Here is a 144,179-nt window from a genome sequence, read left to right as displayed (position 1 = left end):
TCTTCTAGCAAGCAGGCTTTAAAAAATTGCCATGTCAGTTAAATGTTCTGGTCTACACTGTTATCTAACAGTTAGTCCAAAGTGCACATCGGTTGAATCAAAAAGGCAATATCTGGCTAAAAGTATAAATCACACTGATTTGAAATGTATCCTTCATATTAGTTTTGCAGTGTAGACAACAAAAGTCTTAATGATGGAGTCTATTCAGACACCTGTTTCATTCACATGAGTACCACAATATTTCCTATGAGAACAGAGCCAACCTTCCTATTATGCCAGATATTTGACAACACCAGAGTTTACTAGATACGCAAAGATCTGCCAGACTCTTTGCACAAACCAGCTTCAATATAATTAAAACCCAGAACCCATGCTGAAGTATTGCTAAGAGTCTGGCTTCAGCTCACAAACACAAGGCAAACTCTAAGCCAGTCATTGATTGTTCACTCATTGCTGTTGAGCCTAGGTAATCCAGAGGTCCTGCAACAACACATGATACTCTATATATGACAGATTTTGCTTCTGTTGAGGAACACTGAGCTGATCAGGGGAAGGGATGTTTGCCATGCCCATGAGTTTGTGCTTTAAATGTGACTCTCCTCGCTGCTAGAAGTTTAAGGCTGGTTCAGTGAAGGTGCCTCTTTGGCAGTGACTATGGCAGAGCCAATGCATTTTGGTGAAGCAATCATACAGCACCTGCAAAGCTTTATTCACATGAGTATTCCTTACTCTCACTTAGTTACACAGAGTGTGCCTCCTGTGTTCACCTATGTTGTGGACATGTCGGGGCAGGCTGGGTAGAGATGAGTTAATATGTAGGGAGCCAGGAACAGGGTATAGGCAGACTGCAGTGTGCTTTGACTATTCTCTACTTCCTTGTGCCTATAGAGAGCCTTGGAAACTAGAATGTACTTTAAAGCAGTCCTGAGACTGCTCTAACTTGCACTAGCAGACTGGCAGGCCTACAGCTGCCCCAAAACATAGGGACTGCAAAAAGGAATTCAAGACACCATTGCACCCCCTCCATTCCTGCAATGAGTTCAGTAATGGAGCAACTCAGAATTGGGGCACAGTGTTAATATGCGCCTTTATCTGTGAGGGAAATAAAGTGAAGAAAAATTAATGCATTTATGTCGTGGTCAATTTTTTCAAACCTTAAAGGAAAATGGCAACAGTGAATTTTATGCTGATGAAAGCAACCAAAGTTTCAGTCCTGGAGATTGAAATTCTCTGTTTATCCACAGAACAGTTACAGCTTGGGAAACATAATAAACTTCCCCCACCAATGTACTTTAATGCTATTCAAGGTTACTATCTAGGAGTGATAGTGTCTGTTCATTTTCCAGGTCCTATAACATACTTGGCTTGTCTATAAAAGGTCCAAGAAATGTCCCAATGTCTGATCCAAAGCCCATTCAAGGCAATCAGCCTTTCCTTTGACTTTAATAGGCTTTGAATCAGGCCCTAAATATGCTGGAGGATTTTTATGTAGGTATATATGCACAGAGACCACCAAACCACCATCATGTGTCCACCTAGCACACTGTCCAGAAAACTAGAGATAACAAAGAGGATCTATAGCCTATTACCAACCCCCTGAACAATGCAGTTACAGCTAGCCAGAAATTGGCCATTTTACTTTTTCCAAATACTAAAGACCTAAATCCAAATTACTTTTACAGGATTTAATTTTTATAAAAGAAAGATATTTCTAAGAAGTTCAAAAATATATGGAACAATCAGTCTGATTTTTTCTCAGACGGAAGTGATTTGAAATTGGATTAGTCAATTTGTTAAATTAAAAAAATGTTTCTGGACTTAGCTCATGCATGCCAAGAGTCAACCAAATGTTATGGCTGAATAATAAATCCTTTAAAAGCGATGTTTGACTTTGCAATGGGAATGATGTTATGGCTGAGTAATAAATCCTTTAAAAGCGATGTTTGACTTTGCAATGGGAATGTTGACAGACTCTTAGCTATAACAGTGCAAGTGTGCACCATTATAAGGTACAGCAAAGTCAACGTTGTAATTGATCCTGACTTGTATATCATGCCACGTGTGCAGAGCTTTGTGCACTGGGCAGCATTTGTTAATATAGCTGCTTTCACCTGAAACAAATGAGGTCTAATTAGATTAATCTGTAAATCAGTGCTCAGCAGTTGTATGATTAATGAGCACTTTACAGTTCTTAAAGATCAGATGAATGGATTATTTGAAGGGATTTATTAGGAAATAATAGATTTACTCATCTATAACAGTGCTACCAGTGATCCCATGTCTTCCTTGTTATGTCTGTAAAGGAAAATTGTGCAGACGAAGAAATTCCCGGCTCAATCTGTCCCCTTTTTGAAGAGCTGAACTTCTGATTGCGAGGGTGTCAGATGGACATTCTACAGCTGTTATGGAACCATGTGTCAACATTATTTACTAAAGTGATGTGATGATAATTATGGCATAAAGTATGGGTAGAAAGCATGCAAGCAGAATGGACATACATACTTAATGATTTTATTCTCCAGCATTCAAAATCAGTCGGAGTTGAGCTTGTCGCTGGAGACATGTTGAAGCAGCAGTGCAAGCTGTCTGTGCAGAATCCAATGATGACTGTATGTGGCAGCGTGCATTCAAAGTAAAAAATTAATTTACAAATGGTTTTCAGGGTTCCCACCAGATGGAAGAGCAATGAAGTCACAACCAGTCTTCTTTGTCTTTTAACCCTTGAGCTGATAGCCTGCAATGGGAACACAGCCAGCTATAAAATATAATAATCAGAGGCCCCATTTATTTCAAAATGGTTACTTTAAAAACAAAACACCTGTAGTTTTACTGCTTGCTACAATGGACTGATAACATAACATTCAGGAAGCAGATGTGGAACTGAAGCCGTAGTAACTGGTTCAGATTATAAAAACCTCGGTGAAGAAAGGAGATTGTGAATATATTTTTAAAAAGCTAAAATTTGAGATCAAACCCGAATCTTTAAAGTGTCTCTTTAGAGTCACTCACATTGAGAAGTACCTGACACCGCAAGTAGTCTTGTAGATTTCAATGAATCTCTTGCATTGATTTCAGCCGCTCTGTGTAAGTGTGTCAGAATCTAACCTTAAAGATTTATAGCTCCATCAATTATTCCTCAACCAGGAAATATTTGCTTTTCCTAAACTGTTCTGCTTCACTTCAAACTCTGTAACTCTGAGTCCAACCTCTATCTTCTATAATAATCAATATAATCATCATTATTAATAGTGTTAATAGTGGAATCAGTTACCATCACCTTTATTTGTAAAAACAAACTTTTTTTTAAAAAGTGACTCTTGGTTAAAAGGGCGTATCTTAAAGAACCATCAAAGATCTGTTTAAAGATTAATTTTAAAGCATGAACTGCAGCAATTTCCCTAGTATCCTGTTCAATTGTCATAAAATTTACAGCATGGTGTGTTAGTTCATTACGGACTGAGTCATAATGCACAAAACACAGCATGTTGGAGAAACTATGTGAGCCGTTGTGTTTTTGTCAGGATTTGGTCTGAGAGCTGGGATTGATCTGAACTTCGGGGGATTGCATCTAAACTCAAATGTTCCCAAATCTCAGTTTGCAAAAACAGCTGGGACTTTTGGGAAGCAAAGACTGGATAGCAGACTTGGGAGATTCTGAGACGAGTAAATGAAATAAAGATAATAACAGCTGATGAATGAAGGCCATTCTTCCAGAAGGCTGTTTGCCTGGGTGGGGATCTTCTTTGTTCCTTTTCCTGTAGGAAGTGTCCAAAAGGCACACATGGATCAGCCAGTGACTATGTTGGAGCAGTCTGGGATCTACTTGAAAGCCTCTGTGAATTCTGAATGAAAACAGGATGTGTGTTAATCCTCACATAACTCACCACGAAAGCTTGTTCCAAGTCATTCCCAGGATGCATAGCTTCCCAGAAAGATGTTATCTGTTCATGAATTACATTTTTCAAACTTGCTCTTGAAAAATAAAAAGATTGAACTTGGAAAGGCTGCATCCATTTGCAAAATACCATTATAAAACGTGAGTTCTAACAGAAGGTAAACATTTGGATGTGTTCTTAGAGCAAGCCATAGTATCCCCTCCCAATATTTTTTTTCTGCAGAGAGAATATAAAACCCATGGAAGTGGCCCAATATTTATCAGAAGCCCGATTCATCCTAAGAAGGATGGTTCATCCCATCATCAGACCTTTTGCACCAGCTCCATAGAAATCCCTTCATGAGGCTTCATTATGTTTAGGAAGGGGTAAAGCCATAGAATAGCTGTTCTTCATGGTATTCCAAACCTGCAAGGGAATCACTGTAGGAATTAATGATGGCCAGACATAAATATTTTCTGGAGTCAGTTGCCATTTTGATACAACTTTCTTCCCTTCCCTTCCTAAAGTGTTGTGTAGTTTTGGGGCATTGTTAAACAGCTACCTAGTTCAACCACAGAGATGGTTGAATGTCAGTGCTGGGTGTAATGATCCCTGTATAACCATTATTTTTATCCTAGGAGTGATGCCTAATTAGGGCCAAATTCCCCTCTTCTTTACACCTGTGCACATCCTAAGTAACTCCATGAACTCAAGGGAGTTATTCCATATTTATGCCAGTGCAAATGAAAGCAGAACAAGGCCCTTCATTACTGCTTGTAAATTGGGCCCCTAACTCCCTTTGTACCCTTTGAAAATCCCTTGATATATCCTGTCAATGTTAAGTTGCTCCTCTGCACATGTAACTCCTTTCTGAAAGTGTCTGGGATCAGCTGCTGATGGAGAGGCCATAACAGCAAGGCATGAGACCAAGCTGTATTACCATAGAAGATGGAGAGGAAAGGGGGCAGGGAGCAATGGAGAGGTGCTGAAACACCATATAGCAAGGAACCGGTGCTATGATTGTTTAGGTTCTATGAGGGCCTGATTCTACTCTCATTGAAACCAATGGCAAAATTCCCATTGAACTCAGTGAGAGCAGGATCAGGCTCTCAGAAAATAGTCAGACTGCATATGATTTGTATATTGTTTGGAAACCAGAAGAGACTATCCAGAGTGAATCTGTAAGCCTGTGTTCTGAGGACTGCTCTACCCCTGAGAAGTTCTCTTTGGCTCAGCTGAGCTTGATACTGTAATTCACACTCTTTTACTGCTAGAGTTCTGCTTAAAAACCTGTGACCTAAGGCAAACCACTGACAAAACATACATTTCTCAGGCCCCTTCCTTATTAAAAAATACTACCATACTTTACAGCAGTGGCCACAGAACACTACTGCTTGCCACAATGTTGCTGCCATGTGTAATACTGTTGCATTTTTTTTATAAGGGGAGAAACAAATATTTTGATACAAGTGACTCAAATTTTACATGAAAAGGAAATGAAGGACTTGATTCTAGCTTCACTTAAACCTACTGTACAAAGCTATAACTCTACTGGGCCTCTGATTCTCTGTTGCCCTACACGTTCTCTAGTCATGTATACCCAGGCATAGTGATTGCAAAGCAGATGTAAAACAATGTCAGTTCACAATGATAGCATTTTTTGTTCACTGTGCACAGGTGTAAAAACACTGCACAGGGTACAGAACAGTGAAGAATCAGGGTTATTAACTCCAGCAGTGTTACACCGTTTTAGATCCTAACTCAGGAAAGCCTCCCTACACCTTTTCCAAGTCCCCTTGAAGAAATGTTCCATTAAACACTCCTTATTTTTCCTCTAACAAGATTCATATTTTTTTCCTAAGAATATTTCAAAGACCATAATAGGGAGAAGAATTTCTGTTTTATCCCAGCTATTTCAATACCTTTTGGGATTATTCTGTGGCACTACAATGTGACCTGACCTACAGTACACAGGGCTGCTTTTACTTCTTCTTCTTTTTCTTTTTTTTTTTTACTCTGAACTCATTTGAAAATTCCAATTGCTATAATAATTTGATGCAGCTGCTAAGATGTTCTTTTTCTTTTGATCACTGTTATTAATGATGTGCTGTAACATATGCAACGCTAGCAATCTGAGCTACTATTCCTTACAAAGATAATTGTGTGCTTCCCCCTCTCCCCCCACCCCCCATACACACCTCTCAGATGAAGCTCATATTGTTTCAGGAAGTTCATCTCAGAGAATTAGGAAATGTGTGGGCAGCTCCCCTGTGATATAAAGAAATTGGAAACAAGACCATTCCCCTCTATTCCCAAAAGATGGATATTGGCTTTGGTTTTGGTCCTGACTTTATTGTTAAATATTTTAAGATTCAATCTTAATGTCATCCTTTGTACCTCTTATTTGCCTCAATGTTTTGAAATAGCTGAGGTTTTTGTTGGTTTTATTTTTTAATTTCAGAAACACTATTAAGCCAATTTATTATCTCAGTTATGTAAGTGTAAATCCAAGGTCACACTACAGAAGTCAATGCAGTGCTTTTTATAGAGTTACAGCAGTGTAACCAAGATCAGAATTTGAAGCGTAAGGGCCTGATTCTGCTTGAGAGTAGATCAGAAGCCATGCCACTAAAATATAAGTACACCAGTGTAAAACTAGTGAGAGATCAGAATTCAGTCCTAAAATTTCTTTAAGAGGTTTTGAAGGGTTTCCAGTGTATTTTTCTCTCTCTTAAAACCCTTGAAGTAAATATTGTATTGTAGGCTTGTGAAGCGGGGAGACAAATGAACCCTTATTTTACATTAGAAAACCAAGAAATTAATATGCAGCTAAACTGTGCAGCAGTTGGTAGAAGGAAATGTTACCAAACTGGACTACGCCGTCCTCAGCTAATTGTTGTTTGGCTGTTTTTTGTTAATAAAGTAGAAACCTTTTTTTAAATGTGTAACCATGTTTCTATAAGAAATGTGTTATTCCAGCATGTCTATTTCTTTCACAGAAGTTTATTCAAGAAGGCTCCATTGCAAATTCAAAGCACTTTGCAAACAGCATCAAATTAGTTACCACTTGGAGCCAAAAGGGCTGATGGCATGCTTAAAATTGAGCATGGGCATAAATTTGGACTGGATTAGGGCCTGCTCCAAAACCCATTGAAATTAATGGGAAGACTCTCATTGATTTTAGTGAGCTCTGAATTAGGCTCTGAGTATTATTTTAGCCCCATTTTGTAGACATGGCAACTGAGGCATAGAGAATACCATAAATGTCTCACCCAAGATGCTGAGTCAGTCTTCTTGGTCTGAGTGCCCTCCACTTACATTCAAATCAGTGGGAATTGAGAGCACTCCGCATATTAGGGGTTGCTCAGCAGCTTGTAAGATCAAGCCTTAGGCAGGTCACTGTTAGATGGGAGAGTTGAATTTTCAGGAGGGATTTAAAGGAAGATTGCTCGGTGGCTTGGCAGACCAGAGAAAGAAGGGCACTCAATGTGCAGAGGCCAGCATGAGTTTACTAGTGAAAGTAAATCAGTGGGGTTACTTTTGTGAGCAAGGCATTGTAATTATAAAGCATTTTGACAATAAATAGCATAACATAAACGCTTGATATTATTTGATATAGTTTGCATCAAAAAAGTTGAATCAACTCTAGGAGCTAACTGGCCTTTTTTAGAGTTGGGTAAATGCTATAAAATATAAGCTCTAGAAATATCTATTCCATTTTTAAATGAATCCGTTTGTCCCTTTTGTGATCTTTTTCTCAGTATATTTTGAGTGAATACGTTTACTGGCAAGAACATGGATGGAAATGGAAAATTCTAAAGGGACATTGTCAATGTGCATTTTTTTAAACTGATTTTTTTTAAATAGCTTTTACAGGCATTTACAGGCATTTTCTATTTTAAAATATATTTTTAATTAATGAGTTTTTTTATTCCCCTGCTGATGTTTACAGGGGTCTTTTGGGTAGGTTCAAAAACAATAACAAAATGTGTTCCAGTCAGCCTTCCTCCTCTGTCTCTTTGTTTACAAGCATGCCGCAGCCTCTTTGCTTTCATTTTCAGCTTTGCTGCTGCTATTACTGGTATACAATCTCTTGCAATCCAGGGGGTACTGCATGCATATGGACTGCCCAAGAGTAGTATATACAAGAGTGGTGCCATCGTGGTAGTGTATGAGACAGGAAGTGCTAATGACCATCAAAAAAACAGCAAGATTGGCTATAAAAGTGCTGTCAAAATGCACAAAACAAACAGACTGAAAAAAATCTCATCTCTTTCAGTTTGAATAATTTTAGGATTACTGTAAGAATCCTAGTTTAGAGCCACTGTCACTGGCTACAATATCCCCTGAAGTAAATGTGATTTTTCAAGTTGACACTGTCCCTTTAAGCAGATAAATATTCATGAAGAATATTTGCAGAAACTGACTACTGAATGTCTAAACATAAATACTCACCCCAGAAACCTAATTCTCAGATTTAAATTCATCCAGTCAGGGAACGGAAACACATCATTTGACCTAGGTGTCCATTTCAAATATTAAATTCTTGCAGTGAATGGCTTTCAAGCAATGCACAGGTCTCATTCTGACCTTCTGCACAGGGCTGAGCGTCTCCCTTGGACGCTATGCCCTACACACTCTGGTGTGTGTTCTTTAAGTTTAGTCAATCTGCTGAATTCAGCACTAGTACCCTAGCCAGTCTACAGCGTAAATCCACCCCCAGCCCTCCACATTTTCTTGCCCTTCGATGAAATAGGGCAAGCAACAAAATTTGTAGTCTTGTCCCAGGCCAACAGAAAAGGCTAATCCATCACTGGGTACCCCTGGGTAATTTGACTTGTGCTGAAATGCCGTTCAGGGAAGAATCCTTTCCAGAAATGAGTACTAAGGAGTGATATCCCAGCTGTCGACAACCACCATTCCCAATGCCCACACTCACTGCCTTAAGTAGTATTTTCAAGAGCAATTACACACTCACACAAAGGGGGATTAGGGTGACCAGACAGCAAATGTGAAAAATCGGGATGGGGGTGGGGGGTAATAGGAGCCTATATAAGAAAAAGACCCAAAGATCGGGACTGTTCCTATAAAATTGGGACATCTGGTCACCCTAATGGCGATACCCACCAACATAGAGAATGGCACAGGCATAAACTACCCAGTTTGATTTCTATAAAGGAATGATTGTTTTATATGGTGTTCCAAGAAAAGAAAATGTCCAGAAATGGGGTGTTATTTATTAGAAGGCCCGCTATGATTCTATTACTTAAACAATAATGACCTTAGCTTAGGGCAATTCCTGGGGATTAATAAGAGGCTAGCGGGGAGTTGATGTGCCTTGGGCCATTAATCCTAGCAGGCCATTAATCCACTGGAAATGCCATGTCTTGAGGTTGGCTTGATATAAAAATGAAAAAAAAAATTGGTTTTTTTTAAGGGGTGATTTTTTCAGATGGTACCTGCACAACATTTCCAGGTAGTATATTAGGTGACCAGATTGCGTGATCATCTTTTGGCATTCCATTCTGTGTATCATTATTTTAATGTAGTGAACTATTATAATTATTTTTATTCTTCTTCTGATAGAATAAAGGGCAAGAGAAGTGATCTAGCATGTATGAGTTGTCAGGGTCAGCAAAACAGCTTTGTATTCATGAAGCCATTTGCAGAAGTTTCCTACCCTACATTTCTTCCCCCAAGTCGTAATGAAACAGCCATGAAAAAAATATACCAGGCTGCAGTCCCCTTCTCCCACCACTTTTCTCTTTTTTTAAAAAATTGCTTTGCTATAAGGGCAAAACAGGTGCTGAAATGTGAAACTCTATTGAGGGATTTCCTTTGCAGAACAGCTTGATGCTAGTGTGGACCTGAAGTTAGACGTGCTTCCAATACTGAATGTTAAAATGACTGCCTATCCTGTCAAAAGGGGATCCATACCACTGACTGTCAAAAAATAGCATACTGTCACTTTAAGAAAAAATAAACTAAAATATGAACTACCAAAAACCCTGCCATTTCCAGCCTGGGCTTGATTAATGATTTTTCTATCTAATAAAAGGTTCACAAACCATCTGTTTTTCTCCCTAATGCCTTGCCCAAAGGTTTTTCGTTCCTATTTCAGGCTCGGGGCCAACTGACATTCCACTCTTTTTTTTCCCCCAGCCTTGTAAACAAACCCTTCTCTCTTTTTAATCTTCCAGTGCTGTTTCCTACCCATCGTTATGCATATTCATTGCGAGTAAACATTTTTAGTGTCTACACTTAATCTCTTCCACTGGCAATTACTGTTCTATGCTGTTTTGTAATGCAGAAGGGCCAACGCTTTCCCTTCTAATAACAGCTGGGTCGCAGATGGGGCCTGCAGTCATTGTAGAAAATAAAAATTTACAAGATGCCAGTGGAATTTATTTCAGTTTTATGGAGTCACAGGAGGAACCTTTCTGTTATCCGCCTTCAGTGAAATCTGCAGGCACAAGGCAAGCTTTTGACATTTAATCAAAGGGGGGTTCAGGTAGGGTCTGGAACAACACAAGGAAGAAAGCAGGTGGATCATATTAGGTAGTGCCATGGTTAATTTATTTGGAAGTGATTGGCTTAGATGTGTGCAGCCAATATTTGACATCATGTATATATCTTGTTTAGCATCCTGCTTCTAAATTGTTACCACTGTAGAGACACTGAGCTGTCACTGCGGACCGAACCAGGTGTTAGGTTTGGTTGCTGTTTAGAGGTACTGGTAGAAATGGCAATATAATAGCTGAAGATGTAACATTCTGTATAGTTTCTGTAGTTGCTTCATTTTTACTTTACCATATAATTCTCTTAACTACTGTAATGGCTTCTTCAGCAGAACCCTGGAGTGCGTGTATGGGCTTTCGAATGCAGGCTCCAACCTTTAATTTAGCAATAGAGTTTAACTAGAAATTTTTTGTAATTTGATGATATGAAAATGACTTTCCTTTAAATGTTTTTAGATCTCATATTTATGCGATTACATAGATCTAGCACAGGATTAATCTCTCAGTCATCTGTTGGTAAGTCTGTGTATATAGCATTTAAGAGCTAAATGGGAATACGCATTTTTCATTTGTGTATCTTCAGAGTTCTGGGCCATGCTCTACTTTCAGCTTCAACGATGTAAATCCAGAGCAACTCTGAGGATTTCAACTATGTTACTTTGGATTTACACCTGTGTATATGAGAGCAAAATGTGACCTGCTCATCTTTAAAAAAAATTGCCTTATTACTTAAATTCTTCTGTTTGGACACTGAGACAGCCTTGTTTGATAGCAGCTGCCTGCCTGAGAGGAATGAGGTAAGGAAGAAATGCAAAATAAATAAATACCACAAGGATCCTAGCCTGTTCTCAGGTATTTGAAACCTATGCCAGAGGAGCTTATGTTCTTACATTTGGGCTCCTCTTCTTCCACAACACACCTTCCACCGGTTGCCTGGCAACCAAAGGAGCCCCTTAGAACATGTGTGTGATGTGGTATAATTGACTTTTGTAATTTTTTAAAAGACCATTAACCAAAACAGGATGTTTTCCCTGTCTTGAAGGACAGGTAAGACCTGCCTGTATTTGCTGAAAAGCTATAGGGTATCCGTCAGAACCAAAGTGATTCACAAAATCTCCTGACAAATAAATATGTAGATGCACCTAACAAAATGATCAATTGGACTAATTTAGAGAAAACTCACATTAATTAAAGTGCATATTCCTATTTATTACACTTTGTGCAGATTTTTTTATCCAAATATTTTAAAATACTTGAATGGGAAAGAGGTAAATTGAAATTCTCACATCTTCCCCCCTCCCCCTTCTCTTCTGTTATAGGTGCTCAGAAACAGAAACTTATTGACTCACTCAAATTAATTAGATTTTAGACGGTGTGGGGTTTTTTTTATTATTCATGCATTTTCTTCATTTACCAAGCCAGGCTGTATCTCTCTGTACCAAGGGCAACATATCTTTTCCTTTTAACAGAGGTTTGTATAATTTTGTTCTTTTTCAGGGCATCTTGCTCAGCCTATGAGATAAATGCAAGCTTTATAGGGAAAATGAAGAAGAAGAAAAAAACCTTCAGTCATGACAGAAAGTTCCTGATAACTATTTCCTGGATTTAGGAATAAAAACAACTAAAGGGCTTGGCTTAAATTTTTTTCCTTCTTAATAGGAAGATTTCAATTTTAAAAAATGCTAGATTGATATTTTATATGCACATTGTTTGGAATATAGTATTTGCTATATTAAATACCAGAGATGAATCAAGAGGGTAATGAAGAGGGCAAATTTTCATAACTGGTTTTCCCCATTTATTGTCCCTCTCTTCCCCAACTTTCCATCCCCTATCCTCTCCCCTCATTTACAAATTCAAAAGCTGCAAGACACTGTGAAGTCTGCTAATCTCAGTGCTGTGCTGTTTATACTGCAAATATTAGTAAAGCTTTACTAGTGCTAATTCCTGAATTCATAGCTAGGTTGGAAAGAACATCCTGGCTTACCTAGTCTGTATACTCCAGCAGTGCAACATAGATTTCTTTGTTAATGCCCGTGTATGAAAGATTTCTTTTGTGGTGGGGGAAGCTTTGGGATCGTATTTCTGGCAGAACAGTGAGAATCTGGGGGAAGCAAATTCTAATCACTTTCCAAATGAAAAAGTTCACAGGATCAACAGACGGAAAAACTTAAAAGCCAACAGAAAATATAAAGTGAGAAAGCACGCTTATATGTGGAGTATTAAATAACAATAATTTAATAAGAAGAATAGCTAAATACACAGAGAGGAAAGATGTTCCAATAGTCAGGGCTCTAGCCTGGGACCCAGGTACAGTTCTGTGCTCTATCACAGATTTCCCAACTTCACTTAGGCCCAGATCCTCAAAGCGGTATTTAGGCGCATAACTCCCATCAATTTTAATGGAGTTATTCACCTAAATACCTTTGAGGCTCTGGGCCTTAGTTTCCCTGATCTTCAGTCTCCCATTTGTAAAATGTGGATAATGGCACTTCCCTACCTGTCAGGGTGTTGTGGGAATAAATACATTAATGATTGTGAGGTGTTCAGATAATACAATAATGGAGGCCATGAAAGTACCTTAGATGGATGTGGAGTTTTATTTCTGGGCTATGATTGGTCTCACTCATAAGCCCAAATTCATTGCCCAAGTACCGCTCCTGGCTGCAGGCCCTTGGAAGTGGAAAGTCTTCTCCTCCACTGGAGAAGTTGCACAACTGACCTGGGAGGGAGGAGGCATGGTCAGGGAGGCTGGGTTATGAACAGACTCAGCACATCGCCGGGCTGACCTCTGTTGGTGGGACTCCTGTGGCGGTATGGATAACATTTAAAGCATTGTTGGAAGGCAGTACCAGTACCAGTACCTGCCCTGTTGCTCCAGGGATAAATCCTCTCTCAGGCATAAACTGATGTTAAGGAGTTCAGGCTTGAAATCTAACGTATCATAAAACCGTGATGTGACCACAGCGGCAAAGTTTATGGTTAAAACATAGAAGAAGGTGCGAAAGGACTCAGGAAACTCCATGGTGTGAATCATCCAATCCCCAGGGTTTAGCTTACCCACCTGCAGAGGATGTGTTTCTTGGAATTAGAGGAGACTGGGATTCCATGGGGAACTCTGCTCCCAAATCAATGGATCCCAGAGAGAGCATTGACAAGGATGGTTTGCTCCTCCGTGGTGCTGTTCCTAGACTACCTCTGTCCAGATAACAACAATTCCTCAAGCACTATATTGCTATTATTTGCTCCTGCCATGCCTTCCCCTTGCTCCCTCTTTCCAGAGAGGGCACTACAGATTGGACACTGATGCTCTGTCCGGCAACACTGAGTGCCACTTGAAAACCCAACAAAAATTTGGCTGGTTAGGAAAAGGAGAATGTCACACACAGAGTGTGTACTCATTATCTCTTCCTGCTTCAACACACCCCTCCCAACTGCTTAGAGTTCAAAACACATGGGGTTCCTCGTGCTTCCATTTGCTGCTGGGAAAGATGAGCATGCCACTGAATCACCCATTCTCTTGCTTCCACTGGCCTTCAGGCTTTTCCACCCTATTCTACGTATGCTCCTCCCCATGCTTCACAGCTGGAGGGAAACAGCAAGGCAGCAGTTTGTCTAGAAATGCCAACCAAGGCCAGATCTACAGATGATATGAAGCTGGGGCAACACCAATTTACAGCAGCTGAAGATCTGGCCCACAGATGTAAAGTAACAATTTTTTAAAAATTCTTCCTTACTGAAAAAAATAACAGCCAGTCTCGATGCATAACCTACGGACCTGTTTACAGGAACATTAAGTTTATGGCAAGGTGGGGTGTGAATCTACCGTGTGGACCCTGCTGATGAGCATTTAACAGTTTGTTTAAATTATCTTACTCTGTCACTGCAGAAACAGCCAGAAAAGGAACAATAGATTGATTAACATATCCCCTTCCCAGAGCTGTGCTGATATCACTGATGATATTGCTTAAGGATCCTTATAAAAACAAAATATTGGGCTGTGAATTTCAGCTCTGTTATAAACCAAAAGGGAACAAAATCGTTCTTTAGCAAATGAAAAAAAAAACAACAGCATTGTTATGAAATGAAAAAATACTTTTTGGAGGATCTTACAAGTACAGAAAATAAAGATTCAAAAGTACTATATTCATAAATACATTATCTTATACTTTCAGAAGAGTAGCATCCTGTGTTTAGAGTGTTATGAGAGGCCCCTGAATGTCATAATTTTTAATTCCCTTTTTATCAAAAGTCTACACGAAGTTGGCCTAGAGGATCCTGTTTTCCAGAGTTTGGTTTCAGTGACTCACTTTGGATCCAAGTTTGCAGGATTCAGACAGGCTATGAAGATTTTAGGTGTAAGACATTCTCTGAAAGGACATATCATCAGGTCACTTGCTGATCCAAACTCTAAGTGAGGTTGGAGTTGATTATTCCTACCCACAGTTTTAGTTTGCTCAGTGTCTTGGGTGTGTGGATTGCTCTAATGATATATAGCCACACAAGGACAGATTCTGTGGCAGAACTATGGCCTAAGGAGCTGGAGGAGAATTTCCCTTGTTCCAGAATGGTGTAGATCAGTGATGGGAAACCTGCGGCCCGTGGGTTGCATGAGGCCCGTCAGGGTAATCTGCTGGCGGGCCGCAAGACAGTGTTTACATTGACCATCCTCAGGCACGGCTGCCTGCAGCTCCCAGTGGCCATGGTTCACCATTCCCAGCCAACGGGAGCTGCGGGAAGTGGCGCGGGTTGGCCGATGCTTCCCACGGGCCGCAGGTTGCCCACCACTGTTCTAGGACACTCACAGGATCCTATAGCCCAGGCTCCAGCCCAAGCCCGAATGTCTACACCACAATTAAACAGCCCTTTAGACCGAGCCCTGTGAGCCCGAGTCAGCTGGACCTGGCCAGCCGCAGGATTTTACTTACAGTGTAGACATACCCTTAAAAGCAGATTGTGGCACTTACGTCACAGCCCTGCACTGCGGGAAGTGGAGAGGTGTCCTGCCTGGAAGCTCTGAGAGGCAGAATCTTGGTTTTCTACTGCCTTGCAGGACTCATCCAAAGCCCATGGAAGATAATAGGGAGCCTTACATTGATTTCAATAGGCTTTGGATCGGGGCCCATGTATAGTTTTCATATCTGTGTCAAATGCTGCTAACTGAGAATGATAGCAATGAATTCCCATTTCACAATGATATAAACGAGTATTCAAAGTGCAAGACAGTAGCCAATTCAGAGGAATTCATCCCAGGCCTTTTTTGCTCCTGCTGAATGGGCTTAAAATGACCATAGGTTGAGCCTACTGGCTTGTCTACATGGATAATTATACTGGTAAAAGTCCCTATGTAGACAAGTTCTAAGAGCCCACTTCCCCAAAAAAGTCCCAAGTGCAAAAGGTTGCCCATGAGTCATTGCAACTGAGGCCCAATTTAAGGTAACTCTCAGGGCTACCATAACATTCACTAGATGCCCAACAGGTACCTGACAACCCTGGAATTGGGGAGGTGCACACCATCTGACCTCTGTCCTTGCACTGGTCTCAGCACCTGTCCTATTATTCTACCCCATTGTGTCTAACAAGCACAATGCCTCTAAGAAGTGGGAGGGAATAGGAGAGCATAGCCATAGTGCTAGACCAGTAGAGTATACAGCCTCAGCACCCATTTGCACCACGTCAGGTCTGCTATATGATGTGGTGGAAAGGCAGGGCACTGTCATTGTGAATAATACAATCAATGGTGCTAACAAGAAGCAATCTTTGCAATGTTGCCAACTCTCACAATTTTATCATAAGTCTCGTAATATTTGGTATTTTCCTTAAAGCCCCAGCACCTGGAGTCAAAGGAATACAGGCGACTTGAATGCCTGGGACTGGCAATGATGTAGCTAGTGCAAGGACTGCCATTAGGCCAGGTCCCTTCCATGGGAGCCAGCAAAGGGAGTGCAAGGGACCAGTATGCTATTTGCATCCCCTGTCTCTTTCCACACCAGCACAGAGGCCAGGCACAATTTGGCCCATAATGTTTTGGAGAGTACTAAAAATAGCACTGACATTTCCTTTTTGTAAAACATCCTCCTCATTACGTATCGGACACCTGTTAAATCACTGCAGGAAGGTTACAACCAACTAGCAGTTGCTGGCGTTGGCAGATGAAATGTATAGAGTGAGCGTCAAAGAGAAGTTTCCTTAGATGGAGTCAGTGAAGGCCAAAACCCAGTTGGAAAGGGACCCTGGCAGCACCGGTCAGCACCGCCGACTGGGCTATTAAAAGTGGAGCCAAGGCAGGCCAGTCCTTACCTGTCCTGGGGCACCGCGCTGTGCCCCAGAAGCGGCCAGCAGGTCCGGCTCCTAGGCGGGGGAGGGGGGGGCACAGGACTCTGCGCACTGTCCCTGCCCCAGGCACCGGCTCCACACTTCCATTGACAGGCGAAAGCAACATGTGCCACTGAGCCTCCTCTCCCCCGTCCCCGACTAGGAGCCGGACCTGTTGACCACTTTCAGGGCTCAGCGCAGTGCCCCAGGACCAGCAGGCAGCCCACTCCACCGCTGACTTGGAGCCACCTGAGGTAAGCCCACGCGCCAACCCCGAGCTTCAACCCTCTGCCCCAGCCCTGAGCCCCCCAAGCCCAGAGCCTCCGCATGCACCCCAAACCCTTTAACCCCAGCCCCATCCCAGAGCCCGCACCGCCATTCCAGAGCCCATACCTCCTCCTGTACCGCAGCCCCTAGCCCTGAGCCCCCCAACCCAGAGTTCTCTCCTGCACCCCAGAGCCTGCACTCCCAGCTCAGAGCCCCCTCCCACACCCTGAACCCCTCATTCTCGGCCCCACCCCAGAACCCTCACCCCCTCCTGTACCCCAACCCCCGCCTCAACCTGCACTCCCTCCCACAGCTGAATCCCTTGGCCCCACGTCCCAGCCTGGAGCCCCCTCCTGCACCCCCCAAACCCCTCATCCCCAGCCCCACCCCAGAGCCCGCACCCCAAACCGGAATCCTCACCCCCTCCTACACACCAACTCCCTGCCCCAGCCCAGAGCCCCCTTCCACACCCTGAATCCCTCATTTCTGGCCCCACCCCAGAGCCTGCACCCCCATTCAGAACCCTCACCCTCTCCCGCACCCCAACCCGCTGCCCCAGCCAAGTACCAGTGAGTGAGAGTGGGGGAGACTGAGCCACCGAGGGAGGGGGAATGTAGTGAGCGGGGAGCGGGGCCTCAGGGAAGGGGCGGGGAAGTGGGCAGGGCCTTGGGGAAGGGGCAGGGCTAGGGGTTTTGGGGTTTGTGCTAATAGAAAGTTGGCAACCCTAGGGACTGGCCAGGATGGCAGGAGTGAGGGTGTCAGCTTGGCACAGGGAAAGGAACTGGGCCGGGAGGCAGAGTGTGCAATGCACTGTGCCACCCGCCCCATTCTGGGACTGGGCAGTAGGTCTAGCCTGGTGTTTTACACACACTTTGCATAGGTGTGAGTGATGACACAGTGCCAGGCAGGGGGCAAGCAGCCCTGGGGCTCAGCTGTAGGCAGGCGCCAGCTGAGAGGAGCTCATTGCTATCCTTTCTGCTTTGCCCTGGTGGGGAAATGGTTCTGGCTGGAGGTGGTGAGAATCAAGCTGGGAGAAGAGGTGATGCATCAAATGCAAACTCCAAGGTGGATTGGGTCAGCCAATTGTCATTCATTGGGACTGACACCCTTCCAGACCACTGAGGACACTGCTTCAAGGAGGCAGACTGTGACAATCAGGCCACACAAGCTGGTGCGTTACCATTTGTATTGGGAATAAGGTGGCCAATGGTGCATCTCCAGAATAGGGGACACTCCCCCTCCCCTGCATGACCCTGTCCCCACCTGCATAGGTGTGCCTGCATGGCCCGCCCCCAGCTGCACATGCCCACTCCTGCCTGCTGCAGCCCTCCCGGAGGTGCCGCCTCTGCCCCCCACCAGTGGTGTCCTACTGGACAGGGGCAGAGCTCCACAAAACTAGCTCTGGCTGGCTTCAACCCAATCAGCCTCCCTAACTGCCCACCCCGCCGCACTGGATGCTGAATTGAGAAGGTCCTTGCCCCACACAGCTCACAATGTGAGTGTGAGTAACAAAAATAACAGGGACAGACAGAGGGGAGCACAAGGAAAAGGGATGATTCTCAGTTCACCAGCTGCCTGGCCACTGCCCAGCATTTGTGGGCCTCATGGCGAGGAGGGTGCAAGGAGGGAGCTGAAGGAGGGCCATGTAGTGGCCCCGTGGTTGGCTCCTGGGAGCTCTGCCCATGCACCTGGCCTGGATGCATGGGACAGGGCCGAGCTGAAGATAGCACCAGGTTATAGGCCGGGGGGGTGTAGGCTGGACTGGAGGAGTGGAGCTTCACAGAGTGACTCAAGGATCTGAAAGTTGGAAGGGAGAAGGGGTGGTGGAGAACGAGGCAAGAGAGCCCAGAGCATGCAGGTGTTGTGAGGGGAAGGAGCCAGCTAGGTGGTGGGATGTGGCAGCTGTGGCAGGAGGGATGTGGGAAAGCTCAGTGGTAGGGTTGCCAAGTGTCCGGTTTTTGACCAGAGTGTCTGGTCAAAAAGGGACCCTGGTGGCTCCAGTTGGCTCTGCCAACTGAGCTGTTAAAAGTCCAGTCGGTGGCACAGCGGGGGCCCAGGGCTAAGGAAGGCTCCCTGCCTGCCCTAGCTCCACATGGCTCCCAGAAGTGGCCACGAAATGGGGTGCAGGGTTCCAGCTGTGCTTACCACAGCTCCCAGGAAGGGGCCACCGGGTCCCTGCAGCCCCTAGGTACATGGCGGCCAGGGAGGCTCTGCGTGATGCCCCCGCCCCTAGTGCTGGCTCCGCAGTTCCCATTGGCCAGGAACTGTGACCAATGAGAGCTGCAGGGGCGGGGGTGCCTAGGGTCTGCAGGGACATGGCGGCTACTTTCTGGGAACCAGGGTAAGCACCGCTGGAATCCCACATCCTGCACCCCATCCTGCACCCCAACCCACTGCCCCATCTGGAGTCCTCCCACCCCACACTCCAACCCAATCCCTGCCCCAACCCGGAGTCTTCTCCCACACCCTGAACCCCTCATTTCTGGCCCCACCCAGAGCCCGCACCCCCAGCCTAGATCCCAACCCCCTCGCATCCCAACCCCCTGCCCCAGCCCAGCGAAAGTGAGTTAGGGTGAGGGAAAGCGAGTGACAGAAGGAGGGGGGATGGAACGAGCAGGGGTGGGGCCTCAGAGAAGGGGTGGGGCAGAGGAGGGGCCTCTGGGAAGGGGCAGGGCAGCGGTGTTCAGTTTTGTGCCATTAGAAAGTTGGCAGCCCTGCACAGGGGTTGGGCAAGTACACACTCCACCCGCTCAGGGCACCGGGGCAGCTCCTCCACAGCTGTCACTATGTCCATATACTGTAGTCATATGCAGCCTCATATGTAGAGGATGCATACGTCATATGTAGAGGATGCAGCCTCTGTATTTCCCACCTCACGCACTCAAACACACTGGCTTTTGGCCACTGGAGTGCACAGCTGCTGCCATAGAACTGATTTCCCCCACAAAGCCCTCCTGAGATTATGTCCTCTCCCAGCTCCCCTACCCTCTGGGGCCAGGCTCTAGGCCAGGCTCCCCTTGCAGGTCTGGGTCCCTTCAAGAACCTCCTTTGAGGCTGGGTCCTTCCTGCTCCCCTCCCTCTCATCTAAATCTTCTTTGAGGGAAGTGGGGATGAGCAGCTGCAGTTACTGGGCAAAGGCCTATAGCTCATTATCTCCTATGAAGCCAGTTCAGCTCCCTCCCTACCCAACCCATCCAGGGCCGGCTCCAGGCACCAGCTAAAGAAGCAGGTACTTGGGGCAGCCAGTACCAAGGGGCGGCACTCCGGCCGCTATTGGCACGGCACATCCGGGGTCTTCGGCAGCAATTCGGCGGCGGGTCCCTCAGTCCCTCTCGGAGCGAAGGACCCGCCGCCGAATTGCCGCCGAAGAGTGGAGCAGCGCGATCGCGCTGCCGAGGCTTTTTTTTTTTTTTGCCGCTTGGGGCGGCAGAAAACCTGGAGCCGGCCCTGAACCCATGCACTTGGAGCCTTTGGGCAGGTAAAGGCTAAGGAATAAGAAGGTCCAGCAGGGAGGGAGCTTGAGCCAGCTCCAGAGGGCAGCTGCCGCGGGAGAGAGAACTGCCCCTAAAGGCCAAGGGCTGTAACTACAGATTTCTCCTCCTTGCTCAGGGGATCAGCTCAACAGCTGGTTGGTTGGCTGGGTGTAGAGAAAGCTGAGTGATGCTGCATTAAGCAGCCCCAATCTGCTCTCCTTCCCCCTCCAGGCAGGGCTGAAAATTGGGGGGTGATATCTCACACACACACATATATTCCCTGTTATAATTATGCCTGTGACCAAGGCCTTAATTACAGCAATAATAACAAAATATGCACACCAGATATGGAAATCCATGCTCCTTCCCAAATTTGTAGGTTGGGGAGAACTGTTGAAAACCCTGAAAACTAAGGTGTTTTACAAACATTAAAAGCTAACACAAGGCACTGTAACCTAATACCTCCCCTGCTAGCATTCACCCCCAGGAAGGGACAGAGTTGGTCCCATGATCACATTCTGGATTTTCTGCCAAGGCAAGCTTTATATTTATCTGGGACTACATCTCAGCGCTGCAAGAAGGAGCCACTAGAGGGAGGTTCTGAGTCAAATGACCTGACCACACCCCTTTTCAGGCCATTTCTACACAATTGTCTTTTCCATTTGCTGTGGTCCTCTACAAGAGAAAGGAGGCTGTAGCTGTTTTGCTGTGCTGCATCTGTGACAGCTATCATCTTGGCCGACACACCAGGAATTGAATGGAGGACCTCCAGAGCTAAAAGCATGAGCAGTCACAGCTAAAGTGCTGCAGATTTAGGGGGGGAGGAGCGCAGAACGGGGCTCTACCAATATCCTCTGTGGCTTGGCACAGAGAGGAAACTGTAACTCTCACCAATGAGTTACACAACCGTCTCCTGCAGTGGGCTTTTCACCACTGAGGAGCTGCCTAATCTATCCATCTATATTCATCATCTTATATATGCCCTTCTTACTACTCCCTTACTTTACCTTTTCTTATAACAGTGACTCACTCCTAGAAACAGGAAAGTAGGAGAAACATCTGGAAAAAATATCATCTTGTCATTATTACACAAAATTAAAATAAAGTTTAAAGTAACTGAGGGAATGTACTATAATATGCACATTCATTTTTTCCAATTAAAATCTTTATTAGGATTTGTACTGCATTTAATTGCTGCAATTGTACAGTAACCAAAATCTGCAGAGACGTAAGAGCCCCCAATGTACTCTCTGACTTGATGGACAATAATGAGTCTGAAAAGAATAGGTCAAAAAAACAAACAAAAAACACACATTGTAAAATAAGCCACTAAATGCGTATTTACATGAATTTAGACAGAAGATCATCAGAGATTCATTCCAGAGATGTTTATTACAAGCTGAAATGCTGTTGGCCACTTGTTATTTCTCAGTGAAATTAAAATAAAAATATTGCAAGAGTAAGTACCTATTCTTCATTTTCTTATTAGTAATTGTTATGAAACGAGAGGGCTCTGCCAGCCTATCTCACTGCACCTGTTACTAGATATTTCCAAGACAATCTAACTACAATTTTGCCTGAATGCACTGGTTGTTTTTCCCATTGTGTTGACTGTTCATCCAGTTTATAGGTTTCTGGCATTTAAGAGGAATAGCACATTTTTTTCAAATGAGGCACAGTGAGGTCCTTGGAACTTCAGCCTTAATGAGAGTCCTAAAGGACAGAATTTATAAGAATGAGAAAAAAAATACCTATGTTGTATACAGTATTGTTGTATACAATATCGGCCACAGGATATTAGGGAGCTGAGGTAATATCTTTTATTGGACCGACTTCTATTGGTGAGAGAGCTTCTCTTCACTGTAAAAGTCACAAAATAAAGACAGTCCCTGCCCTAAAGAGCTAACTGAATGCAAGACCTGATTTGAGTGGGAGCTGAGATCACTTAGGCTACGTCTACACTACGGGGCGGGAGGGGGATCGATTTCAGATATGCAAATTCAGCTATGGGAATAGCGTAGCTGAATTCGACATATCTGATCCGACTTACCCTGCTGTGAGGACGGTGGCAAATCGACTGCCACAGCTCCCCCGTTGACAGCACTTACTCCTATCTGGGCTGGTGGAGTACGTGCGTCGATTCGGGGATCGATTATCGCGTCCCGATGAGACGTGATAAATCGATCCCCGAGAGATCGATTTTCTACCGCCGATCCGGGCGGGTAGTGAAGACCAGCCCTTAGTACTTTTCAGGAGGCATAGAATGTCTTGTAGGATTGAGACCTAATAAAAAAAATTAAGAGAAAGTGTCAGAGTGCGAAGTCCAGAGGAAAGAATATTAGGGGATTTTTTTTATTTAGTGCTTGGGCTTCTTCACTTCTTGGGGGCACCCAATTCTTTGGTGTTCCAAGGATCTATTATAATTACATCTTAATGGCCTCATTACTTGTGTTATAATAGTTTAGTGTTGCAGATACTGAGGAAATTCTAAGCTTCAACGTATATATTATCCTGAGGATGAAGTGTTTGATGTACCAGTTCTGTTTCAGAAAGAATATAGTTTGCTGGAGGGTGTTGATAGCTGCCAGCAAGCATATCTTTACTTTATTGGCAATCACAAACCTCTCTGAAGCTGATGAGGATGTGAGACAGCTTTCAGTCAGGTTAATTGAAGGGGCAATTAAATGGCACTTTGTTTAGTGATAGCTGAAACAACAAAAGCCACCACCCAAGGCCCAGATCAGCAGTTGAGCCATATGACATAAGGGGTTTCTCTGGAGGCTGGTTACAAATGCAGGAGCTGGGGTACTGCTACTGCTCTGGTTACAAATGCTCAGGCTAAGGGGCAACATTTGTGGCTGGATTGGGATTCAGTTTTCAAGGAGAGAAACTGTGAGATGTTCCTGAACCAAGAAGGAACAAATAATGCAAGTGCTGATGGTCAAAAGGAATTAAAACAAGACCTAAAACAGAAGCTGGAGACTTATCAAAAGAAATTAAAGCAACATCTGGAAGTTTCCCACAAGGACAGAGGGATGACTTGTGGTCAGAGATAAAATTTTTGTTGGGGCAGCAGCTACAAAGTGTCCAAACAGATTGATAAACCCTATTTCAAAACTTACAGTCTGGACTGGCAGAATGGATCAATGAATTGACCATCTTTGACTGTCATGGACCAGATTTTTCCTGAATACAGAGGAAACTAGGAAAACTTTGGCCAACTTGAAACTTGCTAACAGAGATGAGTTGCAGCAAAAACATAAGCAGCTAAAAATCAGCTTCAGAAGGAAATCAAAGGGTCACCGACCACAGTGAAAGATAATCGCTTGGATGAGGAATTGGGCCAGCCAGATTTGTGTAAATCAGGACTTTTACAACAGTTGTTTACCCTGTTTGTAACCTACAGAGGCTCAGAAGGGAGATACCAGGTTGTTTCAGCAAAAAATAATGCAAAAACCCACTATCTTTGAGAGAAAAACTACCTGGGAGACTTATTTGTCTCAGTTCAACAACATAGCCCAAATGAATGGCTGGAGAGATGAAAAGAGAGTGGAGTTTCTAGCAATCAAATTGGGTGGCCCAGCTCTGATGATACAAGCCCTTGATATGCAGTTTGGAGCCAGTCATCAATCTGAACTGGCCAGGGCACAGCTAAGAGCTAGAAGGAAAGGAAAAAAGAAACTCCACCTGAACAGGCAGAGGAGTGGAGGACTTCTAGGGTAAACTAACAATGGACCAATTTATAGTGCTCAGCCAGACTTGGACAGTTGCAGGTCAAGGTCAGTGATAGGAGGCCAAGGACACTCTGACAGGCTGTGGAATTTTCCATGGAACTTGAATCTTTCCTTGCAGCTGCCCATCAGAAGAGGAAGGAACGGCTAGTATCAGGAAGATGGATACTGATCGCTACAAGCCCTGTAAGCACAGCTTTGTGTGTAATATGCATGATGGAAAAGGGGGATTCTAATCTGGTTCATGACATTTTTGATTGATTGGAAAAATTGTTCAATTTTATTTGTAACATGAGGGAAATTGGCAATAATGCAAAAATTAAGGGAAGCAGTTTAGTTAAATGCTGGTACTGCAAAAAAAATGGCCACAAAAAGAAGGATTTGTTATACATTTAAAGCTTCCTGGACACTGTGTCACAAGTGCTTAGTGAAAACCCCTTACCCCATTCAGGAAACTGGGGATCCCAAGCTAATGGGGCAAAGCTTGGAAGTACAAGGATCAGCCCCAGCATTTTTGTTTAGATCTGGACAATTAAACAGCTATAATGGGAGTTTAGCTGTTGAATGTGTAATAGGATCTGTGCAAAACACAGGAACAGTGTACACTGGCTCAACCATAACAATTATTGGAGCAACGTACTAATACTAGGGAATAGGAGATCCAAAACTGAACCACCTACTTATTCTCAAATGGAGACAGTGATTAGGAAATATGCCACTGTCCAAAAATGTGGAAAACTGTATTTGAAGAACAGGAGGACTTGTGGCACCTTAGAGACTAACAAATTTATTAGAGCATATGCATCCGAAGAAGTGGGCTATAGTCCACGAAAGCTTATGCTCTAATAAATTTGTTAGTCTCTAAGGTGCCACAAGTCCTCCTGTTCTTCTTTTTGCGGATACAGACTAACACGGCTGCTACTCTGAAACCTGTATTTGAAGAATCACCTTTGGGAATTTGAACAAGAAGTCTGGATGGCCAAGTTAATGGATGAGCTAATAACCAGTTTAGTTTTCATTATGGCTAATAATGCCAGGAAAGGTGTCTTACAAATTCACTCTGTGGAAATGCTCTTTAGAGATGTGGCCCAGGTGAGACAAATGGTTTATAGGGAACTGGTTTGCAGTTCTCCTAGCCCTAAGGGCAGAAACCATTATAACAGCTACATGCTGTTGTAGCTTTCCAGCAGAAGAAGATGGGGAGTGTTTGAAACCTGCTTTGAGACCCAGGGGAATTTTAGCTACTAGAGCAGCAGAACCATCTAAGAGACTTTCTGATTAGAAAACAGGAGTTGCTCTCCTGATCCATCAAAGATATAGGTTACACTGCACTGGTCCAGCACAAGACTGATATGGGAGAAGCCAGCCCATTAAACAGCCTCTTTATCATTTACTAGTAGCAAAGAAGGAAGAGGCTTTCCAGGTCTTTGAGGTAATGCATCAGGAAGGCATAACTGATCCTTTAATCTAAGCGGCACCAGATTCTGTGTGGGACTATAAAAAACTAAATGAAGTCACTTTCAAGGATTCTTATCCGTTACCATGAATGGATGATACCCTGGATGTTGTAGCAGGTTCAGTCTGATTTTCCACACTGGATTTTGAAAGAGAGCATTGACAAGTGGAAGAGGGCTCCAAAGGACAGGAAAAAGATTGCTTTCACAACAGGACAAGGCCACTGGCAATTTAAAGTGATAGCTTTTGGCTTGTGTAGCGCACTGGCCATGTTTGAGAGGCTTCTGGAGAGGGTATTACATGGCATGCCGCTCTCAGCCTGTTTGATATACCTAGATGTCATCCTAACACATGCTAATCCCTTTGAACGGGAACTGATGATACATTTACAAATGATCTGTGATCAATTTAAGACTGCCAATCTGAAATGAAACCCAAAGAAATGTGAGTTGTTCCAAAAAGAAGTAATCTATGTTGGGCATACAATCAGTGAGTCAGGAATTTCCACTAACAAAAAGAAAAATAAGGCTGTACAGAACTGACCAACTCACCAGGCACTCACAGATGTGTAAAGTTTTGTAGGGCTCTGCTCCTGTTATAGCAGATTTATTTGTAGGTTTGTTAGTGTTGCAAAACCATCGCATAGGTTGGGTGAGAAAAAGAAAAAATATTGCAGTGGTCAATAAAGTGTGATGTAGCATTTACAGAGTTGAAAAGGGCTCTTCTGTCTGCTCCTGTCTTAGTTTATGCATGTTTCAAAACCTCTTTCATATTGGACACAGATGTTAGTGATTACAGATTCAGGACAGAATTGACACAAGAACACAAAGGACTTGAGAGAGTGTTGGCTTACTACTGCAGAAGTTCAACTTATCTGGAGAGAAATTATTATACCACCTGAAGGGAACTCCTGACAGCAGGAGCGCAGCCAGCTTTTTTGCCGCCCTACCTGGTGGAAGTTCCCGCCCCCGAAATGCCACCCCGACAGAGGTGGCGGAAGGTCCCGCCCCCAAAATACCAACAACGACCGGGGCAGCCGAAGATCCGGCTGCCGCGGTCGCTGCCCCCCAAATGTTAGTGCCCTAGGTGACCGCCTAGGTCACCTAATGGGTTGCGCCGGCCCTGCCTGACAGTGTTTAAATCTATAGAACATTTTCACCACGGTTTGTATGTGAGAAAGTTTGTGTTCAGGACAAACCATGTATCCCTGCAATAGCTCTTTAGATTCAGGGGCAACTTGCCAGGTGATTGGAAAAATTGCAGTGTTATGATTTTACAATCATCCACAGGCCTGGACACAAACATGGTGATGCTGATGCCTTGTACAGATGTCATTGTTCAGAGAATCTGGGCCATAGAATTTCCCAATTCAAGTAATTCATATATTGATTGGAAGCTTTTTTGGTAAAATTTGGTAGGACAAATGTCTGTAATTTGTTTGTTAGGATACCAAAATAACCAGTGTTTCCTAATATCTATAATGGCTAACTTTATGATAATAAGTTCCTCCTTCCCAACTCCTCCTTCCATGTAGACATACTGAGTAGACTTTTCCTGTGAGAACTTACACTGTTACAGGTTTGTGGAATGCCATTTGTACACACAATGCTTTATCAATAATAACAAGGATTTTAAAAGTAGCAGGAGAATTTTAAAGTGCCTTGCTGGATTAATACATTTCTTTGTGATGAGGGATGCTACAGAGTTTGCAATGAGCCATTCAGCAACCATGGAAAAAGTAAGCTCACAGTAACCTATATGCTGAAAATGAATTTCCTTACCTATAGTGTATAATGCCGAGGGCTGCAAGATTTATTGTGTTTTATATCAGGTTCTTACAGCAAAGAGGAAGTTGCTCAAATATAGATTTTTTAAGTTATTTGTAATGCTCTTTTCCCCATGCAGTTCTTCCAAGGCATTGCTGGACTATATAGAACATAACATTGGGTGATTGTTAAAATAGATGCTGCTTCTATCCCCTTCTAAACATGCATTTATGGGAAATACACAGCCAGGTGTAATAAAGTCAATTTGAAAATGACCATACTGTCATAAACATACTGGAAGAGTTACAGAAACAGTTTGACAGGTGGATTAGCTCTCTCTTAGCTTTGGCTTTTGTGTTCTCATCTTGGGCAATGGTGCAAATATAGTTTATGCCATAAAAGATAAGGGTCATATGCATATAGAGTACCTGTATTATGGTTGGCACACCATTTGCAGTTGTTTGTCATGGACCTCTTGCCTGTTAAAAGTGACACCGAAAATATAAAAGGGGTGGCACGTAAAATCTGAAGCTAGTTTAGGCAGTTTGTCAAAGCTACAAAAATCTTTAACTAAACAACAATGAGGCAACAACTTCCCACAACATTATCTGAAGCAGCTGGAGCTACTTTTTCAGTAGAAATCACTCTATCACAGTAAATACTTTCACATTTTCTGAACCATGTTGGTATAGAATGTATCAGATTTATTGTGTAGATTTACCTTTGACTTGTTGAAAATTGACATCCTTATTCCTGCTATTAATGATAGCAAGTAGTCCGTGTCAATGATAAATTAATTAGATGGGCCCAAGCTCAAAGTTCAGCTCCAGGTCCAGATCCAAATGTCTCCAAAGATCAAGGCTATTCAGATTTACGGATTTTGTTCCCCATTTTACAGAGACAGGGATAGCTCTGGAATTTGTCCCTGGAACTGAATTTAGCAGAGTATCCTGGTGTTTAGGTTTTGGATTATTTTTAGGCTAACATTTAAGAAATATCTTGTTTTTTTAATTTTTTTTTTTATGAAGTGCCATGTTTCTTCATAGATTCCAAAGCCAGAAGGGACCATTGTAATAATTTAGTCTGACCTCCTGTATAACACGGGCCATAAAACTGCCCCCAAATAATTATTGTTTGAACTAGAGCATATCTTTTAGCAAATAAGCATCCAATCTTGATTTTAGAATTGCTGGTGATGGAGAATCCACCACAGCCTTTGGTAAATTGTTAAAACTGTTAAAAATTTATGTCTTATTTCCAGTCTGAATTTGTCTAGTTTCAACTTCCAACCATTGGACTAAGTTGTACCTTTGTCTGATAGACTGACAAGCCCTTTAACAAATATTTGTTTCCCGTGTAGGTACTTATAGACTTATAACTTTCTTGTTAAGATAAATAGTTTGAGTTTCTTTAGTCTATCACTATAATGCACTTTTTATCATTCTCGTGGCTTTTCTCTGAATCCTCTCCAATTTATCAATATTCTTCTTGAATTGTGAACACCAGAACTGGACACAGTATTCCAGCAATACCAAATACCAAGGTAAAATATCCTCCCTACACCTGCTTGAGATTTCCCTGGTTATGCATCCAAGGACTGCATGTGCCCTTTTGGCCACAGCATCACATTGAGAGTTCATGTTCAGATGATTCTCCATCTCCTAAATCCTTTTCAGAGTCATTGTTTCTCAGGATAGTGTCCCCCATTCTGTAAGTATGGCCTACATTCTTTGTTCCTAGACACAAACATTTGCATTTGGCAGTAATAAAATGCATTTGTTTGCTTGAGCCCATCTTATCAAGCAATCCAGATCACTCTGTATCAATGACGTGTTCTCTTCATTATTTACCACACCTCAATTTCTGTGTCATCTGCAAATTTTATCAATGATGATTTTATGTTTTCTTCCAAGTCACTGATAAAAATGTTGAACAGCATAGGGCCAAGAACACATTTCTGTGAGGCCCCCACTAAAAACACAGTTGCTTGATAATGTTTCCTCATTTACAGTTACATTTTGAGACCTATCAGTTAGCAAGTTTTTCCTCTATTTAATGTTTGCCATGTTCATTTTATATCATTCTAGTTTTTAATCAAAATAGCCTGTAGTACAAGTCAACTGCCTTACAGTAGTCTAAATATCTTACGTCAACACTATTACCTTTATCAGTCAAACTTGTAATCCCATAAAAAAGATATAACGTTAGTCTGACAGAGTCTATTTTTCATAATTCCATATTGATTGGCATTAATTATATTACCCTGCTTTAATCCTTTATTAATCAAGTCCTGTATCAACTGTGCTGGATCCTCCCCAGTATTCCAGGAGTTATTGAAGAACAGCATTAACAGTCCAGCAAGATCCTCAGCCAGCTCTTTTTAAACTCTTGGATGCAAGTTATCAGACCTGCTGATTTAAAAATAACTAACGTTAGTAGCTGCTGTTTAACATGCTCCCAAGTTATTATTGGAATGGAAAGTGTTTCATCATCATGTTTCATCAGGCAACTACATCATATATTATTTCCCCAAATATAGAACAGAAATATTTATTGAACACTTCTGCCTTTTTTGCATTATTGTTGACCGTTCTACCATTCCATCCAGTAATCGACCAATAACATTCTTAGGATTCTTTTTGTTCCTCATATACTTAAAAAACTCCTTCTTATTGTCCTGAAGTCTACTGGCCATAGATTTCTCCTTGTGTCCGTTTAGGTTCCCTCATCAATTTTCTACAATTTTTAGCTTCTAATTTATATTTATTACTATCAACTTCCTCTTTCTTCCATGGGGTGTGTGTATGTGTGTGTATTTTTGTATTTTACTGGCCTGGACTTCATATGGTGTGCACATCACAAATGTGATCAAATCATGATCACTTGTACCTAAGCTACCACTAATTTTTACATCTGTGATCAGTTCCTCTTTATCTGTCAAGAGGTCTAATATAGCATTCCTCCATGTTAGGTGCAACATTTTTGAATTAAGCACTATAATATTTAGAGATTCCAAGGATGTTTTAGTACTGGCAGCATGAGACCTCCAGCATATGTTACTCAGATGGAAGTTCCCCATAATCACATAGATTTTTTCCTACATATTATGGATAGGTGGTTAAGGAGACAGTCATCCAGCTCCCTAGTGTGTTTTGGTGATCTGTAGCAAACACCAACTATCACCACATCTTGTGCTTTATCCGTTAGGACACTGATCCATAAACATTCAAGATCATTTTCTTCCAAGTTGTCAGCGACTTGGAAACAAGTACAGTAGAACCTCAGAGTTACGGACACCTCAAGAATGGAGGTTGTCCGTAACTCTGAAATGGTCGTAACTGTGAATAAAGTGCAGTTTGGGCTCCAGTTCCAGCAGCTGATGCTCCAAGCCAGGTTCCAGCAGCACCTGAATTCCCTCTCAGTAATGGCAGCTTCCTTGCAGGCAGCTTCATTCCCTGAGTCGGACTGCCGGACAGGGAGGGAGGGTAAAAACAGCACCGCCCCACCCAGGCAGGGGGAGGGGAGAGAGGTGAACGCAATACAGATACCAGCACTGCTTCTGCTCTGCCAGCTGCCTTGGGCTGGCAGTCCCAGCATCTTCACACTCCTAGATGTGAGTGGCTGCCCTGGGTGTGGGTGTGGGAACAAGAAGCCCAGATGTGCCAGCCTTTAAGATGCAATACACAGTACAGTATTTGCTTTTTTTTTTTTTTTTTTTTTTTTTTTTGTCTCCACTGCTGCCTGATTGAATACTTCTGGTTTCACATGGTGTCCAGTTGACCAGTCCGTCCATAACTCTGGTGTTCATATGTTTGAGGTTCTACTGTACTGCCATCTCTGACATAAAGTGCCACTCCCACAACCCTTTTGCCCACTTGTTCCTTCATATATATGTTATAACCATTAATTTTAACATTCTAATCATGTAAATCATCCCAGCAGGTTTCAGAATACCAAGTAGATCAATTCCAAATCCTCTTGTTTGGTACCCAGGCTCCTAGCATTGGTGTATAGGTAATTAAATTTTTTCTTCTCTTCATATCTTTGATTTCTTGATTGATTTTGTTCTTAACAATCTTGATTTTGTGTCAAACAAGTGATAATTTCTTCCCTCTTTTTACCCTCTCCTATTGTTATTAGTTTAACGCCCTCTTAACTACTCTAGACAGTCTTTCCCTGAGAAGATTGGTTCCACTTCTACTGAGATGGAGGCCATCCAAACTGTATAGCTCCCTCACCCCATAGAAGTTGGACCAATGTTCCACAAAACCAAAACCCTCTACTCTACACCATTTACCTAGCAAATGGTTCGATTGCAGAATCTTCTGCCTTCTGCCTTCCTTCACTTGTGGAACAGGAAGGATCTCGGAGAAGATCACTTGGACATTCTTCTCCTTCTTCAGCCTGAAGTCATCTTTGAAGCCTTCTATTATCTGTGAGCTATCCCATAATGCAGTGCGATTAGTGCCAATATGCAACATCACCTTACCCATCGACCATCCAATCTTAGAGTGATGTCTCATTTCTTGGATTTGGGAAGACAGCACGTGATCCTGTGTCCTCATCTCCCTTGAAGAATATTCTTTTGATTCTTCTGTAATGTGGAATGCCCAGCAAGGATCATCTGTCTTCCTTGCCCTGTTGGAGATCTTTCTGCGGGCAAGCTTGCTTTTCTTACAGGTTGGGCCAAGCGTCATCTAAAGGTGTATCCTGTACAGCTCTCTGTTCCCTTTGACCAATGGGATCTTCAGAAATAACTTCCTCAATTTCTGTGCTGAGGACTTGGTGTTGATTGGAAACTTGTAGTTATGTGGAATTTCTTCTGGTCCTCTTCTTCTGTGTGGTTACAGCCTGCCCATCCTCATCTGCCTCCAGATGTGTACAATGCCACCTCATCCTCATACCTCTGGAAGTTATGAACTGATAAGCCTCCTCTCTGACTTCCTCTCGATCTGGTTCCTTCATGACCAGTTCGTTTCTTCTATAAATCTGGGGTAGTGAGGCTTCCCGAACCTGTTTGTCTAGGAACTCCTCAGCTTCTCTGTAGCATCTCTACTTGTCTTTCAAATCCAAAAATCCAGAACACCCACCAGTTTATGCTTCATACACAGGAAGTCCGTTCTGGCTTCAAGCAGGAAAGAAGACATGGCACATCCATTGCAGGTCACCACCACTTTTCCATCGCTGGCCATTACGCTATCAAGCATGGAGCTGGGCCTAGAAGGAAAGTCTTTCAAACTCCCTCTCCAAACTCACTCTGAAAAGTTTCTGTTTGCGGCTCTTGGGATTTGCCTAGCAAGTGACTTTTTATATTAAGTCTCCCCACTTACCTCAGCTCAGCTCTGCACCATCACCGCCAAGGAGCAATTAACCATTCAGAGACTTCAAACAGGGCTGATCAAAGTCCAAAGGTCAGAGACACGCGGCCCTCACCAAGACATCAAGAAACAGAACCTGTCTTGGCTGCTTACTCAGGGGCCCCTGGCTCAGCTATACAAAGAACAAACAAACAAACAAACAAACAAATAGCATTAGATAATTAGGAGTAGAGCTGCCAAAAGGCAGGTTTCTGCAAATTGTACTGGAACACATTTGAAAAATATGGCAATCCTGCTCTGGAAACACCAGTAGAAGACCTGGCATATCTGACTATCCATAATCCACAAAGTGAGAAAGTAGTCGTGGAGTTTAATATTGGATGAGGTGATGAATTGTTTTAAGGATTGTGACAGTTACAGAAACTTTCACCTCTAGGCCCCTAGTCCAAAGCTTACTGAGGTTGGTAGAGACTGAAATTTGCTACCATATAAAGATTGTTCCACAGCTTATTTATAGTGAGTTGGTGGTCTCTGCCCACCTCCTGATGGATCAATGTCTACATCACAAAAACCACCCATCATAACTGACACCATTTTGCAGGGTATCAGCAGAGATCTTACACAAGGGTTGAATTGGCCTGAAGAGTGGACTACATTCTCCCCTATAGAGGTGATTCCTCGAGAACAGGGCTGAGCCACAGCTTGCACTGACACTGTCTAGAGTGCACCTGTGGTCCAGATTGTGAACTCCCGCTGCAGAGCAATTACTCACACAAACAGTTACATTGACTTTTGTCCTTTATAGCATAAAGTATATTTGCCATTGTCTGAGAAGAGAACACTGAAATTGGATTTCTCATGTGAGTATCTGCTCACCAGCATGAGTAAGCAGTTCACCACCTGACCCTCAGTGAATAAATAAAAGACCTAAAATGCAAGGGCTCCAATTTGGCATACTTCACAAGCACTAAATTTACACTCATACTCACAATTGGGAAAAAAAATAAGAGTGTAGCACTGGCAAGAATGAATGCCTCCTATTTTAGAAAGAGATCATAGAGCATTTATTTCTGCCAGGTCTGCTAGGAAGAGCCTCTTTTAATCACATCCTCTGAAATGTCAGAGAGTCTATGTGAGTCTTGTCTATTGCATAGCTAAGCCAATTATAAATTTATCTTATGGGATAAATTGCAAGTTTTATGGTTCTGATGTAAATGTTTAGGAACATTTCCATCATTTTGTGTGTGCGGGGGTGGGGAAAATGTGATGCACAAGTCCTATTAATAAAGGCAGTTACATGCCTAATTTCATGTGCACTGCACTGAAAAATTACTCCTTGATATCTAAAACATGTTCCTAGTTTAAAAAAAAAGAATCAAGATTGGGAAAGCAGAAAGTCAGCTAGACTGCTGGAATATGTTAGAAAAAAATGTTAGCATAGACTCAGGCAGAGGATGTTTAAAAAGATAAGGACAAAGATGCCTGCTGTACATATACTGTACTTACAGTGAATTTACTAGCAGTAGGAGCATACAATCTCCTTTTTTAGGTACATCTACACTCATGACTGTAGACGTGTCCATTAGCCGTGTGTGGTTGCGTCATAACCCCCCTATTGTCCACACCTAATCAGAAGCATGTGTCTGAAGGTGAGTGGAGGGCGAGTAAGCTGGCACAGCTAAGGTGTATGGGCAAGTACATGCCTCATTTGGGGCACTGCCACAAATCCATGCCAATCTGCAGTGTGGAAGGGGTAACGGGAGTGTATGAGATCTTGAGTTGCAATAGTCCTCCACCCCGATTCCCACAACGCACTGAACCCTTTTCTACCTCACCTTTGCCCAATCTATAAACCAGCTTTTCACCAGGTGCTGCTCTGAGCAGGTCAGACAGCTTTCCGTTGCACTTTTTACAGATCAAGACAAGTGAACATGGGTCCAGTTCCAAAAGCAGCTGGTTGGCCCACTAAGCATACCCAGGTGCTGATCAGTGTGAGGTCAAAGTACACCGTCCTCCACAACTTTGCCTGGAGAGACAGGAGGACCTTTGGTTCTCTAGAGGGCAGGAGCAGCACCCCCAGCCAGCAGAGGCAGACAGAGAAAGATCCTGAAAGAGTGTTCATAAGGATGGACAGGAGAAACCGGAAGCAGTTTAAACTCTTCAGGGCACAGAAGGTTTGGACTCTTCATCAGGAAGAGACACCAATGAACCACTTCATAGGGCAGGAGGCATGCCAAAGGGAACAGGAACATTTCCTAATGGAGAGGTTCACTGAACTGGTGGCTGAATGAGTTTGGGGTCAACCTGCTGCTGAGGCCAGTTGATCAGCAACTGCGTCCTCCTCTGGCTGTCACGTAGAATGCTGCCAAGCGTGAGGATCCTGTTTCAAGGACCTGCCTCGCCAAGTGATGGGGAGAACAACATGGAGCCTGCAGGACTTCCAGGACCTGACTGGCACTCAAAACCACTCACAAAGGGACCCCCTAAGCATTGCAACCAGGAGGGGAACAATGAGCCCATAGGAGTCCCTGAAGCCCACCAATTGCCTGGCCCCCGAACTCCTCTCAGGAGACATTCCTGGTTTTCCTTCAGAGCTATTTTCCCTCATTGTCCCCTCTTTGTTAGGAGGGGGCAAGGAGACAAGTGCATAGACATTAACATTTGGATGGTGTTCCCGGTTGCATTCACTTTTGTTTTTAAGATTTGTTGCTGACTGATAGATAGGGCCACCATGACTTTAAATGAGCAGCATTGAACTTCAGATTCTTCCACCCTAAGACTGATGGCTAGTATTACAGACTATTTCACAAATCTGTTGCCCGCTTCCTCCAATATAAGAACTGCCATGCTGGGTCAGATCAATGGTCCATATAGCCTAGTATCCTGTCTCTGTCAGTTTCCAGTACTAGAGCTTCAGGGACAGTGACCAGAACAGGGCAATTTTGGAGAGATCTACTCCTGTCTTCCCTTTCTGGTTTCTGGCAGTCAGAGATTTAGGGTTGCTCTGAGCATGGGGCTGAATCCCTTACTATCTTAGCTAATAGCCATTGATGAACCTATCCTCCATGAACTTATCTAGTTCTTTTTTGTTTCTAGTTTCTTATACTTTTTGCCATCACATAATCTCCAGCTATGGCAACGGTTCGAGTCTCAGCAACAGTATATTGGAGTTCCCACAAGACCTCTTCCGCTCAGTTCCCCAAGAACTCAGTTCAATTCCAGTATCATCACTCGGGTTCCTTTATTTGGCATACAGCAAAGCTACACTGAGTTGATCAGCCTCAAGCATAGAGGGGTGGGTATAGGATGTACCACACATCCAAAGTTACACAGCAAACCTCTTCCTTTATATCCATTTACACATTGCATTGCATTTACTATACATGGCATCACACATTTTGGGATTAGCTTGGTCACTTTGTAGAAACCAATCCCCGGTTACTAACTTGATGTTTCTCTCATCTTATGTTCCAGGTTTATCTTATCCATTGTTATCTCATCCAGTGTAAATGGTTCCCTTGGTGTTTCCCTTATTTTAGCTAGTACAGACATTCTGTATCCAGACTTGTTAGGATTCCTTCCTAGACCTTTTCCACTTGGCTTATCCCAGAACACTTCATCCAGTACTCTGGGATCCAAAACTCTTAGTTCAACTCTGGATTTCATCACTCGAGTTCCTTTATTTGGCATACACCTTGTGGGTGCACATCCTTTTTGACCGTTGCTATACGCTGAGATGAATTTTTCAGAAAACTACCCATGATGACTCCAAGATCTCTTGCTTGAGTAGTAACAGCTAATTTAGAACCTCTCATTATATATATAACATTGGAATAAATAATATCTACTATATATATACTATATATTATTTATCTACTATATATATATAGTAGATATTATTTATTCCAACATTCATTACTGTGCACTTATCAATGTTGAATTTTATCTGCCATTCTGTTGCTCAGTCATCCAGTTTTGTGCAATCCCCCTATAACTCTTTGCAATCAGCTTTGGACTTAACTATCTTGAATAATTTTGTATCAGCTGCAAACTTTGCCACTGTACCATTTACTCCCTTTTTCAGAACATTAATGAATATGCTGAACAGCACAGGTCCCAGGGACCCCACTATTGACCTCTCTCCATCTTGAAAACTGACCATTTATTCCTATACTTTGTTTCCTGTCTTTTAACCAGTTACTTGATCCATGAGAGGACCTTCCCTCTTATCCTATGACTACTCAGTTTCCTTGAGAATCTTTGGTGAAGGACCTTGGCAAAAGCTTTCTGAAAACCCAAGTACACAATATGGACTGGATTACTCTTATCCACATACTTATTGACCACCTCAAAGTATTCTAATAGATTGGTGAGGCATGACTTCCATTTACAAAAGCCATGTTGACTCTTTCCCAAACATATGTCTGATCATTCTTTTTTTTTCTATAGTTTCTACCAGTTTTCCAAGTACTGAAGTTAGGCTCAGTGGCCTATAATTGCCAGGTTCACCTCTGAAGCCCTTTTTAAAAATAAGCATAATATTAACTACCTTCTAGTTACCCAGCAGAGCCTTGTTTTAGTGATAGATTACGTACTGGAGTTACTAGTTCTTCAATTTCATATGTGAGTTCCTTCAGAACACTTGGGTTAACACCATCTGGCCCTGGTGACTTATTATTGTTTATTTTATCAATTTGTTCCAAAACCTCTTCTATTGGCAATTCAGACAACAGAGAAGCTCTGATGGGGGCATCTCCCCCACATCCTCTGCAGTGAAGACTGTTTCAAATAATTAATTTAGCTTCTCTGCAATGGCTTTGTCTTCCTTGAGTACTCCTTTAACACCTTGGTTATCTAGTGGCCCCCTTGCCTAGTTGGCAGGCTTCCTGTTTCTGATGTATCTAAAAAAATTCTTACAGTTAATTCTTTTGCATATTTATCAAGTTGCTTCTCAAATTATTTCTTGGCCTGCCTTATTATACTTTCACACTTAACCAAAAAGAGTTTGTGCTCCTTCCTATCTTCTCTAGGTTTTGACTTCCAAACTGTAAAGGACTCTTTTTTGCCTCTAATAGCTTCCATTGTTCTGCTATTTAGCCATGGCAATATTTTTCTGGTCCTCTTATTCTCTGTTCTGATTTGAGATGTTGTCACATTCTGGGGTGCAATCCAGACCAGTGAGGGGCTGTGTCACTGCCCTAACCTTGGGTGTCTCACAATGCTTTGCTGTTGTAGCTCCAAACCTGGACCACTCACAACCAGCCTACAGGCCACACCTTGAGTATCTGTGTACTAGGCAGCCCTGGTTCCGTAGCTCTGACTCCAGAAGTCTGTTTACAGCCCCACTCTGGCTTCCATCTGCCTCACTTACTACTTGCAGGGTGATCCCACACTCCCAGTCCCGAATTTTCCCAAAACTATGGGCTCTGCCATGTCCAACAGTTCAAAGAAATAATATGGTTTGTTTGCTCCTTTAAGAAGAAAAAGCACACCAGTTTTCCTCATTCACTTTAGGTATAAACACAACACTGTTGGTTTAGATTAATAGTAAAACAAAAGAAACTAGGATTTTAAGTGAGTTTAAATATAAGAGTTAAAGTTAGAAAGGGTACAAGCAAATAAAAGTGAAAACATGCAAGTTTTGGTTCAAGGCTTTGTTTAAAGATGGTCTCTCACACAGTCTTCCAGCAAGATGGTGACTGACCCTCGCCTCAGTCAGGATCTCTTCAGGGACCAAAGGTACAGGTGCCTTTGTCTTCTTAGATGAAAGGCTGGGGGTGGGGGTCAAGATGCATGGGGGTTGGGTAGATGTGGGAGCAGTTCCCCATACAGTGACCCCTCCCCCTGCGGCTCAGGAGCGATGGGGGCAAGAAGCAGCAGGGGGCATTCTGTGGTGGGTCTGACTCGGCCCTGGCCTTACCCCACCTGCTCCATGCAGGGGAAGTGCACTTCTCCCCCACCCCCAGCCCAGCCGGGACTCTGAGTTGAGTCCGGTGTAGAATAGGAGCCATTGGCCAGGGTGAGGCTGGGGAGGGCTCCAGATGTAGGGGGTGAGGGCAGGCTCAGTGGGTGCAGGTTAAAGTGCAGGGATGCTGGGTGCAGGGGGGTGAGGCTCAGTAAGGGTCCAGATACACAGAGTTTGGGCGGATGGGGGGGTGGATCTGACCTGGACCCAGTCCCACCCCACCTCTAGTGATTTATCTCTCCACTGGGTACCCTGGGCACCCAAAACAATGCCACTCTGCTGGGGAAGATCATTTTACCATTGTTGCAGCTTCCCTTTACTTCGCCATCAGAAAGTGATTTTTCTGTGGGGAAGCAAAGAAATCTGCACAGGACATGAATTCTGTGTGCACACAGTGGCACAGAATGCCCCCTGGAGTAAAAGATTATAATAATGCATAGAGCAGGGTTTCTCAAACAGTCCCTCGGCCCGCACCGCTTCCAACAGTTCCCATTGGCCCGGAGCAGCGATCCGCGGCCAGCAGGAGCCGCGATCGGCCGGACCTGCGGACGGGGCAGGTAAACAAACAGGCCCGACAGGGGCTTTCCCTACACAAGCAGCGACCCCTGTTTGAGAAACCCTGGCGTAGAGTGTGAATACAGGGGTGCTTTGGGTCACAGGCATATATTTACTATACTTCAAATACATAGAGAAAACCTCAGTACGGCAGAGCACCAGATTTTCTGGAAACGTATTCAGAGATTTGCACAGAGGTGCTGGTATCAACAGCAGAGAAAGTGGTGGGAACCTACAATAGGTGGATCTGCCTGCTCAGACCAGATTCATACATGTTATTAAGTAGGCCACAAAAAAGAATGAGTATTTGGAGAACAAACCCTCACATGCTGCTTCCTTAATTCAGCGCCATGTGTCTCCCATGTTTATATTTATGTGTAACATGACAGAAATAACAGTGCCTCACTCTTATATCATTGCACTGAAACAGCCACAACTTTATATATTTACTGTAAATGCAAAAAGTTGAGGAATCAAATTTGATTCAAATAAATATCAGTATAAAAGCTTGCCCTCAATATAGCCATGTGTTCTACTGTTTAAATGCTACCAATTTAAAATACATGTAAGGAATTAACATTAGGATAACACAGTCTCCCATGCTACTTCCTTATTGCAGCTGCATCATTAATTGTATTGCAGTAAAACCCACAATGGTTCAGGCACCATACTGACATATAAGGAGAAAAGTGGTCCTGATCTAAAGAATTCACAATCTGAAAAAGACAGATGTGAATAGATGAAAAGTGGAAGAATTCAGCATACACACAAAGTGGACAAGGGGATGATAGATCACACCCAACATGCTCATAGTCAAGGACTGGTGCCTAGAAAATGCAATATGTTCTTGTATCTTCTTTTCATCATCTTTTTTTTTTCCTTTTTCTCATGGTGGAATCCCTCTGAAGTTTATCAAAGGAGAGCACAATTGACTAAATTCTTAGCAGTTGTTTGTTGTTATTGTGCCTAAAAGTGCACTAGATACTTCAATAAAATATAAACATATAGACCATCCCCCAAAGAGCTTTACAATCTAATTTTAGACATGAAGTAATACATAGGAGTAACCAGATCATTTGGGAAGGAGAAGGTGAGGAACTATAAGGGTTATAGCAATAAGATAATCAGTTGAGGTATTTGTACTCAAGCATACATATATGTACCTTTTTTTTTCAATTCACTTCATATTTTTTCTAACAGAAAATCCTCAAAACTACAGAAAATGGTCAACACAAGAAAACAATAATTTCCTCTACCATCCCACCCCACCCACATTTTGATACATCAAATGTTTGTAATGCGTTGGTTTGCCTATTAAAACCAGCCATTATCTCTTGACATCTGTAGTAAATGGCCATCCTTATGTTAATAATCTTTTCCACCACCACAACTGCAATTTCCACATTTCCAGCCATATAGATCAGACTTTTGCCTGGCACAACTTGTACTTTTAAAAGTGGCTGTAGAATTCTAAAGTGCACTGACTCCTACAAATCACTGGCACTCTACAGAAATGGGCCTCAGGGTCCCCTTTGCTGCAGGAATCCTGTGTCAGCCACACACACATGGCCCACCTTCTCACTCTTCACATTCACTGCTATAGGCCATGCAAGCTGCTAAGCTTTTGTTGTTGTTGTTTTCTTTAAATATTATTTTGTGTTTCTGGCAGAGTGATAAAACTGCAGTAACCAGCTGGCACCACATCTTCCTTTTGATTGCAGCATTGATTGTGCACCACATGCCCTTTTCCTCCTCCTCCTCAGTTTGCTACATCACTGGAGCTGATTGCTGTGGCCACTCATAGAGAAGGTTTGGCAGCTGCAAGACCCAGATGCCAATTTCTTTCGGCCGTGGCCTCTGGGTGTCAGCTTGTCTCCCTGTCTGGCATCTCCTCTGGCAACGAAACCTGTTTTGTGTCAGTGTGTAGGCTGCAAAATGAAACAGTGATCAGTAAAATAAATCAGAGGGAGACATGTAAACAGTGGAAGGAAAACTCATTTGAAGTTTACATGAGAGAACAAAGATACCTAGGAACCCTCTGACAGCAACTAATATGTTACTGGTCAATAATAACATGAGTAGTTTAAAGAACATGCTTGTGTAATCTTTAGGGGGGCAGAGTTTACTTCATTGCCCTTCTCCAGTGCCTAACCCCCGCCCCCCAAGTCACATAGAAAAGCAGCTTGAGTCCCAGCATTCAGTCATTGACGATTTTCAGCAAGGATTGCGCAGGCCCAACCTCCCCACAATCAAGTCCAAAAGAAAAAAAAAAAGGAATGAATTTAATTCTTAAGTACCAACTTTATAACATCTTATGATAAAGAAACGTCATAAATAACAATAACTTAACATGGCTCCTTTATAAGCTACAGATATCATCTTCACAGTTATACATCAACATAAATAAAGAAAACAAATTTAATCCAAATAGGTCAGTCCCTACAGAAACACAGTGAGAAGAAACTCTGAGTTCCCAAAACTTAGGTTGAGTTCACCTGAGTGTCAGTCTTTGATCACCCAATCTGCTGAGTCAAAAGCAACATTTTCCCTTCACTTGCTTGTAGAAATGTTCAGCTGGAATCCATGGAGACTCTTCCTCCTCCTCTGCTGAAATCACTCAGTTAGTCAGCTAACCAATTAGCCAACCACTCAGTTAAGTATATAGTTAAAAAAAACAACCCTGTTACAAGAAAAACACCAAACCGAGAATAGCAAAATAAGTGATTCTTTCCCCATTATCACATTTAAATAAAAGAAAAGTTGGCAAATCATACTAGTTGAGACAATTTAACTAAAACAATTTAGCTAAAAATCAAACATTCAAAATATACATTTAAAATAAAAGAAATGAATTTTCCCTCCCAATTTCCCCTGTCTATAATGAACACTGTCAGTAGGATGACTAGATAGTAAGTATGAAAAATCGGGACAGGGGGTGGGGAGTATAAGGCACTTACATAAGACAAAACCCAGAATATCGGAACTGTCCCTATAAAATTGGGACATCTGGTCACCCTAACTGTCAGGACTTCTCTGTTGGAGAGTTAATAATATCACTGACCTGTTGCAAAATGCTTCAGAGTTAGGGAAAACAGCCTGTTTTCCACTCCTAGGCTCAACTTCTCCCAACCGACACAGGGCACATGGTCTTTTGTAAAGCAGCTGATTATTTGCCCTTGTGTAGTTTTGAGTCCAGCTCCAGGCACCAGCAGAGCAAGCTCGTGCTTGGGGCGGCAGATTCTAAGGGGAGGCTTCCCTTCAATTCTTTTTTTTTTTTTTTTGCTTCGCCTCTCTGGCCACCCCGCAGGTGGTTGGTTTTTTTTTTTTTTTTGGTTCGCTGCTCCAGTTGCCCTGTAGGGGGCAGCGGCGCGGAGGAGGGGAGCACCCTGCTGGGAGCGGGCTGCGCACTCCGTCTGCCCCAGCCAGTGCCAGGTCTGCAACAAGCCCGGCAGGGCAGCCCGCGTCCTTCCCTCCCCGCTGCCCGGAGCGGCGCTGAGCCCTCCCGGCAGGCAGCGCGGCGGGAGGGGCTGCGTGGCGAGCGCCCTGGCTGAAGGAAGCCCTGGCCGCCCACCTTCTCTCTCTCCCTCCCGCCCCCTGCTAGCCGGGGCATGCACTCCGCTGCCCGGGGCACGTCTGCAGCTCAGGGAGTCCCCCTGCACCCTGGCTCCGGCCACCCCACAGGTTTGTTTTTTTAGGGGTTTTTTTTACTTGGGGCGGCAAAAAAGCCAGAGCCGGCCCTGGCTACAGGGAACCGACTGAGCATACCCAGAACCACCACACAGAATTCCAGAAACTTCTGAGTGTGGAAAGCTAATTGTGCATCTGCCTAGCAACAATGACCCAGACACAACTCATTCCTACCCACCCCGCAATAGATTCAGTGGTGCTGCTAGAAGTAGCGGTGCTGCTGCACCCTGGCTTAAAGTAGTAATAACAAACACCAAATACATGAAAAGAACAGGAGTACTTGTGGCACCTTAGAGACTAACAAATTTATTAGAGCATAAGCTTTCGTGGACTACAGCCCACTTCTTCGGATGCATACAGAGTGGAATAAATATTGAGGAGATATATATACACACATACAGAGAGCATAAACAGGTGGGAGTTGTCTTACCAACTCTGAGAGGCCAATTAAGTATCAAACTGTCTGTACTAGGCTATCTTGATTATCACTTCAAAAGTTTTTTTTCTCTTACTTAATTGGCCTCTCAGAGTTGGTAAGACAACTCCCACCTGTTTATGCTCTCTGTATGTGTGTATATATATCTCCTCAATATTTATTCCACTCTGTATGCATCCGAAGAAGTGGGCTGTAGTCCACGAAAGCTTATGCTCTAATAAATTTGTTAGTCTCTAAGGTGCCACAAGTACTCCTGTTCTTTTTGCGGATACAGACTAACACGGCTGCTACTCTGAAACCAAATACATGGTTTCTATGGTTTCCATCATCAGACCCCCCCCTATACAAATTGTTCCAGTACCCCAAAACGATCTCTTAAAGAGATATCCCCCTATTAGGCACGTGGGTTACATGCCATGATTGTGATGGCAGTGAAGTGAAAAAACAGATTGACAGAGCCAGACGAGTACCCAGAAGTCACCTCTTACAAGACAGGCCCAACAAAGAAAATAACAGAACACCACTAGCTGTCACCTTCAGCCCCCAACTCAAACCTCTCCAGCGCATCAGAGATCTACAACCTATCCTGAAAGATGATCCTTTACTCTCACAGATCTTGGGAGACAGACCTGTCCTCGCTTACAGACAACCTCCCAACCTAAAGCAAATACTCACCAGCAACCACACATCACTGAACAAAACCACTGACCCAGGAACCTATCCTTGTAACAAAGCCCGATGCCAACTCTGTCCACATATCTATTCAGGTGACATCATCATAGGACCTAATCACATCAGCCATACCATCAGGGGCTCGTTCACCTGCACATCTACCAATGTGATATATGCCATCATGTGCCAGCAATGCCCCTCTGCCATGTACATTGGCCAAACCGGACAGTCTCTACGCAAAAGAATTAATGGACACAAATCTGACATTAGGAATCATAATACTCAAAAACCAGTGGGAGAACACTTTAACCTGTCTGGTCATTCAATGACAGACCTGCGGGTGGCTATATTACAACAGAAAAACTTCAAAAACAGACTCCAACGAGAGACTGCTGAGCTGGAATTGATATGCAAACTAGACACAATCAACAAAGGATTGAATAAGGACTGGGAATGGCTGAGCCATTACAAACATTGAATCTATCTCCCCTTGTAAGTATTCTCACACTTCTTATCAAACTGTCTGTACTGGGCTATCTTGATTATCACTTCAAAAGTTTTTTTTCTCTTACTTAATTGGCCTCTCAGAGTTGGTAAGACAACTCCCACCTGTGTATGCTCTCTGTATGTGTGTATATATATCTCCTCAACATTTATTCCACTCTGTATGCATCCAAAGAAGTGGGCTGTAGTCCACGAAAGCTTATGCTCTAATAAATTTGTTAGTCTCTAAGGTGCCACAAGTACTCCTGTTCTTTTTGTGGTTAATTGTTAATGTTAAAAAAGAAGAGTGGGGAAACAGAAAAAGAAAAAATGGGGAGAATCTGAAATTTTGAAATTCTGATGTCAAAAAGTGAACTGAATTGAAGAATTTGAATTTTATTTTAAAATTTCCCATTAAAAAGAAACATCATAAAAATGACATTTTCTTGCCAAAAAAACTTCCAATGAAATCCTGTATTTTGGCAGAAAATTTTTTTGGTAAAAAAAAAATTATTTCTATTAATTAGCCAGTGCATTTGCATGTCTACATTTTACTACATCTATTATGAAAAGAATTCAAAAGCAAAACCAGATCAATAGATCAAACGGTAAAATATTAAGGCCTCCACTGTTACTACCTCTTATGATTTTACTGCAAGTCTTGGGATATTTGATGCGTTTCTTGGAGCCACAGTTCCTGGACTCATGTAAGAATCACAGGTGTCGTTTAAAAAAAGAAGTCAGCTTCTAGCTCATGTCACTCAAATGTAACCTAAAGGCTTAGAAAACAGAAGGCACATGAAATGAGACCAAACTATTATATTTTTAAACAACTCATTATTTTTAAGCCAATCTCATGATTTTTTTAAGGGCTGACTCATGATTTTTGAATGCTCAGAGTTGGTAATACTGGATCTCAGAGAAAAGGAATTATAATCTTGGGCCTGATCCTGTGCCCAATGAAACGGAGGGGAACTTTGTTGCTGACTTCAAAGGGAATAGGATTGGCCCCTTGGTTAGCTATGGAGAGAATTTTCCAAAAGGACTACTTATGGACTCAAGTATCAGGGGGTAGCCGTGTTAGTCTGTATCTACAAAAACAACAAGGAGTCTGGTGGCACCTTAAAGACTAACAGATTTATTTGGGCATAAGCTTTCGTGAGTAAAAACCTCACTTCTTCGGTGCATCCGAAGAAGTGAGGTTTTTACTCACGAAAGCTTATGCCCAAATAAATCTGTTAGTCTTTAAGGTGCCACCAGACTCCTTGTTGTACTTATGGACTGTATATCGGTTAAACAAGAAGAAGACCAGTAACCTGATTCCAATCTGCACCACTTAAAAGTTGTGTGTTTTTCAAACCGAGCCTTAAAATTTTATTCCATCTACTTATAAATGGCCACTTCATATTTCATTTGCATCAATGCATCTCAAAGGCCTTTACAAACATTCTTACAACACCAGTGTGAAGTAGATGTGCACAATATTTTTACAAAAAACAACAGAGGGTCCTGTGGCACCTTTGAGACTAACAGAAGTACTGGGAGCATAAGCTTTCGTGGGTAAGAACCTCACTTCTTCAGATGCAAGTAATGGAAATCTCCAGAGGCAGGTATAAATCAGTATGGAGATAACGAGGTTAGTTCAATCAGGGAGGGTGAGGTGCTCTGCTAGCAGTTGAGGTGTGAACACCAAGGGAGGAGAACCTGCTTCTGTAGTTGGAAAGCCATTCACAGTCTTTGTTTAATCCTGATCTGATGGTGTCAAATTTGCAAATGAACTGGAGCTCAGCAGTTTCTCTTTGGAGTCTGGTCCTGAATTTTTTTTTGCTGTAAGATGGCTACCTTTACATCTGCTATTGTGTGGCCAGGGACAGACTCTCCACCGCCTTGCACCTTTTAAAGTAATTTAAATTGTGCATAGTGCACCAAATTTACTGGGCCAGAGAGGGCAAAGCAAAATTTAAATTAATTTAGTGGAGATCTCCTTCTGCCTAGGGGAATTCTTCACTAGCATAGTGATAACTTAGTAGCTCCTATTCTCTATCCCTCCCACAAATCCGTCCAGGTGTGTCTATACCTCTGCAATGGAAGAAAACACAAAATCATTATTGATGATGATATTTGCTGATGACACAAAGATTTGGGGTATTGGTGAATAATGAAGAGGAAAGGTCACTGCTACAGAACAATCTGGATTGCTTGGTAAACTATGCACAAGTGAACAATATGCAATTAAGTACAGCAAAATGTAAAAGCGTACATCTAGGAACAAAGAATGCAGGCCACACCTACAGGATGGGGGAAGTAGTGATTCTGAAAAAAAAAACTTGGAGGTCATGGTGAATAATCAGTTGAACATGAGCTCCCAGTACAATGCTGTGGCCAAAAGGGCTCATGTAATCCATAGATTGTAAATGGGGGAATATCGAGTAGGGGTAGAGAAGTGATATTACCTCTGTATCTGGCACTGGTTCTGCAGCTACTGGAATACTGTGTCCAGTTCCAGTGTCCACAATTCAAGAAGGATGTTGAAAAATTGGAGAGGGTTTAGAGAAGAGTCCTGAGAATGATTAAAGGATTGGAAAATGTGCCTTATAGTAAACGTCTCAAGTAGCTCAATCTAACTAGTTTATTGAAGTGAAGGTTAAGGGGTGGTTAAGTTATAGATCATTGTCTATAAGGATCATTGTACACAGGTTACAAAGGTATTACAAGATCCAATGGCTGGAAATTGAAGCTAGACAAATTTAAACTAGAAATAAGGTGCACATATTTAACAGTGAGGACAATTAACTATTGGAACAATATGCTAAGGAATTCTCCATCACTGGGAATTTTTTCAATCAGGATTGGATGTTCTTCTAAATGATATGCTCTAGTTCAAACAGGAATTAATTATGGGAAGTCCTCTGGCCTGTGCTGTGCAGGAGGTCAGACTAGTTGCTGGCCTTATAATCTCTGAATCTATAAATCTAGAACGCCTTGACTGCTGGAATGGCCCCTTGGACTGTTCTGTGGCAGACTGACAATATCCTGGACAAACCTTATGGAGTTAAGATAAAGATTACTGAATTAAGTTAAACCTTATTGAATTAGGTTGAATATCTTTGGGATCAATTGTATTAAAAATGCAAATGTGTATGCATTATGGTGGGATTGTATGTACCTTCTCTAGTAGGGAGGGGGATGTTAATATAATTCCTCCGTTATCAGTCATTCGAACCCGCACCCCAGAGAGGAATAAATATATTTGTTCAAGCTGGATGCTCCAGGGACCAACAGACAAAGAAAGGATTTTTGGATAAATAGCCTTCTTTTACTCAGGGCCTTCTTCCTGATGCAGCCAACTAACATGACCTCTGGTCCATGGAGGGTCATAATTCTTAGAGAAGGATTGGAAGGAGTGGGCTTACAGAGGCCCATAAGGGCATAGGCACAGGAACTAGCACTGCAGGCGGTGCTGCAGCACCCCCGGGCTTCTGGCTGCCAGCCCCGCACCTGGGGTCCCGATTGCCGCCCTGCACGCCCAGGGCTCCAGCTGCCACCCCGCGTGCCTGGGTCTCGGCTGCCACCCTGCACACCCAGCGCTCCAGCTGCCACCCCGCGTGCCTGGGTCTCGGCTGCCACCCTGCACACCCAGGGCTCCAGCTGCCACCCCGCGTGCCTGGGTCTCGGCTGCCACCCTGCACACCCAGGGCTCCAGCTGCCACCCCGCGTGCCTGGGTCTCGGCTGCCACCCTGCACACCCAGTGTCCCGGCTGCTGCCCCGCACCCAGGGCTCTGCTCCCGACCTCAGCTCCGGGGGCGGGGGGCAGGAGCACTGCCAGCTTTTCTGCCGCCCTAGGCGGCAGAAGGTCCCGCCCCGAAATGCTGTCCCCCACAGAGGCGGTGGAAGGTCCCGCCCCAAAATGCCGCCCCCCCACAGAGGCGGCAGAAGGTCCCACTGCCGAAATACCGCAGCGGTCACCGCCCCCCAAATTGTAGCGCCCTAGGCGACCGCCTAGGTCGCCTAATGGGTTGCACCGGCCCTGGCGGGGGGGCGAGGTTGACGGGGTAAAGAGGCTGACTTTCAGCACCCCCACTATTAAAAATGTTCCAGCACAACTGCATAAAAGTGTGATGAACTTCTAACCACAAGGAAACCCTAGCATGGAGTGTTGAAGGACAGCTCCTGACAGACCCTATGTTAGAGTTGGAGTGAGCTTATTAGGAGACATGTAGGTTCTTTTATTGTTTTTAATATGTTACCTTTGAAGTGCTTTTACCTTAACAATTAAATAGACTTCATAAAAAGATCGGTGTGATAGCTTCTAACTGTTGACAATCACTCTGTTATCAGTCTCCAAAGAGAAAGCAAGCAGATGTGCTTGGGCAGCCTGTCTGTGCTGGGAATAACACAGTGAAGGCAGGGAGCTGTGCAGCCTGGAAATACCCCAGTCAGAAAGGAGTGAGATGCAGGGTCTTCACCCAGAAAGGAAACAGCTGGGGAGCTGGAAGCCTTGACCTCTGAGATGCTCTCCCTTATAACAGGGAACGGACAGCTCCAAGATTGATGGGCCCCTTAATGTGTTTAAATAGCACCTTTCCCTCTCCGTTGTGATGCTAAGCTGTGCAAAGTGTTTTTAAATGCCTGTATTCTGATACAGTAGCATTTCACAAACATTTTGCACAGGTCTATGATTACACAAAGGGGCAGGACAATGGACAATCACAACTGCTCTACATAAATTGATGCACAGATAGGATAACTGACTTGTACGTGCAATTCAGTAATGGCTGGGAGAAAAATACAGCAGGAGTTTTTATTTTTGGTTCTCTGGTCAAACCATTAGATAACATTCCCTCCATTTACGTAACTTGGTCCCCTTCCTATGTTGGTTTAAATCAGTATAGCACCATTGAAGCCAATGGAACTATGTCAATTTACACCAGCACAGGAGCTGTCCCATTCTTGATCTTGCACAGGTGATGAAAAGCTCTTATGGATTTTACTTTGCTCTGATGTCTTAGCTATACCTTTTACCATTTCAAGAGGCACACAGCACAGAACCTAAACGTCACTCTCAAAATTGATTTTGAATTCAAATGTATAAGAAATGTTTATATCGGACCACCAAATATTTTGTGATCTGCCATTGGTAAGCAATGGTCATAGCAGAACACTTATAATGTTTCACTGTTATTTTGTGTTCCTTTGTCTGTTGTGTCTACGTGTTGCCTCTCATTTTTTACTTGCAATTTAAGCTCTTTGGGGTAGGGCTCAGCACAACGGGGCTGGTGACCCTAGGTGCTAAAATAAGAATAAGAAGAGCCCACTGTAAAACCAGCAGAAAGAGCACAAATTAACCAACACATCTGATTTGCAGACCAGTAGGGCTGTCATTGAAGGACCTTCCTGGGACATCAACAGGCAAGTAAATCTAGTACAACCATATTGACTGGTGATCCAGAAGAAATATGGATTAGAAGGGAAATTATTATATGTGCAAAATGCAGAAAGACAAAACTATGTTGTTCTGTTTTATGTAAATCGGGAAGGGAAATAAATGTATTCAAGCTACTACGAGGGAACTGCAAACTACAGAAAGTAAAAAAGGCATAAATTAAAGACTATAAAAACGTTGTACTCCACAATGCACACTAAATATATACTACCACAACAAATGCAATCGCTTCCTCTGCACTACTGAACTGGCGCATTGGCAAATGCTGACTTCCAGTTTCCAGCATAAAGTTAATGATTTGAGGTCCATATCATGGCCCTGATTCAGACATGCAACTCCTGTTTACATCAAATGTGCATCACTTGCATATGTGGTTTGAAGGAAATGTTGGTATATGCTCCTCAATGTCCAAAAGACAGGTAAAATCCAGAAGAGAAAGTGCAAAGAAAGGGAGTGAAAAAAGAATGAAGTGAAATAGGAAATAGGGTTTACTAGGTGACTGATGGATTGGGAGTTGCATGTAATAATTTACGAATGATGTATCTTCACCAGGATGTTTACTGTATGCAGAGAAACACTCAAGGGATAGTGCGAGAGCCATTTTGCTTTGATGCTATGGTGCAAACCTCTGCTGGGCTTCCCCAACAGGTTTCCCCAGGTATGAATCTGTCCCCGTAAGTGGCAGAGGCCAAAAGGGTTTAAAGAAAAACACTCCTTCACAAAGAGAGATGGAGAACCCAGACCTGTCAAGTGGGGGAGGTTGGGAGAAGTTAGACCTACCGTGGTCCCTATCAGGAGGATGGTCAGACTCTAGGTAAGATGTGATGAAGCAGAGAAACCTCACACCAGCAGAAAAAAGATTACAGAGAACCGATGGACCCTGCCCAACTCTACCTGCAGCCAATGCCAGGCCTGAAGGGAGAAGAAAAGGAGAGAACCCGGCTCAGTTCAGGGATAACTGGTGAAGAGGTAGGAGGTAGCTCTGCTTCTCTACATGAGGGGAGCTTTACTACAAGCCTGGCCGATGGGTCAGCCACCTGGGGAGAAGCACTGCATCCCTGGCCGAGAGAGAGATTGTTGAGGAGACTGAGGAGCACCCAGCAGCGATTGAACTTACTATTTGACTGTAAGGACTGTGGTGCTAGGTCCCCTACAACCATACATCTGCCCTCACCCAGAGGGACCTGAGGCCATGGCAGGATGCTGAAAAAGGGGACACTACCACAGGTGAGACACTGCTGTTTGGACTATAGAGGCCAGGCACCAAACTGAAGGGTCATAGGTAGGAAGTAGCTCAGGGTAGTGGACTTAGACTATCTGCCAGGAAGACGCTGCTGGTGTTGCTTCACACAGGACCCTGGGCTGGGTCCCAGTGGAGAGGGAGGCCTCAGGTCCCCTTACCACACCCCCATAAGGGCGGAGGCCCAGATGTGAGTGGAGACCAAAAGATTCCTGGCCTACGGTCAGAAACCAGGTACCTTTGCTGCCCAATCAGGGAAACAAGGGGTCAGCCATCATGTACTCTAACAACTAGCTTACCTGTTCCTCCGAGCACCCTATCACAGTGGACCTTTTGTTGTTTTCAGATCCTTTTTCTCATGTTATGCTTTGTCCTACGGTTAGAACAACATATTGTTTAACTTTAAGAAGACTGTTTTGGGCCACTGAGGCTCCTGAAGGAATGAACTGCTGGTGCCTAAACTCAGTTGGACCTGCAGGGTGATTCACGGTCAATATGCAGGGTACCCAGGCCCAGGTCAGCGGATGAGAGAACTGTGTGATTCCACCCCAGGAGTGGTGAAGACATGAGACCTGAGGGTGTGCAACTCAGGATGTAGTCTATCTTTTGCTAAATGATATTAAACAAGTTTAAACATTGTTCTTTTTAGAAGAATGCTGAGACCACAGCATAGTTTTACAGAACAGATTATAATGCCCGGCTCATCCCCTGTCTACACTGTTACCTCTCTTCTGGCAATAATAATATTTAAACATAGGCTTAAATAACAGCTTCAGCACAAGGCCTCAACGAGGAGATGTCATGATGACCATTGTGGAGGCAGACCGAACTTTTCAAAGAGCTCTGAAAATAGACTGGAAAATGTTTCACACGTTGCGTGGGTCTTTGTCTTGTCACTCCAACCCACTAGTCTGGAATCAAACTCAGGATCCAACACAATGACAGACACTTGGGGAACTATCCAGTAAAAGAACGCCTCCTGAAGAACAGCCTGGTGTCATTGTTGAATGCCAGCCTGCAAAAAGCTGGGAAATTACTGAACATTTCCAGTGTCCCACTGTTTCTTCCTCTTCCTCCTACTTTTCCACTGAATGAACTGCTAAAGGACCGAGAACTGGGGGAAGAGATGCAAGAACTCAGGAGCCTGTATCTGGTCATTCAAAACATATTAGAGAGACAAGGTGGGTGAGGTAATATCTTTTATCGGACCAACTGCTAGTGAAAGAGACAAGCTTTTGAGATTACATAGAACTTTTCTTCAGGTCAAAACATACATTGGGTCCAGTTTTAATCAAACTTTTCTGTAACACTCATCACTATAGAACACACTTTATGATGCAAGAATAAAGGTAAAGATTACTTTTATTCTCTGTAATGAAAGGCAGTGTGGGCTAGTGGATAGGGCACTGGACTGGAAATCAGGAGACCTGCATTCCAATTTTGCCACTGGTTTCATGTGTGATAAAGTCATTTCCACTTCTGTTTTCCAACCAATTGTCTGTCTTGTCTATTTAGATTGTAAGCTCTTCAGGGAAAGGACTGCCATTTATTACATACAGCAGACCCTCACTAGAACGCACATCTTTATAGCACGAATTCGGGTATAGCGCGGGACCGCACGTGGATCCCAAATTTAATTACCTTCATTGGAATCCATGGTAACGCAGTCCCCGCTATAACATGGTACCTGCGTTAACGCGGGACCGCGCATGAATCCAAAACCCTGCATTCTAGCGGGGGTCCGGTGTATATGCACAACGAATCCCTGATCTCACTGGGGGCCCCTAGAGGTTACCATAATATAAATAGTGGGTTATTATTATTTAATAAGGGTTAAACGATCTCCATTTTGTGAGCTGACAATAGTGAACCAGGTATCAGAGGGGGTAGCCGTGTTAGTCTGTATCCACAAAAACAACGAGGAGTCCAGTGGCGCCTTAAAGACTAACAGATTTATTTGGACATAAGCTTTCATGAGTAAAAAGCCCACTTCTTCAGATGCATGGAGTGAAAATTACAGATACAGGCATAAATATATACTGGCATATGAAGAGAAGGGAGTTACCTTACAAGTGGAGAACCAGTGTTGATAAGGCCAATTCAGTCAGAGTGGATGTGGTCCACTCCCAATAACTGATGAGGTGTCAATACCAAGAGAGGGAAAATTGCTTTTGAAGTGAGCCAGCCACTCCCAGTCCTTATTCAAGCCCAAATTATGGTGTTAAGTTTGCAAATGAATTGTAGCTCTGCAGTTTCTCTTTGAAGTCTGTTTTTGAAGTTTTTTTGTTGAAGGATGGCTACTTTTAAATCTGTGATTGAATGTCCAGGGAGATTGAAGTGTTCTCCTACTGGCTTTTGTATGTTACCATTCCTGATATCTGATTTGTGTCCATTTATTCTTTTATGTAGAGACTGTCCGGTTTGGCCAATGTACATGGCAGAGGGGCATTGCTGGCACATGATTGCATATATCACATTAGTAGATATGCAGGTGAATGAGCCCCTGATGGTGTGACTGATGTGGTTGGGTCCTGTGATGGTGTCGCTAGAGTAGATATGGGGACAGAGTAGGCAATGGGGTTTGTTATAGGGATTGGTTCCTGGGTTAGTGTTTCTGTGGTGTGGTGTGTAGTTGCTGGTGAGTATTTGCTTTAGGCTGGGGGGCTGTCTGTGAGGACTGGCCTGCCTCCTATGGTCTGTGAGAGTGAGGGATTGTTTTCCAGGATAGGTTGTAGATCGTTGATGCTGTGCTGGAGAGGGTTTAGCTGGGGGCTGTACGTGATGGCCAGTGGTGTTCTGTTATTTTCTTTGTTGGGCCTGTCCTGTAGTAGATGACTTCTGGGTACCTGTCTCACTCTGTCAAGCTGTTTCCTTACTTCTCCAGTTTTAAGAATGCTTGATAAAGATCTTGTAGGTGTTTGTCTCTGTCTGAGGGATTGGAGCAAATGCAGTTGTATTTTAGGGCTTGGCTGTAGACCAGGTACCGTTTGCCTAATGAAACTTTCAGTTATCCCTTAGAGTATATAGACTAAAGGGTAGAAGAAACATATAACAGTACCAATTGACTGGGTTGGTAGGGGCCCTCAGACGTGTTTGAGTCAGTCCTGACATAAACCATAGGTCTTGGGATTAGGAGGAAACTTCCCCATATATATGTTATAGCATAATTATCAATGATGAAGTGGAGGGGGCGGGTTGCACCTTTTTCTGAAGCTTCTGACACTGGCCACTGTAGGAAGAAAGAACACTGAAAAATGGACCACTGATCTGACCCACAGGGGCGCTGGAATGGGGGAGGGGGCAGAGCGCCATTGCCCTATCACTTTTAAAAGTGAGAGGGCTATGCTCTCCATAAGGGCAAGCAATGGGAAGGAGGGGGCAGAGAGAAGCAAGAGGGAGGCGAGGTCTTGCGGGGAGGAGGTAGTGTGAGGGCAGGGCCTCGGGGAAAGAAGCAGTGCAAGGGGCGGTATCATGGTTCAGGCACCGGTGGCCCCCTCACTTTTAGGGAGCTGCCGTCGCCCCAAACCCCATATATTTATAGAGTGTGGTGTCTACACCCTCTTTTGTACCAGTTAAATATGGCTTAGCAGAATAGCCAGTGGTAACATGGCTCTTGGCTTGCCATGGTGAGTTTTACCTGGTTGGAAAATATTATTCAGCACTGATAAGTGAATGCATTGGGAAGGCAATTGGCCTATGCATTGATTGATAGGTTGTCATTTTCAGAACTGGAAAAGAATAGTGGTAGAAGTGTGTGGGTTCTTATCTCCTGAAGCAAGCACTCCTGACTCAAGATATAATTTGTTCCTGCAAGTGATGCTTAACTGTCTGCTGGCTGGTGAACACACCCATGAAATGATCCACATCTGACATCAGATTTGGCCTCATCTAAGGATCAGGACAATCTATATTATTATATTACTCCTAAAGAGGCGCATTTCTTTGGGTCTAAGAGTCATGGTACCCCAAGGGGTTAAACTATTCAACCAGTTCTTCAGGCCTAAATTCATAATGGACACTTAGAGTTGAATCTCGATGTCTCAAAAGGCTTTTGGGAATTTCTAGGAATTAGACTTAATCAGTGATATGCAGTGACTCGATGTATTTCCATTACTCTCCTCTTTAATACTTAATGACTGATGATTAGGTTTATGTATCAGATCTGAAATCTGGAAGTTACATGGCAATTAATGTTTGAAGTACTCTGTAATGTCAAATAAAATGATTATATTTGCAAAGTAATTACAGAATATATGTGCCTAATAAATAACACTTGGCACTTATATAGCACCACTCACCTGAGGATCTCTAAATGAAAAGATAACTAAAAATAATAGGAACATCTCAAATGCAAAAGGCGTTTTCACTAATATTCCTCTTTAGAAATGATGTAATAATATTTAGTACGTATGTAGTCAAAGCACTCTATACACATTAACTAATTAATTCTTACAAGATGCCTAGGAGGTAGGTGAGTAAGCATTATTTCCCTCATCACTAAAATGGGGATACCGAAGTGGGGGGTAAGTGATTTGGCCAGGTCTATCCAGTGCCCAAGCTCTGCTTAGAAGTCAGGACCACCTGATTCCTAACCCATCATTCATTCCTGCAGACCACACTGACTCTCACAAGAAGAGCACAGAACTGATAATGTCACAGCATTACTAATCAGCTACAAAGTGACTGCCTTAGTTTATGCAGGTTCTGCTTAGTCCCATGCCATGACACTCACAAAGAGTCAGGACAGAGAAACAAGCAATGTGATATGTTCTATGTTCAGATTATGTGACAAACTCAGCTCCCTCCTTTGAGTTCATGTGGTCATTGAAGTTGTCCCTAGGGTAGGGTGCTGAAGTTTTTATGACAAGGATAAAAAGTAATGAAAAACTGAAACTCAACTACATAGAACAAAAGCAAGCAGGAAAAATCCCAAACCACAGAGAGAACTAGGATACCCTCTTAGAATAAAGTTTTAGTTGATCCTATTCAAGTGCCTGGTCCCACTTTTGAACTAGTCAAGGCATAATCAAGGCCAAATACAAAGACAGGTGCACATTTAATTAACTGTACTGTATTCAAAAAAGCAAGTCTATACAAGAATTTATCAAAGATCATTCAATGTAAATAACCTCTGTTATAAATCAGTCTGTGTTTCATATTTCTGTGGCTGCAGACAATAAGCCACCGGTTGTGTTCCTTTACGGTCTCCTTTATCTACATTGTGTGATGGGGAATCTATGCCATTCAAGAGCAAGCTCACATTAAGCCTTTCCTGCTCTGGTCTTCCCAATGTGGCAGGCTCCTCTTTCCCTCCCTATCTTTTCCTTAGCACCAGATGATTTAGAAAGAAGGAGTGATGTAACACTGCATGGTCCAGTCTGACTTATTTCCATTACATGGACTTCATCTGAGCTTAATTCCTGGATGACCTTGCAGTTTAATTACAGACTAAAAAGAACAGTTACGTAATGGAGGCAGCAAAGCTAAATAAAACAAAAACAGAAAGGCCATATGCCACATAGCCCAGAAAAATCTAGAATCAAATTACACTCTTTGAATTATTTACAATATGTCTTCTTGCCAAATCTAAGCAAACATTCCACTTGCATCAACTGCATCAACTCTCCTTTAATAGCTTTAACTGTTTATTGTAAACCCAAGCATACAATGGCTCTTTCATAAAAGTTAACTATATATTTTACATTAATAAATATTACAAGAATATTATGAATGCTTCCTTATTATAAAACTAGATGTACATTTCATGAGACTTCTAGCTGCTGTACTCAAAATTATTGTAAACAAGACGTTTCCTCTCAGGCCAAGTATTCTGGTAGTGTTTGAGCTATTGAATAAATATAGTGAAGCCAATATTTTTAATAGCATTTTCCCACCACATACTGTAATGGAAAAATTAACAAGGAATCATTTAATTATTATGTACTGCATAAGCCCAGATTTATTAATTCTCAATACTCATCATAAAGTATTATATTATATACAGTACAAATGTTCAGTCAATCAGATTATTCAATTGACTGAACATACCTACCCTTATTTTGAACCAGGAGCAATGACTGCCTTGTGCAAGGAGACAGTTTCTATAATAATTGGTCATTCCATTTCTTGTCATCTAAATTAAAGATTTAGATACCAAAATATAGATTTAGTTGCCTAACTTGGAAAATGTTGGCCTATGTTGTAGGGCTTATCTACACAAACATTTAGTTAGTCACAAGCTGGGGCGCAAATCTGTTCTGCACTAGTCTGCCGTGGTCTAACTATCCACCTGCAACCAGCTGACATGAGTTAACAGTCATTAGAGTGGTTTGAGGTAGGCCCATATCAAAGAGGACTAGATCAAATCACTCTAATGAACTGTCAAGATGCATTAGCAGAGTAAACATGGACATCTAATCTGAGGCAGGTGAGTGCCGAGCAGATTCAATCCAAAACTTGTTGCGAACTAAAGATTTGTGTAGACAAGTCCTTAGTTTTTTCATCTGGGAAATGGGGGTAATATTTGCTTACCTTCCTCACAGGGATCTTTTGAGTGTTATGAACCATTGCAGTTTGAATATGTAAAATACTGCTATATTACATTATGTGACCATCCATTGTTTGTACAACACTAACTGAGTGTTAGGTGCTTAACAGACAGGTAGGATGACAAGGTTCTTGCCCTAATAACCTCCCACTCTAGAAAGACAATGTACAAATAAAGAGTGGGGTATGGGATGTAGCAAAAGCATTGGATACTCTTTCCAAAAGTGCCTATGTGACCTAGGAGCTCAACTGCCACTGAAAGTCAGTGGGACTTGTGTGCCTAAGTCACTTAGATGCTTTTGAAAATCCCACCCAATGTGATTGCTGGTGTCATTTTACACTCATGGTATTCCTCTGATTTTTATTTGTGCTATTTAATGCTTCTCTGCAGAGGACACTACTTTATACGAGGCAGGACTTTGGGGAAAAGTGAATTTTAAGGAGGGATTTAAAGGAGAGGCAAGACAAGGCTTGGTGGTCTGAGTCTGGAAGAGACATAGGCTATGCCTACACTACCACGGTAAGTCGACCTACTCTACACAACTCCAGCTACATGAATAACGTAGCTGGAGTCGACATCCCTTAGGTCGAGTTATCACAGGGTCTACACTGTGGGAGGTCGACAGGAGAAATCTCACGTCGACTTACCTTACGCTTCTCATCAGGGGTAGAGTACCGGGGTTGACTAGAGAGTGATCTGCAGTCAATTTGGCGGGTCTTTACTAGACCCGCTAAATCAACCGCTGGTGGATCGATCTCAGAGCTTTGATCCCGGCTGTAGTGTAGACTTGCCCATAGAAGAAAGGCAGTAGGGAAGGGATCTAATGAAGAGGGCAAGAAGGAAGGGGGGAGGCAAGAGTGTTGGGAGGAGTCATGAAGAGGGATGAAAGTTCTAAGAATTTTTTTACACATTATTATTTAGCAAAGGGAGAAAACAAACATTTTTAATCATTTATGTAAACACTTTATGCTTTAAAACTGATTTTTGTTACCTGTCCTCTCTCAGCAACGCTCTCATAAAGCAGCTATTAGTCTAACTCTGCATCCTGGTGTAATATGGTATTTCTAGCCCTAAATACCCACAGATCAGTGTGTGTTACACATCACCCTTCGAGCTTGATCCGCAGAGAACGTGAGTCTATTACAGTGCATTGCTACAAAGCCTGACTCTGTAGAGCAAGCTGTTGACACTCAGACTTTCAGTTCTAGAGGTCTTTGATGTATCAGCCAAGATGATGGCCATGTACATTAGGACATTTTGTTATAAGGGATGTGAACTCTGAAAAAAAGTGCAAAATAACTGTCACTGTGAGGTTAAATCAGAATAAATCCAATTAGCTCAAATCTAGGTGTGTTAGAGGGAATTAGGGGCAGGGATATTCACAGAGAAACTTTAGGAATAGCCAAGTTGGGAGAGAGATGTTATTCTTACTGAGTTACTATTAAAACCAGCTCCCAGCAAGTGGGTATGTTTGGATCAGGGCCAGCTTTAGGCCAATTCAACCAATTACCCTGAATTGGGCCCTGCCCCTAAGAGGGCCCCGCGCCCAAGCCGGTGTGCTGTACCCGGGTGGCCCAGCTTCCCCAGGGGGCAATTTAAAGGGCCTGGGGCTCCCAGCAGGGGCTGGAGCCCCAGGCCCTTTAAATTGCCACCAGAGCCCCACTGCTGGAGCCCTGGGGTAGGGCTGCGGGGCTCTGGGGGCTATTTAAAAAGTCCGGGGCTCCCGTTGCTTCTACCGCCCCAGCACTTTAAATAGCCGCTGGAGCCCCACCACTTCCCCAGGGCTCCCACGGCTATTTAAAGAGCCAGGGCGGTGGAAGCAGGGGAGCCCCGGGCCCTTTCAATAGCCCCCGAGCCCCGGGCTGCTGCTGCTAACCCGGTGGGGGAGGGAGGAGGAGGGGGCACTTACCGTACATGGTGGCCTGTACCCACACCCTCTGCCTGCACCAGCCCTGCACCCCCTGCCCTGCCCACACCAGCCCCTGTCTCCAGCCAGCCCTGCACCCCCTGCCCTGCCTGCAGCCAGCCCCTGTCTCCAGCCAGCCCTACACCCCCTGCCCGCACCAGCCCTGCACCCCTTGCCCTGCCCACACCAGCCTTGCACCCCCGTCCTGCCCACACCAGCCCTGCACCCCCTGCCCTGCCGCTGCCCGCAGCCAGCCCCATACCCCCTGCCCACAGCCAGCCCCGCACCCCCTGCCCACAGCCAGCCCCTGCCGCACCCCCTGCCCTGTCTCCAGCCAATCCCTGCCGCACCCCCCTGAAGCCAGCCGTCCCGCATTCCTCTGTCTCCAGCCCTGCCAACCCATGCCGCACCCCCCTGCGGCCCTGCCTGAAGCCAGCCAGTCCGCCCCACACACCCCTGTCTCCAGCCAGCCCCGCACTCCTTGGCCTGCCTGCAGCCAGACCCTACCTCCAGTCAGCCCCTGCCCTGCCTCCAGCCAGACCCATGTCCAGTGGTGCCCTGAAGTTCCCAGGGCAGTAACCCTGCACACCTGCTTCAATGAGGGGGGCAGGGAGCAGCTGGGACCCACACATGTGCACACCCTAGGGTGACCAGACAGCAAGTGTGAAAAATCGGGACAGGGGGTGGGGGTAATAGGATCCTATATAAGAAAAAGACCCCAAAATTGGGACTGTCCCTATAAAATCAAGACATCTGGTCACCCTAGCACACCCCCAGGGAGTGGTGGGGACCCACACATGTGAAACAGAGCTCATTTTTAGTTCAGGCCCATCTTTTTAAAAAAGAACTTTAGGTCGGGTTAACATACATCCGTATTTTCCTGGACATGTCAGGCTTCAATAGTGTCAAGATTTCACCTAGGATCTGCATTATTATTTTTTTTCCTATTACTGTGGTACCTAGGAGCTCTAGTCATGGACCAGGACCCCATTGTGCTAGACACTGTGTGGTCTCACTGATATCTATTACAACTGAAACGATAGTCCATTATACTGCATTCAACTATGTTTTAAATCCAGTTTTTTAATAGTTTATAGATTCAGCCCAAAATTGCATAGCTTACTTTTATCTTTTTTTCACCTTCCCCCAAATATCTGCCAGTTGTTTCAAGATGTCATCAGTGGCAGGTATTATAAATGAATATTTAGTTGCTTGTCTGCCAATTCCTAAGAGTTTCTTAACTCAGGGAAAGTTTAAAAGTGCATCTGACAGTCTTTCCAGTAGATATGTGAAGAAATCAACCTGTTAGAGAGACCCAAGGGTTCTGTCTCTTTTTAGACCTTTTTTAACTTATCATGACCATAAAGTACTACTGAACGGATGTAGCTGTAGATAAAGCCATGAGTTTATTTTGTCTATTGTGGCTGATGTAGACTCTGTAGTGCCTCACAGTACAGAACAAACGATTGCCTCATGTGCTTTCCTATGGTGCTTTCGTTATAGTATCTTAGTGTTCTGCACATATTAAAGAATTTATCTTCACAACACCACAGTGATGTGAGGTGATATTATTATCCCCATTTTACCTCCTGCCTTGAAATGGTTATGAACGAGATCAATTGGAGGAGTGGTGTTAATATAAATGGAGAACGATTATCTCATCTCAGATTTGCGGACAACATCGTACTAATTGCTGAAAGCACCAACCAACTACAGAGCATGCTACGAAGACTCGACATGAAAAGCAGTCAGGTCAGGCTGAAAATGAACCGTTGCAAAATGAGATACATGTGATCAGATGTCTTAAGAAAAGCCCGAATAACGGTAGCAGGAGAAGAAATTAAAGAAGTGGAACAGTGTGTATATTTGGGCCAAGAAGTTAATATGCGCCAAGACATGAACAGAGAACTCTCGCAAAGGATTCGGGCAGGATGGTGTGCATTTAATTCCATCAAGGATGTCCTCAAAGGAAAAATTGACAAGACCACACATACAAATATCTTCAATTCAACAGTGCTGCCAACCATGCTGTATGGAAGTGAAACCTGGGCACTGCCGAAGAGAGAAGAACAGCGGCTGTCAGTAACTGAAAGGGCAATGGAACGAGCTATGTTGGGAATTTCCCTTCTGGATTGTATCCCAAATGAAATGATTAGAGAATGCAGCAGTGTGAAAGATATTGTCATGGAAAGCAGATATAGTAAGATACGATGGGCGAGCCACATAGCACGGTTCACGGACAATAGGTGGACCGCAATCATTACTGAGTGGTACCCGCGAGAACAGAAAAGACCACCTCATCGGCCTCCAAGAAGATGGGAAGATGACATTGTTAAACATTTCGGACGAACATGGAGAAGAAAGGCAAGAATGCGAGAAGAATGGCGGATGTGTTGTGATCGGCACAGTCTTAACGACAGCTGAAGACCGATCGATCCAGGTGATCCAGGTGACATATGGGGAAGTGAGCACAGGGACTGAGGCCAAAATTGTCAAAAATGACAAATAATTTTGGGTGAGAAGCCTAGGACCTGATTTTTCAGAGTACTTATGTTATAGCACTTTATATGTTCAAAGCATCAGTCCTATTAACCTCAGTTGCAGCTGTGAATGCTCAACACTTCTGCAAATCAGACCCCAAGTGTCTCAATTTGAGTATGCAGAAAACAAGAAAGAGACAGTAGCCACTTGTGAAAGTTTGGGTTTATATGACTTGCCTAGCATCACGTAGGAAGTCTGTGGCAGAGGCAGGGATAGAATCTAAGGTTATGTCTACACTACAGACCTAACAGCGACACAGTAGCACTGCAAAGCCGCTGTAAGGTCTCCCATGTAGCCATTCTGTAGCCCCTACTGAAAATAGCAGTGTAGCCGGGTTAGCACAGGTAGTGGTTCAGGCTAACCATGCCAGTACATAACCAGGGGGTCCAGGCAGGTTTGTACTCAGGTGGCTAGCCCAAGCTACCCTGGCTACACTGCTTTAGCATGCTAGCTCAAGCAGAGCTAGTGTGTGTATGTGGGCTCTGAATCACACCTCCCAGCTCAAATGCAAACATAGCATTACTCAATGGATACCATCTCAACCTACACTTTCACTTAACTATCATTAAAGCATTAGAATTAGAAAATTGTCCTGTTCTTTCCCTATGAAGCATCTGGCACTGGCCACTGTCAGAAGACAGGATGTTGGACTAGATGGACCATTGGTTTGACCCAATAGGGCTGTACTTATGTCCTTACATCACTGCCATTGAATTTATTATTAATAGGAAACATTTATAGATCATCAGAAATGTACATGTAGCCCACACACCTCCCATCTAGTGGCACTGAGACCACTTAGAGAGAGAGAAATAAAATGAGTCTGCTCGACAGCCTTAGCTAACAGGCAGTTGGCTTTTAGCTCATGCAGTAGAGGCTCATGCACTAAGTTCCAGAGGCCCCAGGTTCGATCCTGCCCTCCAATGACTGGGTGTTATGTATGACCGACTGTCGGTGTTACATACACAGCAAAGAATCCTTTCATATTCCACTCATTGTTGACAATATCCTTTGTAACAAAAGCACTATGCTCTGCTATTGACATTACCGTACAATTCTGCATAAAAAACATGCATACTGCAGCCTGAAGGTATACATCCAGCTCTTCCCTTTCCTTACATATGTGAGCGGGGTCTAGAACTCCTCATATCACAATCACAGCTGTGTCACACATAGGGTGACCAGATCACACAGGTGAAATATCGGGATGCAGGGGGACGGAGCAAAAAAAAAAAAAGCCATTGGAGCTTTACACCCTGCCCCCTCCCCAAGCACCAGCTTGCCTCCGCTCCATCTCCAGTGATACATCTGGGTCTAATTCCGGGGTTAGGAAGATTTCAGAAAAGAGATAAAGAGGAACGACCCAGCACACACGTTACCGTGGTGAGGAGGGCACACAAAGTGCCATCGCGCCTCCTTTTGTACCAATTCTTCAGACACACCCACAGACTTCCACGCAACGCACCGCGCTAAGGAAATGCGCTGTGACTAGATGGAAGTTTGCAGCCGCACCGAGGAGCGCAGCAGCGACTCCCAGCACTGTGCTGGCGGAGAGCCCCACCACGCCCCCCACCCACACAGGGAGCGTCCCTGGCTGGCTCTCCACCGGGCCGCACCGACAACACAGCCTGGGCCAGAGAGCTGTGGCCCAACAGGAGGCGCACGTGGCGCGCCCCGCCGCAAGCCGGGGACAAGCCCCGCACCGTGACACCCCGGTGGCTCCCTCCCAGCACGGGCGTCGGAGTGTCGGGGAGCTCAGCAGCAGCATCAGGCCCCGGTGCCCGGCGGAGACAGCTCCCTGGTGGCGGGGGAGGCGATCGGCTCCCGCTCACCGCAGCGGGGATGCGCCCCGGCCCCCTGTGCGGGAAGAGACGGGCACTGTCCCCGCAGCCACCCAACCGGAGCTAGGGAGTGCGGGGTGGGGGGTTAGTATCTGCAGTCCCTGCCCAGTCAGACGCTTACCACAAACATGGAGCCCCGCACAGCCTCAGAGACGCTCTGCCGCAGCTCGGCCACCGTGCCCGGCTTGCTGAGCGCCCGGGTGAACTTCCGAGTCTCCGGGGGAACCAGCGCCTGCGACATGGCTGCTGTCACTGCCGCCTCACCGAGCTCCCAGCCCCTCAGTCCGCGGCCTCCCACGCCCCCATAGCCTGCTCTGCCTTGCGTCACGGGCCCTCACCGAGGCGCACAGCAGCTTTGACCTCCGAATTTCCCTGTCCTCACCACCTTCCCCCTCCCTCCAGTGCTTGCGCCACCATACGTCTGATCAGCGCAAGCCTGGGAGGGAGGGGGGAGGAGGAGGAATGCGGCGTGCTTGGGGAAGAGGCGGGGCCAGGGCGGGGATTTGGGGAGGGATCCAATGGGGGAATGATGGGGCGGAGTCGGGGTGGGGGAGCGCAAGCCCCCTCCGGGCTCCGCCTGTGCGCTGGAGTATAGGCAAAATATCAGGACAATTCGCGTCCCCGCTGAAGGTAGGTCGGGACGCGGGACAAACAAGCAAATATCGGGACAGTCCCGATAAAATCGGGACGTCTGGTCACCCTAGTCACACACCTCAAAGGAGACCGCAGATCTCACAAACACACTTCTACTGAGCCCAGCTAACTACTGTCTCTGCCGTTCAGTACAGCTGCATCTGACACCAACCACACTCACTCTACCTAGAGTGCATGCAAATAATAAATGCTTGGACTGCTTTCATAGCCCAGCTCACTAATGACAATGACTTTTGTAATAAAATCCCTGTCCCCTGCTAATTATATAGCATATACAATTTTGCCTTGAAATTATGGATACTGGCTCCTGAAGGCACACATGCAGCTCTTCCCTTTGCTCACATACATATCAGAGGATGCAACACCTCAAAGTAATCCACACATCTCTTCATATTACAAACACACCTTTACCAAGGAAACCCAACTACTGCCTCCACCATGTAATTTAGGTACACCTAATGCACTGACTGGACTTAGACTGTATGCAAATAATTCCCACTGGCTCCTGCCAAGTCCAGGGGAGGTGAGAGAAGGTGGGATGTGAGATCTTCCCCCGCTCCCCAGTTTAATAGCGTTAGATGAGATCCTGCAGGTGAGAGTGAATGGGTTGCAAAATGCGGTGAGGAGCTTGAACATTTAAGCAGCTGTGTGTTTGGCAGAATAAAAGTATATGTGTTAACGGGACATATTTGGGCATTGCTGAAAGAGGGCAGAGTTAAGGCTGCCGGGGCACCCTTAACTCTGAATTTCCTGGTTTTCAGAAGTTTGAGTTTTGCTCAACTCAGCATTCTGCAAGGGATCAACATACCACAAAACACCCTTAACTCTGCATTAATGTACTTTTTGCCACTGAATTTATATTTATATTTCTATGCCCAAAGGAAAAGCTCTGATATCAGTTATTTGAGACAGTTAGTTAATTGCGTTATATTAAAAAAAGCACCTATTAAGTCCCCACAACAGATCTTTCTCCTACAGCCAGAAGAATTCACAAGAATAATAGCAGGTAAAGCAAAGACAGGTAAAGGGAGACCATGATTTAGTTTTGGAAAACTCACCCCCAAATTAAAGTGATATAGATCTAGCTATTATTTTATTCCTGTGGATGCAAAAGTGTTAAGTCTGCTCTTGGAGCAAAACCAAAGACATGTGAGTTAGTGTCCTCACTGTGTGAGTGAAATGAATGAGTCATTAAAGGACTGGCTGAAAACTGACCAATATCTATGGAGAATCTAGAAAGACAATGGAAGATCCCCCAGCCCCCCCACAGAACTGACTGACACTTGTCCATGTGAATCTCCAGCAGGCAGGGTATGAAAACTCAGTGTGGCTCTGCCTGAAGGCAGTGGACTGAGACATGACAGGAAGGGAATAAGCGTTAGATTTTTTCTGGAAGAGGCTCAGCTGCTCTCACTTGGGTCTAAGAAAGGGACGGGAAATGGAGAGCAGGAATGGATTTCTCAGAAGCGTGGCTTGGCCGGAATGGACTGTGTCCGAACCTTTATTTCTCTGTGCTAACCAAAAAATTTCCAGTGCTGTGCTCCAGTTGACTAATAAATCCTATCTTGTTTTGAAAAGGCTGCCGATTATCACTGCAAATACTTGCTGAAGTGCATTGGTCCCTGACGAGTGTAAATGACTCCTCTGACTGGAGTCTATCTCAGTTGGACTCACTGGGCAGAGCTCACAGTGTAAAACAGGAGACCTGAGTCCAGAGGCTTTGTTTTAGAGATGCTGAGACCCTGTGGCCTACCCTGACAAAGGAGACCCATTCTTTCATGTGTGCCACACACAGAAGGGGTTCCTTCATGAGACTATTTAAAAGCTGAGGCATAGCACAGACCCTGTGGATCCATGACCATCTGAGTAAAGGGGATTCAAATAAAAAGTCTCTTTTGTCTAATCTCAGTAACAGGAAAACTGAATACCTTTGTTTTTTGCAACACATCATCAATCTGATGTTGCTTTTGTAAAACCAAACCTAAAACCAGGAGTGTTTTGAAAAGTCTGGAGGAGGAATAGATAAGATTTGAATTTAGGCCAATCTCTAGTTACTGGGATAGAAGGATTCTTCAGTATTTATCTTTTTGGTGCTGTGTCTTTATTATCACTGTATCCACAGCTAATCTTTCAGTTACCGCACATCTGACTGAGCTTGTTCTAGACATCTCCTGATGAACCCTGTCTTCCAGGCCAAAGTATATTCTTTAAAAGAGTCTTTCAGACTGGAGCAGATTTTCAATATGTTGCACTGTAACATAAATCAGTTTCAGAGAGGGGATTTTCTTAGATACTTTGGTTAATTCTCAGAGATATGCAGATGATAACTTTAATATGCTACATGTTTATGAGGAAATAACCATAAATGGGGCTAATAAAATCAGAGGCTAAGTCGCAGAGAGACAGGAGCCTGTCGGTGTCATTATATGGATGGCTTGAGAAATAACGAATAGTTTGCAATAAACATCCAGGCTTTTAGCATTGTGTTATGTGTTTTCCTCTGTACACAACAACAACAACAAAATATTCAGAAACCACGCAGGCACAGCTGTGTCCCAAATAATCATATTTACTAAATATACATTTAAAACACCAATATAGGCCAAGACTATAACAGGGTTAAAAAAAACTAGATAAGTTCATGGAGGATAGGTTCATCAATGGATATTAGCCAGGATGGGCAGAGATGGTGTCCCTAGCCTCTGCTTGCCAGAAGCTGGGGATGGGCGACAAGGGATGGATCACTTGATGATTACCTGTTCTGTTCATTTGTTCTGAAGCACCTGGCAATGGCCACTGTCAGAAGACAGGATATTGGGCTAGATGGACCATTGGTCTGACCCAGTATGGCCGTTCTTACGTTCTTATGGGATGGATCACAAGGCCCAGTTACATGCATACTGCTACTCTGACTGGTTGTATGGTGATGAGTCATCCCTGAACTGGTGCCTGATTAAGCCATATGCATCGATGAGTCATTCCTGTGCTAGGCTCCAGCAAATCCACAAGCCAGGAACTGGTTTGGTGACTCTCGGGGCATGTATATAAGCCTCACAGGAGGAACAGCAGCTCAGTCTATTCAATGTCTTGTCAGGATTTGGAACTCACTTGTGTCTGATAGTGGCAACAAACTCCACAAGCCTTAGTCTGCTCTGGCCTTGTTCCAGCCCCATTCTGGCTCTGAAGGCTAGGCCTGACCATCCCCTTCATGGTTTCTGACAGTGATTTCTGTTTGCTTCTAAAATATAGAACATGGTAAGTGCCACTGGAGGGCACACAGGGATACAACCCTATTCCTACACTACAAGTGGCATTTTCAGAAGCTCTCAACACTGGCTTAACTCTGCTTCCGTTGAAGTGAATGGGAGTTTCACCATTGAATTTAATGGGAGCAGCTTTAGGTTAATACTGCATGCTTTTGAAAATACCATCCCCAATTGCTAGTCCAAATCCTTTTAGATCTTCCCATCATTAGTTTAATTCAAGCATGGTTTATTGATCATTTTATTCCCTTTGCTACTCTTCCAAAGTCAGTTGCTTTGTTTGCAAATGCTTTTTTTGCTAAGTTTTCTTCAGTGTACAAGTTACTCTCTGAACATCATTTTGAGTCACTTAAGCCCCGTTTAGCAAACTTGCAGCCAAGACAATAGTTGTGATGTTGTCTTCATAAAGAAATAGGCAACATCATTATCAACTCTGAAACCTCCAATTATTTCCCTCCTTCCTTTTCCAGTCCCCACATGCAACCCCATCCGTTGATGGTGGTAGTGGTGTGGAGAGGAGGGGCAATTTCAGATTCATCCTCCGTTATGCTCCATTATGATAATTAAACTGCAAAGACTGAGCCAAAAAGATTTAAACACTGAGGTCTGACAATCTGCCTCTACCTATTTTTCCCTTTCACTTCATGTGAATACTTCCCAGCCGTTTGATATTCCGTACTCCCTTTGTGATTGATAAATGTGCATTTGTGCATAGGTGATTTTTCCACCTCTCTAGTCACACCAGCTAGTATACCTCCCATTGAGGTAATGGAAAGCAGCCTCTGCTTATCTCTGAGCAACACATTAAACAAAGCAACATAATGAGCTGCATTTTGTTGAGGGCTCTCCAGGTCCCCCAAATCCTTCTCAAATGTGATTGTTTATAAAATGTTTGATAAAAAATAAATGATGCTTTCAATTTAAACAAAATCTCACACTGTTACCAGTTTTAATAACAGTTTTGACAGATGAGATTTTCATCATCTGTTTTTTCTTTGTAAAGCCTTCTTCAATAAACTCAGAATGCTTTAAACTAACAGATGTGACTGTAAAGTAAGGCTGAGCGTGAGACATCAGGAACTGAGGTTTGTCAAATGCCACATATATAAATTAATTCCTAGTTTGAGCTTCCTCTGAGCATCAGGACAGCTCCTGTACCCTACTAATGGTCACTGACCCTGCAAATACTTCATGTGAGGAGCTCAACTTAGGAGACCATTCAAGTGAATAAAGTTGCTTTAGTGCTTGCAAAATTAGGCCCTGCATGATGCAACTGTTATTGAGCAATGGTAAGTCAGTTATCTGAAACCAGGGCCAAACTTGGATGCATAGAGTTAAGTTTCAAAGCCCAGAACTGGACACCCAAATAAGTGACCTGATTTCCATAAATATTGAGCACTCTCCAGCTTTCATGGATACTTAGCGCTTTTAAACTCAAGCAACTCATTTTAATGCCTAAATAAGGACCTTTGGGCCTAATTTTAGGGAACCATTTTTTTTTAAATATTGGACTAGGCTTCTCTATATTCACAGCATATGTCTGCTTATCCTCCAGCTCTAATCTATTTAGTTTCTCTTACTATTACGAATGTATCTAGCAGCCCTCCTGGAATCAATCTGAAGTGATGTTGATGTTTGAATAAATGATGAGCCATGATTTTTTTCATCTGTGAAAGGTTCAAAAATTAGAATTTTCAATGATATTCTGTTTGCTGTAAACAACTTATATTTACCAATTTGGAGAGGAGTTTTGCTTTGTTTAATGGGCTTTAAGCAATGCAATTTTGAAAGCTTGATTGCTTGTAAAGCCTAATACTGTTTGTTTTTAAGTTTCCAATGTTATTTCTAAGCTCTGCATATTTTTACCATTCCTCTTTCTCTACAGCGATAAACTAATCTATTGAGTTTGACTACGTTCCCCCACCACAGTGTGGCCTCTGTGCACCATACGGCTGATACAATCTGGCCATAGTCCTGGTATAAGAGCCCCTAGGAGGATGTCCCCAGTACAAGAGGGATCCCCTGGTAGCATAGAGTCTCTTCCCTCTGCTGCCAGTGTAGGAACATTGCCAAGGGTGAAAGTGTGAACCTCCACAGCTAAAGAGCAACGCTCCCCAGCAAAGAGTTATAACAGAACCATATCCTAATTGGCACAAAAGGGGAACACAATACATGCTGACTCGTGGATTATATACTACTTCTGGACAGAGGAAGCTTGTCCCACAGCCATTCAAACTGCTGAGAAGACCCGCTTATGTCACAGCCACCATCTTGGCCAACACTGGGGATAAAACCAGTCTCTTCAGTGCTAAAGGCATGAGTTGCTACAGCTTGAGCTAAGGAAATAGGTTCTATATCTGGGGCTATAACAGACTAATATCCTCTGAGAATCAGGCATTGAGGGCGACAATTACACACTGACTAGTGGCTTACCCTGGCACCGCTCCTTGATTTGCGCTGTGTGCTTTTCAGAGGTAGCTAAGGTTGTAGCCCCTAGTAGCAAATCAGTATAATACTTTAACAACAACAACAACAACAACAAAAGAAACGAAGGTGTAAACTGGGAGTAACTCCACTGAAGTCAATGGAGTTGCACTAGCGTAAAACTAAAACTAGTGCAAGTGAGAGAGGAGAATCAGGCCCTTGGATATGTCATACTATAACCAAAAGTTCACTACAAACATCCATCTTCCTAAAGTCCAGCCATCCTGAATCTCATATAATTCCTTCCAAATGACAAACCTTGCTCATGAAAGCAGTATTTTATATAGAAAGGAAAATACTGTATTGTCATCTGAGCCTGCACGCTGAGGAGCACTCCAAACTCTATGGAAATCAAATCACGTTGAATGTGCCCAGTACCTTGCAGAATTAATCAAGCGCTTAATGAATAATGGTCAAAATAACATTTTCAATGACCTACAGTGTGTTTTCCTCAGGACAGGGCTCTTGGAAAGATTGTTTCTTTATGTAATTCTTACATAAATCTGTTGCAATCAGGGCTAAAATAAAGGAGGAGAGAAGGTGAAGCTAGAATTCCATCCTCTTTTTTAAACATTGAGGGTCTTATCCTGGCCCCGATTCAGCAACACACTTGAAGTATGTAATTAACTTTAAGATTATATGTAGATCCATTAAGCAGACAGAATCACTTGTGCGTAAAGTTAAGCATGTGCTTAAATAGGTTGCAGAATCAGAATCACTGTAAGGTGCTGAATCCTTCAAGCAAGAGCAATGGGGATGCTGCTGAAACCAATGAGAGATGAGGGTTTTTAGCATCTTGGAGGATCAGGTCTAAATATGTGAGTTTAATTGGTATAGTGAGAGGACAGAAAGGAAGAGAAGTTCCCTGTGTCCAGTGCTTACCATTTCACTGTTCATGCTGTTATAAGCAACAGAGGGTCCTGTGGCACCTTTGAGACTAACAGAAGTACTGGGAGCATAAGCTTTCGTGGGTAAGAACCTCACTTCTTCAGATGCAAGTGAGGTTCTTACCCACGAAAGCTTATGCTCCCAGTACTTCTGTTAGTCTCAAAGGTGCCACAGGACCCTCTGTTGCTTTTTACAGATTCAGACTAACACGGCTACCCCTCTGATACTTGACACCATGCTGTTATAGTTTCACTGAAATCCATTATAAACAGACTCCTCATGGCAAATCCTTCAGCCTGTTACAAGGAGTCAGAGAGGGTCATGCTATCTGGAAAAGGATGGAGCATGGTAGGAGATCCTGATGCCACGCTGATGTGATTATATACATTGTTCATATGTATTTATGTTTCTCAAAATGTACATATCACCCTTGCTTCTTGGGCTTTTTGAACATAAAGGGTGAGATTTCCAAAAATGTCCCAGTGTCTTAGGAGCACCAGGCCTACCGAAAGTCAGTGAGACTTGTGCTTATATGTTACTTAGGAGTTTTTGAACATCTCACCCCAAATCCTTAAAAAATGTGAAATTAGTTGACCAGCATCTACCTAAATAAAATAGCCTCACGGCTGAGATATGCTGCACACATAAGCGTTCTACCTAATCATCCCCTCACTCAAAAGCCAGAGCAAACAGGTGCACTTTGCATCATGTCCTATAGGTAGAGGCCCCTCTAGCTATAGGCAAGCTAGGCAGCTGCCTAGGGTGGCAGATTTGGCCTGGCTGCCCCTCTGCCATGACAGATAACACCAATAGGACTACAGTCTGCGGCAGCCTTCACCAGCTGTAACTGCTGAGTATATCTTTGAAGAAGCCCATGTAGCACACAATACAGTAATCCAGTCTAACATGCAAGAGACAAAGAATGGGCTTGTGGTTAAGGAACTAACTTGGAATTCAAGATCTGGGTTCAGTTCTTACCTCTGTCATAGACTCCCCGTATGACCTTGGGTGAGTCATCTAATCCTTCTCCACCTTAGTTTCCCATCTGTAAAAGAGGGAAACTATTTGTCTGACTGTCTCTGAGTGTATGGGTATATACAGCACCTGCTGCAATAGTGTGTTCACCTTAGCTGGGGGGCTCCTGCTGCTATTGTAACACAAATTAGAATAAATGAATAAAGCATTCCATCCTCCTTCATGTAGGTGCTACTGCAATACAAATACGTAATGAGAATAATAACATCCATTAGGGTGCTGGCATGCAAATACAATAGCTCAATATAGAAAAAAAAAGGGTGAGTGAAAGAAAAGTAGTTCCTTTCTGAACATCGTAACAATTCAAACACTAAGTTACTTGGGACTGTTGAGTTGGTAAGCAGAAACATAAATAATACTTTGGAAAATGAATTTTCCAAGAGACATAACTCTACTGAGATCCTCCCTGTTTGGTGCAGGCGAGGTTCACCAAGGACAAATTCTCAGTCTGAGGAGCCTCGGATATATATGTAAATTCTTGAAAAGATACATTATACTTATTTTTATTTGATGTTTTATTATAGAATCCCAGAGATTCAACAGAAATAACTTTCCATGGTTATATTTTATATCTTGAGATAGCTATATCTCCGATTCTTTACATTCGTTACATTCTTTCTTCTATGGAGCCATAAATGTAGTAATCTAGATCCTGATAAAAGCTTTAAAGCTATCCCATAGGATACTTGTGGTTGGAACTGATGGAACATTAGTGTCAAGGAAGCATATTATTTGAGTCTCAATATAATTAATAAACCCTTTCTTTCCCCTTACAGGAATGTACTAAATCTCCTACTCTTGTTTGTGTCGCGGCAAAAGATTTAGTTACCTCTAACAGAAAAAGATAGAGGGGGGAAAAAAGATGATAAAAGGGCTTTAAATATTTAACAGTTTAAACCCTACATAAATTGGAGATTTGAATAAAAAATCAGCCCAAGTAAATCTGTATGAAACTGGTGAACAGAAGGAATATACATGCTCAGAGGAATAGATTTTATGCCAAACATCAATCAATCGCAGCTCAAAGCCTATTTATAATACTGTGGGGGTTCTGGACGGTTGCACTTCACACTGTGAAGACCAATCCATGACATTATCTATTGAACAACTGAAGTATTTACAAATAATTAAAACTCTATTTGAAAATGGAGATGTTTTCCACAGCCTTTGTGTCCATATAGCGGATCATCAATATCTGAGTGTGTAAATAATGACTAGTTAGTGTTGAGAGCCTGGTGGAAAATTTCCCTTGAAATAAAGCTGTACCTTGTCTACTTGTCTATCCATCTGTACAGATATATACCTACATCCACCATGGGCTTGACTTTTCTCTCAGTTACATTGAGAGTAACTCCAACAAAGTCAATAGAGTTACATCAGTGTAAATCTAGTGTGAGAGGAGGATAAGACATGTATAAGTTGCATTTCTCTCTTATAAAAGCTAGGTTGGGAATGTCACCAATTGAAAGGCTCTTGGTCTGATGTCATAAAATTGATGCAAAAGTTATTTCCTGGATCTACGCCTTAGATTCCTGGGAAATTGTCCTGATTTGCAGAAATTAATCAAGACAGAGACCCGATTAGAGTGAAGGCAATGAATGTATTTTCACACGATAGTTGCATAAACAAAAACGCACCACAGAAATGTGATTCACAAGAATAATAGATGTAAAAGAAATGCAAAGAATTACTGCCTGGGTTGTGTTAACAAGTGAGCTGTTTGAGGAAAGATGTACCAAGTGAGATGAACTGATTAAAAACAAATCGTTGCTATAACTTTCACAGTAACAGTATGTATTATAATAACAATCCATAACCTGTACTGCCTCAACTCTGCTGTATTCCCTTGCCTTGTATAGCTGTCACCCTTTATTTTATAACATCTATTATAAAAGAACTTGTATGGTAAACAATTTGGTTTACCATGCACAAAAAAGACATGGATTAACTGATAGTCCTAAAAGGGCAAAACTGTCCGAACCCAGCAAATGCAGTGGGCCCCAGATGCAGCAGAACTGGTGAGGCTTATCTCTGTAGGAGTGAGAGGGTTGGGGAGCCAGTCTAGGGTAACTGCATCACCTATGTACTGCAGAACACAACTTATCGTGGGCTTTCTGCATGGAAATGCACCTGGGGTATTGGGGACCAGTAGATCCCCAACCATGCAGAATCACCAGTCACTATCCACATGCACAAACCCCTCCATTCAGGAAAGTACGTAAGCACATGCCTAGTTTAAGCATGTGAGTAGTTCTGTTGAAGTCAATGGGACTGATTATTCATTGCTTAAAGTTAGACACATGCTTAAGTACCTTTTCTAAATCAGGGACTAAACAAGCAGTAGAAGAGAAGAAAACTGCATTTCAGGTCAAGCTTATATGAGTTTCTCATGACCAGAGCTGGCATTATGTCTTTGACTAGCCCATAACAGGAGTAACATTTCAAAGGAAACTTTTCATTACTTATTCAAATATTAAAATAGTTTAATTTTAATATTTTGTTTCTTTTTGTTGTTGTTGATGATGATGATGATGTTGTTGTTATTATTTTAATTGTATAGTAAACACCTATCCCCAGATATCTGACTCCAGATATTTTATTTGAAATTAAACAATACAAGAGAACAAAAATAAAATCCTTGAAGTCATGCAGATGGCCCAACCAAAAAGTCATGAAAACTAATGTAAACTTGACAATACTACTACATATAACAATAATAATTAATAGACCCTTGAGGCCTAGAAATACTGGTTTGGCATCAGGTGGGGAATAGACTGACAAACCAACCCAATAAAGAGAATACAGGCAAATCAATAATTAATATGAACAGCATCAAGGGGGCCTCAGAAGAGCTAAGTTGGATTGCAGGCTCCTCGCCCAGCTGGGTGTGCTGTGCGGAGGCAGGTTGACATCATGCAACTGTCCAAACAACCCCGCTAAAAAGGAGATCATTAATTACGTTCTAAACAAACTTGACTGACAGAACTGTTCCCTGAACTGCAGAACATGTTTCAAAAAGGAAGAGACGGTGGAGCATGTGTTGAGCTTCTGAAGGAGCCTGACTGAGAGAATATATGAACAGGCACAATGAGGTTGCCAGTTGTCTGCATTAGAGCCTCTATGGCAAGTACAGATTTAAACGAACTATGAAGTACCATGACCACTGAACTGAAAGCACTCTAGAGAATGAAATGGGATTTGGCAATTGTCACAGACTGAACAGTGTAGAAAAGAAGACAAACAAGACCACGTTAATTGATATTGCCATACCATCAGACAGAAACATAAAAAACATAAAAACATAAAAAAGAAACAAGAAGAGAAGAGTTCTGCCACAGGTTGGAACAATTATTATGGAAAACTAGAACAAAGATAATTCCAGTGATTTGTGGACCACTTGGAGCGATACCTAAGGGTATGAATGAGCAGCTCAAGAACACATTAGGCGTGCAAGACATCACAATCAGTGATCTCCAGAAGACAGTGCTCTGAGGCACTGTGAGTCATCCTTTAAGGAAAGTCAAAGAAAAATGAGTGCACTTGAGCACCTAAAATTCAAGAATTCTGGGAAGGCTTTTACAAAACTCCTGACTGCCTGTAGTGCTCCCTCCCTTTCGGGTCCAGAGGGAGGCACCTCTGCCTCACTACTGCAGACCACAATATTGGAGCTCTGGCCATCTGGGCAGGCAGAGCAAACAACGCAGTCTATAGCTCTCAATCTTCAAGATGGAGTACTTGCAACAGTCTGGTGCAGACCTTCTGGCCTAGGGTGAGTAAGCAGCCAGCCCCAGCTGTGGGGCAGCAGCAGGGGATAGTGGGACCTGGGCCCACCCTACTCCACAGTGTCCCTGCCCAGGGCCCTGGTCATGGCAGGAGGTCCCACCACAGGGTCAACAAGGAAAACACAAACTCGCTGCCTCACATCCTTGCAGCACAACTGGACTAAAGTCTGATTCCCCTGGGCTACTTCCTATCTAACTCTGCTGGCATTGCTCCTTTGGCACTGGGCTGTCTCACCACTTCTCAGTCAGGTGGCATTGCCTCTGGAAATTCCTTGGAGCCTTCTGCCTCCTGGGATCTTTACTTGATCTACAACTTAGCAAGTGGGCATTCAGAATCTACACTAAGTTCAGTTTCTAGAGGGTATCAAGGTGTGGCTCCTCAAGCAGAATGCTTTACAGTCTAGTCTAAAGGGGCTTAATTCTGTGCCCATGGATGTCAATGACTGACCTACTGACTTCAATGGGGAAGAGCCAAGGCCAAGATGACAGAGACATTGATACAAGTACCAAGGTCTGCATAAAAAAGAAAATGCTGCACTCCTCTCAACACCAGCAGCTGACAAAGAGACCTTAGTCACAGTTGCCACATAAACATCCAACCACAGCCACAGCAGGATCACCAAAATACAAACCTGAGTAACTAAATGCAAACAATCATGCAAATATAATCATCAGCAGCTCTTCTGGTTGCCTCTGCTGATTTACCAACATTACCCCTCAATCTTTTATAATTCCAATTAGCTAAGTTTCAGCCAGCTAGCCCTTATTTATGTATTAATCACAAACAGACAATAGATCATCCACTGCACCACCCAGTTCATATGAGAGGGAGACAAGAGGTCCTGACTCTCCTTACATTGGTGTAGCTCCATGATTTTAATGAAGTTCCTCCTCCTTTCCACTGGAGAATCAAGCCCATGGATCATAATGTCATCAGCATACTTTCTAACACCGTTATATACACATTATACTGAAGGGTTGTGATGTACCCCACATAAGATTGATAGATGTATAGATTCCAAGGCCAGAAGGGACCATTGTGATCACCTAGTCTGATCTCATGTATAACACAGGCCACAGAACTTTCCCAAAATAATTCCTAGAGCTATCTTTTGGAACATCCAATTTTTCCCCTTTTAAAAATAAAATAAAATGAAAGGTAATTTTGAAACAAAAAGTAATTTTGAATAAAAAATGTTGATGTCAATGATGCTAACAATGTTTCAGCGACTTATAGGACAAGGGAGGGTGAGCTTCTTTTGGCTTCTTCTACCTCTTTTTTTAATAAGTGAAATAAAATACTAAATCTTTTACTTTGATAAGGACTATCCCTATTAAAAACACTTTAGAGATGTGGCACTAATATGACTAGTTTCACTCAAGGTTCCTGAATTCTAATACCCTGTGATAGGCTGGCTTTCTTTCACTAGTGTTTCTTCATTTTTACAGAAGAAACAGGCAGCTTTAAAGCTCTTTAAAGAAACTTAAGTGATTCTTCACAAGGTGAATTGTAAAGCAAAAAAAAAAAAAAAGACTTTTTCCCTCATGGATTTTCAAATATATGCAGCACAAAAACAAAAGGGTAAAGCAGCAAGAGGAAAGATTAGAGAAGAGTTGAAGGCAGACACCCCCAAACTTTTGGGAACTTCACATCTAGGTCTGGACCTCAACCGGTTCCTTCCCCTGAACCAAGAACCCAGATTTCAAAACCCCTAAACTTTGAGACAGTTTGGATTTAGATCTGAACCAGGGGGCCTTTATGTTTCCATAAACAATTTATGGGGTCTCTCCTGGAAGACCATTCAGAAACATCACCTATTGCAGAATGAGGTTTTCCATTTGCTTAGAGGTGTTTCCTGCAGAGACCATATTATATCCAGAGGCATCCCCAGAAATGTTTCACACTGTACGCACAACTGAACCACTCTCACTTTAACTTACATGGCATCTACATATATTCTTTTTTATCCTACATAGGCAAAATTCTCTCATGTCCAGTTCCCCCGCTAGGGCTCCCCGACACCCCACTCCCAGCGAGCTCCCCCATGCAAGCACCAACTGCAAGTCCCCATACTTGTAGCAGGTCTTGAGACTGCCGCTGCATGAGACCTGTGGCCAGGAAGGGACACATGCTACTGGAAGCAGGGTAAGGATGGGCAGGTCTTGGTGAGGACCCATAGTGCAGGAGCCAGCTCCACAGCAGCAGTGAGGAGAAGCAGTACTGACCACCTCACTGCCCACTCAGGTTTGGCCCAGCAGCCTCTCCATCTTGACCGTACCTAAGGGCCAGACCTGAGCAGTACTGTGACCCCTAGGTGCCACATCAATTTGGAGGACAGGTCCATCAATGGCTATTAGCCACAATGGGCAGGGATGCAAAACTGTGCTCTGAAGTGTCCCTAGCCTCAGTTTGCCAGAAACTGGGAATGGGTGATGGGATGGATCACTTGATGATTACCTGTTCTGTTCATTCCCTCTGGGGCACCTGGCATTGTCCACTTTCAGAAGACAGGATACTGGGCTAGATGGACCATTGGTCTGACCCAGTATGGCTGCTCCTATGTTCACAGTGCCACTCACTCAAACCCAAACGGGCAGTGAGGTGGCCAGCGCCTCTTCTCACTGCTGACGTTGGGCTAACTCCTGCACCAATACCTGAACCCGACCCCCTGGAGTGCAGATTGGCTCCCCCCCCACACACACAAACTGGGCCCCATCCACGTGCCTCGTTTGCCTATACCTTAATCCAGCCTTGACAATAGTATGCACTATGAGTAACGTGCAACGCCACTGTTACATCAATGTTTTATGAACTATACTGACTACCAGTCTACTCCTAGATGCAATTCAAGGTGTTGGTTTTGATCTCTAAAGTTCTATATGGTTTAGGTCCTGATTATCTAACAGACATGCCTCTCTCTCCTTATTTTCCAGCCTGACAGTTGAGATCAGCTGCATGTCCCTAGATTTGTATGTGTGCGGGGGCTGGAGGAAGGAAGAATTTAGTGGGGAGCACTTGACTCCAGAACACACTTTCTCAGAGTTTCTAGAGATGTAGTTAAACAGATTTTTGGAGAAGGGTCTAGCTTCAGGAGCAGATTGTGTGTTTAACTCAGGAGTTGGCTGTGTTTTCTTTAGCTGACTTTGTGCCACTTTTGTTATAGTTTAATTTCTGTGGTTTCACTAATGTGGTGAGAAGAGAGAAACTGGCTCCTTCCTTGGAAGAAATGTTGATGCTCCTTTTTAATTTCTGTAATGACATCTAGATATTATGGTGATGAGAGCCTTAGAAGTACATATGATAATCATTATAATCAAGCACATGTATCTGGGGAACGTAATAGGTACCGTTTGTAAATTAGAAAATAAATGTGCTAAAGTCTTCTAATATTAATTTCCACTCTTTGAGATTAAAGCACTGAATTTGAGCAGGGCCTCAATCCAGCATTCTATATTTAGGCACACTTTTGCCCCCACAATTAAATGCAAATAGATTAATTGTGCCCACAATTGTTTTTCCCACAATTGCACCCATTTAGGGCCTGATCCAAAGTCCAACAAATTCAGTAAAAAGACTCCCATTGGTTTTGGATTGCCTGATTCACCTTATTACCTGATTACATCTACAGACCTGTAGAAAGGCCTCTCAATGTGTGCAGTAGCCAGGGCCGGCTCCAGGCACCAGCCCACCAAGCTTGTGCTTGGGGCGGCACCTGGAGGGGGGGCGGCGTGGCGTGGCGCTCCGGCTCCAGCCACCGGGGAGAGCGGAGCCGCAGTAGGCTCGCCGCCCTCCCCGCGGCGCTCTGGGGCGGCAAAAAAGCCAGAGCCGGCCCTTGCAGTAGCAGACACAATTAATGTCAGACGTAACTTTGCACAACATTATTGTAGGCCATTTGGGGGGGAAAGCTATTAAAATAAAAGTAATGGGCCAGACTTGCCACTGCGCTACTACAGTTTTATGGTGGTGTAACTTCACTGAAATCAATGGTGTTACAGCAGAATAAAAGTGGGATAATACAGTGGGGGATAAGGCCCACTAATTCATTTGTCATTATGTCTTTAGAATAACAGTATACACGGGCATTACAGTTCTAAGAAACCATATTCATATAGTAAAGCCCAGAACAACCAGATTTAGGATTATATGGTCTGTTGAATTGGGGAATTTAACTTTGTTAAATAAATAAATAAATGAATGAATGAAAATTGCCTTCCTGGCTGGAATGTTGGTAAGACGAACAACTATATGTTTCTGCCTCACTACACAGCCTATTGATTTTATAAGTCATCAATGTATATTGTCTGTCTATATTATTAACAGGACAAGCAGGAGGTGCACATAGTTATCTGACAGCATAAGCCAGTTGTCCCATGCTGTGCCCTATGGGAAGCCACTGATTCTTACACTTGGAGCAGGGACAATGCAACTTAATCAGACTGACAGGAAACAGGCAGCAATTACAGTGTGCAGCTACATCTGCTGGGTTCCACTTCACTGAAGGAAGAGTTATCTCAATTTTAATGTACATCCCTTTTTCATGTTTCATTTAACCTCTGCTGTATTATTAAACACATCAAAATATAATGACAGTCGTTAAAAAAGAAAAAGAGGACATTTCGGATATTTTGGACTCTACCCCCTACATCTGTAATTTAATGGCATCAGTTTTACTTTCCTGTAACGTTTTACAGCAGTTAATGATTAATTTAGTATATAGCTTTTTTTTAATAGCAAGTATAGACCCAATCCTGCTACTACCAAAGTCAATGGCAAAATAGCTATTGAGTCAATGAAAGCAGGAGCCGGATTCATATTACTATATGTTGTTAACGTTGACATTAGGGGAAAGCTATCTCAATAGTTGGTTGGTTCGCCCAAATTCTTCTGGTGTTGTCTAAAGGCTCTTGTTGTTCAAGCATCTAATTTATAAAGCAGTAATTCTGAACTCGTGATGCAATTGTGTAAAAACTTGGGGAATATTCTGCCTCAGAAAATAATGGAAGTTTCACTACTGGGTCTAGGAACTCACCCTTTAAGCATCAATGTGTAATATAGCTACCAAATTCTGAGTGAGCCTGGCTAGCTCAGTCGATAGAGCATCAGACTTAATTTGAGGGTCCAGAGTTTAAGTCCCTTGTCAAGCAATAAGACTCCCCCCCCCCACCTTGTATGTCCAAGGACCTTCAAAAGGAGTGTCATTAAAGTGCTCTTAGACTTCTGAGGCACAGAAAAGTGGCATGAGACACACAGATCAGTAGTAGAGCTGGCAATGGAATGCAGAAGTCCTGACTCCCCATTCTATGCATAAGCCATAATTGTACCTCCTGTTTTATTCCTTCCTTTTCTTCTTTCTGTCCTTACTTCTGTCACATCTTTTTCTTCACCAATTTCACTCTCTCTCTAGCCCTTTCTAACAGCCCTTACACATTTTTCACTGTCCCTCTTCCTCCATTGATCCAAATCTTTGCCATTGTCTCCTGAATTTCTTCTTAACCTCTCTACTTCTGTCTCCCTCACACCATGACTGCCTTCTGGGAGAGCACGGTCCCTCACTCCTGTGCTCTGGAAAGAATTGCAGGGGATGGTTTAGAAGTGTAGCACATTCTGCTGCTTAGCATGCTTCCCACAGCAGCCAGAAGAAGAGGCGGCTGGAAAACGAGAATTTAATTTCACAAAACAGTTGAAGTTTTGAAAGTTGCTTTCATTTTTCACTATAACAAAAAAGAAACGTAACTGAAGTCGACTTAGTTAGATCCACTTACCATGAATCATAGAATCATAGAATATCAGGGTTGGAAGGGACCTCAGGAGGTCATCTAGTCCAACCCCCTGCTCAAAGCTGGACCAATTCCCAACTAAATCATCCCAGCCAGGGCTTTGTCAAGCCGGGCCTTAAAAACCTCCAAGGAAGTAGACTCCACCACCTCCCTAGGTAACGCATTCCAGTGCTTCACCACCCTCCTAGTGAAATAGTGTTTCCTAATATCCAACCTAGACCTCCCCTACTGCAACTTGAGACCATTGCTCCTTGTTCTGTCATCTGCCACCACTGAGAACAGCCGAGCTCCATCCTCTTTGGCACCCACCTTCAGGTAGTTGAAGGCTGCTATCAAATCCCCCCTCATTCTTCTCTTCTGGAGACTAAACAATCCCAGTTCCCTCAGCCTCTCCTCATAAGTCATGTGCTCCAGACCCCTAATCATTTTTGTTGCCCTCCGCTGGATCTTTCCAATTTTTCCACATCCTTCTTGTAGTGGGGGGCCCAAAACTGGACACAGTACTCCAGATGAGGCCTCATCAATGTCGAATAAAGGGGAACGATCACGTTCCTCCATCTACTGGCAATGCCCCTACTTATACAGCCCAAAATGCCGTTAGCCTTCTTGGCAACAAGAACACACTGTTGACTCATATCCAGCTTCTCCTCCACTGTGACCCCTAGGTCCTTTTCTGCAGAACTGCTTCCTAGCCATTCGGTCCCTAGTCTGTAGCATTGCATGGGATTCTTCCGTCCTAAGTGCAGGACTTTGCACTTGTCCTTGTTGAACCTCATCAGGGTTTTTTTTGGCCCAATACTCTAATTTGTCTAGGTCCCTCTGTATCCGATCCCTACCCTCTAGTGTATCTACCACGCCTCCTAGTTTAGTGTCATCTGCAAACTTGCTGAGAGTGCAGTCCACACCATCTTCCAGATCATTAATAAAGATATTAAACAAAACCGGCCCCAAGACTGACCCTTGGGGCACTCTGCTTGAAACCGGCTGCCAACTAGACATGGAGCCATTGATCACTACCCCTTGAGCCCGACGATCTAGCCAGCTTTCTATCCACCTTACAGTCCATTCATCCAGCCCATACTTCTTTAACTTGCTGGCAAGAATACTGTGGGAGACCGTATCAAAAGCTTTGCTAAAGTCAAGGAATAACATATCCATTGCTTTCCCCTCATCCACAGAGCCAGTTATCTCATCATAGAAGGCAATTAGGTTAGTCAGGCACGACTTCCCCTTGGTGAATCCATGCTGACTGTTCCTGATCACTTTCCTCTCCTCTAAGTGTTTCATAATTGATTCCTTGAGGACCCGCTCCATGATTTTTCCAGGGACTGAGGTGAGGCTGACTGGCCTGTAGTTCCCCGGATCCTCCTTCTTCCCTTTTTTAAAGATGGGCACTACATTAGCCTTTTTCCAGTCATGCGGGACCTCCCCCGATCGCCATGAGTTTTCAAAAATAATGGCCAATGGCTCTGCAATCTCATCCGCCAGCTCCTTTAGCACCCTCGGATGCAGCGCATCCAGCCTCATGCATTTGTGCACGTCCAGTTTTTCTAAATAGTCCTGAACCACTTTCTTTCTCCACAGAGGGCTGGTCACCTTCTCCCCATATTGTGCTGCCCAGTGCAGCAGTCTGGGAGCTGACCTTGTTCGTGAAGACAGAGGCAAAAAAATCATTGAGTACATTAGCTTTTTCCACATCCTCGGTCACTAGGTTGCCTCCCTCATTCAGTAAGGGGCCCACACTTTCCTTGACTTTCTTCTTGTTGCTAACATACCTGAAGAAACCCTTCTTGTTACTCTTAACATCTCTTGCTAGCTGCAACTCCAAGTGTGATTTGGCCTTCCTGATTTCACTCCTGCATGCCTGAGCAATATTTTTATACTCCTCCCTGGTCATTTGTCCAATCTTCCACTTCTTGTAAGCTTCTTTTTTGCATTTAAGATCAGCAAGGATTTCACTGTTTAGCCAAGCTGGTCGCCTGCCATATTTACTATTCTTTCTACACATCGGGATGGTTTGTTCCTGCAACCGCAATAAGGATTCTTTAAAATACAGCCAGCTCTCCTGGACCCCTTTGCCCTTCATGTTATTCTCCCAGGGGATCCTGCCCATCTGTTCCCTGAGGGAGTCAAAGTCTGCTTTTCTGAAGTCCAGGGTCCGTATTCTGCTGCTCTCCTTTCTTCCTTGTGTCAGGATCCTGAACTTGACCATCTCATGGTCACTGCCTCCCAGGTTCCCGTCCACTTTTGCTTCCACTACTAATTCTTCCCTGTTTGTGAGCAGCAGGTCAAGAAAAGCTCTGCCCCTAGTTGGTTCCTCCAGCACTTGCACCAGGAAATTGTCCCCTACACTTTACAAAAGCTTCCTGGATTTTCTGTGCACTGCTGTATTGCTCTCCCAGCAGATATCAGGGTGATTAAAGTCTCCCATGAGAACCAGGGCCTGCGATCTAGCAACTTCTGCTAGTTGCCAGAAGAAAACCTCATCCACCTCATCCCCCTGGTTTGGTGGTCCAACCACGGCATCACCCTTGTTGCTCACACTTCTCAACTTTATCCAGAGACTCTCAGGTTTTTCTGCAGTTTCATACCGGAGCTCTGAGCAGTCATACTCCTCTCTTACATACAACGCAACTCCCCCACCTTTTCTGCCCTGCCTGTCCTTCCTGAACAGTTTATATCCATCCATGATAGTACTCCACTCATGTGAGTTATCCCACCAAGTCTCTGTTATTCCAGTCGCATCATAGTTCCCTGACTGTGCCAGGACTTCCAGTTCTCCCTGCTTGTTTCCCAGGCTTCTTGCATTTGTGTATAGGCACTTAAGATAACTCATCGATCGTCCCTCTTTCTCAGTATGAGACAGGAGTCCTCCCCTCTTGCGCTCTCCTGCTTGTGCTTCCTCCCAGGATCCCATTTCCCCACTTACCTTAGGGCTTTGGTCTCCTTCCCCCGGTGAACCTTGTTTAAAACCCTCCTCACTAGGTTAGCCAGCCTGCTGGCGAAGGTGCTCTTCCCTCTCTTCGTTAGGTGGAGCCCGTCTCTGCCTAGCACTCCTCCTTCTTGGAACACCATCCCATGGTCGAAGAATCCAAAGCCTTCTCTCCGACACCACCTGCATAGCCATTCGTTGACTTCCACGATTCGACAGTCTCTACCCAGGCCTTTTCCTTGCACAGGAAGGATGTACGAGAGCACCACTTGCGCCTCAAACTCCTTTATCCTTCTTCCCAGAGCCACGTAGTCTGCAGTGATCCACTCAAGGTCATTCTTGGCAGTATCATTAGTGCTCACGTGGAGAAGCAGGAAGTGGTAGCGATCCGAGGGCTTGATGAGTCTCGGCAGTCTCTCCGTCACATCGTGTATCCTAGCTCCTGGCAAGCAGCAGACCTCTCGGTTTTCCCGGTCGGGGCGGCAGCTAGATGACTCAGTCCCCCTGAGGAGGGAGTCCCCGACCACCACCATCCTCCTCCTCCTCTTGGGAGTGGTGGTTGTGGAACCCTCATCCCTAGGACAGTGCATCTTTTGCCTTCCAATCGGTGGAGTCTCCTTCTGCTCCCTTCCCTCAGATGTGTCATGTAGTCCACTCTCCGCATTAGTACCTGTAGAGAGAACATGGAAATGATTGCTCACCTGTATCTCCATTGCTGGTACATGGACGCTCTTCTTTCTCCTTCTGGAGGTCACATGCTGCCAAACTTCTTCACCATCCTTCTGTCCCTGCTGTGCCTGCTCTGAATCTTCAGAACATGGTGACCATGATGACTACGCTGCACGGTGTTGACGGGAGAGCGTCTCCTGTCAACTTCCCTTACGCTTCTCGGGGAGGTGGAGTACACAAATCAACGGGAGAGTGCTCTCCCGTCGATTTAGCGTGTCTTCACCAGACCCGCTAAATCGACACTCGCTGCAATCTACCGCTAAATGCCAATCTATCGGTAAATGTAGACATGTCCTTAGTCTCCTTCTCTGGCCCAATCTATATTTAATTATTTATACAAAGTGGAACAATTCCAACAAGACTCATAGCTTGGTTGTTAAGAGTCTTTAGCTAGAAAGTAGGAAGCATTGATTGATGTCACTGCCCTGAATCAGCCAGAGCAGGGATTTGAATATAGGTGTCTCTGATCTTAGGTAACTTCCTTAGCCACCAGACCATCGGATCTTCTAGAGGGCTGTTCTCTGATGAGAAATTCCATCCTTTATCTGAAGTTAAATTAGTTGAAACATACATTTCCAGTAAACTTTTTGGTTTTGACAAAAACAGCATTTTTGAACAGGAAAGCTGTGTTGAAATGTTTTTGACCAGCTGTAACTAAGAGGCAATATTCCTTACATGGTCATAATGTTTGCTTTAATATCATTGATTTTCTAGCTGTTTACTCAGAGGGACCAATTCTGAGCTCACTCAGAACACTTTTACACAGGGGTTGTGACAGATTTATGTTACCAATCTGCCTGGGGCTTCAGGTGATTAGACTGAGGCCGCAGGATCTTTAGGGGAAGAAATGAAGGAGCACACCAAGTGACTAAGTTTAAAGCTTTATTAACCAAATTACAGCGGTTAGTGCTGGGTGCACCCCACGTCACGCAGAGGGAAGAAGAAAGCATTAGTGCCTGAGCCCTAACCCACTTTTATACTTACACATGCACAACCCAAGGCTGGCCAAGCCTGGGTGTAACATAAGAAGAAGGAGGGGGGGAAGGGTAGATGAGAGTTCTGCCCTGTGCACAGGTCATCTAGGGTTTGCTGTAAATTTTTGACTTGCTTCAGCTCTCAGGAGGGTTTTAAGCCCTGGGTTCTTTCAGGGGCGTTTTCGTTCAGGGACCCCTGTCCCCAGTACTCTTGGTACCAGTCCGAACCGGCCTTCCCCAAACACACCGGTTTCAGGGTCGCGAGACTGTTGTTTTTTCACTTACTGACCTTCGCAATCTTACTAGTTTTGCAACCCTTTTAGTTCTGTCTGGCTTAGGTTTTTTTTTTTCATGGCTGGCCTGGGTTGAGCTACAGGCTTCTGGCTGTTTGGCAGCAGAGAGCTTGTTTGTGTGCACTGGCCTTGGACTGCAGTTTTGTTTCTTATCTTTGGGCCTAGCTGGATCATCGAGTTAACCCATCTTTCTTTCTTTCTTTCTTTCTTTCTTTCTTTCTTTCTTTCTTTCTTTCTTTCTTTCTTTCTTTCTTTCTCCCCCTTCGGCCTCTTCTAACCTGCAAAGAAATCTTTCACTCCACTCTCACACCTTCAACCCTTCCCAAGATACTTTCCAATGCATATAAAGGTGTTAGCAATATACAATGCTGGTGCTAACCCAGGGGACCCCATTGTGGGGGGGGGGGCGCATTTTATTGTGACAGTGTTACTCTGTTGACTTCTCTGGACTCATCACTTTTTTACTCTGGGTGTAAGTGAGATCAGATTCAAGCACTGAATATTTTTCATATGTGATGTATTTCCAGACTCTCTCAATCCATGTCAGCAATTACTTTCACCAGGCCTTGAATGCATTTTAATTAAAACAATTTATTTAATTGCAGGTGAGGCTGTGTTGCAGATGGAATTTATACTTATACACAACTGAGCTTAGATTTTTGCCTGCACTAGTTTTGGCTTTTGGGAGCCAGGGGAACACCTTCAGCACCCACCCTGCCATGCATACTACTTAAGGGTGAAGTGGAGTTTATGTGGCACAAATGTAATTCATAGGTCTTGTGCTGGCCCTCCACAAAGGGGTGGATTTCACTCTAAACGCTTCTCCTCTGAAGACCATGTAGTGAGCGCTAGGAATAACAAATTTCTTTTCAAATATGTCTCTCCCAATAAGAAATAATAATGTTCAGCTGTATAGCTACTAAATAATTTCAATACAGTACATGTGCCTTGTCTTACAAGGGTCTGAAAAGGTGCTGGAGAGTGTGAGAGACCCTCCTCTATCCTCCTGAATTTCACATCTACTAGACAGCAAAGGCCTTGAGTTCTCTGAGTCCAAGGCTTATTCAAGGCTAGTGACAGTGGCAGTGCTAGCCTCCCCAAAGAGACAAGATGGGAAGATGCAACAGAGGTTCATAGATTCAAATATTGCAAGGCCAGAAGGGACCATTCTGATCATCTAGTCTGACCTCCTGTATATCACAAGACACAGAACTTCCCCAAAATAATTCCCAGAGCAGATCTTTTAGAAAAACATCCAATCTGGATTTTAAAATTGTCAGTGATGGAGAATCCACCATGACCCTTGGTAAATTGTTCCAATGGTTAATTATTCTCACTGTTAAAAACATATGCCTTATTATCAGTCTGACTTTATCTAGCTTCAACTTCCCCAGTCGTTGGATCATGTGATATCTTTCTCTGCTAAAATGAACAACCCATTATTAAATATTTTTGTTTCCCATGCGTGTACTTATAAACTTTAATCTAGTCACATAGAATCATAGAATCATAAGACTGGAAGGGACCTCGAGAGCTCATCTAGTCCAATCCCCTGCACTCATGGCAAGACTGAGTATTATCTAGACCATCCCTGACAGGTTTGTCTAACCTACCCTTAAAAGTCTCCCATGATGGAGATTCCACAACCTCCCTAGGCAATTTATTCCAGAGCTACTAACCTTTTTGGTGAAAACTGAAACAAAACAGTCATTTAGCACTTCTGCCATTTCCACATTTTCTGTTATTGTTTTCCCCCCTTCGTGTAGTAATGGGTTTCCCCTGTCCTTGGTCTTCCTCTTGCTTTTAATGTATTTATAGAATGTTTTCTTGTTACCCTTTATGTCTCTAGCTAGTTTAATCTCGTTTTGTTCATTGGCCTTTCTAATGTTGTCCCTATATACTTGTGTTATTTGTTTATAAACATCCTTTGTAATTTGACCTAGTTTCCACTTTTTGTAGAACTCTTTTTTGAGTTTCAGATCATTGAAGATCTCCTGGCTAAGACAGGGTGGTCTCTTCTTACGCAGTGGGATAGTTTGCTCTTGTGCCGTATTAAAATGCATATTCTTACTTGCCAAGCAATCCAGATTGCTCTGTATCAATGACCTGTCCTCTTCATTATTTCCTACTCCTCCAATTTTTGTGTCATCTGCAAATTTTATCAGTGATGATTTTACGTTTTCTTCCAGACCATTAATAAAAATCTTAAGTAGCATAGGGTCAAGAACAAATCCCTGCAGGACCCCACTAGAAACATACCCATTCGATGATGATTCCATGTTTACAATTACATTTTGAGACCTATAAATTAGCCAGATTTTAATCCATTTAATGTGTTCCATGTTAATTTTATATCATTCTAATTTTTTTGATCAAAATGTCTTGTGGTACCAAGTCAAAAGTCTATTACAGCAACACTATTACCTTTATCAACCAAACCTGTAATCTCATAAAAAAAAATCAAGTTAGTTTGATAGGCTCTATTTGCCATCAATCCATGTTGTTTGACATTAATTATATTATCCTCAAGGTCCCTCAACAAAGGCTCTTAAGCAAAGTAAGCTGTCATGGGATAAGAGGGAAGGTCCTCTCATGGATTGGTAACTGGTTAAAAGATGGGAAACAAAGGGTAGGAATAAATGGTCAGTTTTCAGAATGGAGAGAGGTAAATAGTGGTGTCCCCCAGGGATCTGTACTGGGACCAGTCCTATACAACATATTCATAAATGCTCTGGAAAAAGGAGTAAACAGTGAGGCGGCAAAATTTGCAGATGATACAAAACTACTCAAGATAGTTGAGTCCCAAGCATACTGAGAAGAGCTATAAAAGGATCTCACAAAACTGGGTGGCTGGGCAAGAAAATGACAGATGAAACTCAATGTTGATAAATGCAAAGTAATGCACATTGGAGAACATAATCCCAACTACACATATAAAATGATGGGGTCTAAATTAGCTGATACCACTCAAGAAAGAGATCTTGGAGTCACTGTGGATAGTTCTCTGAAAACATCTGCTCAATGTGCAGCAGCAGTAAAAAAAGTGAACAGAATGCTGGGAATCATTAAGAAAGGGATGTATAATAAGACAGAAAATATCATGATGCCTCTATATAAATCCTTGGTACACCCACATCTTGAATACTGCGTGCAGATGTGGTCCCCCCATCTCAAAAAAGATATATTGGAATTGGAAAAGGTACAGAAAAGGGCAACAAAAATTATTAGGGGTATGGAACGGTTTCCATATGAGGAGACATTAATAAGACTGGGACTTTTTAGCTTGAAAAAGAGACGACTAAGGGGAGATATGATTGAGATCTATAAAATCATGACTGGTGTGGAGAAAGTAAATAAGGAAGTGTTATTTACTCCTCCTCATAACACACGAACTAGGGGTCACCAAATGAAATTAATAAGCAGCAGTTTTAAAACAAACAAAAGGAAATATTTTTTCACACATCGCAAAGTCAACCTTTGGAACTCCCTGTCAGAGGATGTTGTGAAGGCCAAGACTATAACAGGGTTCAAAAAAGAACTAGATAAGTTCATGGAGGATAGGTCAATCAATGGCGATTAGCCAGAATTGGCAGGGATGGTGTCCCTAGCCTCTGTTTGCCAGAAGCTGGGAATGGGCGACAGGGGATGGATCATTTGATGATTACCTGTTCTGTTCATTCCTTCTGAGGCATCTGGCATTGGCCACTCTCGGAAGACAGGATACTGGGCTAGATGGACCTTTGGTCTGACCCAGTATGGCCGTTCTTATGTTCTTATGTACCCTACTTTAATTCTTTATTAATCAAGTCCCATATCAGTCACTCCATTATCTTGCCTAGGATCGATGCCAGACTAACAAGCCTATAATTAGCCAGGTCACCCATTTATCCCTTTGCACAACAGTAGCTTTCTTCCCGTTTTCTGGAATTTTCATGGTGTTCCAAGACTGATTGAAAATCAAAATTAATGGTCCAGTGAGATCTTTAGACAACTCTTTTAAAACTCTTGGATGCAATTTATCTGGACCTGCTGATTTAAAAAGGTCTAACTTAGTAGATTCGGTTTAACATCATCCTGAGATACTAGTGGGAATGAAAGAGTGTTATCATATGATGTGAGTATATCATCCAATTTTTTCCCAAATATGGAACAGAAATATTTATACAACCCTTCTCCCTGTTCTGCATTACTCTTGACACTTCACCCATTTCCACCTAGTAATGGACCAATACACCCTGCACCATCCAGCAGAACTTTGCCAGCATGGGGGAAAGGAGTACAGGCTACATATTGCAACAGGGTGTACCACACTCTATCAGCAAGCCTAGAGGGATTGTGCAGGTGTGAAGCACAATCCCTACAGGAGCTTCCATTGAGGCAGTTCACACACCTCCTACTATGGCCAATGTCTTAAAGCCACAATGTGGCCTAAAATGTCTAGTGAGCCACATCATACCCCTAGGTGGGTTACATCTTGCATGGGGGCAGGGAAACTCTCACTCAGTTTCCCTAGATTTCTTCTATCAAAATTTGTCCTCTGTGAAACTGGCTGGGATCAGCCTCCTAAAAGAACAGATCCCAGGAGATCCCATGTGGCATTGTGATCTGCACAGAAGAGCTGTGCTCCATACTGAGGCTATATCTATACTACGAGCTAGGGGGCGTGATTCCCCTGTTTGTGTATACATACTTGCGCTAGCTCTCATCAAGCTAGTACGAGTATAGATAGCAGTGTAGCCGCAGTAGCACAGGTAGTGGCAATGGCTTAGCTGTGCCGCGTATGTACCCACCAGTTTCATTCGGGTTTGTACTTGGCATGGCTAAGCCGCACTTCCACTGCTGCTACTCACGCTACTGTGACTGCACTGCTATTTATACGCAAACTAGCTTGATAAGCGCTCGTGTGAGTATGTGTTCATGAGTAGGGGCATCACAACCCTAGCTCAGAGTATAGAAGTAGCCTTTGTCCTGTCTGGTCCAGTGACAACACGGTTCCTGTGAGAGCCAGGCTGCCAATAAAAATACTAGCTCTTATATAGTGCTTTTCATCTGGAGATCTCAAAGCACTTTACAAAAGAGAAGCTTTCTTTCTGCTCACCCCAGAACTCCACTAAAAAGGGGATTCCACCATACAGAAGACAAACCTGGGTAGGCAGGTAACTTGGCATCTAACTCACTCTCCAAAGACCTGGGACTGGAAGAGATGCTGCTGCAGAGGGTGGCCATCCTCTTCCAACCTTGCTTCCCTCATTCCCTACCTCACCCCATCCCTAATAAGGTAGCTCACCCCCATCCCCTGTGGAGTCCCTGCATAAGGAAGATGAAGGCAGAATTACAGGTGATGAGGAGGGAGAATGATGCCACACTCCTCATGCCACATAATCCACTGAATCCCCATACTCTGCTCACAGAAGCAGAGGGTATATTATAGCCCTAAGTGATTGCAGATAATTTGTACCATTATGATACTGAATTTGGTGCATATTACTAGATGATACACATGAGTGATATCTAAGGTTGTAAACTAAAGTGCAGCACACTATCTTGAGAAACAGCATGGGCTGTGCCAGAGCTTCTGTCACACAAGCCACTGTGCCACCCCATCAGAGGGCACAGGACATGCTTCCATCAGCAGTACACCCCATCAGCTAGCTAGTGTGGAAAGGGATGGGACCATGGCCTTGCTTCCTTGAGTTTCTAGCACTGCTAGCCATGCTAGCCTCATACACAGTCCTTGTGCTCAGAAGAGGGCAGGGGCCTTGATTGTTCTTTATAGGGGCACAAAGATGGGAGTTGTCTCTTTCAGCCCTTCTTCTACTTGTACATGCATAGAGGGTTCAGGCACAATCTGGTCCTAAGTAACTAATATGTTAAATTTGTTTTTATAAAGTGCCTAAAAGCATTCAGGCATCTGCTAAGAAATTACTTACTATTCATTATTTACAATTTGGTTCTGGGGCTTGTTATGTCTTAAACCAGCCTCACAATTTGAGAAATTTTCCTTCTGGCATAATAAGTTTTTGTAGATGTATATATACTGTTTCTATTAGACATTCTATTCTTATATTGACATACACTGCCTGCTGCCCTGGCACTCAGGCTCACTACCTTCGAGCCAGTTTTGATTCCTTCTTCTCCTTTTTCTCAGACATCCAGACTGTTACCAACTCTTTGTGCCTCTTCATCCACAATTGATCAAAAACTCTCCCTGTCATAACTCTTCCTTTCTATCTAGGTGACTAATGTACTTGCCCATGTCTCTGCTTTGACTAGATTTGCCTGCTCCCCTCGGGCTCTCCCATATCATTTCCCTCCAGTGTATTGAAACTACAGCAACTAAAATAATCTTGGTACCATTTCAAATCCCTCCACTGGCTCCCCGTGGCTCGGTAAATCAAGTTTAAAGTTCTCACATCCCCTTTACTCCACCACTGATGTCCACCCCACAACCCCTTTCAGTTCCATCTCCGACTGCTGCCTTCATGCATTCTTCTCTGTTGCCCCTTCAGCAATGACCTCCTAAACCTAGTGCACCAGGCCCCTGATTTATTCTATAAAGTCATCAAACACCCCATCAAACACTACCTTCTCGTGCCCATCAATTTATAAGAGGCAAGAGACAGGAAAGAGAAAAAGAAAGGAAAGAAAATGCCACATCAACACCATCTCTCTAGTTTCCCAGTAGGCCTTGTCTTATCTGTATTATGCAAACACTAAGCAGGTGCTGAAATTTAAGCTCATGAACAGTCCAACTGAAGTCAACTCAAAAATCCCCAAACTCAATGGAACTACTTATGTGTTTACACTTGAGTACATGCTTAAGTGTCTGAAGGATTAGGGCCTTAGCTGTAAACTCTCCCTGGCAACAGTATCTTGTATTTGTGTCTTGTACAATACTGAGTACAAAATAACAAACAAACATAATAATAATCCTGCTCCTTATCAGCATCCTAGATATGGAGTGAATAATCATCATTTACTAATTTGACATTTTGCTCACTGGGAGAGCCACATTTTAGGCCAGATTCTCAGCTGGTGTAAATCAGCATAGCTTTACTGAGTTCAGTGGTGCTACTCTGATTTATACCAATTGAGGGTCTGGCCCCTTGATGAATGTTCTGGGGAAACATCAGTCATACAATCTTACTCCAGTGTACTTCCGAGAATGCACATAGACCATACTACAGGACACTCAGTCTAACATAGCAGACAAAAACAACAAGCAGTCACAATTTCAGTTCATTTTATACTGATAAGGCTTCTTAAGATAAAGGGTGGAAAGATTTTGACTGATATCAGTGTGAAAAGTCAGCATGCTTGCAGGTAAAGCTCTAACAAAAGCTGCAGCCAATAATGCAATGGCATAAGTAATTCTATGGCTCCAGCCTTCAGCAAGATGCAGCAAGTCACAAAGCAGATGCTTGAGTTTCATTTCTGGTTTTAAAAAATCTAAAGAATGAAACCTATCAATTTGAATGTCTTAATAATGATACTTGGCACTTCTCTGGTGCATTTTATGTAATTGGAGGTGCCTTTTGTATCATCAAAATGCCTTATAAGCACTATTCAAATAAATTATACACCCTCCCTAATGAAGTAGGTATTATAACCATTTTACAGATGGGCAAGTTTAGGCACAGAAAGGTTAAGGGCTTGATTTACAGAAATGTGTGCATGTAAGACTGTGCCTATTTTACCCATGCTTTTACTGTTCATCTATCAAGAAAGAGGAAGAGTATGCTCAGATACAGACTGGCTAACCTAGAGAGGCAGGTTTAAATTATGTTTGACAGGGGCAGGAGACAAAGCTCATAGGTAAGTCCAAAACATGGAAACCTGGGTGAAGGATTGGAATCTGGGGGGAATAAACTCTATCAAGCATTCTTAAAACTACAATACCGACCTGCTGAAGTGAAAAAACAGATTGACAGAGCCAGAAGAGTACCCAGAAGTCACCTACTACAGGACAGGCCCAACAAAGAAAATAACAGAACGCCACTAGCCGTCACCATCAGCCCCCAACTAAAACCTGTCCAGTGCATCATCAAAGATCTACAACCTATCCTGAAAGATGATCCCTCACTCTCACAGATCTTGGGAGACAGACCGATGCCAACTCTGTCCACATATTTATTCAAATGACACCATCATAGGACCTAATCACATTAGCCACGCCATCAGGGGCTCGTTCACCTGCACATCTACCAATGTGATATATGCGATCATGTGCCAGCAAAGCCCCTCTGCCATGTACATTGGCCAAACCGGACAGTTTCTACGCAAAAGAATAAATGGACACAAATCTGACATCAGGAATCATAACATTAAAAAACCAGTAGGAGAACACTTCAACCTCCCTGGTCACTCAGTAACAGACTTAAAGGTGGCAATTTTGCAACAGAAAAGCTTCAAAGACAGACTCCAACGAGAAACTGCTGAGCTTGAATTAATATGCAAACTAGACACCATTAACTTGGGTTTGAATAGAGACTGGGAGTGGCTGGGTCATTACACATATTGAATCCATTTCCCCATGTTAAGTATCCTCACACCTTCTTGTCAACTGTCTAAAATGGGCCATTCTGATTATCATTACAAAAGTGTTTTTTCTCCTGCTAATAATAGTTCATCTTAATTAATTAGCCTCTTACAGTTGGTATGGCTACTTCCACTTTTTCTTGTTCTCTGTATATATAAATATCTTCTTACTATATGTTCCATTCTATGCATCTGATGAAATGGGCTGTAGCCCACGAAAGCTTATGCTCAAATAAATGTGTTAGTCGCTAAGGTGCCACAAGTACTCCTGTTCTTTTTGCGGATACACACTAACACGGCTGCTACTCTGAAACTAGAAATACTAGTGAATAATCAAATTCACAATATAATTGGCATCACAAAAACTTGGTAAGATAATTCACATGACTGGAATATTGCTATAGAAGGGTACAGCTTGTTTGGGAAGTATAAGCAGGGGAAAAAGGGAGGAGGTGTTGTCTTATATATCAAAGATGTACGCATTTCCACTGAGGTTAAGATAGAAATGGGAGGCAGACTTGTTGAAAGTATCTGGTTAAGGATAAAAGGGATAAAAACAAGGGTAATTTCATGGTAGGTGTCTACAATAGGCCACCTGACCAGGAAGAAAAGGTGGATGAGGCTTTTTTTAAACAACTAACAAAATCATCCAAAATACAGGACTTGATGATGTTGGGTGACTTTAACTACCCAGACATCTGTTGGGAAAATAATACAGCAGGGCACAGATTATCCAATAAATTCTTGGAATGCATTGGAGACAACTTTTCATTGCGGAACGTGAAGAAAGTGACTAGGGGAGAGGCTATTGTAGATTTGATTCTGACAAATAGGGAGGAACTAGTTGAGAATTTGAAAGTGGAAGCAGGGCCGGCTTTAAGCCGATTCACCCGACTCCCCGGAAGAGGGCCCCGCACCCGCGCCTAAAAGGGTCCCGGTCCAGGGGTCTTCGGCGGCATTTAGGTGGCGGGGGGTCCTTCGGTACCGCAGAAAACCCGGAGCGGATCCCCCACCACCGAAGTACTGCCGAAGCCCTGGACCGCTGCCGAGTATTCCAATCGGGCCCCGCGGCTCATAAAGCTGGCCCTGAGTGGAAGGCAGCTTGGGTGAAAGTGATCATGAAATGATGAATTCATGATTCTAACAAATGGTAGAAAGGAAAACATCAGAATAAAGACAATGGACTTCAAGAAGGCAGACTTTAGAAAACTCAGAGAATTGGAAGAGCCTCTGGGAAGCAAGTTTAAGAGAAAAAAAGAGTTCAGGAGAGTTTGTAGTTTCTTAAAGAGACATTATTAAGGGCACAATAGCAAACTCTCTCTATGCATAGAAAATATAGGAAGTATGGTAAGAGACCACCCTGGCTTAACCAGGAGATCTTCAGAGACCTAAAACTCAAAGAAGAGTCATACAAAAAGTGGAAACTAGGTCAAATTACGAAGCATGAATATAACAAAAACAACACAAGCATATAGGTACAAAATTAGAAAGGCAGAGGCACACAATGAGATTAAACTAGCTAGGAATATAAAGGGTAACAAGAAAACATTTTCAAAATGCATGAGAAGCAGGAGGAAGACCAAAGACAGGGAAGGCCCATTACTTAATGAGGAGGCAAAGACAGACAATAACAGAAAACACAGCAATGGCTGAAGTGTTAAATGCCTTTGTTATTTCAGTTTCACAAAAAAAGTTAGCAGTGATTGGAAAACTAACATACACATTAGTGTAAACAGGGTAGGATCTGAGGCTCAAATAAGAAAAGAACCAGTTAAGAATTACTTAGAAAAGTTACATATCTTCAAGTTGGCAGGGCCTGATGAAATACACCCTAGAATATTTAAGGAACTGTCTGAAGAGATCTCCAAGTCATTAGCAATTATCTTTGAGAATAGGAGAGATACCCTAGGACTGAAAAAGGGCAAATATAGTACCTATCTTTAAAAAGGGGAATAAGGACAACCCAAGGACAGAGCTGTTCCTTGGGTACGGAGAATTGGGGTGATCACCCCGGGCCCTGTGCTTTGGGGGGCCCTGTGCTTCGATAAAATCATGAGGATGTGGGCAGAGAGGTGAGACGGGAGACAGGCAGGTAGGCGAGAGGGGTGAGGAAGCGAACGGGGAGGCGAGCAGCAGGCAGGCAGGCAGTGGGGGCAGGAGGCGAGGAGGATCCTCCCTACCAGAACCTCCCCCCAGTGCCTCCTGCCCGCCAGCAGGCCCTCCTCCCCTGCGCCTCCCTCTCCCTCTCAGCGCCTACCATCTGCCACGAATCAAAGGTTTCATGGCATCAGGAGGTGCTGGGGGAGAGGGGAGAGGAGCGAGGGTGCAGTGCACTTGGGGGAGGGCGCAGTGCACTGGGTGGGGAAGAGGCGGGGTGGGGACAGGACAGGGTGGGAAGAGGCAGGGCGGGAGTAGGGCCTTGGGGGAAGAGGTGGAGTGGGGGCATGGCCTGGGCAGAACTGTGGAGAGCACTCCCCGGCAGATTAAAAACTCGGCGGCGCCTATGTCCCAGGCCCCGCACCCCCCTAGGGACAGTGCTGCCCAGGGAATTGTAGCCCAATCATCTTAGTTTCAGTATCCAGAAAGCTAAATCAATTTGTAAGCACCTAGAATAAAATAAGGTGATAAATAACAGTCAACATGGATTTCTCAAGAACAAATCATTGACAGGGTAACAATCCTTATGGATGGGGGAAGCAGCAGATGTGATATATCTCAACTTTAGTAAGATTTTTGATGTTGTCTCTCATGAACAAACTACAGAAATATAGTCTAGACAGCCCAACTATGAGGTGGGTGCACAATTGATTGTAAAACCATACTCCAAAAGTAGTTCTCTACGGTTCATAGTCGAGTTGGAAGGGCATATTGAGTGGGATCCTGAAGGGATCTATCCTGGGTCCAGTTCTATTCAATATCTAATGATTTGGATAATGGCATAGAGAACACACTTGAAAATTTAATAGATGATACCAAGCTGGGAAGGGTTGCAAGCACTTTTGAGGACAGGATTGGAATTCAAAAAGATCTTGACAAACTGGAGAAATGGTCTGAAATAAACAGGATGAAATTCAATAAGGACAAATGCAAAGTACTACACTTAGAAAAGACTAATCAGTTGACACATACAAATATGGGAAATGACTGCCTAGGGAAGAATACTGTAGAAAAGGATTTGGGGGTAATAGATTGCAAACTAAATGAGTCAACAATGTTATACTGATGAAAAACCGTGAATATCATTCTGGGATGTATTAGCAGGAGTGTTGTAAACAAGATATGAGATGTAATTCTTCTACTCAGCAATGATAAGGCCTCTACTGGAATATTGTGTACAGTTGTGGGCACTCCATTCAGGAAAGATGTGGACAAATTGGAGAAAATCCATAGGAGTGCAACAAAAATGATTAAAGCTCTAGAAAACATGACCCTTGAGGAAAGATTTTAAAAAATGGGTTTTTAGTCTGGAGAAGAGAAGACTGATGGGGGACATGATAACAGTCCGCAAGTATGTAAAACAGGGGTTCTCAAACTTCATTGCACTGCGACCCCTTCTGACAACAAAAATTACTACAGAACCCCAAGAGAGGAGACTGAAACCTGAGCCTGCCCAAGCCCCGCCACCCCGGGTGGGGGCCAAAGCGCAAGCCCCACTGACCCAGGCCTGGGGGCTAAAGCCGAAGGCCAAGCTTAAGCCCCGGGCAGGGGGCCTGTAACCATAGCCCTGCTTCCCAGGGCTGAAGTTCTTGGGCTTGGGCTTTGGCCCCGGGCCCCAGCAAGTCTACACCAGCCCTGGTGACCCCCATTAAAATGGGGTCATGACTCACTTTGGGGTCCCGACCCACAGTTTGAGAACCACTGCTTTAATGTTTTGAATCTCAGTGTCTGTTATTAAATAATTGTCTGACTGCCTATTTCCTGACCTCCACATAATTTTGCGCAATTGTGAAAGTTTAAATAGATAAAAGTAAAAAAAAAAAAAAAAGGGAGGGGGCATAAAAATAAACATTGAACATTTTGTCTTGAAATTATAAATAAATTAAAATCTAATTCTGCTACGCCTACTCATAAGGGAGTAGATTTACTTATGCCCTGTCCCCTTAAGGATTGAAGTTCTGAAGGGGGTCAAAGGGGATAGTTCTGGTTGCAGAAGCAAAGTTGAGTGTGCTCTAAAAGGACTGAGCAGCAATGGAGCTTGTATAAGCTGTATTTATTGGGTGGGAGGGGGGAGGTTATACTAAGTTTAATGAAACTCCAGTTTTAAAACTACCCCTGGTCTGGGAGTGTAAATTTTTTCTTCCTTTTTTTTAAACACACACAGCCTAGAATAGTGAGGCCTCAATGCTGACTGGGCCCTGTGGACACTAGTGTAATGCAAATATTAAGTAAATACCTAATTGCTTAAATAGGTGTAAAGAAATCTAAGATGGTTTAACTTACAAACCAAGAGACAGGAAGAAGGTGAAAAAATGTGAATTAATTGGTGGGAGCTAATTTAACATACCCATCTTACAGTCTCCTTGCCAGTGGCTGGTTGTGCTTAGTCGTTGGAGCAGGAGTTAGGCCCAGTAGCTGGAGTGGGAGTTGGTAGCCAGAAATTGGAATCCAGGGTTAGAACCACAGTCGGAGGCCAGAGCCAGAAGGCCAGAATTGGAGCCAAGGGTCAGAACCTGGCATGAGGCAGGACAGGCCCAAGGCAGGAGAAGGTCTGGAACGAGGCAGGAGCAGGAGCTATCGCAGCCATGGGCAAATGATGTGAGCTGCTGCTGGACTGCTGCTGCTGCTGGGATTGAGAGCCAGTCTGCTGACTCTTATAGCCAGTCAGGCAGCCCTACTATAGGTCAGCTGCACTTGTTAGGTTGCCTGGAGACTGGCTGTGCTGCAGGCCCTGATTCCTGACAGCACCCCTCCATTGAGGGCGCCTCCCATGGGCTTTGGGGCACTTCCAATGGAACTCTCACAATAGAGCTAGGGTGTGGATGTTCTTTACTGTTTCCCAAGACTGGTCGTCTGGACTGAAACCTTCTCCTAGCTCACCGAGATCTGAGGATTTGGTGGACCAAGTAATCCTCCTGTCTGTGAACTGTTATGGGTGGTGATGTGTTGGAGCGGTCTGGATGTGGGTTCTCAGTGTAGGGCTTTAAAAAAGTGAGATGTAGAAGGGTGGATCTTCAAGGACTAGTGCAGCTATAACCTGAAGGCCACTGGGTTCACCTGTTCTGTAATCTTGAAGAGGCCCAGGTATGGGTAGTCTAGCTTGGAAGATGGATGATTTGATTTAAGGTTATAGACAGAGAGCCAAACCTTCTCCGCTATGATCTGATTGTGGGCAGCCTGATGATCTTAGTCCACATGATGGTTATAGGCTTCTTTGGCAGACTGCAAGTATTCTTTGAACTCCTGGTGCACCCAGCATAGGTAGGTAGTCAGGACTGGGGAATACATGTGCAAGTCTGGGTGGAAGTGAGCGTGAAAGCCATAATTTGCAAAGAATGGGCTATATTGGGTCCAGGCATGGATAGCATTGTTAATGTGAATTCATTGTAGCACAACAGGGGAAGTCAGTTGTTCTGGTGTCAAGTATCAGAGGGGTAGCCGTGTTAGTCTGGATCTGTAAAAAGCAACAAAGAGTCCTGTTGCACCTTATAGACTAACAGACGTATTGGAGCATAAGCTTTCATGGGTGAATACCCACTTTGTCAGACACATGCTCCAATACATCTGTTAGTCTATAAGGTTCCACAGGACTCTTAGTTGTTTTGGTGGTAACTCAAAAAGGAGTGAAGATACTGTTCCAAGATTTGATTGGCCTTCTCTGTTTGTCCATTAGTCTGCCGATGATATGTGGCTGAGATGAGGGACTCAATGACAAGGAGTCTGGGAAAGTTCTGCCAGTATTGGGACATGAACTGTGGACCCTGATCTGATACAATGCCCGTTGGTAACCTGTGGTAGCGGAAGACATTTTCCACGAAGAGTTGAGCCAGCTCTTGTGTGGTAGAAACAGCACAGCATGGGATTCAGGGCACCATCTTGGTTAGGAGATCAACAACAACCAGGATTACAGGGTATCTTTGGGACTGTGGCAGTTCTACAACAAAGTCTATTGATATAGTAGACCAAGGCTCCAGCAGCCTGGGCAGATGCTGGAAGAGACCTAGGGGGTTTGATTGTGGGTTCTTGGTATGGGCTCAGAGATCATCTGACCTTATATAATCCTTGATGTAAACTCATAGGCCTGGCCACCAGAAGCTTCTCATGATCAAATTCCACAAGTGGCAAATTGTGGCATAGTTTCAATACTTGAAACCTAGGTTGTCCCTCCAGAACATAAATACAACCCTTGCAATAGAGAAGGCCATTCTCTAGTTGGAACTCTGAGTTGGGTCAGATATCTGCATTATTCAGGATCTAGTGGATCTGTGTTGAGAACGGGTCAGCAGGGAGTGGATAGATGATATCAGACCATTGACAAATTTGGATTTCTGGTGCATAGTGGCAGAAGGCTCTTCACCAGGGTAGTAGAAAGAGAGAGCCTGAGACATGAGGCCTGGTATAAGAGGCCTGGTATGAGGCCTGAGGCCTAAACTAAAGTAGTAGTCATCAGGGCCTGCTAATTTAAAGCAAAATTAGCAAAAGTCAGGCTGTGAGCAGAAGTCAGGCTCTGCCTGCATGCAAGTTCACAGAATCTGGCAAGAACAGGGCTGGTACTGCAAAAATACATTCCTGAGAAGTGCCTAGTACAGTCACACAAACACATTCTAGAAGGGTGGTACCAGCAGGAGCGATGCCAGGGTTTTTGGCGCCCTAGGCGGGGGTCCTTCCGCGCTCCCGGTCTTCGGGGCACTTCAGCGGCGAGTCCTGGAGCGAGTGAAGGATCCGCCGCAGAATTGCTGCCGAAGACCCAGAGCATGGAAGGACCCCCCGCCGCCGAATTGCCACCGATGGCAGCAAAATGCCGCCCCCCCAAATCCTGGTGCCCTAGGCGACCGCCTAAGTCGCCTAAATGAAAGCACCGGCCCGGGGTACCAGATACCAAGTATGGTACAAGCACAAGCTCCAGAGAGGATACAAGGACACACTGACCCCCTCTTAAAGATAAGGTCAGATGACAGCATGATGGCTAGAGATGTTTTGATTGAACCAACACGTACAAGGTAAAGGGTGGTAACTAACCATGTCAGAAGGGCAATGCGTAACTTGATTTTATTGGTGTATAAAAAGGGGTTTCAGGGGGAGTGTCAGGCCTTAGAGCTGCTCCCAGAAAACATGTGTTATACCAACCTACACTTTGAGCTTAATTCTCCTTTCACTTACTCTTTTTTTATACCAATGTAATTCAATTTACTTCAATGGAGTTACTGCTGATTTACATCAGGGGAAATGAGGGTCGAATCATGATCTCTTAGACTTCTATTTACAGGGACAAATTGTGGCCAGTCACTGCATGTGTGCACAAGGAGAGGGAGAGCACAAGAAACCAGCCAGCCACAACTGCTCTCTCTACATTCTCCTGAGGGAATGTGTCTTTCACCTTCACAATAGTTAATGAAGAGAGTGACTATTTCAATTTGGTTTGTTGGGTCATCCAAAAATGAATCCTTATTGAATATTAAGAAAAGCAGAATTACAACCATAATACCTAAAATATGCACAGCTACATTATAAGCATGGAAGAGATCTATGAAATATCACCGTGATCGATCAGAATATGAAAACCACTCCATTAGGTAGAAATTATCTAAAAATGTGATCCAAAGAGAGATTTAGTGGGATTGTCTTGCTCCTTCAAATTCTTTGTCAAAATCCAACCATTCTCTCAAGCCTTCCAAACACTCATCTCTTCTTCAGCTCTGTGTAAAATCTTGTCTTCTTCTACCAATGGAAGTTGGTCCATTAAAAGGTATTACCTCTCCCACCTTGAATCTCTAATATCCTGGGACCAACACAGCTACAACAATACTGCAAACATTAAAGATCATGTCTTTATTCCAGGGATTCTCAGACTTCATTGATCTGCGACCTCCTTCTGACATCAAAAATTGCTACATGACCCTCAGGATCAAAGCCTGAGCCTGCCCAGGTCACACCCCCAGGTGCAGGGGCCAAACCCCGAGTCCCATCACCCCGGGTGGGGGTTTTAAAGCCGAAGCCCAAGGGTTTCAGCCACAGGCAAGGGGCCTATAACCTGAGCCCTGCTACTCAGGGCGGCTTCAGCTTCGTCCCTGGGCGGTGCGGCTCGGGCTTCAGCCCTGGCAACCCCATTAAAACAGGGTTGTGACCCACTTTGGGGGTCCCAACCCACAGTTTGAGAACTGCTGACGTAGAAGGTTGGTATAAAGAGGAAGGTGATTAATTGTTCTCCCTAAACACTGAGGACAAGGCAAGGCAAGAAGCAGTGGTCCTAAATTGCAACAAGGGAAATTTAGTTTAGACATTAGGAAAAACTTCCTAATTATCAGAGTGGTTAAGCACTGTAACAAATTACCTAGAGAGATTGTGGAATATCCGTAATTGGAGATTGTTAAGAACAGGTTATACAAACACCTGTCAAGGATGGTCTATAATACTTAGTCCTGACGCAGTGCAGAGGCCTGGACTAGATGACCTATTGAGGTCCCTTCCAGTCCTACATTTCTATGATTCTATGCAAAGGTCAGATATTTACACATGAAAACTACCAGTTCTAAGTTTGTGCAAATACCCGATTTTCACATGCCGTTGTAATAACTGCACAAACCTTTCTAAAAATCTGTGCGTATATCTCATCTCAGAGCATGGTGACTTCTGCAGGATCAGACAGCGTGTTGCTGATGGAGTCTGGAATAGAACCTAGGTCTGATGATTCTCATGGTTTATCTTCACTGCAAAGCAAAGGTGTGATTAGAGCATGGGTAGGCACATCTCTGCTAGTGTTAATCTAGCTAGCACAGGTAACAATAGTAATGAAGAACAATAGTAATAATACAAGCCATCCAGGGACCCTGAGTACATACTCAGATTGTCACCCTGCACAGAAGCTTGTCTTGCCACATCTCCCCCACTATTGTTACCTGTGCTACCTAGATTAAAGCTAGCAGAGGTATACCAACCCACCTTCAATTTGCAGTGAAGACGTACCCTTTGTCTGCTGTTCTATTAGGCAATGTTTTCTAAAGTGAATGTAGGAAATAGCTCAGCAGCAGGTGAAATGCTACTGAAAGCTGCAGCTGCATTGATATAAAAAGCACTTGTTTGTTGCATAACCCAAATGTGCCAAGATTCATCATAGATTGTGACAATTTATATCTAATTAAAAAGCAGGGTTTTTAAAGCCATTTCATATGTGAGCTTCTAGTCTTTTCTCCAGCCATATGTTTTTTATCATTCCAGTTAGCAGGGGACTAAGAAAGAGCCTTTTTCTGAGGAATCAAGGAGAGGAAGCACCAGAGGAGGACTGACGGTATAGAGAGCATGCCCAGTTTTTATTTTTGGACACAGGAGTATTCCCACTTCTTGGCAGCTGGGATCACTTGCATTGACTGGAAAGTTTAAATGATGTATATGCCAATCTTCAAGTTTTCTACAACTTGTTTTGATGTGGTTACTTCCAAAAAAGTCCTACCTGGGTCCCTAATAAAGCCTGACCATTCCAAATCAGATCTGCTCCATCACTCTAAATTGAGCGCACAGGATTTGGGGAGAAGCAAACATTTCCCATTTGGATTCCTTTTCTCTGTCAAGGCAATGTCCTTTCTGCCGCCAAACTTACATTCCCTTGAAGGCACAAGACAGCATCCACCATCATATAAGCCTGCACTACTGAATGACCATCTAAAAATCTTGCTGCAGCCCCGATCCAAATTCAATTAAAAATTATTTGTGTACATGTAAAAGCAGCAAAGAGTCCTGTGGCACCTTATAGACTAACAGGCGTATAGGAGCACGAGCTTTCGTGGGTGAATACCCACTTCTTCGGATGCATGTGACTTGCATGTGACATGCATCCGAAGAAGTGGGTATTCACCCACGAAAGCTCATGTTCCTATACGTCTGTTAGTCTATAAGGTGCCACAGGACTCTTTGCTGCTTTTACAGATCCAGACTAACACGGCTACCCCTTTGATACTTGTGTACATGTGGCAATCTAAGACTAGCTTGTCTAACATAAGTTGAAAGTGTTATAGTCTGCACCTGAAAGAAAATATGTGAAACCAACTATTCCACCTGGAAAATCAAAAAAGCCTGACAGGAGGGGACCAATCAACATGTGATTAGTCTTTAATCTAACAAGGATATCTTAAGTGTAGTTGTATGCAAAAAGGTTATGTGTATCTGCCAAACACCTATCCCAAGTTCAAAGGATTTCTCTGAAGTACTGCATGTTAATTGGAAGGAAGTTGGAATGCTTTCTATCAAGCTTCTATAATAAGCTTCATTATCCAATACTTAAAATGGTAAATTGTATATAAAAAGGAGACAGAATAAGATAACTGGAAGGTGGTGTAACTGAAAAGTATGATTATCTATACACCAAGGCACCTTCTGTTTGAAATAGCTATATGTCATGTTCACATGAACATCAAATGGACAGAAACAACATAAATGAGAGAGCACAAGCCAAGAAATGGAAACAAAAGCTGGAGATGCAAGTAAAGGCCAAAGTCCTGCAAAGATTTATGCATGTGTTAAATTTAAGCACATGAGCAGTCCCACTGATTTCACTGGGACTGCTCATGTACTCAAAATTAAGCACATGTATAGGTGTTTGCAAGAGCAGGGCATAAAGGAGGTTTTCAGTTTGGAAGCTGGACAAATGAACCCTCAGATGTAAATCAAACAGCTACTCAATTCAAATGACTGTAACTACAAGAATTAGTCTATTGAGCAAGACCTTAGATTAGATATGAATTATTCTACGGGCATTTCATTTAGTTTGATTTTCTCTCTATTTTCTATTTTCTAAATTAAATAAACCTTGCTTGATTTAAGATAATTTGCCTTTAGTGACTATTACTTTGGGATAAGCATTGCAAAGCCATTCTTGGAGAGAAAGAAAACAAAACTCAGGATTCAGAGGAACCTGAGTGAAAACAGATACTCAACTGGGACAGTTAGTCAAAGTTATGGGCATGGATGGCTCAACCCCAAGAAATCCTCCCAGGATGCTAGCTACAGTCAGATGAGACACAAGCTAAAAACTAAGAGGAGTGGCCAGGCCCCTAGGTCCAAAAGTGATCATATACAACTACTGCATAATATATTATGCTCATATTTTTCCTTCCTTCCCCAATATCCAACATTGCTGCCACCACAAAGACTCCATGTATATGCAATGACAGTTTTTATCAAACACATAGCAAAGTTCTTCCATATTTCATTCCTGTGCAACTTAGAAAGAACTTCCTAACTGCAACAGTACACAGCAGTGAGAATTACTTATTAAGTGCCATCAGTCTGCACAACACAGAGGAAGATGTGATTCCTTCCCCAAGGAGATTACATTCCAAATTATGCTCAGACACATAATGCACTGGAAGAGCATTTTCTGAATGAATGAGGGTAGGAAGAGGCAGCACTGGGGAGGAGGTACCTGTAGGGAGAGGGTATCTACAAAGGCATGTATATGGAGGCATGTTTATCGGGTCAGGAGCATTGAAGAAAGGTAATGGGGCATCAACAGCTCTATGTGAAAGTACCTTGGGTGTTAGAGATTTTGCCACGCTTCATGTGCTTCTACTGTTTAAAAATATTAAATACATTTTCTGAGCCGTTCTTGTGTTTACACATAATAGAGCAACAGGACCCATAACAAGTACACCGAATTGTCTGATATACCTCTTTTTTGTAGGGATAATATGAGGAGATTCTGGGCACCACTGATTTAGTGTGCATGATTTTATTTCTATTTTATATTGTTCTTGTATCTGGAAACATAGGCACCATCTTCCTCAGTTCCTGGGGGGTTCTCGACCCCCCCTTCCACCCCATTGTTCCCTCAACCCCACAAAATCTTTAGCAGATTAATGTCTGTGGCCTCCCATCTCTGTAGTAGCCTCTAATCTATGCAAAGTGAAGTGTTTTGGATTTACCTGGAACATCATTGCCCACCCTGTAATTTGAAACTGTTGAATGAAGTGACAGACACTCTTAATCACACTACAGGCTGAAGATATGCCGTAAACTGGTTTGCAAAAAAGCAGCGACCAGCCCAACCGGAGAGAATGTGTGCTAAATTTCTTCAAGGGGATTCCTCTCTCTAGACCATTGGGTGGCAGCAGATCTTCTCCATAGCCATGGCTAAAGTCTCAGAGCTGCAGTAGTTTCTCCTGCCAGTGTGCTCTTCCTCTGTCAGGGAAATGGCTTGTGGGTGCTCCTGGTTGTAGACTTAGATGCACCAGCTCCATTCTTTCTCTTCTTGCCTGTTCCTCCAATCTCTCCTCGTGAAGCAGACTTCATGGTGCATGGTGGGAGGGGGAGTAGGCCACTTCTATGGGGTCCCAACTTTGCATATTCCAAGTCACCCTGCCCCCCTTTCTGAAACAGGGCTCAGTGATTCCCCTGAGTCCTGGGTCTCCGTGGAGGAGGGGGCAGAATTCCATTCTGTTCAGGTCCTTATACTTTCTCCATTGCCTTGGTATCTGAGCATCTCATTTACAAAAATTAGCATGATCCACCTAGTGCATAGACATTTTCATTTAGATCAAAATGTATGTGAACATTTTTTCATTAAGATGTTCTTTGGTTCCCATCTATGCATAAAGCCATTTTACATACTGCACGCACTTTCCAAACTCTTGCTTTACCAGCAAAAAAACAAAAACCCAAAAATTCCCACTGACCAAATGAAACCAAATAGAATAAAAAACAAAGCAAACAAAGAACGCTGAAGCAATCACTACTCTTCATACATTTGTTATACTGTTTGACATACACAATAAATTATAACAGTTACCAAATTACCATTCAAGTTCAAATGATGTACACACATCTATAATCTTAGTTAGCTGCTTGCTGGCATACTTCAGGAATGCCACTGCGTCCTCCAGTGTAATTCTATATCAATGACTTTTCCAAATAAATCTAGTTGCTGGTTTATATTAATGAACTGTCACAGTTCCCATTGTTTTCCCATGGCCTTGCAGCTGCATTCTTTCACAGGTGCTTGGCAAATTAAAATGATGCTGGTTTGGGGTTTCAGCCTGATATAAAACCACTCCTTCAGCAGATTGTTAGGAAGTTATTCATGCAAGAAACACATCTTTACTTTAGACATTCTGCCTTCTTCCTTAGCCTATAGCCACTTCTTGAGTGAACCCTTGCATGTCTGATTTTCTTGCTGATGAGGTAAAAAAAGAGAGAGATTGCATCTTGTTTTTACTTTTGGGGGGGGGGGGAAGCCTATTAAACAATAATAAGCACTGGAAGAATGTAAGGCCTGAGCATGCTCTCAGTTATATCAGTGAGAATCAAGAGAAGCTCCACTGACGTTAACCCAGATCCTCAGCTAGTGTAAACTGGCATAGTTCTATTGATTTCTGTGGAGCTGTGTTAGTTTATACCAGCTAAGAATATGGCACAACTTAATATAAAACAAGAACACAATCAGACCTGTAACATTTTAATATCTACTAAAATAAAATCTAATATCAATAATAGTTCTATTGCTATAGCATCATTCAGCCAAAGATCTCAAAATGTTTAAAAATATTACTTAATTAACCCTTATGGTACCCTTTGTTCCTGATTCTGAGAGGCACTGAGCACTTACAACTCTCACTAAAGTCACTGCACGTTGTTGATGCTCAACATTCCCCAATTAGGTACACATTTTAAAGATGACTAAAAAGAGGGGCAGAGATTAAAGCCTAAATTGTCAGACTTGGACAGTGCTTAAATTGCCTTCATTTTTGGGTGCACAACTTGGGATCCAGTTCACCATTGTCTTGCACTTTGTGTAGTCACTTGCAAATGGGATAACTATTCTGAGTTCATAGCTTTTTATGCCCTCTTTATGCTCACTTTGAATTAGTGTGCATGGCTACACAAGGCACAGGGAATGGTGAATTTGGCCCTGGTAAATTTGGCCTTATTTTCAGAGGCTCAGAGGTGCACTCCCCACCCCCATTGACTTCAATCGGCCAACAAGACTATGATGCTGAGCACCCCAAACTCTAACTGAAGCACTGGGCATCTAAAATTTGGGCACCCAAAATTTGAGGCACCCAAAATCACTGACCACTTTTTAAAAAAATAAATCAGCCCTCAGTGATTTGCTCAAGGTTCTGAGTAAATAGCAGAGTTTTTGCACCTGGTCTTCTGTTCTAGTCCTGCCATTTTAAATCAGTTACTGACTACTCAATGCCCCATCCCAGTACAAAATGCATGGAACGGAAATCTTAGATAACAAGCTTTGGACCAGATTATCAGATGGTGTAAATGGATTTACACCAGCTGAGGATATGGCTGTGATGGGTTTGGTCACAGAGACCCCCTTAGGACTGTCACTTGATGTGCTGAGGTTACCTCTGAGCCCATTTTCCCTGCCAAAGCTTGGGACTCCAGAACCCTGCCTTGTTGAGCCAGACATGCTAGCCTGCTGCAACACAGACCCAGGTCTGGTCCACGCCCCAGAAACTGCTCAGAAGGTCACCTATCTCCAGCACCCAGACACCCAGTTCCCAATGGGATCCAAACCCCAAATAAATCCGTTTTACTCTGTATAAAGCTTATACAGGGTAAACTCATAAATTGTCCACCCTCTATAACACTGAGAGATATGCAAAGCTGTTTGCTTCCCCTGGTAGTAATCACTAACTCTGGGTTCATTAATAAACAAAAGTAATTTTATTAAGTATAAAAAGTAGGATTTAAGTGGTTTCAAGTAATAACAGACAGAACAAAGTAAGTCACCAAGCAAAATAAAGCAAAAACACGCAAATCTAAGCCTAATACATTAAGAAACTGTTTACAGGTAAAATCTCACCCTCAGAGATGTTCCAATAAGCTTCTTTCACAGACTAGACTCCTTCCTAGTCTGGGCCCAATCCTTTCCCTTGGTACAGTCCTTGTTAGTTCCAGCAGACCTCTTAGGTGGAAAGCAGGGGTTTTCTCATGACTGGCAGCCCCTTTGTTCTGTTCCACCTCCTTTTATAGCTTTGGCACAAGGTGGGAGTCTTTTGTCTCTCTGGGTCCCCACCCCTACTTCTAAATGGAAAAGTACCAGATCTAAGATGGATTTCAGTATCAGGTGACATGATCACATGCCCTGTGAGACCCCAGCCTCCATTCTTCCTGGGCTGGCCCACATGTACACAGGAAGGTTTGTAAGTAAACAGAGCCATTTACAACCAATTGTCTAGTCAATGGGAGCCATCAAGATTCTAAACCACCATTAATGGCCCACACTTTGCATAATTACAATAGCACTTCAGAATTATACTTTATATTTCTAGCTTTAGATACAAGAATGATACATACATACAAATAGGAGGAATATATTTTGTAAGTTATAACCTTTTTTATAATACCTTACAAGAGACCTTTTGCATAAAGCATATTCCAGTTACATCATATTCACACTCATAAGCATATTTCCATAAAACATATGGACTGCAACGTCACACTGGCTTCTGTGTGTTTTATACTTCTGAAGATGTCCTCATTCTCCCCTGGGTGAGGAAGGTCTTGTAGAGGTGCACAAGAGGCAGTGGGCAAGGTCTGTTGAATTTCAGGAAGAGAGCACCAACCTCCTTGAAAACAGACCAAGCAGATGTATCAGATGTCCATCCATGATTTACCCTATTATCCAAAGAATCGAGGTGAAGACTTTGTATTAAATATTCGCAGTGAGGTTAAACAGTTGTTGAAGTCATCCAATACAACATCTCAGCTTTTATTTAAAATATTTTACTTGTGGCTAAGTATTAACAATAACAGTAAGAGAATTTAATATGCAAGAACCTATTCATTTAAGTTAGACAGATGCACTTCTGGTTTGTGTTTCCTCCCTCCAGTGACTTTTTGTAATATTCCATTTCCTTCCATCACCTTAAGCACTGTCTCTAGCTTCACAGAGGACACAATCAGAGTATTTTTGTCTGACCAACAAGGCTCTATAGTTCATCCATTGGGGAATTGGGAAGGAATATATTAGCAATGATTTAATGCATTATTCCTATTACTCCATCTACACCTATTGTAAATTATATTTACTTACCTTTAATGTATACTAGGCAGCAAGAAAACTATGCACTAAAAATGACCTACACATTTTAATCAATATGTTCTGAGTTTTTGTTTTTCAGATCCACTAATACAATGTAGTGCAAATGGAGCTCTTGCATCAGATTCTCTCTTCCTCCTTTCATGCATTATGTACAGTAAAGATGGTGGGGCATGAAGGGGGCAAGAAATCACCTTTGCATCTCCCCAATTCTATTTCCAGCCCACAGCACAACTGACTGCTACTCTATTGACTGTTAAACTGGAAAAGAACAGACAGAGAGCAGTGCACTTGGTCCACAGTCTGTTCCAATCTCACCTGGCCCTAGCATGCCCCAGTAAACCCTACGCTGAGTGCCAGTGTAGAATCTTATGTTTCACTCTATGCCCTTTATGTCAGGAGAATTTTGCTGGGCCCATTTCTGCTCCCTTTGTGGCCCTGGTGTACAGGGCTCCATCAGGAGATAGAATTGGAGCCACTGTTGGGAGAGGAACATATGAAATTCAAGGTAGAATTAGCTCCTTCCCCTTCATCCCAAAACCTCTTCGAATTTTATTTTACACATATAAATGCTAGGAAAGCTTAACAAACATGATTCTGCCTTTTCTTTATCAACCCCGCTCAAGACTTAAACTGAGATGGGTAGCCAAAAAAACTAAAGAACTGTTGTTGGCAGTGAAATGGCCGAGTCTAAAGTAACCCTCCCCAATTGGCAAAAAAGGAGCACAGTACTGACAAGCCCCACCCCTGAACGATTTCCCATTAAGCTTCCTGCTCTGTTCGGATCGCAATGTTATGAGTGATACAGGCTATTTTCCTGTAGCTGCCAAACCTACAGCTGCCGATGGCATACTTACCCACGAAAGCTTATGCTCCCAATACTTCTGTTAGTCTTAAAGGTGCCACAGGACCCTCTGTTGCTTTTTACAGATTCAGACTAACATGGCTACCCCTCTGATACTTGACCGGCTATTTTTGTAAGTCACGAAGGATCAACTGTTTTAGACATTCAGTTGGGCCTAGGCTCAAGACCCTTGATTCAACTTTCCCCATCCCCCAGCTGTTGGGTTTGGTCCCACAAAGGCTTGAGTAGGTGAGGGAGCTTAAGTCAACCAGTAGTGTGTCAACCAGCTTAATGAAGCTGCAGGGGATGAGGTGAGGGGTGCGGAGGGGGGGGAAGTGAATTAAAATTTATTTTGTGGAATGGGATCCTAGTGCCTCCTGATTCACCAGAGGGTTCTGATGATCACCCAAGAGCTTTCAGCCAGCGTAAGGAACCTCACACTCCACACCAGACAGAACTGGAGCATGAGCAATAAGCAATGCCTTAGCAATTTTCATCCGATGCCTGGTGGGGGAGGTTCTCGTGATTGGGGGACAAACCTACAGCTGCCGATGGCAACATTGTCATTCCAAGAATTGGACATGGCCGGTCAACACTCAGAAAAGGCTGACTTGTAGGTTGCAGAATGAAAGAAAGCCACATACATAAAGGTCTCAGAGGAGAACAGCAGGTGCTGAAGAAGTGAGTCTCGGAATCTACATGCAGTAGCACTGGGTGTGGGGAAGGGGGAGACTGGCACTTCTTGAGACATGCACCACCGACAAGAATCCCATATAATTAGTATGGGGATTGTTTTCTCTGCTAGATCCAAAGGACAGCAGTAAGGCAACTAGCTGTGTGTGCGTTAGCCGGAGGAAAAAGGGTGCCCATATGGAGACACCTGCTAAAAGCTCACTTGAAAAAGAACCATGCAATAGAATGAGAGAAACAATTGCGTAGTGTGAGTCAGACACAGACCATCAGCAACAGCATCATAGCAGAGATTCTGGTGAGAGAGACAAGCTTTCTAGCCACACACAGCTCTTCTTTAGGTCTAGAAAACATACTCAGAGGCCTTGGCTACACTCGGGACTTCCCAGCGCTGCCGCGGCAGCACTTGCCGCAGCAGTGCCGTGAAGCGCTAGTGTAGTCGCGCCACCAGCGCTGCGAGAGAGCTCTCGCAGCGCTGTATGTACTCCACCTCTCCAAGGGGAATAGCTTGCAGTGCTGCAAGTGAGCGTGCAGCGCTGCAGGCTCTGATTACACTGGCGCTTTACAGCGCTTTACTCGCTGTGCTCGGGGGGAGGGGGCATTTGCACACCCCTGAGTGCAGCAAGTTGCAGCGCTGTACAACGCCAGTGCAGCCAAGGCCAGAGTGTCAAAGCTAATACAAGGTGCAACAGATTGTTTAGCATAAGTAGTTAACGCATATTTCAAGGGACCATTCGAAGTGAAGTGGCCTGTTAACATCCCTCCAGTCATAGACACATCTCTATTGCCACTATGATCAACACCACTCACAACACACCATTCAAGATCCATGGGTCCTACACACGTGGTGTACCACATCCACTGCACTAACTGCGCTAACAACTATGTGGGTGAAACCTGACAATCACTACATTCTCGAAAACACCGAATCACCGGTGCGTGAACACTTTTCAGAAAATGATCACTCTATATCTGACTTCTCAGTCCTCATCCTCAAAGGAAACCTGCACAACACCTTCAAAAACCGAGCATGGAAGCTTAAATTCATAACTTTGTTAGACACTAAAAATCATGGACTGGACAGAGCCCCTGGATTTGTGACTTATTACAACAATCTATAAAATACAAACAACCCTCCCCCACCAGCTGCCTTTCCCTCCCCCGCTTTTCTTTGACTGGAGAGGTGTTAATGGGCCACTTCACCTTGAATAGTGTCCCTTGAAATATGTGTTAACTACCTATGCTAAACAATCTGTTCCATCTTGTATTTAGCCATAACACCCTGAGTAAATATCCCAGACCAGAAGAGGAGGTCTGTGTAAGCTTGGAAGCTTCTCTCTCACCAACAGACGCTGATCCCATAAAAGATATTACCTCACTCACCTTGTGTCTCTAGTAGTTGATTATAACGTTTTTGTGAACCAAATTTCTTTCAATGTGTCATCAGCAGTGGTGCTGCGTGAGGATTACACCCATCACTAGTCTAGGTTTTAGAGTTATTCAAGTTATATTAATTGTTTTTCAAGGAACAAGTCCCTTTTCCCACCCTCAAGCTTGCACAGCTCAACTTATTTTGTTAATATTTTCCCCCTTTGGGTTAAGAGTGAGACTGAACATGAGAAACTTAAGCACAGTATATTAATAAATAACAGCTATATAAAATTTCCCTTTCTTGAGCAATTACAAACCATCTTCAGCAAATCAGTCACTGCTCTCCTTTAAGATTCCATAGAATCGTATTAGCCACCCCTATCCATTTCAGTGCAGGACTTTTCCTGACAGTGTATTCCCTGTCTTGTCCAGTCTACCTTTTAAAAAAATGAGGCTTCTATATTTATCATAAAAACATAACATTGCTCTAGTTTCCTAATGTTAAAAGGACAGTGCCAGATAGTTTAGGGCCAAAATTTAGATTATTTTTTTTTAAACAAAAAATTATAAATCCTAATGAGCCAAATCTTGATTCAGTCCCTACAATTTTTTCCTGCTTTATCTAATTTCAATGGGAAATTTGCCCAGTTAAGGACTGAGTAAGGACTTTGGGATTTGACCCACTATTAATACAAATGCTTTCAAGATTTTTTGAAAATGTCAATTAAAATAATGCTGTGATTTGTTTTAAACATTATTTGCAGCACTGTATAGGCCAATGGTTCCCCAATTGTGTTCCACAGAACTCTGCTGGTCCATGCAGCACTTGCTGGCAGCCCACATAGCACTGGCTGATCACATGTTGCCAGATCTCTCCATTTTTTCCAGCTGCTAAATCACATCACAACGCAAGGTCTAAAGGTATGTGTATGAATGCATAAAAAAAATCTAGAAATTGTCTTTACATAAATCATAGAATATCAGGGTTGGAAGGGACCTCAGGAGTTCTACTCTCTAAGCCCAGAGGCAAATCCTGAGAGATGCTGTGCATCTGCAACTCCCCCGGGATTTCCTATAAGCAGGTTTGTCTGTTTTTCTTGGGGACTTATATGGAGCCCATTACCATAGTATTTGAGCACCTCCAAATCTTTAACATTTTTTCCTCATACACCCCTGTGAGGAAGGGAAGTAATATCATCCACATTTTACAGCTAGGGTGACCAGATGTCCCAATTTTATACGGACAGTCCCGATATTTGGGGCTTTTTCTTATATAGGCTCCTATTACCCCCCACCACTTGCTATCTGGTCACCCTGTTTACAGCTGGGGAACTCAGGCATTGAAAAGTTAAGTGACTTCCCCCAGGTAACACAGGAAGTGAGCAGGAACTTAAATCCAGGGGTATGTTTACATACCCACCGGATCGACGGGTAGCGATCGATCTATCGGGGATCAATTTATCGCGTGTAGTGTAGACGCGATAAATCAATCCCCGATCGCTCACCCATCTACTGCTGAACTCCAGCTCGGCAAGAGGTGGAAGCAAAGTCAACGGGGGAGCCGTGGCCATCGATCCCGCGCCGCGAGGATGCGAAGTAAGTGATTCTAAGTCTATCTAAGATACGTCGACTTAAGCTACGCTATTCTCGTAGATGAAGTTGAATATCTTAGATCGATTCCCCCTCTCCCCCCAGTGTAGACCAGGCCTAAGTCTCACAAGTTCTAGCCTAGCACCCTACCAACCAGACCACACTTCGTCTCTTTTTAACAATTCAATTCAATGGGACTCAATTGGCAGGGCAAGTTATGTAGGTGTTGTCAGAATTTAAAAAAAGAGACAGTCCTCTCAAGTATCTGTCACAAGCAGATAAGTTCCCACCACAATAAGGCTACATGCTGTGTTGGGTTTGATCCTGTGTCCATTTGTCAGCAATGTTTATTTCTGATCTGATGGCTGACAGTTTGTCGCTCAATGCCATCTCTTTCCTTTCTCCCCATGCCAGGCAGTTTTTTATCACCATTTTTTGATGAAATGCTTTTTTATGATTCCTGATAGCCTGAGGAAGTCTTTTTCTCACACTTCCTCATCTATCAGACATTGGAGTAGAAAGTGCACTTTTTAGAGTTTGGTCAGGAGTGAAAAGTACACCAAAGTAAACAGATGGCATGAGTGATGTAAACTAAATTGGATAATGAGATTTTAAAATTATTTCATTTTTATATTTACAGCTAAGAAGTTTTTAGAAAAAGAGGTAAGGAAATGTATTTCCTATTAATATCTGATATTAAATCTGACAATATTTGCAACAAACATTGTACAATTCTGCAGCACCAACTAAACCTCCGGATGTACTTCATATCAATATGCGATGCTATCATCAAGCCACATGACTGAGGAATCTTCCACACAAAGTAGCATTATCTGCTCATATTCAGAGTCCTTTCTTGTGCCAGCGCCACTGATACATCATATAGCAGCAACAATACAGTAGGATCCAAGGTCACATTGTGGTGATCTGAGACCCCACTCGTTGTGTTGCTTTGCTTCTTCAAAATTGTGAAGATGTACATTGAACTGTCCCTTGTACAGTGGAACATAAAACAGCTGCTTTCCAGAGTTTTAAACTGTGAAGAAAAACAAGCAGATAGTTCCATCTGATAATCCTATTAAGGCTCCACTCTTCCAAAAGAATCAAAAGGTTTATGACTTGATCTCCATACTGAACCATTCTTATTCACCTTCCTTCATATTCTTGGTAGTAAATAAAAGATGAATTAAATACTTTCCAAACATATTGCATTGTTGCCCTGCCTGTCTTGGGAAAGCCTACATTTTCATAATGTCTATATCTTCAGGTTTTCATTCTTAGGTGCCGACACCCCTAAATTTGGGACTGGGATTAAGAATGGCCCTGGGAAAAAACAAATCTTGCAAATATGAAACATAAGATACCAAATTCACTCTGCCTGGCTCAGGAGGTGCATCTTGCACATTTTGCACAAGGAAGGACCTGGGCACCGGTGGAAGGATTCACCCCAAGAGAGAGAGCAAGTAATGTTTCCAGTGGGATATGCAAGCTTTAGGTTCCACCTTGGACTCCATCAGAGGATATAAAGGGGATGCACTAAATCCACACATCCCTGGGCCATGCCCATCTCCAAGTTTGGACATCGTTCCTTTTCTTGGTGGAAGGGAAGTTGCAAATGCTTCCTGCTGTCACAACTTCCCTCAACTTCTGTGATGGACTTCCTGCATGGGGCCCTGTACCTGGGTTTCTGCCCCAAAAATCTTTTTGATCTCACCAGAGTTGAATGCAGCTGTCAGAGCTGAATGATTTGGATTGAGATTAGATTTTCATAATCCTAGATCAGAATGAACATGTTTTAGAAACTACCATTCTGAATCAAGACGATGGCACACATATTTTTCCTTCGCAATACTGTCCAGCAGCGTATAGTGCAACTTGAAAAGATCAACTGTTCCCATTTCTTTTATTATTAGGGTTCCCCCAGACATCCAATCAAGCCCACCCACCATACTGTCTCTTCTTACCCCTACCATAAATATCCTTGCTCCTTCCATAGCCTCACACACCATAGGGGAAGTTGGGGGAATATGTATGTCCTCCCTTCTATGCTCCCCCCAAGCTCTTCTACACTAGCCATATTAAAAATCCAGGAAATTCCATAAACAAAACTTTGCTTAAAAGGGGTTAAGGTTTTCCCCAAACCTTAAAAAGCAAGGAAATGCCAACAGGACGCCTGCTAGCTATACTGTAATGCCCACACAGCGTGATTCTACAGATACTGATGGATTCCACATAGAATCATAGGACTGGAAGAGACCTTGAGAGGTCTTCTGGTCCAGTCCCCTGCACTCAAGGCAGGACTAAGTATTATTTAGAAAATCTCTGACAGGTGACTTCCTAACTTGCTCTTAAAAACCTCCAATGGCAGATTCCACAACCTCCCTAGACAATTTTTTCCAGTGCTTAACCACCCTGATGGTTAGGAAGTTTTTCCTAATGTCCAACTAAAAGCTCCCTTGATGCAATTTAAGCCCAATGCTTCTTTTCCTATCCTCAGAGGTTAACAAGAACCATTTTTCACCTTCCTCCTTGTAACAATCTTTTATGTACTTGAAAACTGTTATCATGTCCCCTCAGTCTTCTCTTCTCCAGACTAAACAAACCCAGTTTTTTTCAATCTTTCCTCATATTTCATGCTTTCTAGACCTTTAATCATTTTTGTTGCTTTCCTCTGGACTTTCTCCAATTTGACCATCTTTCCTGAAATGGGGCACCCAGAACTGACTGTATCAGCGCGGAGTAGAGCGGAAGAATTACTTCTCGAGTTTTGCTTACAACATTCCTGCTAATACATCCAGAATGATGTTTGCTTTTTTTGGAACAGCGTCACACTGTTGACTCATATATTTAGCTTGTGATTCACTAGGACCCCCAGATCCTTTTCTGCAAAACCCCTTCCTAGACAGTCATTTCCAATTTTGTATGTGGGTAACTAATTGTTCCTTCCTAAGTGTAATACTTTGCATTTGTCCTTATTGAATTTCATCCTATTTACTTCAGACCAGTTCTCCAGTTTGTCCAGGTCATTTTTAATTTTAATCCTATCCTCCAAAAAACTTGCAACCCCTCCCAGTTTGGTATCATCCATAAACTTTGTAAGTGTACTCTCTATGCCATTATCTAAATCATCATAAGGATCTTCCTTCTGCCTCCAGGGGTTAAGGGAACACAATGCACACAACACATTGGACACGATAATGCAAAACCTTAATTATGACCTCATACTTCCCCCAAAAACAGTCTACACCAGGAGTGGCCAACCTGTGGCTCCAGAGCCACATGTGCCTCTTCAGAAATTAATAGGCAGCTCCTTGTATAGGCACCGACTCCAGGGTTGGAGCTACAGGCTCCAGCTTTCCAATGTGTTGGGGGGTGCTCACTGCTCAACCCCGGCTCTGCCACAGGCCCTACCCCACTCCACCCCTTCCCACCCCCTCCCCTGAGCCTGCCGTGCCCTCTCTCCTCTCCCCTTCCCCTCAGAGCCTCCTGCACACCACGAAACAGCTGATTGAGAGGTGCGGGAGGGAGAGGGAGGCGTTGATTGGCGGGGCTGCTGGTGGGTGGGAGACACTGGGACTGCTGGGAGGGAAGCTGCTGGGGGGCTGCTGAAGTATTACTGTGGCTCTTTGGCAATGTACATTGGTAAATTCTGGCTCCTTCTCAGGTTGGCCACCCTTGGTCTACATGCTTAACCTATTTGACTGTGATGGATCTATGTGATGTGATGGATGGATTTGTAGTGAATGGTTAGCAGAGGGCAGTGTGGTGAATCTGCTAGGCTGGGCCTGGGGGAAGGGGATGGTAGTAGCAGTCAGACAGCAGAGGAAAGGGATCACAGGGGCAGGGTATCTGGGTCTAGAGAAGAGTGTGGTATTGAAGGCAACTAGTACAGTGCATATTGGGACCTACCCACTGTAGCTGCAGTGCCTGCAGTGTGCTACCAGGATAAAGGCTCCAGGACTTCACCGGGGCTGATGATGACATTACTGAGGCTGGAAAACCTGGCTCCACATGAAGTTTGGCTCCCCTCTCCCTGAGAGCTCCCAGCAAAACCAAGTCCTTCATTTAGGCCATAAAATTGTGTGTCTGTGCATGCATATAGTACTGTGTCCCCCTAGCTTTCTGTCCCCCACACCCCCCAGCACTGTGTCCCTCTGGTGTCCCCCTCAGTGCTGTGTCCCTGTGACCTCCTCCTAGCTTTCTGCCTTCCATATTGTGTGTCTGTGTCCCCCTCAGTGCTGTGTTCCTATGACTTCCCCCTAGTTTTCTGCCTTCCATGTTGTGTGTCTGTGTCCCCCTCAGTGCTGTGTTCCTATGACCTCCCCCTAGCTTTCTGTTCCCCCAGTGTTTTATCTCTGTGTGTCCCCCCCCCCACATTCTCTTTCCCCAGTGCTCAGTGCCTCCCCATTCCACCCTATGCCCTGCCCCCAGCATTGTGCCCTTCCCCCCATTGTGTTGTGCCCTCCCCACAACTCCTGGTGTCCTCACAGGCTCTTTATTCTCCCACTGAAGCCTCTCAGCGTCTGTCTCCCTCCCAAACCTTCCCTTCCCCCCCTCTTTGGTCCAAGTCTTCACAAAAGGGGGTAACTGACCCCATGGCCCAGCAGTAACTTTCTCCCCGGGGGTGGTGAGGAAGGGGACCAGTTGGTGTCCTCTGCCTCCTCTCATGTGCTCCTCGGCTGTGGGGTGGGGACTCTTCCTCCCCTTTCTTGTGAGGTCAGGCAACAGGAATCTGAGGACGGAAGCTGGACTCTTCCCTCTGGCTCCCACTGTTGCCTGAGTCTGGCACTGTTTCTATGAGTATGTCTACACTGCAAGCACTACAGCAGCACAGCTGTAGTACTATAGAACTGTAGTGTAGGCACTTGCTTCAGCAATGGAAAGGGTTCCTCTGTCACTCTAGTAAATCCATCCCCTTGAGAGGCAGTAGCTAGGCCAACAGAAGAATTCTTCCAGGGACCTAGGAGTGTCTATGCCAGGACTTAGGCCAGCTTAGCTGCATCTCTCAGGGTTGTAAATTTTCACAGCTCCGAGTGACGTAGCAATGTCGACCTAAATTTTAGGTATAGACCAGACAAGCCTTACAAATGGTAAGTGCATCTTTTATCTCCATTTATCAGCTGTTATCTCCACAGAGGGAGTCAATATTGAGCCTCCTGCTGTTATATTGCAGCAGTTTTGTGACTCAAAACTGGCATCCTCTCCCCTCTACCACAGGGTCAAAGTTTGGGGCAGGGGGAAGATATCGTTGTTCCCCGCATCAGAGAGTCATGAAGGAATACCTCCAGCCCCCTATTTTTCCAGTTGTTGCAACTATGTTCCTCATATATTCAGTCTCCTAAGCCTTCATTTGTATAAAGTTCTAGCGGTATTTGAGCCATCCCATCTAGTCTCCTCTCCCTTTACGAGTATCAATAGGAGTTACACACAGGCCAAGAGAGAGGAACGAGCCAGGTTGCAAATGCCTTTCCACCAGTTGCTGCCCCAGCCTTATGCACAGGTTGTGTCTTCACTATAAAATTAGCCTAGGCTCTTACTTGGAGGTTGCCCTTAACCCCCCTCCTGTCAACACAAAAAATCTCTCTGCTAAGTTTTGTGGTGCTTTCAACCTGGGCTAGCTGGCCCAACTGGGGGGTATGGGTTAGAGCTTGGGTTGCTGTTTCACTCAGGCTGATAACCCACCTACTTTGCAGTGAGGACACAGGCTAAATCACTCAAGTGATGATAGTCTTTCAATGACTTCCCACAATTCCCCTTGTGCCCAGAAGGATAGACAAGTTCTCCCACAATTAACTAGGAAAGAGTCAAAGTAACTCAGCTTATTGCAGCACAAAATAACCATGCAATATACCTCCCAGAACCCCTAACAACACATACAGAGGAATGTCGCACAAATGACAGTATAGTAACTCAGGTTGAATTTTGCATTCTGGCTTACGCAGGCTAGCCTCAGCTGATGACCCAAGCTTATTCTGCAGTGAAGGCATTCACTCAGTATGATGGTCGTGGTGAAGTTTCATTGTGTTTTAGCATACAATATGTAAGATAACAATGACTCGCTCAGGAGTTGGGGAGATTCTCCACAGTGGCTTGTGCAACGCTGCAGACAGCAGCCATGTTTAGGACTAGGTTTGCTAGGACCACCTTTCAGTTTAGGCCCTTCTTCTCCTGACCAAAGAGCCTGATCATGTTAGGGAGGGTTCCATGCAGTCAGGAAGACGATGCAAAGACAGCAATCTTCATTTCTAAGCTCATCTAGATTTGGATCCCCTCCATTAATGGAAGCAGAAGGGACAATCTAGCCAAAAGTTTGGAACATATTGGTATGATGTTAGACACTGCAAAAATACTGAGGTGATATTAAATGCCATGTAGGACAAAAAATGTTACCTACATGGTATAGGTACATAGCTGTAGCTACACATTCAAAAAATCATGAAATTTTTAAAAAATAATACATTTTGGATTCTTTTGATTTTGCTTTCTGGTGTTAAAACATTTAGGGTTCGTGTTTTCAAGCTTTTCTCCACAGTCATATGGTCCAGAAACTTTATTTTGAATGACAACTGAGATGTTTCAGATAATAACTTGATTCCAACAGGTGGGGCTTTAAGGAAAACGCCAACTATCACAAGACTCATGATAAAAATCAAAAGAGTTGGCAACAATGCCTAAATATTTCCAGTATTCCCTAAGATATACTGCAGGTAGTGAGTTAATATTATTTCTTTAGCAGAGGTCTCTACATATGGCATTTTTCCAGATTAGCAATTCCATTTTAAATTAATACCCTCCTTTATTCTGGAATAACTTTCATGTTTAGACAAGCCCTTATATAACTGATAAGTTGATACGCCTGACCACAATCTTGGAAGCGGAGTTTTCTTTTCACCCTATGGGTAATATATGATCTTGCAGCCAGCCAAGATTTGTTGTTGCATACAGCCAAATTCTGCCCTTGGACACATGCCTGTGGCTTCCATTGAAACCAGAATCAATAGTATGTGTGTGTGAAGTCTTAAGTGTTTTGGCTACATAAATGCAAGCCATTATCATTATAGATTCATAGATTCTAGGACTGGAAGGGACCTCGAGAGGTCATCGAGTCCAGTCCCCTGCCCGCATGGCAGGACCAAATACTGTCTAGACCATCCCTGATAGACATTTATCTAACCTACTCTTAAATATCTCCAGAGATGGAGATTCCACAACCTCCCTAGGCAATTTGTTCCAGTGTTTAACCACCCTGACAGTTAGGAACTTTTTCCTAATGTCCAACCTAGACCTCCCTTGCTGCAGTTTAAACCCATTGTTTCTGGTTCTATCCTTAGAGGCTAAGGTGAACAAGTTTTCTCCCTCCTCCTTATGACACCCTTTTAGATACCTGAAAACTGCTATCATGTCCCCTCTCAGTCTTCTCTTTTCCAAACTAAACAAACCCAATTCTTTCAGCCTTCCTTCATAGGTCATGTTCTCAAGACCTTTAATCATTCTTGTTGCTCTTCTTTGGACCCTTTCCAATTTCTCCACATCTTTTTTAAAATGCGGCGCCCAGAACTGGACACAATACTCCAGCTGAGGCCTAACCAGAGCAGAGTAGAGTGGAAGAATGACTTCTTGTGTCTTGCTCACAACACACCTGTTAATACATCCCAGTATCATGTTTGCTTTTTTTGCAACAGCATCACACTGTTGACTCATATTTAGCTTGTGGTCCACTATAACCCCTAGATCCCTTTCTGCCGTACTCCTTCCTAGACAGTCTCTTCCCATTCTGTATGTGTGAAATTGATTTTTCCTTCCTAAGTGGAGCACTTTGCATTTGTCTTTGTTAAACTTCATCCTGTTTAACTCAGACCATTTCTCCAATTTGTCCAGATCATTTTGAATTATGACCCTGTCCTCCAAAGTAGTTGCAATCCCTCCCAGTTTGGTATCATCCGCAAACTTAATAAGCATACTTTCTATGCAAATATCTAAGTCGTTGATGAAGATATTGAACAGAGCCAGTCCCAAAACAGACCCCTGCGGTACCCTGAAAGATCCTGGCCTAGAGTTGAGTGCGCAGCAGCAACCATGAGAAGAGTCTCTGAGTGAGATGGAGAGCATGCTGCAGCAGTTCAGTCTGCTTCTCTCAGCCCAGAGATGGAGATAGTTGGGCGAAATGGGGTTTACCAAAACATATAAATAAGAGCCAGGCAGATAGGCTTTTTGTTGTTTTATTCCTTTGCTGAATAAATAACACTTTGTTTTGAAGGAGCTGTTTTTGAGACATTTTCATCTGCTTGCTGGTCACAGATCTCTGGAAGAAAGGGGCTTAACAGGTGCCAAACATAGCTTGGCTTGTTAACATCATTGGGAACCAGGGGGGCTGCCCCCCGGAGATCCAGCCCAACAAGGGTTGGACTGCAGGATTCCACTCTTTAAGAGAGGTGAAGAAAAGTAGGATTCACTCAAGAGGGCTCAGGAGCCATTTGTAAATGTTTATGGCCTGTTGCAACCCAGTAATAGTGTGAGGGTGAAGGCCCTGGGTTGGTTTTGGTCAGATCCTGTCCCCAGGGAGGTTGGGTCTGGCCCAGCACCCAGCCCAGCACAGTGGCAGCTCCTGTGCTGTGGGGCTGGCTGGGCTTTGCTCTCCAATTTGGGCATTTCAAAATCTGGAATTGCAGCGCCATTCAGCTTTGTCCCTGCCTGCCTGATGTCCAAATGTGTGTGAGTGGAGTTGCGACCTTGCTAATGGGGTTGTATGCCTCTCACTCAAATTTGGCTTACCCAAATTCCCATCATCATGACAGCTGGGCCAAACCTGAGTGGTGCTGGGACCCCAGAGGTTGCAGTGCCTGGAGCAGGCCAGTGAGCCCAGCCGGCCCCATGGGACAGAAGCCACAGGAGCTGCCACACAACCATTCGAAACATTTTCTGGTACGGGTTGAGAAACCCTGGTCTAAAGCACAGCTTGCTCCTATTTGAGACCAATTTTTTCTCACTCTGGACACTAGCAGGACACAGGCTAGCAAGACCTAATTAACAGAACATCAAGCCAAACTCATATCTGGTCTTTGTTGAAGTCAGTGGGGTTACACTGGAGATTAATTCATTCCCTGGGTTATTTTCTGTTCATTTAAGTGATCTGGCACCTAGAACCAACTGGGAACATTCAGACAAAATATTGGGGTTTTGTTGTTGTTGTTGTTGTTGTTGTTGTTGTTCTCAGAAAATGAAACTTTTTGCAGGAATGTACCAGTTTTGATGAAGAAAAAGGGTCTCAGGACGATGATGTAAGGTCAAAACCTCAAAAAGCAAAAGAGGTCCCATAATACCTAAGTGGTTAGGGCACTCGCCTGTGATGTAGGAGCTTCAGATTAAAGTCCCTTCTGTTTCTGCTTCAGAATAGTAACTTGAGCCCGGATCTCCTACCTCCTACCTAAATGTCCTAGCCAGCTCACTATCCTGGAGTGGCTCTCTCAATAGTTTTGATTGGAACTTTGCTTCACTTTGTATAAATAATTACATATGCCTTAGAGCAGGGACATAAACCTGCTTTTTCAACTTTTTTCATGGAATGGCCTAACTGTTTCCTGCCCAGCAATACTGATACCCAAATTTGCATGGTATTGTATGTATTCCCCATCTACATATTTTCTGTTGGTGGGCAAATTATACAATAGCTGAACTCAGAGTTCTGTTTGTGCTGTATCTACTTTTTTTTTTTTTCAGAAGAGCTCATTCTAAAAACTAGTTCTGACTGGATTTTTAATCCTTAAAACATTTGCAGGAATAAAGATTTCATCCCACACAAAGGATTATCCAAAAGAAAGAGAAATATTGGCACATATATCACACTGGCTGGGGTATGGTCTAATGAAAAGTAAATAATCTGAAAGTATAAAAGTCTTCTGGTTGGATTCTCAGGCACACGTAAAATTAGCATGAAATTTACAACTGTAACATCTAACTAAAACTTTAACCATTCACATATACCAAACAGTTTTCTATTACACCATAGATAAATCAGTATTTCCCAAACGTTGGTATGCTGAGGATCCCCTTAGGAAAATGAAAGCAATTGTATCCCTGTTCACCTTCCTCCCCAGGTGCTGTTAAAGACCTGTCCATCTTATTGTATACATTAGACTCACAGACTCAGACATTAAGGCCAGAAGGGACCAGCATGATCATCTAGTCTGATCTCTTGCATATGGCAGGCCACAGAACCTCACTCATCCACTGCAATAGGCCCATAACCTCTGGCTGAGTTACTGAAGTCCTCAAATCTTGATGTCAAGACTTCAAGTTTTAGTGACCTATGCCCCACCTTGCAGAGAAAGGCGATCTGCCTCCCCGCACCTCAGGATCTCTGCCAATCCAGCCTGGGGGAGAAATTCCTTCCCAGCCCCAAATATGGCAATCAGTTAGACCTTGAGCATGAAGGTGAGGCTCACCAGCCACACATGCTTCTCCAGGGTGCTGTGTCCCATAATTTCAGAAACACTGAGCTGAACAGATATGCCAATATGCAGCATTTATCCCTGCAGATGTTAGTTTACCATGATCCAAGAGATTGTGAAGGAAAACTTCACAGAACTGTGGCACACATCTTCGAAAATCAGACTTGCGGTGTCTCAAGATGAGCACTCAAATACTGAGACACCAGAATTTGTGGATACTTTAGAAAATATGGACCTTAATCTTTTTGTATCTCCTGATTTGTAAAATGATGAAATGACTTCCCTTTCTCAATGGAGTGCTGGGAGGCTTCATTCATTAATGTTTGTAATGTGCTGAGATCTTCAGGTAGAAGGTGCTGTAGAAGTGCAATGTGTTTTTATGGTCAATATTGCTAAGGGCTGCCATCAGGTGAATCTTTGAGCCAAAGACAACCACAGATCTTAAAGTCAATATGTATCCCAACCACTCTTTCAGACCCAATGGAAGGAGCAATTAAGCCTCTTTCTGTAGTAAAGACAGCTACAAACAGTGGAGGGGCTGTCCAAGGCCACATGGGTAAGCCATGTGGACTGAGGTCTCTCTGATTGCAAACATGGGTCTACTCTAGAATATTGATTTGGCAGCCTGTGTGTTTTAGGAGGCAGAAAGCCTGGAGAATAACTTGTGAATATGATCCTGGGAGGAAGCTGAAATAAGCGTCTTGGATGCAGAGCTCACTGGAGTGGCAGACTTGAAGTTTTCTGAGCAAGGAAACTGTCTGCTGTTTGTCTCTACTGTGTACATTTTTGTAAGTAAACAAGATTACACAAAAGAATATACCTGAGTCATATAATCCACGTCTCATCATATGGAAACAACCTGCAAATGCTAAATATTGTCTACAGGGCCAGCTCCAGGCACCAGCTTCTCAAGCAGGTGCTTGGGGCGGCCTCTCCGGAGAGGGGCGGCACGTCCAGGTATTCGGTGGCAATTCGGCAGACGGTCCCTCACTCTGCCTGGGAGCGAAGGACCTCCCGCCGAATTGCCGCCGCAGATCGCGATTGCGGCTTTTTTTTGTTTTGTTTTGTTTTGGCTGCTTGGGGTGGCCAAAACCCTGGAGCCGGCCCTGATTGTCCAACAGCTCTGCTCATAGGAGCAACAGTATTGTTACCATGCCCTTTGCTGACATGATACTGTTGTGTGCACATGCTTCATTAACCAGACCTGTACCCATTACCCATACACATTCATTCCCATATATCCTTAATGAATAAAGTCAAATAATTAAGTGTATTCTTGTGAATCAAAAATATTCAGGGCCTTGTGTATTTTGTGATTTACTAAAAGTAGTGTAAACCATTCTAAAACATGGTGGCTCTTTGTCCCCGTTTAGTAGTTACACCAGTTATAGAAACTATTAAGTCTGTTACTACCTCCAAACTACAGAGGCTAGTCCTTTAGCCCAGGCAGTAGCAGCTGGTCCTGGGTTCAATCCCTGCAGATAACCCAACTAGAGGCATCATAACAATGGCATGTTGGTTAGGTGGTATATTATAAGTAGAAACCATGAATACCTTACGCTATCGAGTTCAAAGGTCAAATTTGAGACCTTTCTGAAAGTGTAGGGGTAATAAGCATGATTTTTCATATGTTAAATTAGCCACTGGAGAGAGCCAGCACAGTCCTATGACTATAAACGAAACACTGGTATAGAGAAAGAAAATTTAATTGAAAAACTATTAAATAAAAGACCTCATTCTCCTCTCCCTTACATCAATTTTATACTGGTATAGCTTCACTGAGTTCAGTGGAGTTACTCCTCATGTAAGAATGGAAGATCGCAAAGGCTTCAAACAAAAGCAGATCTGAAGGTCATAGTAGTTCTGTATGTATGGAGAGGAAAATTTCCTGGAAATGAAATGTAATTCCCAATACTTTTCACTGCTCCTCAAAGAGAAAATTCAAATAATGCCTCACTTTTGAATATTGTTCGTTAAGAAGCCAAATAGATATGAAGATAGCACCAGCACTTTTTCCATCTATAGTACAAACCAGGAAACTGTGAACTCTCACCTCCAAGCTGGATTTCCATGATACACTCAATTTAGGGTGGCTCTTGTGAAGCCTCCAGAAGCTCCAATTTTGTGAGGTTGGAGAATTAATGGATGACCTTGTAAATAGCAGGGTTGTTTGTGGTATTAATAACCACAGTTTGAAGAAGTAATTGTTAAAGATTCAGACTTCACATTAACTAATGGAGATATCGGCAGTGCTGCAGAAGTTACTAAATCACAAATAAAAACCCTGATAAACCAGGAAGAAAATAAAAAAGCAGCTGGTGTGGATGTCATTAAAACCTAGCTCCTAGAAATAGTGCATTTCATTCAAAATTACCAGACCCAAGTAGCAGTAAACAAAGGCAGAAGCTGGGTTGGGAGGAGATGTACTGAAAATTCTGAAGTTTCTTATTCTTATTTATACAGTGCACCCATCAACATATTTTTCTCTCTCTGCCTCAGTAATTATGATCTCCATAGTTGTAATATTTTAGCACCTCTCAAGCATGAATGGATTTATCTTCACAATATCCCTGTGAGGTAGGAAAGTATTTTCCATAATTTACAGATGGGAAAATTGAGACACTAAAAGATATGACTTGCTCAGGATCATACAGGCAGTGTCAGGAGTTGAACTCAACTCTGCTAAGTGACACTCTCTAAGACCTTGACCACCAGACCATCCTTTCTCTTTAGTTACAAAATCAATAAATACATTTGAAAACATGTATAATAATCATCTAAATTAAAGTAATGCTGAAAAATGACACTAAAAGTATCCGACCAACCCAGCGCTTCTCAGAAAAAGTCTGAGTGAATAGATAGAACTTTCAGCATTCCAAGGGTGGAGAGACAAAATTCCAGATCAAGGGCCCTCAGCTGAGAATTCTCTAAATGTATGAGTCTAGAGATTGTTAGTTCAAAGGTCCTAGCTGATCTCCACTGTTGAATGAGAGGACAAAGGAAAGGAGATCTCTAAGATACCCAGGACCCAAACCACATAAGACTTCATAGAGTTAAACCCCTTGAACTGCATTTGGAAATTAACTGGAATCCAGTGACTGAGGCTTCTGAGGGAATGTCTACACTGCAAGAAAAAATACCATGGCACCAAGTCTCAGGGCCAGGGCCGGCTCCAGGCACCAGCCTGGCAAGCAGGTGCTTGGGGCGGCCGCTCCAGAGAGGGGCGGCACGTCCAGGTATTCGGCGGCAATTCGGCGGACGGTCCCTAACTCCCGCTGGGAGCAAAGGACCTCCCACCGAATTGCTGCCACAGATCGCGATCGCAGCTTTTTATTTATTTATTTATTATTTTTTTTTTGGCTGCTTGGGGCGGCCAAAACCCTGGAGCCGGCCCTGCTCAGGGCCCAAGTCAGTTGACTCAGGTTCACAGGCCTCAGTCATGGGGCAGCCATGGATGCGGTCTTTTATTGCAGTGTAGATGTATCCAAGGTCACAGGTGTAATATGCTCTGTGTGAAACTTGCTGAGTTCCTCAATGGTCTTCAGATGTAGCCTTATGTAGATTTACAATGAAGAATTTGGAGAAACCAAACATATAATCAAGGGCTTGTATTGTCCAAATGGAAAATTCATTCAATGATGTGTGTGATGAAATTGGTTACATTAAGGACACACTGCATGTTTGTTTGGATGACCCTAAAATGACCCCAGTTACTACTTCATCTAGGAAAATTTTCTTGTACTGAGGGACTGGATTCTTCAAAAATTAACAACCGTGGAGAATGTAAAAATATCTGACTGGGTGTAATTTACATCCAATGGGTGAAAAGAAATCTAAACTTAAACAAGTATAAATTATTAAATAAAATTAAAGAAGATGCTTCTCTAACAAACTTAAGATGGGCCAGGATTGATGCCCATGAATATCCTATGATTATTTTACGTACGTACGTATGTATATATATTTTTAATGTACGTTTGTCATGTGTACAAAAACACTGGGAGATTGCCGTCATTTCAAATATCATATATCATTAGCCCATCTTTACTAGACAGTGCTGTGTTGTTATTCAATAAGTCCAATTCTCCGTGCCAGGCTTCTGAAAAGGACAAGAGTTAAGACATAATCAAACATGCTTAGAACATGGGCAAAATACTCACGGTCTTCTCAGCATCCTCCTCCTGGGGGCTATATGTTACCCTGGCAGTTGCAGGGGTTCAAAGATCTAACTACTAAGATCCTACCTTATGATCCTTCCGGCAAACCAAATGTTTCACCAAACCAGCTCAGATTACCAAAAAAGCCATTTTTTCCCCATCAAACACATTCATACTAAATGATCATAATCCTAGGTCAAGGAAGGGCATGTGCGCGTGAGAGAGAGAGGTTTGCTTTATTCACAAATACAGTCCGTTCAGACAGGATGCCAAACCTTCAGCTGCAGAGCGTGCTGGGCCAGAGATCCACCAGACCAAAGCAGTGGGATGTTTATCTACCAGTGGGTGTGAGCAGCTGCATACAGATTGATTGGTGATAATAGCTTGAATCCATTTGGGAATCAGGATGCCTCTCCTTTATCTCAGCTATGAATTTGGCGTTGCCATTTAAAATACAAAGATACAGATCTCTGGTTAATGAGGAGCTAAAGAAAAAGAATGATGTGACTATAAAGGTTGCTGTGGATATGGTGAGGTCATAGAAAATGGAGAGGGCACAGTTCCTTAGGGAGATGGTAGTTTAGGCCCTGATTCTACAAAGCACTTAAACACCTTTAACTTTAGCCACATGTGTAATCCCATTCCTATTCAACAAAGTACATGCTTAGATAGGATTTAAACACATGCACTTAGGGTGACCATACATCCAGTTTTGGCCAGGACAGCCCCTTTTTTAAGCTATGTCCCGGCGGTCCCAATTTTTTGGCAAAACTGGGCATTTATCCCATGTGCTAATTGCAAAGGACGCACTGGACAAATACACAGTTTTGCCCAAAAAAAAGAGGGGGGGCGATCCTTAGCGGGGCACAGAGGAACGGGCGGGCGGTAGAGGGACGAATGGCAACACCAGCCTTGCATAGGAGGGAGGGCTCAGGCCGGCCCTGCGTGCAGGCGGGCAGCAGGGGGCCTCAGGCCAGCCCTGCTGGTGGGTAGGTGCATGCCAGACTCACGCATGTGGGAGAAATAGGGGCCTTGGGCCAGCCCAGAAGGCAGGAGGCAGAGAGGGCTGAGGGAGGGGTTCTCACCAGTGGTGGGGAGGGGGATGCTCGGGCTGGCCTCTTGTGGTGTCCCATTTTCCCTTTGGGAAAATATGGTCACCCTAACTTAAAATTGCTTAGGTGCCTTGCAAAATAGGAATGGGATTACTTATGTGCTTAAAGCTAAGCATGTGCTTAGGTGCTTTCCTGAATTGGGGTCTTAAAGCAGATAATGCTTTGTTTACAGAAAAGGCTGTTCTGAAGTTGCCCTGTGCTGAAAAGGGCTCTAATGGTCCAAAGCAGTGGTTCTCAACCTATTTACCATAGTGGGCTGCATATGCAGCTCTATGTATTATGTTGGCTGTATCCACACAATATATATACTACCTGCATGGCCCTGAAGATGTCACATGGATCGCAGCTGTGTGCTGATTGGGCTACAATCAGCCCACAGGTTGAGAACCACTGGTTGAGACATCTAGTTAGTGGGCTTGTTTCATTGACCTCCTCTAATGTAAGGACTGGGGCATGGATAATATATGTACAAGAAATAGGAGCAATCATCTGTTCTCATATTTGATTGATAGTCCTAAAAGTCAGACATTTTATCAACTTCATATCCTGAAAAGAGGACCTATGAAAGAAAGGAATTAATCATAGAAGCCAACAGTGTCAGTGAGTAGGGTGAAAGTCTGCAAAAGAGGGGCTGTGTAGTAGACTGGAACAAGGCATGGCACCTACACAGAAGAGTCAGCTGTAGAAGCAATGTCCAGTTTCTAATGTTTTTTAGGGACTTTGGCTTATTTTGTAGTGACAGCAGACACTGTGCAAAATCTCTGATGGGAAGCTATGTGAAACCATTCAAAGTAGCTGTTTCATTGGAATGAATGATGATATTAGTAATCTAGCATAGGTAAATTGAATTTGACAAAGATAAGATGCTGTTCTGAATTGGAATTAAAACATGACCTGTGGGATGAGAATACATCTCCTCCTGTTCTAAATATTCCTCCAGATGACACAATTGTGGGAGGGTTTCCAAAGTACTTATTAGCCAAAAGTGTGAGTGTTGGCCAGATGGTTTCTTTGGATTTTGAATAGTCAAGAGGATCAGACCTGCAATTTATTGTAGGTTCAATAAGGTCTGCAGTTACAATAGAGGCTGCTGTTGTTGTTTGGTCAGCAATGGTTGCGTGTTCATGCTGCTCTTGTTTTACTAAATCCAGATGCATCCATAAATCTCCAGATGAAATGGTGAACGCACCAGAAGCAGAAACAGCAATGGCCAAAGAGGGCTGAACAGATTGTCTTGCAGTTCTTTGAACTGCCTCATTGGTCATTTGAACATTTCCTGACAAATTTGATATCGCATTTTCCATTATGTCATTAGCAAGAACAGATCGTTTGAATCAAGGATCCAGAAAGTAGCCAAAATGTATTTCCTGAAAGATGGGATCAGTTCTTCTGTGTAACTCTTCTCTGAACACCTTGGCACCATAGAAACTATTTTTTTATGGATGCTTTCTCTTTAATTGAAGCATTCCATTAATTGCACCAAAATACACACTATAGTGTTTACAATATATGCCTTGGCTCACATATGCTGCTTTAGATCTTAGATGGCTGATCAAATGGAGTGAACATATTCACAAAGCTGCCTAAAACAGTCCATTCTTTGTGTGAGATCAGTTCATCTATTTAACTCCTAATACTTGCTTTTGCTCAGCCAGTCCTTTCAAAATGTAGAGCTCCATTAAGTTGCTCTTAGTATACTGAACAATGGCGTGCTGGGAAGCACAGAATTGTTTGTGGAGGTATGTGAAGTCCTCCTACTTTTACAAAATGCTGGAAATCTAAAGAGATATATTTTCTCTTGCGTTTGTTGGACATACGTTATTCATTGACTTGTCTTTGGTATTATTCACTCATGTGCAAAACAAAGAATGTATTTACATAGCCCCTTTTAGCAGGTAGCATGTTAATTCAATGCATCTACTGATGTTTTCAAGAATGTTAATTGCTATCACCCTGATTCTTCACTATCTTGCACCCTGTGTAGTCATTTACACCTGTGAAAAATGAATGCACTGTGAGTTTTAAATGGCAATGTTCTGATTTGGCTATATTTTATACCCACTGGGCACTCACTGTTTGCAGGTGTAGGTGACCACACAGGGTGCAAAGCCATGGGGAATATAATAAACTCTCTTTTGTTATGATACCTACAAAAAACTTGACAACAGTTAAGCTGCTGGTGTGCTGAGACCATTACCTATCATGCCAAGCAATACTGTCTCATTGTTTCCTTGTACTCCCCCATTGGTCTGTCTGTATCCATCCATTATCTCATCTTATACTTAGATTGCAAGCTTCTTGGGGCAGTGACCACCTTTTTGTTCTGTGCTTGTACAACACCTAGCACAATGAGGTCCTGATCCATGAATACGGCTTGTAGGCACAATGGTAAAACAATAATTGTCATTAATAATAACTCAGTATAATAATCAACTGCAATTGCAAACAGGAGGCAAGAGCCCTGCCTGAAATGATGAGAGGCTATTCTTCCATCTAACATAGACAATCCTTCATCTAATTTTTTTTAAACATTGTTGTAGCATCCATATCCAACCTCTCAATACCTTTCACTGTGTCAATAGCTGTTCTATTATGACATTATTTTTCAGCAATAAAATAAATGTCTCCTTCTTAGACTTTCTCTTAAGAGAAATGCACACAAGAAGTTATTTAACTTGTTTCTACAGGCATTTTTAATATGCACTGGTGTTTTCATAATGAATTACTTGTTCATCGTTGTAGTCATTTACTAGGAAACTTCATTTAACATTTATCTACAATTCTGGAAATTTTAGGACAACACTATCCATTTCAAATGAGCAATAGAGTTCTCCAAACAAATGCCTTCATCATATTTGACTATAGTATCATGCAATGTAATGCTTGGACAAATCCTGATCAACCTATCCATGATATGATAATCCCATTGAATAAGAGGAATATGACTGATTACACTGCTCTACAGCCAAAATGCTTCTGAAATAAATGTAGTCAAACTTTACTAATTCTGGGTCACTGAGAACGAAAATGATGCTGAAAATTGTTGATTGGCTCTAGTTTTCAAGATATGCTATTGGGTCAGTATATACGACCCTTGACTTGGGAATGGCGGAGGATAAGTGAGTTATAAAGGGAAGGGATCTCAATTTAAACCAGAAATGAGTAAAATACATCTTTGACTGGATCTATGAATAAATCTATGACTGGGTTTGGACAGTACTTGCTTTTTAAGCAAAACAATGAACGATGTAATCTGAAGCTGGTATTGCGTCATACATGATATGAATTGCATCACGTTATTCCTAGAAGTCATGGATGATGCAATCATAACGAAGCTTACATCACTCTGCTGAACAAATTGCCCTATATCAGCTCTAGAAATCATACAGTGTCGTGCTCTCTTATTTGTCAATGTTTGATTTTGCAAAGGGACACATTTCTGTTTAGCCAAAGTGAGCAGAGATGCCTCGTACTTGTGTGAACAGTGCAGATAACTTCTGCTATGTTTGTGGTGAAGTGACTTTTGCATCACAAAAGCGCAGTATAGCCACTATGGTTAAGAAAACCTATCACCTTTATTTTGGCTGCAAAATTGGAGGTCAGGACAAGAGGTAGGCCCCACACATATGCTGCAACACTTGTGCAACAAATCTTCGCCATTGGTTGAATGGGAAAAGGAAATCTATGCCTTTTGCAGTGCCAATGATTTGGAGAGAGCCAACAGATCATACCAGCAATTGTTACTTGTCAGGGATTTGAAACTACCCAAGAGTAAGGCAGAGCTGTTGGGCTCCAGACTACAGCAGTGGAATCTCCTGGCAGGTGATGTTAGGGTTTCCATGTTCCGGGACCATCAAAAGGATCTTGTCCCATTCTTCTTCATGGAAGGTGATCTTATAGCCTGCAACAACATCGATGGTGTGATGGCAGCCCTCGACATCGTTCACTATCCAGATGAGTGGAGACTGTTCATTGATTCATCAAAGACGAGTCTTAAAGCTGTTTTACTGCATAATGGCAATGTTTTGCCATCAATTCCAGTTGGTCATGCAGTCCATATGAAGGAAACCTATGACAACATGAAACAACTTTTGAGGTGCATAAACTATGACCAACATCAGTGGCAGCTTTGTGGCGATTTGAAGGTTGTTGCTCTCTTGCTTGGTCTGCAGACTGTATACACAAAGTACTGCTGTTCTCTTTGCGAATGGGATAGTCGTGCAAGAGATTCCCACTACATCAAGAAAGATTGGCCACTCCGACAGTCATTGGAGCCTGGGAGGAAAAGTGTTCAGCATCCACCACTTGTTGAATCAAGGAAGATTTTGTTACCACCCTTACACATCAAACTGGGTCTGATGAAGAACTTTGTCAAGGCCATTGACAAAACACAAGCAGCTTTCAAGTACCTCCGTGGAAAATTTCCAAGGTTAAGTGAAGCTAAGATAAAGGAAGGTGTCTTTGTTGGTCCTCAGATTCGTGAACTTCTTCGAGATGATGCATTTGACCATGCACTGCGTGGCAAGGAAAAGACGGCACGGAAAGCCTTCCAGTTAGTGGCAATAAATTTTCTCGGAAACAACAAGGCAGACAACTACAGGTTGTTAGTGGAAAACCTCCTCAAGGCATACAAAAGCCTTGGTTGCAACATGTCACTAAAGATACATTTTTTGCACTCTCATCTAGATTTTAATCCACCGAACTGCGGAGCAGTGAGCGACGAGCGATTTCACCAGGACATTTCAACAATGGAGAAACGCTATCAGGGCAAATGGAGCTCATCAATGCTTGCATTGCAGACTATTGCTGGACAGTGACAAGAGATGCTCCATTTAATGAATACAAGAGACAAGCCAAGAAGCACCGAGTAGACACTGAATAGGACTAAACTATGTACTTAATAGTTTTTTGCCTTTTGTTTCATAATAAATTTTATTTATATAATCCTTTTGCTGATTTTTAAAGTGTTACATAAACAGGACAGGTGAAATATTATCATGTAAAGCAAGCATAAACACATGAAAAGACCTAGGTTTACAATTTATGATTAAAACTCTACAATCTACACAATATACATAGACATAAAATGTAAAAACTTAAATATCTTAGAAACAGTAGCCAATCAGTTGTTTTAATTGTCATATTTGAATTCAGCACATCAAAATACATAATAAATAGCACATTTTATCTCTGAAGCAGACGACTTCTCAAAAATTGTAGACCAGTGTTATCTGCCACATTTGTCTCTCCCTCTTTATTTTTTGAAAGTGTTTCCATAAATTTATTTAATCAAAATGGCAGTATTCTTCCAAACAATTTTGACACACTGTTTACAATTTGCTTTTGAAAAAGAAACACTGATGAATTCTTAAATTGATTGATTGATTATTGATAAAGTTATTAGTAACATGGACAAAAAGTTGTAAACCTCCCCAATATTCAGAACTACCAACAGTTTTTTATACTGAAACAGCACTCTTTGCCTAAACTCTACATCTCATACCCTAACTCCCAATGGTTGAACAATGGAATGACCTTCACATTCCCATTGAAATGGAATCGTTTATCCTAATGACACTACTAAACACTATAAAGGAATACCTAGTCATAAAATCCACTTGGAATGCTTTAACAGCTCTGGACCAATTGTCCATAAAATAATCTCAAACAAAATCTGCTTCCATACAGCATAATACTGTACCTTGCTTAAAAATTATTAAAAATATTTTCCTCTGGATAAAGTGGCATGACAAAGGTATTGACATTTTCACATGGAACACAGAAAATAGCAGCATCTTAAAATTTGATGAAAATACACTTAAGATGCAAGTTCACAATTTTTCTGTGGCCTTTAACACTTAAAGTTAGTGAAAACTGAAAAACATTTAAAGTTGATTAATTCAAAGAAATAGCTGACATTATCAATATTTATCATATCAAGAAATAGGTAAAAATAAACATATGACATTAGTAGCATTCCAAAAATCAAAACTAAGTAGTCAGACTTTCTGTACTACTACTGAAAGCACTTGAGAAAATGACTCAAAACGTAGCATAAGAGCCATTGAAAGGCTATAAAATTTGGACCAGACCAGAGCAGGTACCACAGATATTCCTCGTCATTACAGCTGAGAGAATAATTCACAATTAATCATTTTTCTGACAATTTTAACATTTTTGTGATCAGCAAATTGTGATTTTCTCAAATGTATATTGAAAACAAACATAGAGGTTATCATTTATTAAGTAATTTAATAAAATGAGCGTAATGGAGATATACAAAAAATCTAGCAACAGAAAAATGGTATTACAATCCATTTTCCCCAAACTTGAAAATCTTTATATCTGAATCATAATAAACGTATAGTAGCAGTTTCACTAAAAACTAATTCCCCTTGTTAGAGACAGCCCCTCTTGCTCATTCTTCTATATCTCTTGTTAAGTATTATTGCACATGTTTATTTCAAGTAGCTAACAGTGCATATAACCCATCCAGCCAGGTATTCCTCTCATTATTATCATCATCCTGCCTCCATCCTTACCTCCATTTGTTTGTTACATCATCTTTTTTTAAATGGATTGTAAGGTCTTCAGGGTAGGGAATATATCCTAATCTATGTTTGTATGGCACCCAATCCAACACTAAGGAGCTGTGATCCCGTTTTGGGCCTGTAAGCACTCCATAATACAAGTAATAAATAATAATAATTATAGCAAAATCTTTCTCTGTCCAGATAGAGCCCTCAGGTAACATTCAACTAGGTTAAATAATACTGTTAGGGTGAATACACCATTAAATCTTACAAATGCTCTAAAAGAGTCCTTGCAAATGATGCATGAGCCAAGTACATGCCATCTATCTAGGCAATTTCTGAGCAAGCTTTATAAAACACTGTGAACTTGCCCCTTGGCCTTAGACATTTTTAAACCATTTATCTTATAAAATCTGTGAGGTTAGAGATTATGACAACTGGAATTGTGTTTTCTGTCTCATATTTCTCTTTTATGTAGTCTATGACTTCAGAAAGGTAAAGCAATACATAAGAGTCTGACTGTCCTATTCAGTATGCATTTGGTGGCCTGGCTCACGTGGTTAAAAAGGGGCACTAAATATTTATTTTTATACTTGGCCTTGAGTCTAACCATGTCACCTCTAATGAAAACACCATCAGATTTTGATCACTCAGTTGTACAGCAGCTGTAGGCTTATACTCATGAACAGTGTCACACAGGCTACCTATTTGTGTCACTTTTGTAAGAGAAAATACAAAGCAGTGACTTCAGCAATAATGAATAACTATGTTTTCCTTATTCCATGCCCTGCCCCTTCCTCCCTCTCCCCTCTCGCTCCCCAAAAAATAAAAAAACTCAATTTGTGTTTAATTTCTTTACAATTCTTTTAGTATCGATTTAGCCAACTTGGCTTATGGTACTTTGCACATCTCTTTGAACAGGTCAGGTTTAGTTCGTCATCACCAACCAGGATAGTTCTGTGATAATAATTAATAAATATATTGTCATATTCTTCAGTGGTCAGCTATATGATAAAAGCAGAAAATTATTGTCAGATTTTTTATCAGTCTTGAAAATTGTAGGTGTGCATGAAAAGGTAGATAGAAAGATGGACAGAAAATTAGTAATAAAGTTTATGATTTTACTGGCTTATGTAAAATCAAATGTGATACAGCTCCAAACAATATCATTCTCTTGCAAAGTCTAATTTTTTAAAAAAAATCTTTTTCTTTTAAGTGGAAAAATGTTTCATTTTCCAGATGCTGGTACTTCAGGAAATATTAAAGATCTCTAGTTGAAACTTTTAGAAGCAATTTCTTTATTGTATGTTTTGCACTCCTAGTCAAGCTGTCACTCCCACCTACACATTTGCATAACTACCTACATAAGCCCATTCACTTAATAGGGAGACACCGAAGGACATTAGCTTGACTGCAGTTTTGCTCACATCTAGGTTTTTATCTGACAAACTGCAGCAAACAAAACCCAGAACACACAGAAATGCTCCTTTGAAACAGAAATTCTACATAAAATTATATTTTTAATGGAATGGACTATTAAAAAAATTAGAGAGACAAAGTGGGTGAGGTAATATCTTTTATTAGACCAACTTCTGTTGGTGAGAAAGACAAGCTATCGAGCACCACAGAGCTCTTCTATCTTTTACAGACCTGAAGATAGGTTGACCAGATGTCTCGATTTTATAGGGACAGTCCCGATATTTGGGGCTTTGTCTTATATAGGCGCTTATTACCCCCTCACCCCCATCCCAATTTTTCACACTTGCTGTCTGGTCCCCCTACCTGAAGAAGAGCTCTGTGTAGCTCAAAAGCTTATCTCCAAGCTTATCTACCTCACCCACCTTGTCTCTCTAATATCTGGGATCGACATGGCTACAACAACACTGCATATTTAAAAAATTGTTTGTATTGCAAAGTTTATTCTCCTAGACTTTCCGTCAGTCCAGTTCTTAGGACCCAGTCTTGTGAAATACTGAGCGTCTCCTGCTAAGTGCTAAGCACACTCAGCTGCAAATCAATCTTATAGAAGTTGAGGGCACTCAGCACCACCCAGAATGGGGTCCTAATTGCTCAGAGCCATTTAGCTGGTAATGAGGTTGTAACTTAATAAGTCCATCTTGAACAAGATCTAATAAAGGGAGCCCTAAATAAACTGAAATTAATGGGGAGAATTCTTGCCACAGAGTCTTCACCTAAATGGCGTGCTTGACAGAATAAATTCAGGTTTGTATTTCCAATGGAAATGTGAAACAGAATTCGACTCTTTCCTCCCTGTTGGGCTTTTTCCAAACATGCTGCCTTTTCCCTAATGCACTAGAGTAGTGCGCATCCATTAAAGCTACACAGTATGTCCTAAAATGCTGACATTTCATTTTTAATTGAAATCAAACATGCTGTTCCATTAGGGAGTAAGAGAGTAAACCAGATTGTCAGAAATTAGTGGAGGTAGAGAAGAGAAATTTTCCTCCCTCAGAAAGTACTTTTCTGTGGAAATCTGACAAAGAACAGTTTTGAGCCATCAGGCCAAATTTATCCCTGGTGCAACACCACTGAAGTCGGAGTTATGCTAGGATGAATTTGGCTTCTACTGTATCTGCGAGAAAGATTGCATTAGAAATATATTTATTTTTCAGTTTATTGAAAGTGCACTCACCATTACCCCGGCAGCATGTACAATAATCGCCTTTAAAAACTATACATGCCTGCCCTTACAAACTGTACAATAAGATTCCAAAAATATCACTCTGAAGCTGCTCAGGTGGCCCTGGAGACAGCCACACAGCTGCTGTTCTGGTGGCTCCCAGCAGCGGTCCCAGGGCAGCTGACCAGAGCAGCCGCGGTCCGTGGCCCCACGCAGCAGTCCCCGAGCAGCCGGCCAGCCGGAGCAGCCACACTCTGCTGGCCCTGGCAGTGGTCCCCGGGTGGCCAGCCAGAGCAGCCACAGTCCGCGGCCCCTGGTAGCTGGTGCCGCTGGCCCCGGGAACCCTCCTCCAGCAGTGCCCCAACCAGATGTCCTCCCCAGCAGTGGTCTCCACCACCCCCAGTGCCCCTCCAAGATTTAATCACAAGTATTTTTAGTATAAGTCATGGACTGCTCATGGGCCGTGAATTTTTCTTCATTGCCTGTGACCTGTCCATGACTTTTACTGAAAATACCCATGACTAAATCATAATCTTACTGATGAGTCACTGTGAAGTGAAAAAAGTAGCTACAAGTATGGCTGAGAGTTCTTTTTGTTCAGAATATCACAAGGTTCAGTCATCACTAAGATTCACACTCTGTTTCCTGACCATGACATAGGTGGTCTGACCTAGTGCTTGGAGCAGGAGTCAGGCTGTGTCAAATACCAGGAGATCAGAGTCTGAGATATGCCAGAGGGCAAACTGGGAGTGAAGTGTCAGGAAGCAGGCAAGGTCAGGTTACCAAGAGGAGATCAGAGAGCACAAAAGAAGTAGTCCTAAGCAGGGGAAACCCATTTGCCTGAACAACTTCCTGTTTCTGTTCCTGTTGGTTTAAATACAAGCAGGAAACCAATCAGGACCCCCAGAGTTCCACCAACAGAGGAGTCCTCTGTGAGAAAGCAGCATCTAGTTCTGGCAACTGTTGGCAGATTTAAACTTTAGCTCAAGCTATAGATGCTCATGCTTTGGGGCCATTTAGGGATCTAGGGCAAAAATCTGTCTGGGGATTGGTCCTGTGGGATGCCTTCCTCCTCAAATGGACTACACCTCTGCTATATGCGTTCCCCCCAATTCTCCTGTTAACATGGGTTATACACAAAATACAAACTGACAAGGCCAAAGTCATCTTGGTAGCCCCAACATGGCCCAGACAGACTTGGTACTCGTACCTATTGAAGATGGTGGTATGCACACTGTGCACTCTTCCATTTTTGCCAAACCTTCTATCACAGGATGCCAGACAGGTATATCACCCAAACCTGAAGCGGCTTCACCTGAGAGCATGGTTCCTGCATGGTTCCATCATGACAAACTAACCTGCTCAGAACAGGTGAAAGACATATTATTAAACAGTAGAAGGACAACCACGCATAATACTTATCTGCATAAATGGAAGAGATTCAACACATGGTGTCAAAATAAACAAACTAGGGATGTTTCTACCGCTACTCTTGGTATTGGAATATATATTGAGGCTAAAGACATCTGGACTATCCATTATTAGCTCAATCAAAGTACATCTCGCAGCTATTGCCACTTTTCACCATAAGATCAACAGCACATCAATATTTGCCTATCTGATCACTAAATGTTTCCTTAAGGGTATAAGAAACATTTACTCTGAACTACTCATACCTACCCACCTTGGGATTTGAACTTAGTAGTATGCTGCGTCACTGGGCCCCATTCGAACCCTTAGCAACATTGTCTCTATCACATCTATCAGTGAAGGTGGCGTTCTTAGTAGCTATCACATCAGCCTGCCAAGTGGGCGAGTTAGGGGCCCTCATGGCACACCAACCTTACACCGTCTTTTTCAAAGACAAGGTCACTCTAAAATCTCACCCAACATTTCTACCTAAAGTATCTTCCTCCTTCCTCATAAACTAACTAATCCATCTTCCCTCATTCTTCCCTAAACCTCACAGGAGTATACAAAAGGACTCAGTACTACATACTCTAGACATCAGGCGTGTCTTAGTGTTCTACCTTGATAGAACTAAGCCTTTCAGAAAATCACAGAGGCTTTTCATTTCCACTGCAGAGTGCTCTAAAGTGACAATCCCGCTATTTCCAAACAGAAACTATCTAAATGGATTTCTGATTGCATCCACCTCTGGTAAGGCTGCGATTCTGTCACGGAGATTGCGGAAGTCATAGATTCCGTGACTTTCCACGACCTTTGTGATTTCCACAGCTGCAGCAGCCAATCCAACTGATCCCAGGGCCGCTCCCAGCAACTCACCCCGGCAGCTGGCCCCAGGGAGCACCCAAACAGCAGACCCAGGGGCAGCCCCGGGGACTACCCAAGCAGCAGCAGTCTCAGGGATGACTGGAGCAGCAGCCCCAGAGGCCATTGGGAGAATGGTCCCCGGGGGCCTCGGAACAGCAGGCCACCAGTGCAGTCAGCCCCCACCACTGGAGCAAGGGCCCCCCAGAGCAGCTGGACCCCAGGAGCAGAGATTTAGTCATGGGTATTTATAGTAAAAGTCATGGACAGGTTGTGAATTTTTCTTTATTGCCCGTGACCTCTCCATGACTTTTACTAAAAATACCCATGACTAAATCTTAGCCTTACCCATTGGGGTTCCAAAATCTATCAATTTCAATAGCCTTTCTAAACAACATACTGATCATGGACATATGTAGAACAACCCCTTGGGCCTCGCACAGATGTTCACAAAACATTATGCAGTCGACCAGAGTTCAAGATCAGATGTATTTCTAGGTCTGACTGTAATCATCCCTTATGCATGCAAATCCAAAGCCCTTTCCATCCAATGTGGGGCGCTGTTCAACAGTCACCTGAAGTGGAGAACTTCAGTTACTGCACAGGATGGTGAGTAACCTTCTCTTCTTCTTTGAGGAGTGTCCCTGTGGGTGCTCCACTACCCATCCTACTTCCCTATACTGAGTTCAATTTCTGGACTCTATGATAGAGAAGGAACTGTGGGGGATCTGGTCGCGTGTGCTAGATAGGCGCCGACAATGGCACAAGGCAGGGACTGCGCACACGTGACACAGGAAAAATTCTCTGATCAAAGGCACAGGGACACACATTTACCTGAAGTGGAGCACCCACAGGGACACCCATGTTGAAGAACCTCAGTTACTGCACAGGGTGAGTAACCTTCTCTTCTTCAAAACCACCCACACAACAACA

The sequence above is a fragment of the Chrysemys picta genome, chromosome 6 (genome assembly GCF_011386835.1).
Source record: "Chrysemys picta bellii isolate R12L10 chromosome 6, ASM1138683v2, whole genome shotgun sequence".
Taxonomy (NCBI): Eukaryota; Metazoa; Chordata; order Testudines; family Emydidae; genus Chrysemys; species Chrysemys picta.
The sequence above is the reverse complement of the archived record's forward strand: the minus strand, read 5'-3'. Positions refer to the sequence as shown.